Here is a 121,896-nt window from a genome sequence, read left to right as displayed (position 1 = left end):
GGCGCGGAGAGGCCGCTGCGGGGGGAGCCGGCGGCCGCCGCTGCCGCCCAGGGCCCCGGGGCCCCGCCGGCCAGGCCCGCCGCCCGCGGCCCTCGTCCTTCCTGCTCCTTCGCCGCCGCCGCCGCCGCCGCCACCGCCGCCGCCGCCGCCTCGGTCGCCTCCGCCCGCGCCGCCCGCGCCCCCAGCGCGCCGCTGAGCCCGCGCCGGGCCGCGCCGGCCTCTTCCCATGCGGGCGGCGCGGGCCCTGGGAGGGGCGCCCGCAGCCAGCCGCGCAGCATGCACTGGGGGGTTGGCTTTGCCTCGTCCAGGCCGTGCGTGGTGGATCTGAGCTGGAACCAGAGCGTCTCCTTCTTCGGCTGGTGGGCCGGGTCCGAGGAGCCCTTCTCCTTTTATGGGGACATCATCGCTTTCCCTTTGCAGGATTACGGTGGGATCATGGCAGGGCTGGGCTCCGATCCCTGGTGGAAGAAAACACTTTACTTGACCGGGGGAGCTTTGCTGGCCGCAGCTGCGTATCTGCTCCACGAACTCCTGGTCATTAGGTGAGCCGGAGAGAGGGCCCCGCGCAGGGGCGCCGAGAGGGGCACCTGGCCAGGGCAGGGCTGACGCGAGGGGGGACCGTGCCAGCCTCTCGGTCACGCCGCCCAAAATGCCCAAGAATCCTGCCCTTACCTTTCCCTAGAGGCAGTCCGTGGTCACCTGCCCTGAGGGGCAGTTCGGAGTTAACGGGAGAATTAACCCGGTACTGGGAGGGAAAAACATTGGTCTCCCAATCCTTCGGCGCTAAAAGCAAAAATTCTCTGGGTTGTTGTGGAGCAAAATAGTCTGTTATGAAATGCCCTTAGTAAGATCCTAAGTGCAATGTTTGCAACAATAGAACTAGGCCTTGTAGAAATATTAAGTTACACTTTTATGAAATGCCTTATTTGTTTATAGGTAATAATGCTGGAATGTTAACCACTAACCTTATCTTTTACTAGTTCTCCACTATCCTTCCCCATCTGTCAACATCATCAAAAGGCTGAAATTGCAAAAGCTTCCAGAGACCTCCAGGTCCCTGTTAAAGAGGCATGGTCAATTGTAGTGGTGTGCAGGTTTGATGCAACCTTAACCTGGTTATCTGCTGATCAGGTATTTAACGCTAAGCACCATATTCCGGTTTCAGTGCCATTGTTGTGTGAACAGTAGAAGATCCGAGGACAGCACTAGCACATGGGCGTGTTTGACAGGAACACGGGAGTCACCCAGTGCCGTAAACAGTTTCATCCCCTGCCGCAGAATGTTTACAGGACTGACTCGGAAATACCAGGAAATGGAGGCCCCTACTGTTGGTACATCCAGAACGACATGAGATCTTTGAGTAGGGTAATACCATAGGCTCCTGGGATGGTCCTTTGGCTTGTGGATACATCGATTTATGGTTAAAATTTCCATGCGTTTGAGCCCTCTGTCCCCGGGAGAAGGCCAGAAGCAAGCGGTTCTCAGTAGCTCAGAAAATCCTTCGGCCAGTATTTTTTAAATAGCGAGAAATGCGTTCACACTGCCCTTTTCCAGCGGGGGGAATCCTACACAATAGGCTATAAACAAAGACAGTGACAGGTGACCTTTAACAGGCCTGCGGGGATTCCTGGGCATGGTGACAGGCTAACGTAGGTATTTTGAATATTTCTAGTCTTTGAGAGGGTGGGAAATCATTTAGGTCTGAGGGAAGTACTGGCTTTCACTATTATTTAGCTATAATTGCGAAGTTTTATCTTGAACGTATTATATACATTGAATTCTCTCAGCACAGTGCCTTGAATCATCTAGTTGAACCAAGTAAAAAAAATTGTAAGTGGATTATTTCTCTGGATTATTTCCTACTTTTGCTAGTTTTAGAACTCTATTCCAAGTTATGAGGCAAGCTGTATGAACAACTAAAACATTTGTGCAGGACTTTAAACAGTAACCCAGTTGTTTCTCAGTTATCTTCCAGCCCAAAGCCTTTTCAGGATCCAGAACTGTGTGACTTCTCACCGGTTTAACACTTTGTGGAGGGGGTGAAGGCACAGCTTCATACGACCAGCTCTAAACCTTGCTTTAATGACCTTGCAGAAATAGGGAGTAGCCCAGAGCTCATCCTGGGAGCAGGCCACGCCCTGGCAGGTGTGGTTGCTGGACAAGGAAGACTTTCTGCCCACAGAAGTGTCCTTCCCCACTTAGTGGACTACTTGGATACTTACTTCGATCGAGGCGTTTTTAATCCTTGGTTGATTCACTTTTGTTTCTTGACAAATGTTTAAACCCTGGGTAGGAAATATGTTATAACGGGGTAGACAACCCTGTTATTATGCACATAATAAAAATGGCTGCCTGTTTTTGATCCCTTAGTAGGGACTCTTCATAGAAGTGCTTTCCTTGCACTTACTTATCCCTCACAGCTCTCGTTGGATGTTTGATTCCCATTTCGTAGATAAGGAGAGTACAGCTGAGGGAGGTTAAAACACTTGCCCAAGATCACACGGTAAGAGTAGTAGAATCCAGACCTGGGAATGTGTGTCTGTGGAGTCTGTACTTTTTTACCACTGGCTCCTAGAAAGTACCGATGTGAAATAAACTTGGATGGCGGAAGAGGAGGAGAAATGTAGAGAACTGGGGCATTGCTCAGGCAAGCGAGGCCTGTGGCGGGGACCAGAGTTTTTGACAGCCTCTAGTGGCACAAAAAGATAGGGGGGAAAGACGGAGCAAGGTCTGGAACTGACCATCGGAGGTCACAAGACAGAAACTTCCATTTAGGATGAACTTTAAGTTTCAGTTGTCTCAGTTTAAGCAAAACCAAACAATCCGGAATATGCAGGATGGAAAATACATCTGGAAAAGATCACAATGTCTGAGGTCATGGGCAATGGTAAAGTCGTGACCACTTGAATTGTCTGCTGCATGGACTTAACCCCAGTGTATGGCCAGGTCTCCAGTGTCTAAAGGAAAGCTGGCCAGTGAGAATTATTTAGGGAGTTAAATTCATGAGTATAGAACCAAAGGAGTAGTTTGGATTTTGTGCATGCTTTTCCCGCTGCAGTATTTTTAAACAAATATTGCCTCAACCCTCTACTTTATTTCCTTGAGTGGGAATAGCCTAGCAGTTATCTTAAATTCAATCCATTTGGAAATGTGTTGTGTGTAAAGTGAATGACTAAGTGATGATTTCGTTGTTGGTAGCTCATTTGCACGTTGGGCACTTGGGCTCAGCCTGCCCTAGAGAACTTAGGGAATGACAGCAGCCCACCTGACCTCCATACACAAACCGCTCATCAGCTGTACACAGAGGCATTGTCATCTGTGACAGCCTTCATGTTGGGAGGAGGGGCTAGTTTTGCTGCTCTGTGGGTATTCTTTCTTTTTTAAGATATTGTATTTTATTTATTTTTTAAAGCTTGTTTGTTTGTTTGTTTATTTGTGAGCGCAAGCAGTGGAGAGGAGCGGAGAGAGAGAGAGAAAGAGAGAGAAACTCCCCACACAGGGCTGTAACTCACGAAACTGTGAGATCATGACCTGAGCCGCAGTCAAGAGTCGGATGCTTAACCGACTGAGCCACCCAGGCTCCTGTAGATGACCTCTTATACAGCTCTCATTATAAGGCCACTTTAGAAAATACAGCTATGTAGGTGTTTTATAAAATACCTGCTCCTCTGATCCTAAGTTAGAGAGTAGTTCCTGCTGTGTGGAAGAAGGGCTCTAGAGCCAGAGTGGGTTCAAACTAACTTTGCTTTTAACCATGTAACCTTGAATATGAGAGTAAGCTTCTGGGCTACATGGTTTTCTCATCTGTAAAATGGGGATAATAACAGTAGCCTTCCTTATAGAGTTAATTGAGTTGAATGTGAAATGCTTAGAACAGAGTTTGACATATAAGAAAGCATTCTGTAAAAGTTGGCCATCATTAGCTATTATAACTTTTATTAGAAAGTTCCAGGCTTGAGCGACCTGAGTCAAACTGGCTGTTTTGGTCAAATTAACTAAGAAATTGCCCATTTCAGTGTACTGCTTAAGACCTTGGGATCTGGAGGGGTGCCTGGGTGGCTCAGTCGGTTTGGCTTCCGCTTTCAGCCCAGGTCATGATCTTGTGGTTTGTGAGTTCGAACCCCATGTTGGGCTCTGTGCTGACAGCTCAGAGCCTGGAGCCTGCTTCAGATTCTGTGTCTCCCTTTCTCTGTCCTTCCCTTGCTCATGCTCTATGTCTCTCTCTCAAAAATAAACATTAAAAAAAAAAATTAAGACCTTGGGATCTGGAGCTATTAATGACCTGATCTTAAAATGATATTCCTTGGACAAGTTATTTAACCTCTGTTAAGCTTCAGTTTCTTTATCTACTGTATGATACACTAAATTTAAACCCTAACAATATCCACTCGGTGGTGTTACTGTCAACATGAAATAAAATAATATGCATGATGTATACAAAGTCATCGCCATATGCTTGTCACATCCATTCTTATTATGAGATGGCTCAAGTTAACCATTAGAATTAGATGTTTCTGGCCAGTGGACCAGAAGATTTTATATTTATCTCCCCTCTTAACAATTCTTAAATTTTGCCTGGCTAATTTACATGAAAATACCACTCTGTGACTTGAATTATTCTCCTGGACAAAATCAGCTAATTGTCAAATCTAGTTCACGCTCTCTAGGAATAGTCTAAGTGGCTCCTTGATTTTAGTATCTGACCTCCCCTGCCTTTCATCTAGATGAAAATCTTTGTTTTATACAGCAAATATTGCCAGAAAACAGCAAATATTTTTATTCTTTTGACCTGACCAGTATTTTCAAACTGAGTCATTCTCAACTCTTTAAGTGGAATGAATGGACGCTTTGCCAGTAAACTTCTCCAAAAGAGTTTGTTTCGCTGAACGCAGATACTATAGTAAGTGAGCATCCATGGATGATGATACAAAGAGCTTGTCTCTTGCTTGGGTGAAAGTGGGTGTGGGATTAGACTGGGAGTGATGTGAGGGAAGCAGAGGCCCAGGGAAGGCCAAGGAGAAGGAACAGGCTTATCTGACTGGGAAGTGCTTGGGTGGAGGGAAAGAAGAGAGGGAATTGCAAAAGGTTCCTGAGGGTGGCGTAAGAGGGAAGCTGTGTGGAAGATGTTGTAGTTTAAGGAGATATTGTAGTTTAAGGGGATTAAAACTCTGTGAATGAGAATAGATTCTATGACTACAGTATTTGAGAGCTTGACCAGTGTTTATAGATTTTTAAAATTTAATCCTCGTGATAATTGGTGCAGAACTGATACTGCGTGCACTTTCCATGTGTGAGAGGAACACACATGGACACACTTGGGTTCTATGGACAGTTTCATCATATAGTCTAGGGGTCAAGAACATAGACTCTGGTTGCCTGGTTCAGTCCAGGTTCTGGCATCTAGCAATGTGACCTTGGGCAAGTTAATCCTTTCTGCCTCAGTTTCCTCATCTATAAAACACGGATAATAGTAGTACCTCCCTCATAAAGTTATTGTGAAAATTAAGTGAAATAATACCTGTGAACCCCTTAGAACAATGCTTGACACCTAGTAAGCACACAGAATCATTTTTATCCATCCAACTTGTTTGTCCCTGGCAGGTAAACATAGCCAGCTGGAGAAGAGGTGGGCCTGTTATAGAAAGCACTCTTCCTGCTCATAGGGTATAGTTCTCATCAGAAGGAGGTTGATATATAGTTACTAACTAAGTCCTCGGGATCATGGTGGTAGTTTGTAAGGTTCTCCCGTGTTTTGGCTAAGCTTCTACTCTAAATGCTTCTGGGTGAGGTAAGCCCCTATGACAAAGAGATCTGCTTGTTCATTGAGGAGCTACAACCCACCAGGGACCTCTGAGGAACTAAGGGAATTGTATGTATAACATGTGGATTGTTCTTTATTTCTGTTTTGGTTTTGGCAGGAAACAGCAAGAGATTGACTCCAAAGATGCTATTATTTTGCATCAGTTTGCAAGACCTAACAATGGTGTCCCCAGTTTGTCTCCTTTCTGTTTGAAAATGGAAACTTACTTAAGGATGGCTGACTTACCCTATCAGGTACTTGTGAACAAATGTATCTTTTTTTTTTAATTTTTTAAGTTTACTTTAATTTTTTTTTTTTTTTTTTGAGAGAGAGAGAGAGAGAGAGAGCAAGAATGAGCGGGGGAGGGGCAGAGAGAGAGGGAGACGCAGAATCCAAAGCAGGCTCCAGGCTCCGAGCTGTCAACACAGAGCCCAAGGCAGGGCTCGAACCCACGAACCGTGAGATCATGACCTGAGCAGAAGTCAGGCACTCCGCCGACTGGGTCACCCAGCAGCCCCTAAACATGTTTTATTTTCATGACAGTCATGTCAGAGGGGGAGTTCCTAATCTCACACCGTGGGAAGGACTTGCTCTTGGTGCTGAAGGGGTGGGTGTGAAATTAGCAGGGCCCAGTCCTTACTAGACACTTAGCAGAGACTTGATTCTAGTGTCTGTTGATTTTTACATTCAATTTAATGAGGGATCCAAAGGGTATGGACTTTTGTAGGGTTCAGGGTCATGGTATTGCTTTTCTGACATAGAGTAGGTTTTGGTTAAGATTGGATAGGCCTCCTGGGCAGCTACTAATAAAGGTGGGTGCCCACCTTTGCCCCACGTGGTTTTTTCCTTTAGGTGTCTGTTTGACGGCATTATATTTTGTCTCTCATGAATCCTGGGGGGCAGAGCACCCAGCAGGCCACCAGGGAGATAGTTGTGGATTTTGTGAGAGCTTTTCCATGGGGCTCCATGTTGTGTTCAGATGACTTTCGGTGAAACATTTGCCCATTTCAGCATTAAAGAATGAACAGAGGAACGCAGTTAAAGGTATACATTTTTCTGTGAGTTGTGTCTCACAAGTTTGACAGGTTGTATTTTTGTTGTCATTCAATTCTATGTATTTTAAGAAAAATTTTCCCTTTTTCTTTTTCAGCTAAGATCTAGCCACATACAATATTTTAATGCTTTGGTTTTTGTTATTGTTTTTTAACTTTATGATCAGAGCAGACAGTCTCTGTGATAGTGATTCTTTGGAATTTGCTGAGGCTTTAGTCTAATGTGTGGCTGGTTTTTATAAATGTTGAAAATAATTACATATTCTCTGTTTGGGTGAAGAGCTCCCTAGATTTACTTGCTTGAGTGTGTTTAGTGTATTTTTTAGATCTTGTATATCTCTGCTTATTTTTTTAGCCTGTTCTAGCAGTTTCCAAAAGGAGTGGGTTAAAATATCCAATGGTATTTGTTGATTTATCTTTTCTTCCTGCCATTCTCTCGCTTCTTGCTTTATGCAAGAGGTTATATGTTTAGGTACACATCATATGAAAGAACACATTTGTACTCTCTTGTTTCTTTTCCCAGTATATAGCACTCAGCTGAGTCCCCCCTTTAAAAAAAAATTCTTTTTAATGTTTTTATTTATTTTTGAGACTGAGAGAGACAGAGCATGAGCAGGGGACGGGCAGAGAGAGAGCGAGACACAGAATCTGAAGCAGGCTCTAGGCTCTGAGCTGTCAGCACAAAGCCTGACGTGGGGCTCAAACTCACGAACCGTGAGATCATAACCTGAGCTGAAGTCGGTCGCTTAACTGACTGAGCCACCCAGGCGCCCCTCCCCTCTTTTTGTAATCTTGAATTTTATATTATCAGATATTGAGATTGATTCTCTAGCTTTCTTTTTGTTCATAATTGCTTGGGATATCCTTCCCCATCCTCTTTATTTTTTGTGTATTGTCTTTCATGGGCAATGTATTACTTATAGCCAATCTAAGACTCCTTAACTGGTGAGTTTTTCCATTTATGCTTGTAATTGTTCTCTTACTATGACTTATTTCTAACATCTTACTTAAAGTTTATTTATTTATTTTGAGAGAGAGAGGGAGAGAGAGAAAGAGAGGCAGAGAGAGAGGGAGAGAGAGAGAGAATCCTAAGCAGGTTCTGTGCTGTTAGAGCAGAGCCCAACACAGGGTTCAAACTCATGAGCCATAGGGTCGTGACTTGAGCCAAAATCAGGAGTTGGACATGTAACCAATTGAGCCACCCAGGTACCCCTCTAACATATTATTTAGTATTTTTCTCCTTATCATACTTTTTTTCCCTCATTTCCTGCTTTGTAATGGATAGATAAAAGAAAAACTTTGTCATTTAAAGCAAATTCTATTTATGTCGTTCTGGTGGTTTCTCTGAAGATCCAAATTTGAGTTTACTTATTTCTCCCCATTTCTCAAATGCTGTGTTGGTCCTCTGATGATACGAGTGTGTTACAGGTTCACATGACTCTTGAGTCTCTCTTTTCCCAGCCCTGATCCCAAGTGTGTTGTTGTCTAACGTTTTAATTCTGGGATTTTGGAAATCCTGGCTCTTTTTCAGCAATAAACCTTACTAAGTTTCTGACCAGACTTATTTCCCATATATCTTCTCTGCCAGGATTATTTCTTTTTATTAGAGCAAGTCCTTGATATTTTCCGATTGAGCCTCCAGTGAGGCTTATTATGCAGTGAACTTCTAGTGGCTCTGTGTGCCTGATGACGTCTTCATTATGCCCTCACATTTGACACAGATACGTTCAAAGTTCTTTTCCTTCAGGGCTGTAGAAGTATTATTCCTTTGTCTTTCTGCATTGATATTGCTATTGAAAAATATGATGTCAGTCTGATTCTTTTTCTCTTTCTCTTTGGAAGCTTTTAGAATTTGCATTTAATCTTGACATACTTAAATTTCACTATGATATGCCTTGGTGTGGGTCTTTATGTATCTTGTTTGGTCCTTTCTAAACTCTTTTAGTCTGAAGTCCTTAATCTTTTTTTTTTAATTCTGGGGAATTACTAATTTTCTTCAAATTCTTCTTCCTTTTTTTATTTGTTTTACCCTTCTTTTTTGTAAGTTTTTTTCTTTTAAGTTTATTTGAGAGAGAGAAAGTGAGAGTGTGAGAGAGAGCAAGGGAGGGGCAGAGAGAGAAGGAGAGAGAATCCCAAGCAGGTTCCATGCTGTCTGCACAGAGCGTAACACGAGGCTCGATCTCGCGAATGGTGAGATCATGACCTGAGCCGATCAGGAGGAGATGCTTCACCGAATGAGCCACCCAGGCACCTCTACCCTTCTTTCTTGTGCCTTATTATCCAGATACTGAATCTCTGCCTTTATTTTCTGTATTTTTGAACATACTCCTTCATTCTTCTTCCTTCTGGGTGAATTCACCTTTCTGAGCCATTGTACCACTCTGTTCTCTTCTTGTATCTGTCATACTATTTATCTATTGAGGCCCACTTTTATTTTTCTTCGTAATACTTCTCCTGTGTTTGTATTACAACTTCTTCTCTTATACCTTAGATGACATTTATTATGCTAATTGAACCTGTTTGGTCTGTCCCCATAATCCTGCGTCATGTTGTATTTATTCAGTCTGTTGTTCTTCTGTTATAGTGGTTGTATGCCTCAGGTGTCTATTTTTGTTTCCGATTTCCTTTTACCAGAGATGTCAGCTTCCCTGCCTGGGAATTTGTAGGGGGCAAGGGCGAAAGCTTAGCCTCTGAGGGGATGTAGGAAAAGTAAGGAGGTGAGCCCCAGGCATCCCCAAACCACTCCTCCAAATGCCTCCTACTGGTCTTACAAAGTAGCAGCATTGGGAGGAGGTGGTCTCCTTAGCCGGTAACAGGGGGAGCCAAGCTTTTGGCTTCCCTGATAGTGACGTTACCCCTCCAACTGCTGGCGCCCCCAGGCCTCTGCTTTCTGAGCCAGTTTCTCTACAGAAGAGAAGGGGTGGGGTGGTAGTGATTCTCCTAAGGCGGGGCTGGGATGAGAGGCGTGGCATCCTCTTGGCTTGGGGGCCCCACTGGGGGTGTGTCGGAGCGGCACCTGACCTGGGCTTCGGGTGAGGGGCCCTGGGAGGGCATGTGGTATTTGGGGGACAGAAGGAGGTTCTTTATGACTGGGAACTGGAATGCAAGGGCTGAGTCTGGAGAGAGGAACAGAGAGATCATTCAGGACTTTCAAAGCAGGAATAGAGAATAAAATAGCACTGAAGACAGACAAATCTTGAACCATCTAAAGTCGGTGGATCAGAGTTCAAAGATCACTGTTCAGCTTGGTGTTGGCAGTCGGCACTGGAAAGCATATGTCACTGAGGGGCTCACACTGAAGGAAGGAACTGCTACCCAGCAGCTGCCTGTCTCTGTCCCATCATCACTCTTGACTAAATCATATCCATCAGCCTTGGCAGCTTTGGGGCAGTCAGGGTGCCAATACCAAACGTTGTGCTCGGTAGCCTCTCGTGGCTCCTGGGTCTCTTGCGCGCGCCCCCCCCCCCCCCCCCCCCCCGCCGTTGATGAAGCGGTTCTGCTGTTTGCAGGGCTGTGGCAGCTGCCAGGGCGTGCTCCCCTTTCCCTTCTTGTCTTCACGCCTGCAAGTACTGACTGCTGTGGCCCTGTCCTTACCAGTAGCCTAACTACCTTTGTTCGTGTTGCAGCTGCTTTTAGTTAGTGTGTCTGGAGCAGTGGGCACACATCTCACCATGAAGCCTGAAGCTGTTACAGAGGCCTTCGAGGAGGTGACCGCTTACCCCCTTGCAAAATTATTATTTCCTGTGTGTGTGTGTGTGTGTGTGTGTATAATTTTCTTTTAAAGAAAGGTGTAGGTGTGCTTTTTCTTCTGTGAGGTCTTTATGGAAAATAAATGGAGGAGATGGTCAGTTCGGGCGGAGATTTAGGTAACAGAAAAATGGTTCTGTGGTTTAGAAAGGGATGCTCCGTGCCTGTCCCAGGTGCCTGGGGACCTGTGTGCCATCAGTGAGGGTTTGTGCTCATGTAAGTGGTGCCTGGGAGGTGCTGGAGGGCTCAGCGCCTGGACTCGTCTGTGCAGAGGCATTTTGTCAGAGATCCAGAGAGCTCTACTCTCTGCCCCTTCTTTGCGCTGTGCCTTAAAAAAAAGAAAAAAGGTTAAGATGCCATATTCCTAAGAGCACGACTTTATAGTTGAAGCTTCTTTATTTTGTAACCTAAGAGGGACTGGAATAAATATTTGATGACCATTAGTAGGAACTCACAAGGCCTTTTTTTTTTTTTTAAAGCCTGATCTATTGGCCACAGTTATTATCTTTTAAAAATCAGGCTATAAATATTGGTAGGTCAATTTCAAAAACTTTTCATTTTGTAATAATTACAGATTCATATTGGGGTCCTGAAGATATGGTTAATTTTTTTTTTTCCAAAATGAAAATAGCTTTACTGGTGTTGTTCTGATTACACGTAGATGCCATATAGTCCTGATAAGAATTTCAAACAATACTTACACAAAAGTGTAAGTGGAAAATGTAAGTCACCTGCCATCCTACTAGCTGGAGGTTACCATCACTGATACTTTGGTCTCCCTTCCGTACATTTCTCTGGACATGGATAAGGACACCTACATCATTTGCCATAACTGGTTGTAGAGGAAGCATGTATTTCACACAATGATTCTTTTTAAATAGGAGAAAGAAAAAGAAAGAAAATGGCTCCTTAGGAACTCTCTGCTTTGGCTTTCAGCCCTAACTTTTTTTTTTTAAATTTTTTTATTTTTTAACATTTATTTATTTTTGAGACAGAGAGAGACACAGCATGAATGGGGGAGGGGCAGAGAGAGAGGGAGACACAGAATCAGAAGCAGGCTCCAGGCTCTGAGCCATCAGCCCAGAGCCCGACGCGGGGCTCGAACTCACGGACCGCGAGCGAGCCGAAGTCGGACGCTCAACCGACTGAGCCACCCAGGCGCCCCATAACTTTTGATGGTTCTGTTTACTTGCTGATCCTGTCTGTTTTCCCCCACCATCTTTTTGTTTTGAAATTTTCTAAAGACAAGCTAAAAGAATAGTACTATAATACCCATATGACCTTCACCTAGATTCACCAGTTATTGCCTATTTTTGCTTTATTTCTCTTTATGTATACCTTTGTGAACAATTTTTCATGAACCATTTGAAAGTAAGCTGCAGGCATCATGACACTTCGCTCTTCAGTACTTCAGTAGGCATCTCCAAAAAATAAGGACATTGGGGCACCTGGGTGGCTCAGTTGGTTAAGCATCTGACATCAATGTCAGCTCAGGTCATGCCCGCATCAGGCTCTGTGCAACAGCGTGGAGCCTGCTTGGGATTCTCTTCCTCCCTCTCTCTCTGCCCCTCCCCTGCTTGCATGCTCTCTCTCTCAAAATAAATAAAAACATAAGAAAATATGGATATTTTGTTTACAAAGCTACAATACATAGTTGTAAGGAGAAGTACTCAAGTTTTTTCCTTCTTACACAGGCGAAAACCCAGTTTTTCCCTATTGTGTGTTTCTTGTGAGTCTCCTTTACTACTAACATAAAACCCTTCATTTCTGACACTTCTGACAGATGTGAGGAGGTTCTTCCCCCACACCAGGCAACTCTCTGTGACACCCTCTGGGTGTCCTACAATCTAATTCAATTCTGATACTCTACCTGGATGCACTGTCAGATCCCACACTTTAAAGGCTCAGTCTCACAGCTGTATCCCTCCCCCTCTACAGAACTCAGGGAAACACTTCTGTTTATCAGTTTATTAAAGACTACAGTAAAAGATACAAATGAATTGAGGTGCCTGGGTGGCTGAGTCTGTTTAGTGTCTGACTCTTGATTTCGTCTTGGATCATGATCCCGGGTTTTGTGAGATCAAGCCCCACGTCGGGCTCTGTGCCAGCAGCGTGGGATTCTCTGTCTCCCTCTCTCAGAAATAAATAAATAAACAAACATTAAAAACAACAGCAACAACAACAAATGAACAGCCAGATGAAGTCATACTTAGGGTGAGGTGTGGGAGGGTCCCAGTGTAGAAGCTTCTGTCCTTGTGGAGTTGGGGTGAGTCACCCTCCCTCTATGGGTGTTTTTGCCCACTGGAAGCTCTCTGAACCCCATGCTTTTGGGATTTTATGGCTTCCTCACATAGACGTGATCAATTATTAACTCTATTTCCAGTCCCAGAGAGGATGGAGGAGGAGGTGGGGCTGAAAATTCCTGGCTTCTAATCAAAAGGTTTGGTCTTTGTGGTGACCTGCCACCATCTAAAAGCCATCCAAGGAGCCCACCCAGAGTCACCTCATTAACACGAAAGATGCTTCTAGGAGCTCTTGTCCTAGTGCTTTTATCATTTATGAATTTTTATAAGGCTTTTAGGAGCTCAGTTCTGAGAACTGGGAGCAGAGACCAACGTATATATTTCTTATTATTTCATAACAGTGGATGCATGGACTTTTTTTTTCCAATGTGGTATAATCCACAGAATTTCTCAAATATCTGAAATTTAGCCAGTGGGAGACCTTTCAAGATGGCTCCAGGGGTGCAGTGAATGTAATGGATATATATTTAGCTGAAAAGTTGGGGTACCATGGCTAATGTAGCAAGTCAGTGTCCCAAGACTTTGGGATTTCTTTTAAGGTTTCACATTCTGCATTTCCAAATGGTGATGGTGATGTTAATATGTGTGATGAAGGCACTTGTCAAACACTTCATTGTGCATTTTCTCATTTACTCCTATGATTCTTGATATCCCCATTGTGTAGTTGAGGAAATTGAGGCCCAGGGAAGATTAAGGGAGACACAGAGAGGGACCAGGGTCACACTGAATAAATGATGGAACCAGACTTTTAAACCCAAAGCCTATGGTTTTCACTGCTTTGCTAATAATGTAGTGTAAGTATAGATTAATCTCACCCAGGGCAGACTTACAGGGGGAAACTTCAGCTCAGAAATAATACAGAGGTTTTACCTCTTCATTTTTCTTCTCAAAATTACTTTCAGAAACTCCCCTCAATGGGTCCAGTCAGACTCCAATTGCTTAAATAAAACAGACCAGGAGTTCTTTAATATATTTAAGGAAGTTAAAGAAAATTAAGTATTCTTTTTAAAATAAACACTTTTATTTTAAAAGTAACAAAACCACATTCTGAAGAATTGAAATTCAGGGAAAGATCATCTGCATCTCATAGTCTTGCCGGTTACTTTAGACATTTTTGTGTTTCTCTTTTAAATGTTTTTTGAAAAAATAGAATTCATCTAATTTTTAATTAGGTACGATCATAGTGTCTCTAAAGTATTATTTTCTGCTTTTTTATCTAGTAAGCAAAATACATTTCTTCTTAGCTGATATTTTGTTATTTTTATTTTTATTGGAGTATAGTTGACATACAACGTTACGTTAGTTTCAGGCGTACAGCCTAGTGATTGACAATTCTACACGTCATAAAATCCCACAGTAGGTGTAGTTACCATCTGTGACCATACAAAGTTACTACAATACTATTGACTATATTCCCCATGCTGTACTTTTTCATCACTATGATTTATTTATTTTAGAACTGGAAGTTTGTGCTTCTTAATCCCCTTTACCTACTTTGCCTGACCCCTACATCCCTTCCCCCTGGCAATCACCAGTTTGTTTTCTGTTTTTATGAGTCTGTTTCTGGTTTGTGTGTTTGGGTTAGTTTTTTAGATTCCACCAATAAGTGAAATGATATGGTATTTGTCTTTTCTGTATGATTTATTTCACTTGGCATAATACCCTGTAGGTCCATCAATATTGTTCAGAGGGCAAATTTCATTCTTTTTTATGGCTGAGTAATATTCCACTGTCTCTCAGTCTGTCTCTCTATCTATGTATCTATCTATGTATCTATCTATCTATCTATCTATCTATCTATCTATCGGTGTATCTATCCCACATCTTCTTTATACATTTACCTATTGATGGACCCTTAGGTTGCTTCCATACCTTGGCTATTGTAAATAATGCTGCAGTAAACCTAGAGGAGCATATGTCTTTTCAAATTAGTGTTTTTGTTTTCTACGGGTAAATACCTAGTAGTGGAATCACTGGAGTGTATGTTCTGTCTTTAATTTGGAGGAACCTCCAAACTGTTTGGCATAGTGGTTGCACAAATTGACATTCCTGCCAGCAGTGCATGAGGGTTTCCTTTTTTCTATGTTGTCGCCAACATCTGTTGTTTCTTGACTTTTTGATACTAGCCATTCTGACTGGTAATATCTCATTGTGGTTTTGATTCGTATTTTCCTGATGATTAGTGATGTTGTGCATCTTTTCATGCATCTGTTGGCCATGTAAGCGTCTTCTTTGGAAAAATGCCTGTACAGGTCCTCTGACCTTTTTAGAATCAGTTTTTAAAAATTTTTTAGTGTTGAATTGTAGGAGTTCTTTATATATTTATATATGACTCCTTATTGGATATATCATTTGCAAATATTTTTTCCCATTTGGTAGGTTGCCCTTTTGTTTTGTTGATGGTTTCCTTTGCTGTGCAAAAGCTTCTTAGTTTGATGTACTCTCAGTTGCTTATTTTTGCCTTTGTTTCCCTTGCCTGAGGAAACAGATCCAGAAAAATATTGCTAAGGCTGATGTCCAAGAGATTACTGCCTGTGTTTTCTTTTAGAAGTCTTATGGTCTCAGGTCTTACATTTAGATATTTAATCTATTTTGAGTTTGTTTTTGTGTATCATGTAAGAAAGCTGTCCAGTTTCATTCTTTTGCATGTAGGTCTCTAGGTTTCCAGTGCCATTTATTGAAGAGACTGTCTTTTTTCCTTCATATATTCTTGCCTCCTTTCTCATGTAATTAACGGTATAAGCATGGGTTTTATTTCCGGGCTCTCTATTCTGTTCTGTTGATCTTGATCTATGTGTCTGTTTTTGTGCCAGTACCCATAGTGTTTTGATTACTGTAGCTTTGTAGTATAGTTTGAAATCAGGGAGTGTGATGCCTTTGTTCTTCTTTCTCAAGATTGCTTTGGTATTCAGGGTCTTCTGTGGTTCTACACAAATTTTAGGATTATTCATTCTAGTTCTTTGATAAATATTAATGCTATTTTGATAGGAATTGCATTGAATCTGTAGATTGCTATGGGTAGAGTGGACATTTTAACAGTATTAATTCTTTTAATCAATGAGCAAGATGATATCTTTCTATTCATTTGTGTTGCCTTTCAGTTTCTTTCCTCAGTGTCTTCTAGTTTTCAGAGTATTGGTCTTTTACGTCCTTGGTTAAATTTATTCCTAGGTATTTTTTTCTTTTTGATGCAATTGTAAATGGGATTGTTTTCTTAATTTCTCTTTCTGCTCGTTCATTGTTAATGTATAGAGATGCAACAGATTTCTGTATATTAATTTTGTATTCTGCAACTTTACTGAATTTATTTGAATAGATTTTTGGTGGAGTCTTTAGGGTTTTCTATATTTAGTATCATGTCATCCACAAATAGTGACAGTTTATTTCTTAACAATTTGGATGCCTTTGATTTATTTTCCTTGGTTGATTGCTACAGCTAGGATTTCCAGTACTATGTTGGATGAAAGTGACAAGAGTGGGCATCCTTGCCTTGTTCCTGATCTTAGAGGAAAAGCTTTCAGCTTTTCACCATTGACTGTGATGTTAGCTGTGTGTTTTTCACATATGGTCTTTATTCTCTTGAGGTGTGTTCCCTCTATACCCACTTTGTTGAGACTTTTTACCATGAATCGATGTTAAATTTTGTCAAATGCTTTTTCTGTTTCTAAAGATAAAATTTTTGATGATAATGACCTACTAGAACTTTCATTTCCGTAAGAGTCAGCCACTAATTTTTGCTAATCCGGTTTTTAAAAGCGATCTAGATAAAAATGTACCAAATACTCAGAGAGGGGCTGGTTCAGAAGGAAAGGCAGAGGTACAAACAGTAATATTATAAGAAGAGGGGAACATACGCTGCATGACGGAAGCATGGAGGAAAGGAGATGATGGTTGCACCTGGGAGAAATAGTTCACCAACAAGGTGAAATTTGAACTAAATATTTTAGGATAGATACGACTTGGCAGAGGTTGGGGAAAAGGATTCCCGTAAAAGGTAAAGAGTGTGCAAGGTCAGAGGGGTGGCAAAGACCTTGACACGGGTGTGGGCAGTTTGAAATTCAGGAAACCGGAAGGGTTGATAGCAAGGGGGCTGGGCAGGTGGGCAGCAGCTAGAGGGCATAGGCCTAGACTGCTATGTGGAAAGGGTTAGAATAGCCCCATGTAAAACCACTGGATAATTTTGAGCAGCACAGAAATTTCTCTCTCTGCTGTTTGCATTGCAGTTTCCTCTGGTGTCAGTGTGCAGGATAGAATCCATCTGCAAACGACAAGAATCCTGAAGGGGCTGTGTTAGGAGGATATGGGTGCTATCAAGGGTGATCTGAAAGAGGTGCTATGTTATATGGTAAATCTAGATCTTTAGTGTACACATGAGAATGTCTGATGTAATAGCAACTTTTAGAGGCATGTGACATTTCTCCTGGTCAACATCAAGGGAAATGGCTAGGGTTGCCATGTATTGTTGTGCAGGTTGTTCGCTGCACAACAGAGCCTGGCTAGGGAGTAGGGGCGACATCTGGACCCACTTCTGCTTGCCAAGCTGTGAACCCTGGCATAGACTCTATTTACCCAGAGGATGTTCTGTTTTCCAAATCGCAACAAAAACATATGGCTAACAGCAGCCCCAATAACTCCCTTTTCTAGGCTAGGCACAGAATGAATTTCTTTAGAATAAGCAATGAGATACAGCATACCAAGAGACAGGGACCAGTTAAAGTCCCCATTATTCTCTACCAAAGACAGGAGTGGCACCATTTAACTAGTACCTGCTCAACTCTGCAGAAAAGTGATATTACCTCAAAGGTTTGAGAAGCCCAGGACCTTCAAGCATAGTCTAAGCTCAGTTCTGTGGGCTTAAATAGAGAATTGCCTTTAAGGGCCATGATATCCAGCTATAACCCTGTTATCTTGCTGGAGGCCAACATAGTCTTCAGGTATGCTTAGTATATACCACGTGCAATTGGCAAGCAAAATTTCTAGACACAGAGAGACTTGACTTAGAAAACTGGCAACATTCTATGTTTTTATCCCTTGTGGTGAGATATATGGTTTGGTTTTTGGGGAAATTCATGCGCAAACCTTGCTGTGATTTGGGTGAGAACTAGAATGATAGTTACCATTGTTAAACCCAATAGTTTCCCACAAAAACAGTAGTTTTTCATTTCTCAGTAAATTTTGGTTTTGAGCCCAAAACGAGGATTTGACCAGGTGTCTTCTTGAGTGGGGCCCTGGCAGAGTTTTCTGTCATCTTTGCAAGGAGGTATCTACTTGATGCAAATAGGCTTGATGCAAATGGTAATTTAAGATTATTTTGTTTCTCGAGGATGCGATGAGGGTTACTGGATACCCCTTGAGCAGAGGTCAGCAGGTTATAGGTTTGTGGATCAAATCGGGCCTGTGAGCTAGGAAGGACTTTTATATTTTTAAGTAGTTGAAAAAAGTCAAAAAGGAAATGAAAACTTCATTGCCCCCAAACAACCCTTTACTGCCACACTCGTTCGTTTCTATATTGTTTGTGGCTGCTTTTATGCTACAACTGTGAAGTTGAGTTGTGACAGAGGCCCCCATGGCCTGCCTGAAATGTACTGGCTGGTCTTTCACAGAAAACGTTTGCTGACCTCTATTTCAGAGAAAAGTTTAAAGATGTAGAGGGTTGATACATTTAAAATTTATCTCATGCTATCTTTTTAAAGAAAAAAAAATAGCTTTATTGAGATATAATGGACATATAATAAGTTGCCCATATTTAAAATGTATAACTTGGTAAATCTTGACATATAAATACTCAAGTGAACATCACTATAGTCAGGATAGCAAGTATCCCTCACCCCCCAGATTTCTGTGCTCCTTTGTAATCCTGTCCCTGCCTGTCTCCCATCATCCCTAGCAAATATGGGTTGGCTTTCTGTCACTATAGATGAGTTTGTTTTATTTGGGGTTTGTTTTATATGAGTGGAATCCTACAACAAGTACTCTTTCTTTGTCTGGCTTATCTCACGTAGCAACATTGTTTTGAGATTCATCTGTGGTTATGGAGTGTATCAATAGTTCATTCCTCTTCATTGCTGAGTGATGTTCCATTGTAAGAATATACCAGAATTTGTTTATTTTTGTACTTCTCAAGGGCATTTCTGGTTTTTGTTTTTGTTTTGAAGTACAAATCAACCTTCTGTGAACATTTACGTACACCCATTTGCATGGGTATATGCTTTCTTTTCTTTTGGGTAACTACCTAGGAGTGACATGGCTAGATCATATGGCCGGTGTATATTTAACTTCTAAAGAAATTGTCAAATGATTTCAAAGTGGTTATAGCACTGTACTTTCCCACGCACAGTGTTTTGAGAGTTTTGTTCCTCTGCAGGAGCTAACATTGCTATTAGCCAATAGTATCTGAACTATCGACTTGCATGAAGTATGAGGAAGAGTTTGTAATAATCTGATTAATTTAGGCTGTGTAGACAACCAAAAAATTGATTCAGATTTAAAAATTAACTTTGAGGTCTTAAATGACCCAGATCAGATTTACTGACAAAACTGATAGAATAAATGCAATCATTACCACAGAATCCTCTCCACCAGCATGGTTAAGATCTTGACTTTTTATATGGCGGGCAGCAAATGTCACTGTAATTCCCAGTGTTCATAAAGTGTATGACTCCCCCCCTCCCCCCCCCCCCACTCCACCCCTATCTGGGACTACATCCTGCCAGATGCTGTAAGATTCTAGCATGGGTGTGAATCAAAGGGGAGCTTATCACAAACACAGATTTCTGGGCCCCATTCCCAGGATTCTGCTGCAGAGGTCTGGGCTGGGACCCAGGAATCTACATTTTAACCCACACAGGAGTTGAGTCAAGTAAATTGGATACACATTGTTATGCCCAAGTGTTATAATTTCTGGGACCACTTGTTTGCAGTGTAGTGGTATTAAGCATTATTCAGGCCTGAGCTGCTGGGTTTCAGATGAGGTCTTTGGTTACCAGCCTGGTCAGTGCCAGCCTCATTATGGTTTATTTACTCGCTTTGGCATTTGTGGATTGTTCATGCATTGTAACTGGACAACTGTTACCAGGATCATTTCAACACTACCTCTGCTCTCTGGTCTTTTTTGTAACAATATACCAGAGCCCTGGATAAAATCTGTGGGAGTAAAGTAGTATCTTCATGTGAGGTAAATCCTTTTTTTTTTTTTTTTTTCCCTCCAAGAGTAACTATTTATTGCCTTAAAGAGTTTATGTGCTGAGTTCATTTACTTAAACGGTCTAATCACTAGACCAATATATATTCCAACCAATATAGGGTTGGAATGTTTGTTTCTGTTAATCATACAGTGAAATTTAAACAAAATATTGCTTTTCTCTTTTTCAAATTTACTCTGCCCAGAATTATTTTGGTGGAAAACTCTCTGCTCAAGGGAAAATGCCTTGGATTGAATATAATCATGAGAAAGTTTCTGGCACAGAATTCATAATTGACTTTCTGGAAGAGAAACTTGGAGTGAATTTAAACAAAAACCTTGGCCCTCATGAAAGAGCCATCTCCAGAGCAGTGACCAAGATGGTGGAGGAGCACTTCTACTGGTGAGTCCCCCGGGCGTGCTGGGTGAGAGCCCAGGGCCTGTCCCCAGCCTTTGGAGGAAGCCCAGGTTCTGTTGCACTTGTCAGATACTCCCCAGCCTTTTCAAAGTTCTCTACATTCTGACTGACTTGGGGTCAAAGCTGTGACCATTAAGTGTCTAGGTCTCTAGACCAGGGGTAGACATTTTCTGTAGAGGCCCAGCTAGCACCTCTTTTAGGCTGAGCAGGCTGTGGCTCTATTGCAGCTGCTTAAACTCTGTCACTGTAATGCAAGTCATGGACGACGTGGAAATGACGAACGTGACTCTGTTTCGCTAAAGCAGTGAAAACACTGACATTTGAAATTTCATTTAATACAAAATGTTATTCTTTTGGACCCCCCCCCCCCCCACTATTTAAAAACGTAAAATCTTCCTAGCTGTGGTTTGCTGACCCCTGATCTCACTGAGGTGAGGAAGGGATTTCAATGGATTCTGCCCTTTACTACCACAAACTGCCGAATTAAAACAAAGTTACATCAGATACCCAGAGGAGGGAACAGAAGACTAAGTCAGGATAGAAGTCTCAGGTGAAGTAAATTATTCAAGCTTTGTAAAATTATTGCCAGTTTTCCTGAGACGACAAGAGCTTCTCTCGTGTTCCAGAAATAAACTGCAGTACTGCTCTCTGGGTGTCTTTGCCCCGACTGGCTGGCTCCTAGGTTGTCTTCCTTGTCTGTGTTGATGAGTTGTCTGTGTTCTGCATGTGGCATTGTGCTGGCTATGACATGTGAGTGAAATAGATGCGGTTCCTCTTGGTTTACAAAGTCATGGTCATGCGGGTTTTTTTTTCTTTTCCCTTCATCCATTTTCTGGAGTTTTTGTACCTTTCTGTACACTCCAGTGGATAAGAGAAGTTTTCTCTCTGATTTCTGTAAACTTACCTTGTTCCAAAGGTTTAATTAAGAATCATGAAGCCCACTTTTTTTGGGCATTAATTGTTACTCCTGGGTCACTTGCTCACGCGGTAGTTTTTACGTCCTCCACTGAGAGATACACTCAGCGTGGAGCTGATTAGAGAAGTTCTTCCCCATTACCTTCCTATTTCATCAATTCAGCTCTCCTTCTAAATGGAAACTTGCTGTCCCCTGTCTTGGATTTTAAGTGACTCTCTACTTCTCTTTTCCTCTTTCTGCTTGCAGTTCTTGCCCGGTTGATTCCAGGGCAGACCCGAAACAACCACTTCTCTTCCCCCTCTCCTGCAGAGGTGAAAGGGGTGGGAGCAAGGGGGAACCAGGCAGACAGTGGAGGCAGGGGTGCCGATTAGCATGGAAGTCATCATAGACTCCTCTCCTGGAATGAACCCAGGTGTTTTCCTTTTGAAACCTGTGAAGAACCGTTGGACTTCCCCTCTTAAAGAGTGCAGGGGTTGCAGGATGGGCCAAATGGATGACTGCATGCGATGTGCCTAGCCTCAGGGAAAAGCCTGTGGCACAGAGCCCGTGTCACTTGCTTGCCAGGTTCTGGTCCCCACTTTGCAGCAGTTGAGGGAAATGAAGAAACAGCACAGGGCCACCCTGACCCTCTGTGCCCTCTTTTGATGCAGCCCCCAGAGCATCTCATTTGATTGACGTCCCATTAATGCGGAGAGCTGTCGCTTTGTGAGCTGTCTGAAAAGAAGCTGAAAGTCACCTTACATTTTTATTGGTACTTTTGCTACAACCGTTTGATTTTTGTAGTGGTTCATAAAGTGTATATTCCAGTTAGAAAGGCTTTGATCCAGCGAGATTCCCAAGTACCACCTGTCACTGCTTTTTGCTCTGGGTGTGCAGATGTTTTATATGTTTGCTCCCCGGTAGAAGTTCACCTTCTGCTCTTCCCTCCCCTTCTCTCCCTGCACAGGCGCCAGCTAATACTTGATGGGAGGCAGCTCTCGGTAGGGGAGGGTTGGGTGTGGGCTGGGAGGTGGTACCCTGGTGGGGACGAATCTGAATTTTATGGACCATAAACACCCAAGTGCTTGGGGAGTTGCTTAGGTCATACGTAGACTCTTCTAAGGATACTTTGCTTTTCTAATCCACTCTTTAATTACAGTGTATGTTTTTTTTGGGGGGGTGGGGAGGAGGTTAGCTACTATTTCTCCTGTGTGCCTCCTCAAAGGTTAATTTGAGGAAGAAATAGTGAAGGTGGAAGGTCAGGTCTTGACTGAGATACAAATATCCAGTGAACTTGCAAAGACAAATGCCTAATTCCTTCAATTCCCTTTGGTCCCTAGCAGCAGAAGGAAAAACAAGCCTTCCTCTGTTTCATAAGGTCTCTTAACCTTTAGCCATGTTCTCGCCTTGAGGAGACCTCGAATGGGCTTTCCCGTGAGCTCTAAATCCCAATGGAGAAGAGACCCCTGTCGCTCTGGTAAGAACATGCCTGAGGCAGAGAGTCTGTGGACATTCTTCCTCAGGCTCCTCTCGTTCCCCTGCCTTGTCTGAGGGCCACACACAAGATGTGCACCCGTAGAAACCAGGGCCGGCCTAAGGAATGGCCCATAGTATGTAGGACAGTACTGCAAGTATGAGCTTTTCATGAGAACTTGATAAATCCTGACACTCAGCAAGCTCCAAGGCTGTGTCTGTATTTACAGCGGTGGAGGGGAGGAAATCAATTGTTTGACCCAATTGATTCAAACTATCTGAAGTTTTCAGATACGTTTATTTTGGTCTGAAACTATAAAAGTACTCCAGGTATGATGTTCTGAAAAGCAAAGACAATGGCAAGCTGGCATTGTTATGTAAATACCATCACATAATTCTGAGGCTCTGCTTCAGCGTTGCTCAAGTAAGCACACTCTGCTATAAAAGTGGGCTTTCTTGCACTTGAAATCCATACAAGCATGTCCAACTTGCATTATAAAACTATTACTGGACATGAAGAAGACAGGTTTTTATCCTCTTCGTTCCACTGGATGCTTACGTTAGATTCAACGCAAGGAAGTTGGTATAAAGGGAAGTATGAGAGACACGTGGTCAAATCAGTGGAATGGCATTGAGTTTTGGTAACAGACACTGCAGCTGCTTTTGTATGAGACACTAGTGTGTTAAGAGTCTTCCAGACCCACAGGGAAGTGTGCAGGGCACTGTGGTCAAGCCATCTAGTCATCCCACTTTGACCCATTAAAATAGAGGCATTAGAACAGGGATTTCAGTTTTTCTTCTAGGTTGGCCATGATTTTTAAATTCTGAGTTTGGCTTTTGGTATAGTTTCACTGATTGGGGGAGGTAGGATCCTTACGAAAATGACTTACCCGAGATCTTGTCTAAAAGCCAGGAGTCTCTCTCTCTCTGATTACAACTGGGTTGACGTGTCCCCCTCTTCCCTGTTCCCCTTACCCCCATTTTAGATGTAGCGAGAGGTCCTGTTTGGAGGGGCTTAGAGTCTAGTGCCTATGCAACTTGGTGAAACCACAGAAGCCGGTCGTATGCTCCTGCACCCTCATGCATGCAGAAGACAAGCAAAAGATGACAGGGATGTAGCAGGACATGGAGAAAGGCATCCTCATGGTCAGGAAGGGCACATGCAAAGACTCACTCGTCAAACGGTAGTTTGCCATGGTGTGTAGTTTCCCACAGGTTAATATCGTTTCTGCTATGGGCAAGGCCTCATGTTAGGTTATAACGAGAGATATCTTCATGGAAACAGCAGGGTCAGTTCTTCTTTCCTGGCCTCTTGAGCTCCTTTAAAAAGTGTTGAACAGTGTTTATTCTTCTGTTCCAACTAAGCTAATCAATCTTCAAAAGAAACCTTGACCCCATTTTGCAGAAGAGATCAGATATATCAGTTGCGATAAAGAAAATGAGTATCAACTTCCTGAAAGAGGTTCTCAGAATGATGAATTATTTTAATTGTTCAGCCTAGTCTAGTTTCCACATTGGCCCTCCCTGCCCTCTCCAGTTAATGATTCATGAATCCTTGTGCAGTGGGCTTCTTCCCAGTAGAGAGTGACGCAGACCTCAGAAGGGAACATGTCAGCCCCTTCTTCATTCTTCAAAGGCATTTCTCTTTTTCCATCTTTCTGTTTAAATATTGTCACCCCGTAGAAACACTACTTGGCAGTAGCTGGCTCAGAAGTGAAGCTTTTTTACATTTCAATCAATAGTTCATTCTTTTAGTAAACTTAATGAATGACTACTTGTGGCCGGGCTCCATGCTGGAGGGGGTGGTGGGGAAGCAAGGTGATCAGATGCTATCTCTGTCCTCAGGTGACTCTTAGGCAGGGGGAGACATTGAGCCATCCTAATGGTTGGTGCTGGGGTAGAATTTGAAGAACTGAGGAAAGGCAGCCAGCACCTGCTGGAGTGATGAGGGGAAGGCTTCCCAGAGGACACGGTGTCACAACAGAAGCTAGGGACAGTCAGAGTGGTGGGTGAAGGGGCTGGGTGGCAGGGGAAGATTAGGATATCCAGGCAGAGTAGCAGCATCCACAACAGGATGAGGCCAGAGAATGGCCAGACCAGGCCTGGGTCAGACTGTGGGAGCAGGGCTGGTGTGCAAGCTCAGGAATGGGGAGTTCATGAAGGACTCTGAGAAGAAGCCTGATATGACTAGATTTGTGTTTTAGGAGCTCACTGTGGCTGCCTTGGGGCAATTGGGTTTCTGAAGGGCCTTGAAGGGATGTCAGGAGACCTGTGCTGAATGATGTGCTAATTGAATTGGAGAAAAGGGCAAATTCACAGGGGGGACTGGCTGTCAGGAGTGAGGGACAAAGAGCAGTGAGGAACAACACCTGGGATTCTTTCAGATTTGGGCGAGGAGAAGCAGATTTGAAGGGAAGGAAGCTGATGAGTCTGATTTTGGAAATGTGGGTTTGCAGCTCCTGAGGACGCCTCACATGGATCCCTGGGTGTCAGGACAAAGGTCTGGGCTGGGTATGGGTTTGGGAGTCATCAGTTTGAAATCGGGGTGTGAATTAGATCACCCCACAAGTGTGGAGTAAGAGGTAGGAGGAATAGCGATGGAAATCTCAGGAATATGCACGAGGGGGCAGGAAAAGCAGTAGAGACCGACGTAAGCTGAGGGAGGGCTCTTCTATGAAAGACACCGATAGTGCCAGATGTTGCAGAAAGCCCAAGAAAGATAAATATAGAAAGAGTCTTTATTTGGATTTTGCAAGAAGGAGGTATCGTTGATTTGGAGGAGAGTGGTTTCCGTCAAGTGTCAATAGTTTGCCAGAAGCTTGGTTATGGGAGGAGGTGGATTCTTGGTTGTAATGACAGGAAGCATGTGTAAATGAGGTCTGTTGCCTGCAGTGATTGATTCAGGAATCCGTGAGTTACCCATTTTCTTTGGTATTCAAAGTTTGTACCCACTTCACAGGGGTTGACCCTTATAGAGCCTGCCTGGCCCTCTGCTTCTCTTCCCTGACACTGGCCTACAGTATTGGGCACAGGGAGTGAATGAGGAAAGAAACCAAAAGCAGGGTGGGAAAGAGAACAGAGGAAGACCAGACAGTCTCTCGGGTTACCTCTAGCTATAGACTTCCAGATCAACCTATTGTTCCTTTTACTGTGCCCTGCATTCAACACGCTAAGGCAAGAAGAGAACCTTACACCATTGCATTGGTAGGGTTTCCTACCAGCTTAGCTGTGTGACCTAGAACGGCTGCCTCTTCCAACCCCATCTGCTACTCGAACCCAGTAGTCATCCAAAGCTCTCTCTCCATCACTGCATCCTCATCCTGTGCCCATGCCCCCATTTCCTGCTCTATGGAGGAAAGTGAAGTCACTAGGCAGGAGCTCTGAACCTCTCTGCAGCCCCTCACGCGACACTTCCCTTCTCTCCATCTCCAAGAAAGCAGTGTCTCTACTTCTCACCAAGCTGGTGTTTTCCAGCCTGGTGTTTTCACCTTCTATCTTGGTCCTGAACTGTGGATGCCCTATTACCACTCCTTACCCTAGAAACTTCCTTAGGTGACCCGTTTTCCTCTGACGGCTTAGAACTCTCACTGATATGCCCTCACCCACAATTCTCTATCTTGAATCCAAACCTGTCTCCTGAGTTCTCAACCTCTGGATATTCTCACTTGGGGGTTCCATGGGACCTTCAAATGCAACAGCTTAATGCATCTTTCATTACCTAAATCGGTACCTGATGTGTGCCCGCCTATAAAGGTTAATGGCATTATCATCCTCTCAAACCATCAGCCTGAGAGGAAATACCTAATCTCTCCTTTTACCTAATCCATTGGTCAACAGACTCTTTTCTCATATCTCAGGGTTTCTCCTGCATTCCCTGTACACCCCCACACCCGCCCACCACCCTGCCATTGGTCTAGTTCTTGGGTCTTGCCATAGTCTTCTAAGCAGCTTTCCTACCGGTGGTTTCTCCACTTCCATCGACACACCGATTACGTTTCTTATCTGCTTAAAATTTTTGGTGGATAAACTTTGCTTCCAAAATAAAGTTCAGCACCCTTTGTCTCAGGCCTGTCCGTATCTGGTCCTGGCCCACCCTTCCAGCCTCTACTCTTACAGGCTTCCCCAGGCCTCCTGTATCCCCTGGCCAGTGCTCTTCACACACACTCCTTCTCTCCCTCTCCCTCTGCTCTGCCTGGTGAGCTTCTGCTCATCCTTCAGGACCAATTATGCTTATCATAAAACCTGTGTAATTTGTCTACAAAGAAGGTACTTTTTTTTTTTTTTCCAGATCAACCCGTCAGTGTAGAGCCACCATATTCCTCATTTTTTACTCTTTAGATGCTTCCTGGATGCTATTACCTGGTCACACTTTTTGGGATAATTTAGTTTTATTCTCAGATCACGGACTTGCAAAATAATCAAGGATGCCATAGCCCTTTTATTGCATTTCAATCTAGTACAATTAGAATCGAAGTGCTGAGTTATTCTAATGGAATGTGAGAATGTATACCTTAATAACTGCAGGTGTAAAAAGAAGAACAAATAGGAAAGCATTTAGTTTTCATGTTTTATAAAGAGTGTACTAGAGTATATGTGAGATTCTTTATGTCAAAGGATCCATTGACTGCTCTGACTGTAGATATTCGTTACTTACCATTACAATGTACTTTTTCCTGTTTTCAGCAAAATCCATTCCCTGACTCAATACTTTATTTTGAGAAATTTACAAAAGAAGTACCCAAAGCTTTCTAACAAGATTTCTAAGCACTTTTAAAAAGGTACTAAAGAAGAGTTACGGTTACAGTACAAAGGGTAGGTTGAAATTGGCTGTAGGACTTTTCCAGTAAAAATCAGGCATGCTTAAAGTTTTTTAAAGAAATCTTCTGTTTCTTCCTTTGTAGAGAAAGAAGATGGGAAAGAATAGAATTATATAAAATGATCAACATTTCAGGGACTCTGTTTTTCTTTTAAAAAGACGAGGTAGAAAAGTAGCTATAATTTATTACAATTCCTTGTGTTCTCTCTGCAAACATATTTTCCAAAGTGGCCATCATTGCTCTGTCAACTACCTAGGAGTAGAGATGACTACCAGTATATCTTTTATTGCTCATTATGGGAAAAAACTAAAGTATCTTATGTCTCTACTCTCACAGCTATACTTTTCTCAGCCTTCAGCAGGAAACCATTTAATTTCTATCTACCAGCTTTATTAGCCATAGAAACAGTCCTGCAATTGCACAAGTTCCAAGAACAAAATCAGTGTCGGCCTGAGTATTGCAGCCAGCACACACCGCAACCGACAGCGGGTAGCTGCTTAGCTGTCTGTGCACAGAACATGGGAACTCCTGGACGGGAGCGTTTGGCCACGAGCATCACCCAGATGGGAAAAAACAACTCAACTAAGTTCCTTTGGTGTTTGTGTTCGCTTTAAGAGCCCTGGAGAAACAAACTGAAGCAGAGTTGACTTTCTGGAGAGGCAAATCCTATACGTAATATTTATAATTTATATAGTTTATAATAAACATGGACAGGTCTACCTACTCCCTAACCCTCTGTCAAAAAGGCAAAAGTTTTCCTTTTTAAAAAAACTCGTTGACTCTGTAGAATATAAAATGCACTCCCAAATTGCACCAAATTACAAAAGTGCAGCTTAATTAATTACCACAGAGCATATACCTGCATATCCATTACTTAGATCAAGAAAGAGAGTGAAGCCAGCACCGCAGTCACTGTGCCTCCTTCCTGGGGTCCCCGTAGGTACGCACCTAAAAGCCTGTTGTAGTGGGTTTCTAGTATTTTCTGAGGGGTTGCCTCAGAGGAAGCAGAAGCGTGCCTTGGGAGGTGTTGGGGGGGGGGGGTGAGGGGCGTGGATCTGAGGGCGGGTGCCAAGAGAGGTTTGGTGGCATTGTAGCATGGCATCGTTACCTGGATTTGTTTTAGTTTCTCTTCCAGACCCGAGGTCTAGGCCCTGACCAGAAACTGTGGTAATATCTGCCATGCACGCTGCTCTTTGTAAAAGCTGCGCTGACTCATTTCCTCTGGGAGCGTGCGAACTTCTGACGCACTCCCTGGAAATGGACTCTGTGGAGCTGACATGTATCTAATGCCCGGTAGTAACCTGTTTCCACACAATTCCAGGACGTTAGCTTATTGCCAGTGGTGGGACAATCTCAATGAGACCCGAAGATGCTCTCTCTTAGTGGTGGCGGTCCCTTCAGTAACCTGCTGAGGTGGGTCGTGTGCCACATAACGAAAGGAATTGTGAAGCGCGAGATGCACGGCCACGGCATGTGCCGCTTCTCGGAGGAGGAGATTTACATGCTGATGGAGAAGGACATGCGGTCCTTGGCAGGGCTCTTGGGTACGTACCACACCTTCTATATTCTATGTTTTCTATCCTTACTTTTTGCATGATTAGTAAAGCACTGTTAGCGTACTGATTTAAAGTTTTATTTGGTTGGTTGGTTTCTTTGCTTCCACCTGGAGGCTGCAGTCCCCCCCACCCCCCCCATTTAACCAATCGCCTCATTTCCAGGAGCGAGTGTTTCTCTTCCCAGTCGCTAGGGCGAGACAGTCTCGTGCGGGGGGTGGGGGGACCCGGGGGGACCCCCGCGAGCGAGAACATAGCACTTGGCGCGGCACGGCTGCCTGGCCGGAAACGCCGCTGGCGGTCTCGGTGCATGTTGTGAGCGGAGGGCGGTTCTGGGCAGGGAAGCTCGTTCACCGTGTACACAGGCCAGGGTGAAAGGGCTTCTTGTAAGCACGCGTGCTTGAAGCGTCAACTGTGTATCCGGGGGACCTCAAGCTGCTAGAAAGGCCGGCGGCGCAGGTTCGTGCACGTGCCCCCGAGTCCTTTTTCACGTTTCGCGTTTGGAATCTCAGGCCTCCTCTTACCAGCATGTCGTAACTCTTCTGAGTTTGCGTTCACTGCGCACAGTGGGTTGAACTGTGCTGGGGAAGCCCCTCAGAGAGAAGCCCGGAGCAGCGTAGGTCTGGGCAGCTGAGGCTACCGAGAGTGGAGTTATGTGTCCTTTGTCACCTCGCTGGACACTGGAGGTGGCTGGGCCGATGCGATTCTGTACTGGGCAGAGCTTGAGTCTTAACTATGTCAGCTAGTAAACACGGTCATTTGAATTCAGAAGCTCCTGTGTGTGAAATGATGGTTTCTCCTGGAGACAACTAGTGCATATCGGGAGCCAAGCCCTCTGTGGACTAGTCATGGGACCTAGTCTTATGCGACTGCTTATTTTGCCTGGGGGACGTGGGTTTTTATTAACTGTCTTTTGGCCCCCTCCATTCTAGAGCACATTGGGTTCCTCATCTCCTCTAGGAAGTGGCGTTTGGGGCTTGTTTTGTTGAAACCCATCTGGTGCTCCAGGAACTGGAGCCTTTGCTGGGTATAACCTGCCCCCTACAGGGTGACTCACTCTGGCTCCTTCCCTGCTCTGCACTCAGATGTTTCATAAGACCTGGAGTCCTCCCTTGAACCCTGGCCTGCAGGGGGAGAATCCCAACAGCATGGCCAGCTCTCTGCCACCTTTGTCTTGTGGGGGGGTTGCTGTTGGCCTCCTGCTCTACACAGACGTTCAAAAGCACTGCCTGGGTTGAAGACTGACGCTGCCTGTATCTTCTGGTTCTTTGCTTTTCTGGGCCCAGAGGGGCTTGCCTGTTGTAGGTATGAAGCGATTAGCCTCAAGTTTGCCTTGTTCCCATGGAAACAGTACTGGACTCTCAGCCTCACAGCGCAGACATTGCAGTGGGCTATTTTCTCCTTAGTAATGGCTCTCCCTGTTCTCAGCTTCCTTTCTAGCACATGCTGTGGGAGCCCCAGCAAGCCAGGCATTGAGCTCTCAAAGTTAAGACAGAGATTATGCCAATAAAGTGCTGCTCTTCAAGAAAAACTTAACAGTGTTGGTTTCTTAACCCGGAGGTGGTGATCATCAGTTTCTGGAGAACTTTGTCTGGTTGGGAGAACCAGGGGAGCAGGGTGATAGCAATAAGAATAATAATAACCAGGGGCACCTGGGTGGCTCAGTCGGTTAAGTGTCCGACTTTGCTTAGGTCATGATCTCACAGTTCATGGGTTCGAGCCCCGCATTGGGCTCTGTGCTGACAGCTCAGAGCCTGGAGCCTGCTTTGGATTCTGTGTCTCCCCCTGTCTCTGCCCCTCCCCTGTTCATGCTCTGTCTCTTTCTCTCTCTTTCAAAAATAAATAAAAAGAGTAATGGTAACTATCTATGTTTCTCTGGCACTTAATGAGTTAGCAAAATCCTTCTTCCCCAATTATGGTGAGATGGAGTAGATCTATTGTTGATGGCTAGGGTGGTACCTGGCAAGTACTCCAGACAGCATCAAGTCTAGATGATTTCCTGAAATGAGAAATTGATTCAGTTACTTGAAAAGAAGGAGTTTGCTGAGTTCTGTTCTGTGTGGGGGCCCCGGGAGCAGCCTAGTCCTCTATAGGAGAAGCACTTTGCTGCCTTTGGGGAGGAGAGACTCTTTGGCTGAACATCAGAGTTTTCCTTACTAACGAGGCAAAAGCATTACCCTCCCTCCTCCCCTGGGGATATAGCTGACTTTTAAGATGCCTAAGAGACTGAAAATGCATAATGACTTGTGTTAAGTAGTTCAAGATTTGGGGAAATTGTCCAGGGATGTATTTGAACTCATCAGGAGAAATTAATTTTTGATGTTTCAGTTCAATTGACTTCAAGGATTGAACACCTTCTATGTGGCAGGAGCTGGGGAATACAAAAATGAGTAAGAGATTGTCCCCTCTCTCAGATAGCTGATACCTGTTCAGTGGGAGAGATGAACTTATAACTAGGAGAGATGAACTTATAACTAGAAATAAGCAAATTATGGCCCATAGCTGGTGGCCTGTTTATTATTTATTAATCATCTCTGAGCTAAGACTCGTTTTTACTATTAAAATGTGAGGGGGAAAAATGCAACAGAGATCAAATATGGCCCAGAAGGCCTAAAATATTTACCATCTGATGCTCCATGAAAATTTGCTGACCTCTGCTCTAAATAAGTACCCATGTTCAAGTTGGGCTGTGACAAGTCCCATGACAGAGGTCTGTGTGTGGTGCTCTGAAGACATGGCAAGAGCAGGGATGAAACACAGGGAAGCTTGGGAAGCCAGAGTAGAGGTGGCAGTCATGTTGGCCCCAGAAAGTAAATGGTTGTCCCAAGGAAGAAAATAAGGAAGGACCATTTGGGGAAATCATGAGAAAAGGGATCATGAATGAGGGGGATTTTGGAATCATGGTCTAAATGAAGATTAAGAAGTAGTTTGGGGTCATCTTATAAAAAGTAATAATGATGCTGAGAGACTTTATCATACAGAAAACATGGAGGTGGTACAGACTTCCGAGTATAAGAGAGAAAGAGCCATATTTGTGATTTAGAAAAGTGGCTCTGTTGGTGTCATAGTGACTGGCTTGGGCCTGAGGGGGTAGGTGGTAGAGAGAGACTAAAATATAGGCAGTACATATCTACGGATGTAGTTTTAAAAATTGATTAAATTCAATAAAAATAAAAAATTAAATTTAAACAATAAAAATTAGTTGAGAAAAGATGATGTCTTCATGTTGGGACGGAGGAGACAGAATTTTTATTTATAGAAATGAAGAGATTATATAGCTAAAATAATGGAGAATCAATTAAATTACAGTTAATGGAAAGAGTTCGACAAGTTTACAAAGTTACAGGTATACAGATGGCTAACAGACACATGAAAAGATGCTCCACATCACTCATCATCAGGGGAATACAAATGAAAACTACAATGAGATATCACCTCACACCTGTCGGAATGGCTAAAATTAGCAACACAGGAAACAATAAGCATTGGTGAGATGTGGAGAAAGGGGAACTCTTGCACTGTCGGTGGGAATGCAAATTGGTGTAGCCATAGTGGAAATCGGTATGGAGGTTCCTCAAAAAAATTAAAAATAGAACTAGCCTGTGATCTAGGAACTGCACTGCTGGGTATTTATCCAAAATATGCAAAAGCACTAACTCAAAGGGATACATGCACCCCTATGTTTATTGCAGCATTATTTATAATAACTAAACTATGGAAGCAGCCCAGGTGTCCATCAGTAGATGAATGGATAAAGAAGGTTCCATAATATAATGGAACATTATTCAGCCACAAAAAGAATGAAATCTTGCCATTTGCAACAACATAGATAGAGCTAGAGAGTATTGGTTTAAGTGAAATAAGTCAGAAAAAGATGAATACCATATGATCTCACTCATGTGGAATTTAAGAAACAAAACAAACGAGCAAAGGAAATAAAAAGAGAGACAGACCAAGAAACATACTCTTAATTATAGAGAACAAACTGATGGTTTATCAGAGGGGAGTGGGTGGGGGCATGGGGGAAATAGGGAATAGGGATTAAAGAGTACACTTACCACAATGAAATAAAATAAAATGATAAAAAGTTTACAAAGTAATAAGCATATAAACATTTTGATATCTCAAATAACCAATTAGAAAATATTTAAAATTTCCATTTACAATAATAAAAAATGAAAATACTAGAAATATGATATATGAGAAATATTCAGGACCTACAGAAATAAAATTAAGCCATCCTAATAAGAGATAGAGGGTTTTTTAGAAATGGAGAACATACCTTCATTCATTCATTTGAGAGCAATGCCTCTAGAGCCAGAGGTCAAACCTTACCTCCATCGCCTCTTAGCTTTGTGACCTTGGGCCAGTTTCTTAACTTCTCTAGGCCTTAGTTTCCTTATGTATAAAATGGGGACCATAATGGTGAAAGAAGCACATGTAAAGTGCTCAGAATTGCAGCTGGCACATAGTAAGCAGTCAAGTAACAAGCAAATGTAAAATGCAACTGTGATGAGGGCTGGAAAGAGAGGCTTGTGGTGCTGTGAGAGCCAGTAATGGGGGAGGATTGCCTAGTGGTCAGTGCTAATCTCCATTCGGTTCTGCTTGTTCCCATGTCCCCTTTGGGAAGGTGGGTGTGTTGAAGCAGAGATACCACATGTAGTGGATGCCTGATTTTCATCTAATGCAAGAAGTGCATATATTGTCTATTTCTATCCCCTCCCCAAAGGGTGAGAATTAACAACCATGGAAGATGTAAAAATCAAGAGCAGAAAGGTTAGGTTTTTGGGAAGTAGTTTATGAGAGAAGGATTTCTGGAGTCAGATCCCGGGGTTTGCATCTTGGACTCACACACTTAGCAGCTGTGTAACTTCCCATGAACAACTTGAACTTTTTCATCTACAGAAGGGGGGTCAGGACAATGCCTTCATCATAGAGTACGAGGACTCAATAAGCATTTATGTAATGTACTTTCTATAGCGTTTGGCACATAAAATGCTAAATAAGTATTAGCTATTATCATTATCACTGCCACAGATTTTGTATGTAACACAACTCCATTAAGAGCACTGGTTTTGGAGAAAGACAGATATCATATGTTTTCACTCTTATGTGGATCCTGATAAACTTAACAGAAACCCATGGGGGAGGGGAAGGAAAAAAAATGAGGTTAGAGTGGAAGAGAGCCAAGCATAGGAGACTCTTAAAAACTGAGAACAACTGAGGGTTGATGGGGGGGTGGGAGGGAGGGAAGGGTAGGTGATAGGCATTGAAGAGGGCATCTTTTGGGATGAGCACTGGATGTTGTATGGAAACCAATTTGATAATAAATTTCATATATTAAAAAAAAGAGCACTGTTTTTGGGGAAACAAGTCTAAAAAAACCTTTCCTCTGAGTTTTAAATTTAGTAGTAATTGTAGAAAGTTGGGAAGGTTCAGAAGAACACTGAGAAGGAAACTACGTCACTGTAATCTTATTACTTACTGCTAACCACAGTTGTCATTTTGGTGCATGTCTTTCCAGTATATATGTGTGTAATTTTGAGCCACGTATATGTATTTTTGAAAACACACACATACACGCACATAATTTTCCAACCTGTCTTTTCCTCACCTAATATATTGCAAATATTTTTTTCTCTATCGTACAATTCTATGTGCCTGGTATTGCACTTGATGTTATAAAAATGACATAAAACTCATCAAAACCCCACCTTCTGCCTCTTTATATTTCTTTTTTTTTTGTAAGTTTTAAAAAATTTATTTTGAGAGGGAGAGCGAGAGCATGAGCAGAGGAGGAACAGAGAGAGAGAATCCCAAACAGGCTCTGCACTGTCAGCACAGGACCTGATGTGGGACTCGAACCCACAAACCCCAAGATAATGACCTGAGCCAAAGCTGGATGCTTAACTGAGCCACCAGGGCACCCCTCCTCAAGGATTCTTGAGGAGGTGATACTTCAGCTGGACTCTGAAAGATAAGCCAGAGTTAGGCAGGCATGTGTGTGAGGGGTGGGATGGGAGGCTAGCATGGAATACAGAAGGGACTTCACATGTGAAGGCTCTGACACGAAGAGCAGCTGGGAGCCTTCAAGGAGTGAAAAGATGGCTGGTGTGTTAGAAACTGTGTGAGAACCAAAGTGTGGCATGAGGTAGAGGTAGGAAGGAGCTAGATCACATGGTCTTCATATCACTTACATAATCTTGGGTTGTGTTCTAACACAAGTTGAAAGTAGGGAGGTGGCTTGACCTATTTATATTTAATGTGCCAGAGGAACCAAGAGTGGATTTATTTGGGGCCCAGTGAGGAGGCTGTTGAGGTCCAGGAAAATAAGATGGCATTGTGGATTACAGCTATGGTGTAGAGTTGGACATAAAATGATGGATTAGAGCTATATTCTAGAGACAGGGTGATTACAATTTGGAGACTTGATATGTGTGTGGGAGGGGAGAGAGATGGTGATGGAGAGGGCAGGGTAAGGAGTACCATGTTCTTGACGTGAAAACTTAGTGAACAAATAACCATTCAGAGTTGGAGAACGCTGGAGGAAAAGGGGAAGGTCATGAATTTCAGGTGTGGGTATGCTGAGTCTCAGATGCGTGTGAGGTGGGACACAAGTGGAGACAAAGCATATGATAAAGGCGCCCTTTTGAATCGGTAAAAAAAACACAAATTAATTCAGTAAATGGCGTTGGGACAGCTGGCTAACCATGTGGAACAAATAAACACGGTACCCCTGCCTTTATTTCATGCACCTGAATAAATTCCAAAGAGATTAAGCATTTAAATGCAAAAATGAAACCATTAAGGCGTCAGGATAAAATATGGGAAATTTTAATATAATCTTGAACTTGGGAAAGTGTTTCTAAATATGGTACCAAAGGGAAAAGTAACAAAAGAAAAGTTGAATCGCTAGGTTTCTTGAGCAAAATAAAACCTCTTGGATGTCAATAAACAAAGTTAAAATTGAAATGAAAACCTGGGAAAATGTTTGCAACATGTGACAAGGAATTAATGTTACTATTTGAAGAACTTGTACAAATCAGTAAGAAAAGTGAATATTTGAAGGAGGAAAACTGGGTAGAAGACATAAAAAGAGAATTTGTAAAAACAATACAAATGATGAATACATGAAGAGCATTCAGCCTCTGGTAATCAGAACAATTTAAGTTAACAAATGAGGCACCGCCCTGTCAATCAAATTGGGGAAGTTTTTATTTTTTCTGGTTAGTTTTTTTATTTTAAAATTTTTTTTTTTTCAACGTTTTTATTTATTTTTGGGACAGAGAGAGACAGAGCATGAACGGGGGAGGGGCAGAGAGAGAGGGAGACACAGAATCGGAAACAGGCTCCAGGCTCCGAGCCATCAGCCCAGAGCCTGACGCGGGGCTCGAACTCACGGACCGCGAGATCGTGACCTGGCTGAAGTCGGACGCTTAACCGACTGCGCCACCCAGCGCCCCGTGTTTTTTTATTTTAAAAAAAATTTTGTTTTCAATGTTTATTATTTTTGGGGACAGAGAGAGACAGAGCACGAACGGGGAGGGCAAGAGAGAGGGAGACACAGAATCGGAAACAGGCTCCAGGCTCCGAGCTATCAGCCCACAGCCTGACGCGGGCTCGAACTCACGGACCGCGAGATCGTGACCTGGCTGAAGTCGGACGCTTAACCGACTGCCGCCACCCAGGCGCCCTGTTAGTTTTTTTAATGTTTGTTTATTTTCTTTTTTTTTTTAATTTTGTTTTTTTGAACGTTTATTTATTTTTGAGACAGAGAGAGACAGAGCATGAACGGGGGGAGGGGCAGAGAGAGAGGGAGACACAGAATCAGAAACAGGCTCCAGGCTCTGAGCATCAGCCCAGAGCCTGACGCGGGGCTCGAACTCACGGACCGCGAGATCGTGACCTGGCTGAAGTCGGACGCTTAACCAACTGCGCCACCCAGGCGCCCCAGTGTTTGTTTATTTTCGAGAGACAGAGAAGAGCAGGGGAGGGCAGAGAGAGAGGAAACCAAGAATCCGAAGCAGGCTCCAGTCTTCAAGCTGTTAGCACAGAGCCTGACATGGGGCTCAAACTCAGGAAATGTGAGATCATGAGGTGAGCTGAAGTCTTACGCTTAACGACTGAGCCACCCAGGCCACCTGTTTTGTTTTGTTTTGTTTTGTTTTGTTTTGTTTTTAATGTGGCATGTTGGCGGGAGGTGGGAAGGAGGCGCTGACATATTCTAATAGAAATAAAAAACTAGTACCTACTTTCTGGATTGAGTCCCACAGTTTCAAAAAGTCTACCATGGTCACAATATTTATTTATTAAATAATAAAAAAAAAAACCCGGAATCAAAGCTTTGAACCTTACCGGAAGTCTAATAGGGATAATGTCAAATTCCTGTACTTAGGTCACCAAATTGAATTCCATGATATAGGGTGGAGAGAAACGTGTGAAAAGAGACTTCAGGATTTTTTGTGGATTTCATTCTCAGTATACCGCAGGTATGATGGACTGTCAAAGAAGCCAATAAAAACCTAGCCTTTTAAATTTTTTTTTTTCAACGTTTATTTATTTTTGGGACAGAGAGAGACAGAGCATGAACGGGGGAGGGGCAGAGAGAGAGGGAGACACAGAATCGGAAACAGGCTCCAGGCTCTGAGCCATCAGCCCAGAGCCCGACGCGGGGCTCGAACTCACGGACCGCGAGATCGTGACCTGGCTGAAGTCGGACGCTTAACCGACGTGCGCCACCCAGGCGCCCCAAAACCTAGCCTTTTAAATGCCACACCACGTTTCAGCTTAAAAGTTGTTTCCTTAAGGAAACCTTTCGGGTCTTTCTCTCAGTGTGTCGGGCACATCTGTTCCTTGCTTCCAGGCACTTGGTGCTTTCCTCCGTCAGAGCACTCCCTGCACATTCTTTAATGTTTTAATGATTTGGTTTGACTGTCTCCTCAGCTTCACTGGTGTTTTTATTTCTGTTTCTAGGGCCTGAGTGCCTGGCACCCACTAGGCATTCAACAAGTGTTTGTTGAACAGAGAGTTTCAATGTTAAGTTCTGGGATCCCTCTTTTTTTTTTTTTTTCCGAATCCCAAAGCAAGTCTTGTCTGCAGGGCTCCAGCTCACGAACTGTGAGATCATGACCTGAGCCGAATCAAGAGTCTGACGCTGTCACCGATCTGAACCACCCAGGTGCCCCTGGGATCCATCTTTTAAAGGAACTTGGTCAAACTAGGGGTATCCAGAGAAGGGGGTTGGAAGGTGGTTAGTCTCAAAATATTTCAGGCAAGGAATTTGAGGATCCTTGGGGAAGGGTTTGGTCTGCAGAAGCCAGATGTACGGGTCATATAGCAGCTTTTTTGCAAATATTGAAATGGGTAGTGACTTAAGGTATTGCAGCAGATGATGGACATGTTTGGGAGAGGGGAGGAGGGACAGAGGAGAAGGTGGAGTGTGTACGTGGGGGAACGACCACAGATTACAGTCAGGGGTGAGGCGGCTCTTTTAAAACGACCTGTCCTGAATTGGAAGGGCTTGTCTTGTGATGTGGTAGGAGTGGCTGTTCTTTGGAATTCTTCCAAGGTGAGCTTGCTGACCACCATCAGGATAGCTGAGGAGTCTTTTTATAGGTGGTGAGATCTCTAACGAGAGATGGTCTCTGGGGGGGGGGTTCCCTTCTGGTTTCTGATGGTTTCATGATTTTATATTGGTTCTCTAGAGAGGAGAACAGAGGTGACTTTCCAAGCTACAAAACAAGGGAGAGCAGAGGTGACTTTCCAAGCTACAAACAAGGCAGAGGCCAAAATAGAGATCAACTCAAGTTTTGGTTGATCTCTTGGACTGTGTGTGATTTATGGTTGGCTGTCTCTCCTGCCTTCTGAAGGTCTGGTCCCTTAAATGATCTGTGTTTATATGTCTTGCTATTAAATCTACTTTATAAACAGTGGTTGGTTTTCAATAAACCTCCACTTCTTTGGAAGTTATTTTTACTCAAAGGTTTATGAACAGGGAAATTTTGTTTTTAAGTGAGCTTGGGAATAGGCTATTTTTTTTTTTTTCCAACGTTTATTTATTTTTTTTGGGACAGAGAGAGACAGAGCAATGAACGGGGGAAGGGGCAGAGAGAGAGGGAGACACAGAATCGGAACACAGGCTCCAGGCTCTGAGCCATCAGCCCAGAGCCCGACGCGGGGCTCGAACTCACGGACCCGCGAGATCGTGACCTGGCTGAAGTCGGACGCTTAACCGACTGCGCCACCCAGGCGCCCCAGGGAATAGGCTATTTTAATAGCTGCTCTTCCTACCCTGTTTAATTATATTATGCAAACAACACTCCATTCACATTAGGCATTAGGCCTAGGCTGGGAGCCACCTGGGACACAGCAGCCACACATGATACCTCCCAGTGAAGGTGATGGGTTGGAGAAGCCTTCTGGACCAGGTATGAGAAAAAGATGAGAAGCATTAGGTTTATATATCACACACGACCACATGTAGCATATGTTGAGGCCAGAGGAATAAAGACATAGAAGTAATTATGCCTGGGGTGCTTGGGTGGCTCAATTGGTTAGTCCGACTCTTGTTTTTGGCTCAGTCATGATCTCACTGTAGGTTTGAGGCCCACACTGGGCTCCATGCTAAGAGGGATTCCTCCCTCTCCCTCTACCCCTCCCTTGCATGCTCTGTCTCCTGAAATAAATAAAGTTAAATAAAAGCTTTAAAAAAGAAAAAGAAGTAATTATGTCTGTCAATCTAGCTAGAAAGATGAAACACACAGATAAAAGAAGAAAATAATAGACACTAAAGGGAATGTTTTGGAACCTCAAAGGCATTAGTGTTTCCTAATGCAGTTTCCAAACCCTTTCCAAATTACTGTCGCCTACTCAGCATATAGTGGTTCTCAGCACTGATTATGCCTTAGAATCACGTCAGGGACCTTATAAACACAGCTGCACAGGCCAATAATTCAGATCTCTGGGAGGGGGTCTGGGGAAAGGTGTTTTTAAAAGTCAGCAAGTGACTAAATGTGTCTGTAATCTACTCTTGGGCAAGCCAGGGAGGTTAGAAAGGCCGACCTGGGTGCTGGGAGGAGGGGACTGGGTGGGGTAGAGGCCCCAAGAGGGGCCTGGGCCTTGCTTTGGGCAGCTATCAAAAGGGGGAAAATTCAGAACAAACTGAGCCTACTTCATTCAGTAGGTGTGTGTATGGTGCCTTGCACAGTCTTTCCTTCTTTCCATGTCGAAAATCTAGTAGGCTGATTTTTTTTTGTGTGGAGTAATTTTAGACAGATACAATTAAAATATTTTTAAATGTTTATTTATTTTTGAGAGAGTGTGCACGTGCACTTGTGTGAGAGTGGGGTAGGGGCAGAAGGAGAGAGAGAATCACAAGCAGGCTCTGCTCTGTCAGCGCAGAGCCTGAAGGTGGGCTCGAACCTACAAACTGAGATCTGACCTGAGCCAAAGTCGAGAGTTGGATGCTTAACTGACTCAGCTCCCAGGTGCCCCATAGATACATTTAAAATTTTTAACAGCATCTTCAAGATGTTGTATCTTACCACACCCCTGGAGCTAGTTATTTTACAGATGAGAAAGCCCAGTGAGTGGGTCAGAGAGGCGAAGGAGTAGGTCTCAGGCTGCTCAGATACCAGTAACGCTTTTCTTTGGCTCTAGTACAACTTCCGTATGTTTGCATGGTGGCTTGTTAAAATCACATGCAGGGATATTAATAATTTGAGTTGGAAATCATAATTCTGTTTTTACCTCTTATTGATTGGGTTCCAGGGAGTGCCTAAGCTTTTTCTGCAAGTTCCTGCTGGAGTCCTGTACTCACCTCCTGAAGTGGAAGTGATTTACTCGGACAGGTCTATAATATTCTTCAATAACTCTAAATTGCTTGCAGGCCACTAATGGGCATCAACACTTGTTTTCAGGAAGTCTGGACTTCCAGAGGGAGGAGGGAGGAATGCATGGCCAGGGGGCTGGGGTATCCTTAAATAGCCAGGGGCTGGTGGGGCCAGGCCCTGCTCAAGGGTTTGCACCCTCATGGGGACTAGGCAGTTGGGGCCAGACGTGGCTTGTTTCTTTTGCATTTTCATTGTTGCTAACTCAGTGGGTCCCAAATATATTGGCTATTCATGAAAAAACCAAAAAAATGACTTTTAGCAGAATAAAATCAAATGCTAAATGAGTACCGAGTTTTTAGAAAATCTTTGCGGCTTATTTAGCAACACAGATTGGTTTGTTATAATTCTGACAGAAGTGATCTGGTCTCTACTACCTGGGGGAGTTCTAGCTATTTCTAACTCTGAGGAAAAGTTGTCTTTGACTTTAGATTAAATTTCAGGATTCTAATTCCTGAATGATTAGAATAACAGAATGAAAAAATTCAACAAGATAGCACCGTGTAGATGATACACTTTTAAAGACTTTGCCAGTACGCATCCTTTCCTGTTGCCAGATATGGAAGCCCCTCTGCATTTGTGTTCTGGTGGGGTGAGTTGCCTGGATAAAATTCACTGGGTAGACTGCCTAACCCGGGGAGGAATTTAGATAAATGATGACCTGATATATGGTAATACATCATTTTTATTTAAAATTTTCAATTTGTATTAAAAAGACTAATCAGTAGGGGTGCCTGGGTGGCTCAGTCGGCTGAGCATTTGACTCTTGATTTTGGCTCAGGTCATGACTGATCGATCCTGAGATCAGTCCCTGCATCAGGTTCTGTGCTGACAGCGTGGGGTCTGCTTGGGATTCTCTCTCTCTCTCTCTCTCTCTCTCTCTCTCTCTCTCTCTGCCCCTCCCTGCTCATACATATTCTCTCTCTCTCTCTCAAAAATAAATAAACTTAAAAAAAAAAAGACTAAACAACATTTAAAACAATGGAAAAAATTTTAGATACCATCATTCTGTTGCATAACTCAGTAACAATTTTCTATCTTCCTCTATCTTCCACATGCAAATTCTTAGGAAATATATGTGATGTACACATATCTTTGTATTCTGTTCAGTTTTTAAAGCAAATGCTAAAATTAAATATACTTTACTTTGGAGTAGTAAACTCAGAGGAGTGAAATTACTGGGTGAAAGGTTATGAACATCATTAGGTCTGTTCCTAGGCATTGCCATGGTGTTTTCCAAAAGACAAGCACAGATTTGCAAAGTAACCAATAAAAAGATAGAGGTACCAGTTTCACTGAAGGCTTATGAGTAACAGGTCTGATGACTAAAAAAAAAAAAAAAAAAAACAAACAAAAAAAAAAAACAGCTGACCACTTCTATTCATATAAACTGTTACCTATAAGGTTACTTTTGTACTCTGATTCTTTAATCACCCTCCAAGACTCTTTTTTTCCTTTTTCATTTTCTTGTTTCTTACGTGACTTCGCTGTCCAAATCCTTTGTCCATTTTTCTATCGAACTTGAGGTTTCCTTTAAAATGTAACTGATCTATTTATATCTCACAGATCTATGCTCAGTGATGTTTGAGGCAAGTATTTTCTCAATCTCACTTGGAAGCTAAAGATTTATTGCAGATGACAGCCAGACCCAAGGTTATCCTGACCAAGGGTTTCAGTCCTGACCCCACCGTAGGCATCCACAGCGCTGTGTGGGCCTTGTCCAACACCTCCCAGCCTCCACCCCGAACCCTGCAGCAACCTCTGCCTCTTCCACAGAGCTGCCTGCCTTCTCCCCTGGGCCAGCTCCGGACTCAGAGGGCCACCTGGCGCTGTTGACTTCTGACCAGGGCCTCAGAAGCCTGTCGGCGCACCCTGAGTAGCCACACCTCACTTCCACACTTGATCACTGACTGTCTCTCAACCTCAGGCTCCTTTCTCCTTCACCTTCTCCACCCCCCACCCCTGCATTTTGTTAGCCCCCCCCTTCCCCTATTCACTTCACTGTCACTCAGCATAGCCCAAGATCCTGACGGACGCTGTTCTCATCCCCTCGCCCAGCTTTCCCTCGCCTTTCCCATCCTGCAGTGCCCAGTCAGCCTGGTCAGCTTCAGCCTCGTCATTCTGAGGAGTCCCGCCCCCTCCCATCCTTCCTCTTGAGGAGTCTGAGTTCAAGCTTCTCTCTTTCCTCTCTTCACCCTGTGTTTCTTTACAGTCTCTCCTACTTACATAGAAGTCTGCTCCCTTCTGTCCCATCCCTTGACTTCCCTTCACAAAGCTTATCTGAAAAGCAGCGATTGTCATACTCACCTCCCATTCACTCTTTGCACCACTGTATCCAGACTCCTAGCCGCCCGCCCTACCCTGCCCTCAGGTGCTCTTGGAAGGTATAATGGCAACCTGCCTGTTCACCAGATCTGCATAAAAAGCCTTATTTCAGGCTTCATTTGGAAAGTAGGAAATGTCTACCTGAGGGAGAGACTCTGAGGGTGTCTGCTGCTGTAAGGCTAATGGAAAGAGGTTTCTTGGATGTGTTGAAAAACAAAGGATTCAGGCTTTCTCTTTCTCTGAGGCTTCATCCTCCATTTTCAAGTCACCGATTTCTGGGCATCCCCTGAGGAGGCATTAGTATCTTGCTGTTTTCAGGCCGTGTCCTAATTGGGCTATAACCTACCAACCCAATTCGGGCACTTCTTTGTATGAACTCATAGTGCTCACAGTGATCCTTTCCCATGAAGAAATTTAGGCACAAAGAGTCCCCTGCACAGGGACACCAGTTAGTAAATGGCGGAGCTTAGATTTGAACCCAAGTGGTCTGGGAGAAGCCAGAAGTCTTTGCAGAACACTTTTTAGCCTTTATCTTACTTACTGGATCTGTCTGACCTTTCTTTCCTACTTTTCCTTTCCAAGTTCCTTAAATACTGATGGTGAAGGGAATGAAAAATTCTTTTCTATCTTTTAAGGTCTTCCAGCTGGACTAAAAATTAAATTTACTTGAAATAGATTAACAGGAGGAAAAAAAAAACAGTTTTTTACACACATGCAGAGGCCCCATAATGAGATTGAGACCTAAAGAAATGACCAAGGCAGGCAGATTGTATATTTTTTGGACAAAGAGACAATAGATCTATGAGGAATTGATAGAAAAAAGAAAACTTTGGGAGCTTCAGTTAGTAAGGAATTCTAAACAGTATTTGGGCTGCAGTAATAAATTAGTAAAAGTAACACAGGTTGTTTATAAGGCCTTCTCGGCTCTAAATTTCCGGTTTCTGGTGGTAAGATTGTCTCCTTGTCTGCGGTACAGGGAGGACCCTTTCACAATGGAGATTTATTTCCTGCATTTCAGGGGTGGAGGATGGTCTGAGTGTCCTTGCACAGGCTTCGCTAGTAAACTTTTATGTAAAATAATATGCCAAAGTGCACATTTTGGGGACAGCCTGCCATTGGCCCCTACAGTGGTTCCTCCAGATTCCCTTCCCCACATTCTGGTCATCTCCTGAGTCCAGCTGTTATCTTCATGTAGGTGTCCCACAGCCACCTCAAATTCAGCACATCCCCAAAGAACTCCTTACCCTCCCACCAAACCTGTGACTTCTCTGCGAATGGGATCAGCGTCCATTCAGTTATTCAGGTCAGATGCTAAAAAGTCATTCTAGATTTCTCCTTTTCCGTTATCTTCTACCTGGCTTTCAAATCCCTCTATTGCCAGAGCCCTGCCTGCTTTCCAGTCTCACTCTTTTTTTTTTTTTTTTAATTTTTTTTAAACATTTTATTTTTATTTTTGAGACAGGGAGAGACAGAGCATGAACGGGGAGGGTCAGAGAGGGAGACACAGAATCTGAAACAGGCTCCAGGCTCTGAGCGGTCAGCACAGAGCCCGCGGGGCTCGAACTGACGGACTGCGAGATCATGACCTGAGCCGAAGTCGGCCACTTAACCGACTGAACCACCCAGTGCGCCCCTCCAGTCTCACTTCTTAATCCTACTTGTCCTTTATGCCAGCTGCACTGGTCTTCTCTCTGCTTCATAACCCACCAAGCTTGTTTCCCATCTAGGGCATTTGTCTTAGCTGTTCCTTGTGCCTAAAATTCTTGCCCTCAAGATCTTTGCATTGCTAGATCCTCCTGGACATTCATATCTCTGGGTAAATATCACCTCCACAAGAGGCCTTCCCTGACTCACAGAACTGTTTAGTGTAGCTGTCAGCCACCCGCTGTCATGTCACCTTACTTTTATTCTCTGCGTGGCACTTATCACTTATTGATTGGCTTGTTTTATCGTCACTCCGTGATGTAAACTCCACAAGACCAGTGACCTTGTCTGTTCTGTTAGTCCCCTGTTTCCCCAAGTCTCCAGAGCTGTCTTGCATAAACCAAAATAATACTGACAGAGCTGATATTGTGGAGCATTGCCAGTGTGTGTAAGCAAAGTAATACAATATATATCCTCATATGGTAACCCCTACTTTCATAATAACATACATAATGTATATTATCATTGATTATATAATAATCTTTACATTATACTATATGATATGAAAACTACTATAAATATATGACATGTACATATAGGTGTATATTGTGTGTGTGTGTGTATCCTCACGTGATATAATAACAATACCTATTCTCATATGATTTTGGTGAGATTAAATGAGACAGGAACTATTCATTCATCCTCACCAAAGGTATATGAGAGTAGGTACATTGTTATTATTATCAGTAGTATTATGCCTGGTTTGTAAGTGAGGAACTGAGGTACAGAGTGGTTTACTAACTGACCTAAGAGCCATAGCTAATAAGTGTTGGGTGGGGTCAGGCTTGGACCCAGGAGTTGGTCTCAGAGCTGAGGCTCTATCAGTGCTTGCTCACCGAGGAATGGATACACCTACCTCATCACCAGGGTGCTCACCAATGGCCTTCATCTCCGACGCTCCTTTCTGCCCCATCGCTATAGGAGGCACCCAATGTCTCTTGCTTAGATTTTGCCACAGCTTCTTAGCTGATGTCCCAATCTCCAGGTCTGCTTTAATTCTGCTAGCGTGTTTAATCTATGTAGGCTCTTAGCGTGTTTAATCTAACTGTTTAAGATGTAAATCTGAACTGTAGGCTCTCAGTCTTTTAGACTACATCCAAACTCCTTTTCTTTACAACTTGAATTCTGCTCACATCTCAATCCTCATTTCCTACTTCTGACCTCTCATGCACGTTGCTTTCTACACACAGCAATTACCCTTGGATTCCTGAAGCACACTGTGCTGTTGGACAGTTTCATGTCTTCACATAGGCGGTCTCCCTTGCCTTGCTTAATTCCACAGGTTGTACGTTTTATTTCTACTTGGACACTTTCTTGATGTTCTCAACCTCCTCCAGCCCCATGGGTGCCTACATTGTATGCTGCTCTTCTCTCCTGTTTCATTTTGTAATGACTTCCATCCTGGTACTATTGTACTTGTCTGGCCTCTTTCTGTGCCTCCCACCCCCCTACCCCAACTTCCCCAAACCTTGCCTGAGAACATTATTTATTATTATTATTATTTTTTTAAATTTTTTTTCAACATTATTTATTTTTGGGACAGAGAGAGACAGAGCAGAACGGGGGAGGGCAGAGAGAGAGGGAGACACAGAATCGGAAACAGGCTCCAGGCTCTGAGCCATCAGCCCAGAGCCCGACCGGGGCTCGAACTCACGGACCGCGAGATCGTGACCTGCTGAAGTCGGACGCTTAAACCGACTGCGCCACCCAGGCGCCCCCATTATTTATTATTTTGAAGGAATTGACTGACTGCTTCCCTCTAACCCTCATACCTAACAGAAGGTCTGGAAAATAGTAGGCACTCAGTAACTGTGTGCTGAGTGAATACTAACTTCCAAAAGGAATTTGAGGCAATCCACATGTAAGGGAGGGGAATATAACATATGGAACCATAATACAAAACTTTCAGAAACTGAGTGAAAAAATCATGTACTTGGAATGAGTGTATTCCTGGAATCGGGCACAGTTTAAGTTTTTTTGGCCACCAAGGTAAGAAGGGAAACTTGAGGGGTACCTGGGTGGCTCAGTTGGTTAAGCTCTGACTCTTGGTTTTGGCTCAGGTTATGATCTCACAGTTTGTGAGTTTCACAGTGCTGACAGTGTAGACCCTGCTTGGGATTCTTTCTGTCCCTTCTCTCTCTTCCTCTCCCCTGCTCTCTTTCTCTCAAAATAAATAAGATCTGAGATCCAGAGTCACATGCTCTAAGGACTGAACCAGTCAGGTGGCCCTTACAGACAGTGTTTTGTTTTGTTTTTTTCTTTTTTCTTTTTTTTTTTTTTATTTATTTTTGGGACAGCGAGAGACAGAGCATGAACGGGGGAGGGGCAGAGAGAGAGGGGAACACAGAATCGGAAACAGGCTCCAGGCTCTGAGCCATCAGCCCAGAGCCTGACGCGGGGCTCGAACTCACGGACCGCGAGATCGTGACCTGGCTGAAGTCGGACGCTTAACCGACTGCGCCACCCAGGCGCCCCTGTTTTGTTTTTTAAATTTTTTTTTTAATGTTCACTTATTTTTGGGAGACAGAGAGACAGAGTGGGGAGGGGCAGAGAGAGAAGGAAACACAGAATCGAAGCAGGCTCCAGTCTCCGAGCTGTCAGCACAGAGCCCGACATGGGACTTGAACCCACAAAGCGTGGGATTATGACCTGGGCCAAAGTTGGATGCTCAACCGACTGAGCCACCCAGGCACCCCTAGATAGTGTTTTTGAATGTAAACATTTATAAAAGTTTTCCTTAGTGAAAGCTCTAGGTCTAGCATTGAATTGCTGTTCCAAAGGCATATTTCTGGAGACCTACTTTATTTTTTATTATTAAAAAAATTTTTTTTAACGTTTTATTTATTTTTGAGACAGGGAGAGACAGAGCATGAACAGGGGAGGGTCAGAGAGACAGGAGACACAGAATCTGAAACAGGCTCCAGGCTCTGAGCTGTCAGCACAGAGCCCAACGCGGGGCTCGAACTAACGGACCGGACCGCGAGATCATGACCTGAGCTGAAGTCGGCCGCTTAACTGACTGAGCCACCCAGGCACCCCTGGAGACCTACTTTAATGTAGTTTCTATATATATATTTTCTGACATAAGTTATTATAGACTTGGAGGTTAGAGAGCCTAAAGGTTTTTATAACTTATCCTATAGCCATAGCACAGGCACCTCATAGACCCACCGTTTAATATAAGATAGTTTTGGGGGCAGAAGTTGAGGGAAAGTTTTAGCTAGCCCTGAGTCAGCTCTTTTATATTTAATTCTTTTGGTGACTACCAGAGGTAGAGCTCTTCCATGTTATTGGTTTAAGACAGTTCTCCTTGCATTAGAAACCAGGTGGTCCAGGCTTTGATGTTCTCTCATGAGAACTTAAGGTCCTGACTCATTGTGTTACCTGGTTAGAAGGCCATCTTGCCTCCATGGAACAGTGAGCTGTAGCTGTCTAGGACAGGGCCAAATAGTTCTTCGTGAACTATTAGCTCAAGCACCTATACAAGCCTTTGGTTGTGCCCCGGAGTTCTAGATCCAAGAGTTCTATGCCATCATGTATGGGAGGAATAACTTTGGTCTAAAAGATTTGATATGTTTACTGAGTACCTACTAGGTGTGGGGCATGGGGCTGGGTACTGGGGGTACCGTGTTAGCACTCAAGTAGTGCTCATCATCTAATGTGATTTCTTTCTTCATTGATTTCACAATCTAGACAGAGTCACAAGGAACCATTCTGATGAGACTGTCAGAGCATCTGGGTACCAAATAAACCCCAAGTAGTTCAGTTCAGTAACCTGTTAGATGAGGGTGGTTTAGTATAGTCTGTTTAAACATTGAGGTTTTCTGCCAAATGTTATAATGTTATAAGATTTAGTCTAGTTGATACAATTTTCCTCCTTGATCCATTATTACTGAACAAGATGAGGTGGTTTTGATTTTTTTAATTAGGAAACTTTCCAGACACAGAAAAGTAGAATAGTAGTCCAATGAATAGCTTTATAATCGTCATCTTGATTTAATGATTGTTAACATTTTGCTATATTTGCTTTCGCTATTTGTGTGTGTGTGTGTGTGTGTGTGTGCGCGCGCTAGTATTTTAGAATAAACTACAGGTATCATGACATTAAACTTCCAAATGCTTTTGAATGTAGCCCTGATAGATTCCTCCTGTAGTAGGCAGCCTCCAAGATGGCCCCCAGTGATTCCTGCCTCCTGGTGTTCATCCTTTTGTATAATCCCCTCCCCTTGAGTGTAAGCTAGATTTATTGATGTGCTTCCAACAAATAGAATATGGCAGAAGCGATGGGCTATCCTTTCCAAGGTGAGGTTATAAAAACTGTGGCTTCCATTTTGGGCATCTCCTCTCTCTTGCTCTTGCTGTCACTTGCTTACTTTGACGGAAGCCAGCACTGTTGTGAGCTGCTCTATGGAGACGTCCATGTGGCAGGGAATGCATATCTCTGGCCAAGAGTCAGCAAGTACCCGAGGCCTGTGAATGAGTTTGGAAACAGCCTCCCTGAGTCAAGTCTTGAGTTAACTGCAACCCTGGCCAACTTCTTCATTATAGCCTGTGAGAAACCCTGAGCCTGAGGACCCAGCTAAGGCTGCCTGGATTCTGGACCCGCAGAAACTGTGAGGCAATAAATGTTTGTTGTTTTAAGCTGCTGAGTTTTGGGTGCTTTGTTATTCAGCAATAAGAAATACACTTACATGGCTCCTGTCCTGTTAATCCCGGCAGGAGACTTAGTGACTGCTGAGTTGTGGAGAGTGATGCCAGCTGTCAGCAGACCGAAGAGTGCTTATCCTGCTGTGGTTGGGTGGCAGGCATCAGATCTCATTTGCCTCAAGTTTTTCAGTAAAGGTTTTACATCTTTCAGAAGTAGAATCTTATCTCCCGTTCTCTCTCAAGATACTATTATGATTACCCATTCTGATTCTTAAAGGGTTATTTTTGTCTTGGCTCTGAAGAAATCTGTAATCTTTTCCAAAGCAAATAGGCTTGGCACGTGGGAGGTTTCTGTCTCAGGATTCAGCGATCTTGGAGAAAGCAGTCTGCACTGGGGAGAGAGTAATGTGGCACGTTTTAAAACCGTGTAATGGTCAGATACATGGACAAAGCATTCAGTACAGGAGTAATAAGGTCTCTATAAAGTAGGATTAAGAATTACGTCCTGCACTAAGAAGAAGCTTCACACGAACTCTGATGTGATATTTAGCATGGTCATGGGCATAGCTTTAAGAACGTATAGGATTTCCATGTTTAAAGATAAAATCGATAGCTTGATTTTACCCCAACGGACCTGTGCCCATTGAGTGATCTTAGTAAGATCCATCACTCTGGGCAGGCCTAAACAGTTCTGGTGGTGAAGATCTTTACCAGTTTTTTGGTGCTTGCTTCCATGTTCGAAAATGGTTGAGGATCCTGGGTTCTGACTAAGTGAAACCTGAGATCTATAAAATGAAATAAAAGTCCTTGAGGGCTGTGGAGACTGCTTGCATGGCCTTGATGCCAAACACAAAACCTCCCATGGGAATCCACTACTAGTCAGTCTTCTTAAAAGGGTAAAGTTCCTTATAAAAGGATTTGAACTTAAATTCAATGTGACATTGAGTTCTGTCTGATGTGTTGTTCACTGACCCAAACCAGAATGTGGGGGCTAGTAGATAGTCCTTATTGAATACAGAGATGGAACAGCAGGTTCCTTTGACCGAATAACAGGGCAGCCGAACAGAAATGAAATTAAGGGGAAAGCCTCTCCTGGGATGTAGTTTGAGTTGAGTGATATGTATTCTTTACCCTCAGAAGGTGTACTTGGTGGGGGAGCCTGGGTGTCTCAGTTGGTTAAGCGTCTCACTCTTGGTTTTGGCTCAGGTCATGATCTTACGGTTTATGAGTTCAAGCCCTGCATTGGGCTCTGTGGTGACAGTGTGGAGCCTGCTTGGGATTCTCTATCTTTCTCTGCCCCTCTGATGATGTGCTCTCTCTCTCTTTTCTCTCAAAATAAATACAAACTTAAAAAAGAAGAAAAAAAAGGTGTACTTGGGAAGGTGAGGTGAGATTGGGGAGACCCATGTGATTTTTAAACCCTTCAGATTTCAGTCCAATGTGTAGTCAGACTCAGAAGCAGCAGTATTGTAGCAACTTTAAGAAGAGAGATGAATAGGGGTACGTGGGTGGCTTAGTTGGTTGAGTATCCAACTTTTGATTTCAGCTGAGGTCATAATCCCAGGGTCGTGGGATTGAGCCCCACCTTGGGCTCCATGCTGAGCATGGAACCTGCTTAGCATTCTCTCTCTCTCTCTCTCTCTCTCTCTCTCTCTCTCTCTCTCTCTAAGCTCTCTCTCTCTCCCTCCCTCCCTCCCTGTCTCTCCCTCTCGCTCTCTGTCTCCCCATCTCTAAAATTAAAAAAAAAAGAAGAAGAAGAGAGATGAATAAGGCCAATCATCAGTGAGTCAGTAACATTACAGAGGTTGTTACTAACAAATAACATTTGAGAGGTTAGTTGTAGTTCTTTGTGATTTCCAGGAGCTACTGTTTAATGATATTAAATTATAATAATACGTGAGTTTTAGCAGGCATTTGCCTCATTCTGAGGAGTACTTTCCTAATCTAGATTTCCCATGTGTGAAGTTTTTCCACTTGGTGCAAATCCTTTCTCCAAGTTTTCTAAAGTTACAGTTATATGCCCATGGAGGCTTTGGGTGTGTGACGTTCATAAGGTCGGACACATTATGAACACATTATGAGGACACATTATGAGGACTGAAGTATAGAAGAACAAATGCAACTTGTTCCTTATAGTGGGGATGGTATATACTTCCTGGTCTCATCCATAGAGAATCTGAAGAGCCGGGACATCATCAAAGAGGCGATGGGGAGGGAGAGGCGAGATGATTGGTTTTGGTCAGTGGGGACTTGGTCAAGATGATTCATACAAGCTGAGAAAAATTCTTTTTGGGTGTTCTTTCAGAGAATCTTACAGAAAATTGCAGGGCTAGCTAGTTGCTTTCTAGAATTAAATCTGAGGAGGCATTAAATTTAGGTGCTTCCTCTGGTGTTCTCCTTGATTAATAACTTCACATATAAGATAGCAGCTCCTTTCTCCCCCGTAATGGAAAGAATCACATACACAGCGATTTTAGAGTATGCTGGGAATATGGACAAGAGCTCTTTAAAGGAAGTAGCCCAACAAAGAGGGTCTGGTCCAGGAGTGTAAGAGAGAACAGAGAGTAGATTTTATTTTTCCTTGTAGCTTTGCTCTGTTGGCGATTCATATGCGGAAAAAGAGCTTAACGTGTCTTCTTGAAAGTTGGCTGGCAAGATTCTGTGACCTGGCTATCCTTGGGGAAAGTATTCAGTAATTTTTATTTCTCAATTTCCTCACATCCTAATTAAAGGTGAGAGAAGGACAATAGAAATATTGGTGGTGTCCACACTGACTTCACCTGGAATTATCTGCTTATTAAGTCATATCAGTGCTCAAGTAGAAGGAAATTCACAATTTCTCTTTATTTCTAGACTAACAGAAAAATGCATGCTTGAAATTTTTTTGACTTTAATTTCGTCTCTTGAACATTATATTTTCTAGCAAGCCCTTTCTCCTCTCTCTCTTTTTAACTTTTTTATGTTTATTTTTAAGAGAGAGAAAGACAGAGTGCAAGCATGGAGGGGCAGAAGAGAGAGGGAGACACAGAATCTGAAACAGGTCTCAGCCTGTCAGCACAGAGCCTGACACGGGGCTCGAACTCGGGAGGTGCAAGATCATGACCTGAGTCGAAGTCAGACGCTTAACTGACTGAGCCACGCAGGTGCCCCGCAGAGCTCTTTGTCTTAAGCGAAATGGCAGAAGCAGAGTTGGTCCATGACCAGTTGAAAACGGGAGCAAATTAGTAAGGGAGGAACAGGCATGAGTCAGAGGGTTCATTTCTGTAGCTATTTCCAATGCCCTGAAGTAAACTGCTACCCCACTATTCATACTGATATATGTGCAGGTGGTCACGCTTTTACTTGGAAATATGTTAGTGGAGATTTATTTTCTAGGAATGGTAGAGTAATATGGCCATATTTCTGTTGTGATTCCAAAGGAAAGAGCTGGATGAATGATGGAAGTTCTAAGGAGTTAATTTTTGTCCAGTGTTTGGAACTGTCTAACCATAGAATAGTCTGTCCTGCCCGAGAAGTGATGGAGAAGTCCCCAGCAGGATTGGTTGGGAAATAGGTGGTGGGAAAGTGGGAGAAGGGATTTCTACACTGGGATAGATTTGGACTGGGTTCTGTCCACAGGCAGGACTTGTTGTGACTACTGGGGTCAAAATAGCAGTTCTGGGTGCCTGGGTGGCTCAGTCAGTTAAGTGTCTGGCTTCACCTCCAGTCATGATCTTGCGGTCTGTGAGTTCAAGCCCTGTGTCGGTCTCTGTGCCGACAGCTCAGAGCCTGGAGACCTGCTTCTCTCTCTCTGCCCCTCCCTCCACTCATGCTCTGTTTCCTCTGTCTCTCAAAAATGAATAAACATTAACAAAAATTTAAATAAAAAAATAGCACTTCTAGGGGCGCTTGGGTGGCTCAGTCAGTTGGGTGTACGACTCCAGCTCAGGTCATGATCTCACAGTTTGTGAGTTAGAGCCCGCGTTGGGCCCTGTGCGACAGCTAGAGCCTGGAGCCTACTTTGGATTCTATGTCCCCCTCTCTCTTTGCCCCATCCCCCACTCACACTCTGTCTCGTCTCTCAAAATGAATAAACATTAAAAAAAAATAGCACTTCTAGTTTGCAAAGTACTTTCACAATTATTTTATCTTTTAATCTTTACAATAGCTCTCCATTCTAAGAAAGGCAGAGATCAAACATAATTACAGCTATTATCATCTAATTGACAGTTTTCTATTGTGATAGGTACCTGGTGGACAGAAAAGTAAACCAGAGGGTTATATGTCCTCAAACAGCTTTAAAAACTATGTGAGGAGACAGGACATGCACGTAAATAAGACTATGAGATGGCAGTATGAATACCTGATGAGAGAGCTAGATCAGTGGTTCTTGAAGTGTGGTCCCTGGACCAGCAACATCAGCATTACCTGAGATCTGTTAGAAATGCAGATTCTTGAGTCCCACTCAATCAGAAACTCCTGGTGTGGGGTTAAGGGCATCATCAGTGTTTTTTAAAAGGCCTCCAGGTGATTATGATGTGTACTTGAGTTGAAGATTCACTGATCTCGTCCAGACCAATACTTCTCAAACTCTAGCACGATAAGAATCACCTAGAACAGTGTCATTCAAAGTGTGGCCCAAGCTCTGCAGGCCCTCCAGGTGATTTTGACTGACCTGAAAGCTTATTGAAACACAGATTTTTCTAGTCTCACTCCCAGACATTCTAATTCAGTAGATGGGATGTGAGAATTTGTGATGCTCATGGTCTCAGATTATTCTTTGAGTAGCCTTGCTCTAAGCCGTTATACCTCTGGGATTTAGCAAAAGAGTGGGAAATGAGAGGTACTCTGTGGGACCACGACAGTGAGGGTGGTCTTCACCGAGTAGAAGAGGGAGGACCTGATCTGAGTCTGATGGGAAGACTTAGGTCAGATAGGAAGTTGTTTGAGGCTGGGGGAATAGGATGAACACTCAGCATGTTTGACTGAAGTAGAGCATGCATACTAGCTAGACCTTGGTGTGCCCAGCTGGGGACTCAGGAAAGTTAGCAGCTGTCAGCTCTCACCTGTTCTCCCCAAGGTGGAGGCTGAGAGCCAGGCGGCAGGCAAACAGCCTAGGACCCGGAGTTCTTTCTTAGTTGCGCCATTATGTGGTCCTACCTCTAAGTGAGACTTTTAAGACCCACTTAGAAAAGTTCTCTGCTTTTCTCCTCTTCCCTTGATTCCCCTGCTCACCAAACCTAGCTTGCTTCAACTCTACAGCTTGTTCTCTCAGTTTGGTCTGAATCTTCAGGCTTGGATTCTGACCATTCTTCTCAGACTCCATGTTGGTTTAGTTCTCCCTGGACAACTCTGTGGCTTCGTTCTCCATATTCACCCTTCCCCCTCATTTCTACCCATCATCTCAGTCCGTCCTAATGGGGGTGAGGGACCTGGCCAACATGCTCAGTCTTCTTCCATATACTCTCATCTTTGTGTGTTCTGGTGTCTCCTGGTCAGCCCTGTGTTGCTGTCTATGACAGGAGAAGTGGAAGATACTGTGGAAAGAGCCAGAGGTCAGGCTTGGACGTCAGGATAAGCAGCCTTATATTAATGGGACCACAAGATTTTGACCAGTGATCTTGATAAAGTCCAATCACAGCTCAAGTCTGAGGTACAAAGAGCAAATATCCTCTAGGGTCCCAGAACATTTTGTTATTCTTAACTTAGCACCCCCACTCAATTTCTGGTCATCCTTGGGTGCCCCAATGGTTACTGCATCTGCATCATGGCATTTGTCATGGAGAGGAGCTGCCCAAACCACTCAAGAAAGGTAAGATCAGATTCTAGAAACACCCAGGACCAGCTAGCATTCCCTAGCCCTCAGTGGAGCCAATTCCTTTTGCCCCTGCTGTGGGCTTTTCTTCTCCATGGCTCCTCCCCTCTGGCTGTTTGGTCCCTGTACTTGCATTTCTTCACTGGTCTCTCAAGAAGACCACTGGATCAGGGCATGGAGTTCTGTGAAATCACCCTGAGCACCTGAAGTCACCCTGCCGTCATTTGCTGGATATACTCCACACTCTTTTGTGACGGGGCTCACCCTTATAGTCAGGAGTGCTCTGCAAGGGAGAGGTGTTCCAGGTGCTTGGAGACTGGCCTCTGGTGGAGTATCCCTCAGGGAGTCTGATATCCCTCACCTCCCAGGGTTTCTGATATGTTCAGCCTTCATTTGCCCTCACCAGTGGTTCTGGTCCACGCTCCCAGCCTGGAGGCTGGCAGGGAGTTGTGGGTGCTCCGATATCTCTTAGCTGCTTCTGTCCCTCCCTACAGAAGCTGGTGGGGGTTTTACCTACTGAAGATAAAGCTCGAGTTGCCTCATCCCCCAAGCCTGTTCCTTTAGTACCCTTCAAAACTGCTCTTCGTGTTTTGTTTTTGCAATGTCTGGCTGCAAGATCTGGAACTGCTTGGTGAAAGCTGGTAGTGCTGAAGTCTTGAGACCTTAGCTTGGCCTCTTTGTCTCTAAGCAGAGTCAAATCTAAATTCAATTTCCCTCTTAAAATTACTTCCTGCCAACGTCCAAAAGGCCACAACTAGAGCAATTTGAGCAATAAAATATATAATGAAAGTACTGGATTATAAGCCATAGAATAAGATAAGTATTGATGAATACATACTTACATAAATAAATAATTGAATACATTAGTAGATGGGGGATGTAGGGAATAGTAAAATACTAATCAATACAGGTAGAAGGAGTGAGAGAAACAGAAAATCCTGATGAGGCAAACGTCATAGTAGTAATGCTGAAATCAGTGGGCCAAAGTTTGCAGAGAAACATGCTATTTATATAGTTTCAAAATAGCTCTCCCAAGATTCTTAATTGCAAAAGGAAAAACAGTACCACTACAGTGAAGAAATCTCACAGGTGCCATCTTTACCACATAGTCAAGGTTAACCTTACCAATGATAAGACACACAGACATTATGGACCCTCTATTATGATGCCCTGAGAAGGCATATTAGTCGGGGGTTCTTCAGAGAAACAGACCAATAAGCTGTATGTAAGTAAATAAATATATTTGGTATATGTGTATTTAGTATAAAGTTTTAGTATAAGGCATTGGCTCATGCAGTTATAGAGGCTGATGTCACAAGATAAGCTGGGTGAGTCGGCAAGCTAGAGACCCAGGATTGCTGTTGGAGTGGTTCCAATCCAAACGTCAGCAGGCTCAAGACCCAGGATAAGCCGATGTTTCAATTTGAGTCCAAAGTCAGGAAAAAAGCCCACATCCCCATTTGAAGGCAGTCAGGCAGAAGGAATTCTCTCTTACTCTGGGGAGAGTCAGAACTTTTGTTTATTCTTCAACTGATTGGATGAGGCCCACCCATATTTGAGAAGGTAATTTGCTATACTCAGTCTCCACTTAAATATTAACCTCATCCAAAACACCCCCACAAAAATGTCCAAAATAATGTTTGACCAAATAATTTAGCACTCCGTGGCCTAGTCACGTTGACACATAAAATTACCTATCACAGAAGGGTACATTATTACTTCCATGGAATTCTTGCCAAAAATGTATGACCTAATCTGTTTTTTTAAAATTTGTTTATTTATTTTTAAGAGAGATGGTGAGAGAGAGAGAAAGAAAGGAAGAAAGAGAGGCAGAGAGAGAATCCCAAGCAGTCTCTGTGCTGACATGGGACTTGCAGCCATCAACCGTGAGATCATGACCCGAATGGAAACTAAGTCAGATGCTTAACTGACTGAGCCACCCAGGCATCCCTGCATGACCCAATCTAATCATAAAAAACCTTAGACAAACTCAAATTGATTAACATGGTGCAAAATAACTGACTAGTATTCTTTAAAAATGTTGAGGTTACGAAAGACAAGGAGTGAGGAAGTTTCAGTTTGGAGGAGTTAAGGATACAGGACACCTAGTAGTGCGGGATCCTAGACTGGCTCCTGGAACACAAGGGGACGTCAGTTGGAAAACTAATAAAATTTGAATGGAGTCTATAGTGCAGTTAATCGTTCTGTATTCGTGTTAATTTCTTAGTTTTGATAAATGTGCTGTGGTTATATAAGATGTTGATATAAGCAGAAGCTCATTAAGAGGTAAACAGGAACTCTGTTTTTGTAACTTTTCCGTAAGTCTAAAATCATTTCAAAATAAAAAGGTGTTTAAGTATTTTTTTTTAAAAGTTTATTTATTTTTTTAGAGAAAGAGTGAGTGGGCGAGGGGCAGAGAGAAGGAGAGAGAGAATCCCAGGCAGGCTCCGTACTGTGAGTACGGAGCCCGACATGGGGCTTGAACTCACAAACCACGAGATCATGACCTGAGCCAAGGTTGGATGCTTAACCGATTGAGCCACCCAGGTGCCCCTCAAAATAAAAAGGTTTTAAAAAGCTTCCTGCCATTTGGTACTTGAGGACTTTTTAATAGCAGAGTATATGTTAATATTCTCTAAATTTATAACGTGTGTGTGTGTGCATACACTTGTAATGTTGTATCTGTCAGTCAGCATTTTCCACAAATGCTAAACTCCATCCATTTTTTTGGAGGCACCTTTAAAAATCCTAGACTTCTTTTCTTTCCTTTTTTGTTTTTCTATATTCTGTATTCCTAACTAAAGCCTTTTTTTTTTGTAAATGATCACAGCTCAACCCTCCTTCTGTTCCAGAAGGAACATCCCTGAGACTATGATCTGTGTATATGAGGCATGTTGCAGGGAGCAAAGAGTATGAGGCCAGAGATCAGAAGATCTGAATGTCAGGGGCACCTGGGTGGCTCAGTCGGTTGGATGTCTGACTTCAGCTCAGGTCATGATCTCGCCGTCAGTGAGTTTGGGCCCCGCGTTGGGCTCTGTGCTGACAGCTTAGAGCCTGGAGCCTGCTTCGGATTCTGTGTCTCCCTCTCTCTCTGCTCCTCCCTCACTCATGCTCTGTCTCTCTCTGTCTCTCAAAAGTGAATAAACATTAAAAAAAAAAAAAGATCTGATGCCAGCCTTATTAGTCTGGTTCTATTACTAACTCTGTGAACTTTTAGTTTTAATGCTCTGACACTAAATGGGAAATTTGGGCTGAATACTATATGTACTACTTGAGGTACGGATTCAAATGATTTTATACGTATATATTCGTTTTAATTTTTAATGTTTATTTTTGAGAGACAGAGACAGAGAACAAACAGGAGAGGGGCAGAGAGAGACAGAGACACAGAATCAGAAGCAGGCTCCAGGCTCTGAGCTGTCAGCACAGAGCCTGACGCAGGGTTTGAACACACAAACCATGAGATCATGACCTGAGCTGAAGTCAGATGCTTAACTGAGCCACCCAGGCGCCCTCAAATGATTATATTTTTTTTATTAATTTTTTGTTTTTATCAAGGTCCCATGTGCTCTGTTTTTAGGTTTCCCAAGGTTTTTTTTTTTTTTTTTTTTTAAGTTTATTTATCTATTTTGAGAGAGAGAGAGAGCACAACAGGTGAGGGGCCGAGAGAAGGAGAGAGACAGTTCCAACCAGGCTCCAGGCTCCACACTGTCACCACAGAGCCTGATGCGGGGCTTGAACTCACGAACCATGAGATCATGACGAGCTGAGATCAAGACTTGGATGCCTAACTGACTGAGCCACCCAGGTGCCCCCCAATTTTTTTTGTTTATCTATATGCATTTTTGCCTCTTGCCCCCAGAGTCTTTGGATTCTACAACAGCCATCACAATTTACTGACTTCATTCTGGCATTTCCCTTAGACTCTCCTCTCTCTCTTTTTTAATCAAACTAAGGGGATCCACAGTTTCTTTTCTTTCTTTTGATCAGGAAGCTACCGTAGTTGTCCTCTATCTTGTTTTTCTTCTTTCTGGAGGGAAGAAAAGTTTTCTTATGTTAGGGCCTTGAATGGGCTGAGCCCTGGCACAATCCTGGAGGGACCATTGGCTGGCACACCTCTCGCCCCTGCACAGTGGCATGAGAGCTCTGGGGCCAGGGTGCTTTGGCCAACCTGCGTCTCTCATGCCAGCACTAATGCCAAGGCATGGAGCCAGCAGGGAGCGCCATTTAAGAAATGACTGACACTCTTGAGAACAAATGATTTACCCAGGTTTGCTTTGTTATTTTGCCCAGACAGTATTTTTTCCGTGTGTTCCCAGCATACAGGTAGTGGGCTTTTAGATCCCAGGGTAAGACCCAAATAAGGGAGATGTTGGTTGGCAATGGGAAACCCCTGAGGGCTCTGGCCTGAACAGCTTGCTCGTAGTCACCAGAAAAGACAATTTGGGCATGTTCAGCAAATTGTAGGGCTTTCCTTGGTCCTTGTGTTGTTGTTTTAACTTCCTTTTAAAATTGAGATGTAATTGACATGAAACATTGTGTCAGGTGTACAAAGTGTTGATTGGATACATTTACATATGGGTAGCGCTGTAGCATTAGCCTCCAGCTTTACTTATGCCATGTTGGCCTGTTAAGTCACATTCGCACCTCCAGCCATTTCTCTTCCCAATTTGTTTACTGTCATTGGATACTTAGTGTTGTCAGCTTGCTGCTCAAGAACAGTGAAGTGGGTGGATATTTTTAGAGTACAGCATCTAGAACCATGCTGGCATGTAGTAAACATTGTATTTGAGTTTGTTTCATAAAAATAAGTTTTTCCTACTTTCAAAGAACTTACCATATAGTTGGAAAGATAAAAACCCACCAGCACAGAGCACACTATGGAAAAAAAATGCTACTCCAAGAGGCAGGGCGAGAAGAGGCAAGACCCTATCTTCGTTTTTAATTTTTTTTTTTTTTTTTAAATTTTAGAGAGCAAGCATGTGAGTGGGGGAGAGGGGCAGAAGGAGAGAGAGAGAGAATCTTAAAAAAATTTTTTTTTACATTTATTTATTTTTGAGAGACAGAGCACTAGTGGGGAAGGGGCAGAGAGGAGAGAGAGAGAGAGAAAGAGAGAGGGAATCCAAAGCAGGCTCCAGGCTCTGAGTTGTCAGCACAGAGCCTGACATGGGCTCGAACTCACAAACCTGGGATTGTGACCTGAACTGAATTCAGACGCTCAACCGACTGAGCCACCCAGGCGCCCCAGAAGGCAGAATCTTAAGCAGGCTGCACACTCCGCACAGAACCAATGGTGGGGCTCCATCTCACGACTCGGATCATGACTTGAACAAAAATCAAGAGTAGGATGCTAGGGGTGCCTGGGTGTCTCAGTTGGTTAAACATCCAACCTTGATTTGGCTCAGGTCATGATCTCACGGTTCATGAAATGGAGCCCTGCTTCAGGCTCTGCGCTGACAGCACAAGCCAGCTTGGGACTCTCTCTCCTCCCTCTCTGTCTGCCCCTCTCCTGCTGGCACATGTGTGCTCTCTCTCAAAATAACATTCAAGAAAAAAAAAGAGACGCTTAACTGACTGAGCCACTCAGGCGCCCAAAGAACTATCTTCTGTGTTTCTCTCAGGTCACCTCATTTACTCGTCTAAACAACCAGCAATTCCTCCCATTTTGTGGTTCATAAATTGAAGTCAGTAGGCGCAAAAGGCCTTAAAGTCCTATAAGGTCATGTGTGTAATAGCGAGATTTGAACACAGAGCTGTGTGAACTGAAAGCTCCCATTACCACCAGAAAGATAGAGAAAGCTTTGAAAGGAGGCTGGTGCTGGACCTTGAAGGATGGATAGAATTTACCAAATGGAGAGAAGTGGGGGGCACATACAGTTGTAGGGGGCAGGGAAAGGGGTGGGCACAGCATGGGCAAAAGTGTAGCCTTGGGAAGCACGAAGCGTGCTTGGGAGTGGCAGGTGTCCCCAGGTGTGCTAGAATAAGGGAGGAGTGACAGATAAAGCTGGAACATGGGTTGGAGGCAGAGCATCCTGAGCCTGGAATTCTGAGTTCGGGCTTTATTTCATAACCCATTTTACAGCCTATGAAGGTATTTGTGAAAGGGAGTGACATGGTGAAAAGTCTTGTCATGGTGACTTAAGTTCAGGTGGGATATGGAACGGGCTGGAGAAACAGAGGGGCTGCTGTCGTGGAAGCTAATGTGTGAGGGACATAGATACGGTGCATGATGCCATTCAGCCTCACAATACCCCTAAGGGATGGGCACTGGTAATATCCCATTTTCCAGGTGGCAAACTGAGGCATTGAGAGGTTAAGTACTGACCAGCCTACCACAGTGAATAATGATGTTGCCAGGATATAAACCCACTGTGCCTGCCTCTGTATGCCACAGCACCTGAGGAGACGTCCGGGGCCGTTTTAACAGGCGGTTTGATAGTCCAGGGTGGCGAGGACTGAACTAGTTCAGTAGTGATGGAAAAGGAGAGATGGGAGCAGCAGTTCGAAACACCGTCATATGTGAGCCTGATACCAGGGCTGGACATGTAACTTCATGGCTTCTGTTTATTTTCTGTAATTTTCGCGGAGGCTGGTGCTCAGTGGCGAGAGCGTTGCCGAGACCGTGGGCAGCATGGACAACCTCGCCTCCAGACTTCCTAAGTAACTATTTTAGGCTTCTTGTTTTCCTGAGGAAATGTATTAATCTAAAAAAGCAAGTGCTGAGGTTGGTGTCTTGGTTTGAGTTACTTTTGAGACCATGTAAGCAAACTTCCAGGTGTTCTCAAGCATCTCAGGCTTTCAGTTCTAGCGTTTGAGACAAGGAGGTGGCTCCAGAGGGCTGGGGGTGGTCAGATCTCCCTTTTGCCCATGAACCTCCTCCCTCATCTGCTTCTCTTGATATGTTCCCAGTTACTTCCCTGTTTTGCTATTGTATAGGTTGACATATAAAATTATTTAATTTGTTTTACTTTTGTTTCTAATTTTTTTAAGAGAAAGGGGGTGCATGCATTTTGACTCTGCAAAAGCTTTGACATGCAGTTAAATGAACCTATAATTCATGTGTGCTGAATGCCACGGTGACTGTGTAGGGCAGTGTGGGCCAGCCCAATGACCTCTGTGCTCTGTCTGTTGCAGGTGATAAGAAGTACATCATGGGGCCCAAGCTTTCTACTCTCGATGCCACTGTCTTTGGACACTTGGCACAGGCAATGTGGACCTTACCTGGGAAAGACCTGGAGCGGCTGATCAAAGGCAAGCCTACAAACCTCTTCAGGTCTGTGGAGTCGCTGTGGGGTGAATGCAGGGGGTAACACAAACAGAGAATTCTGGGCCATTGCCTGTGAGCTTGACTGTGCTTTATGGAGACATCAGGCTGTCGTGTCCAGGGCAGGGTCAGTTTATTGTGCTTAGGATATGTAGGGGTTGAGGAGACGCTGGGCTTCTTACCTGCCATCTTGCGTCAACAAGGTTGACACAAATCGTACCGTGTTTTACACCAGGGCTTTCTTTTAGCTCCTTACATAGTGGGCTTAACCCTTGTTGAAACAGGGCTTGTGTTCCACCTCATGCACTTGTCTTGTTGGTCTTCCTTAATTTCCTTTGGACAGTGGTGGCCTCACCACTTTCTGGTATATCCAGTGCTGCAGTAACCATGGTGGGGGTGGGGCTGATGGGGCTCACTGCCCATCTCGAGGCTCCTCTTGAGTCTGAACTGGTCTTACATATTTCGCATGTAGGTATAGGAACATGTTTCTGTGTCATTTGACTTCAAGACATTCTTTTCCTCCCCTTCCAGTGGGTGTCTGTAGATGATCCATTGAGAGCAGTAGAGCTAGTAAGTTCAAGTGGTAAAAATGGAGGCAATGTTAACCAGTGTTTTGCAAGCTTGGTTCTATGCAAAATATTGTTATTATTATTATTAGTAGTAGTTAGTAGTAGCCGCAGCCCTAGTAGTAGTACATTTTAGCCAGAGAAACACAGCCTTGTGTCTCTGTTGTGTGATCTTGGCTGTAAGGCCTACCAGAGTTAACTTATAGTTGGAGGGGGTGGAAGTGAGGATGAATGGGACCAGCCTAGAGGATGAATATATGTGTGGAGATGAAGGTAGGGGTGTTAAGCCAGGAGTAAAATTCACGTTAGCAAGGGAGCAGGGAAAGTGAGCTCAATGTGGTTTGATGTCAAGGGACCAGATCTTGATGTGTGTGTGGGGAGGGTGGTGCAGACTGAAGTGGGGGGATGCACATGGCAGCTGGGCCATCTGGGAGAGTCTTCCCCTATGTTGGTAGATGGGAGCTGTTTGGAGTCATCTCCACTTAAGTGCCTTGGGCCCGGGGATGTGGGGATCAAAGTCCGATATTTGGGTTTGGGAAAGGGTGTGACAGAGTTGACCAAGGTATTTATACCCCAACTGAGTAGGCTGGGGGTATAGATGAGATCACCAGTGAATAGTATATAGAATGCTTTTAATGTTGGTTGGGTGGATGGATGGTTGGAACCAAGCAAGGCAGAATCATATAAGAAACTAAGGCAGGTAAACACTCATGTGTGGTGGTCATAGGTGAGTGGATAGGAAGGTTGGTGAAAGCTGAAGTTCTGTGTGTGTGTGTGTGTGTGTGTGTGTGTGTGTGTGTGTTTATTCATGTGAGGCCCAGAAGCCCAGACCAGGGCATGGACAGCAGGAGTCATTCTCCAGATCCTCATATTGGTGGTGGTGAGGCTTTAGATACATTACCAAATGTGGTTGAAATGGAGGAAGCATTGACTGAAGGTTTTCCAGAACTTCAGCTGAGTGAGGGTAGGAATAGTATGGACTGATACTTAATTTCCTAAATGATCAACATGGAGATAGTCCTTGTCTTGTGATGTGTTGGAACTTACGATACTTATAGTATTTAAAATAGTTTCCCTTTATTTTAATCAGATTTTCCATGGTCACCTAAAATATATTGGTTCCCTTAGTTAATTTAGAGGTTTGTTTTATATCTACTTTCTGTTCCTATTACTTCCTGCTCCCTCTCTCCATTTCCCTAGCACACCACTCTTACACACCTATGTACACACATCACCACCTCTGCTCACATACTTTTATACACACATATCCCATACACTTGTACACATAGACTTACATTTGTAGCCAAGCGTGCGCACACACACACACACACACACACACATATGCGCGCGTGCGCGCGCGGCTGAGGTCATCTGGTATTTAGTCAGAGCATTTAGGTATTCACTATCAGTAGAACTCTCAAATTCTATGGAATCCCTTCTTGTAGGAATGAAGCATCTTTATGTTAAATTATTTATGACTTGGCCCTTTTCTCTTTACTTCCTGGAAGGACTTGAAACATTTAATGTTATTTTTAAAGAATGGCCAGCCTTTTTGGAGGATTGGAAGATTAGAGGATTGATTTTGAGTCCCACCCAAGACCCACACATTTGGGGGAATCTGACACCATCGTCTGTGAGGGACTTTGGCACACAGTTTCATGTACTTTGATTCTTTTTTTTTTTTTTTTTTTTTTTTCAACGTTTATTTATTTTGAGACAGAGAGAGACAGAGCATGAACGGGGGAGGGTCAGAGAGAGAGGGAGACACGAATCGGAAATAGGCTCCAGGCTCCGAGCTGTCAGCCCAGAGCCCGACGCGGGGCTCGAACTCACTGACCGCGAGATCGTGACCTGGCTGAAGTCGGATGCTTAACCGACTGCGCCACCCAGGCGCCCCTCATGTACTTTGATTCTTAAACAAGGTAGCAGCTTCCAGTTTCTCCCTGGGACTGGTATAGCATGAGTCATTAAAGTCCAGAGGGTCTCTAGGGGCACCTGGGAGTCTGGTTAAAGATTCAACTTCAGCTCAGGTCATAATCTCATAGTTTGTGGGTTCGAGCCCTGCATCTGGCTCTGTGCTGACAGCTCAGAGCCTAGAGCCTGCTTCAAATTCTGCGTCTCCCTCTCTCTCTGCCCCTACTCTGCTCATGCTCAGTGTCTGTCTCTCTCAAAATGAATAAACATTAAAAAAAGTCCACAGAGGGTCTTTAAATCTCATTTTGGTCATTGATTTCATGCCCTTCTAAATCTTCTGATTGGAGCTGCTAATAGACTAATATTTTGGTCTCAACTTCTTCTCTCTGCCTTTGTTTTTTCTGTGGTGGAGACTTTCCCAAGAAGTAACAAGAGGAAGGAGAAGCAGAAAACAACTAAGAACCTGTATGATTTAGAAATGGCTCAAATCTAGGAATGTGAATGGCTTAGATCAGGCAGTTTTTTGCCTAGCTTTGGAACAGCCAGGGCACTTTTGGCCTTGCTACATGTGTGAATGTGTGAGTGTACATGCATAAATATTAGCTTTTGGTCCTAGATATTAATTACAGTAGGGAGCCACAGAGGCTGCTTCTGGAGCCATCTAAAGTAGGGAGAAACTTGCCTTAATTTAGGTGAGTAGGAGGACAGACTTTGAATATTCAACAGTTCTCAAAATATACATAAGTATGTGTTTGCATATATATAGATGTAGATATATGAAATATTATTTCCTTGCTGGAGAGAATCTAGAAAAAAGAGAAAAGTTAAAAAAAAAATAACTTGTGTCCCTGTCACCCACAGACAACTGTGAATATTGTGGTATGTATCCTCATCTTTCATCAAGTACATGTATGTATATATTTTTAAAAATCAGGATCACGGTATTGATACAGTTATAAACCTATAAATTTTAATTAACTGTGTCTTCATTTCTCTTGTCATTCAATATACCTTAAACAATATGTTTAGTAGTTGCATAATATCCTGTATCCTATGGCTACACTGTAATTTATGTGATTAATCTTTTTCTGGTCTCATGGGTTATTTCACATACTTGTTTACCAATATTCCGAAATGAATATTGTATAAATATATATTCTTGCTTATCTCTGGTTTATTTCCTTAAGCTAAATTTGTAGTTGGGGAACTTCTGTCTCAAAAGGTGTAACCCTTGGTCTGTATGGCTAAACTGTTTTCTAGAAAGGCTGTAGCAGTTTATATTCTTATGAGTAGCGTCTGAAAGTACCTCGAATTTTGTTCCCCAATTAAGATTGCATATAATTTATTTTGAAATTTTTGCCATTTTTCCAGTAAAGAATCTCCGTTTTACTCTCAGCAAATTCCTCCTGTAGAGTCCCATTTGACATTTTGTTCAGAGTGTCCTTATTAGGGAATTGCATGTGGATCTGGGCACTCTTTGAAACAGACATGGAGCACTACAGAGTGTGGAAAAGTGGACAGAAGTGCCAGAAGGGAAGGAGTTCTGCGACCTGTCTGCCCGCCTTGTAGCATGTAGCAGGCCCACAGCACGATGCTATTTTTCTGGATGTGTGAGAACCACAACCTTCTTGTGCTGAGAAACACTTTATTCATTAGCTCTTTTACCAGCAGTCATTTGTTACTGTTGGGTGACTTTTTGCTTCTTATTTGATTAATTGAAAGGTGGAAGAAATGCTGGATATCCTTGAGAAATAGCCGAGTCTATCCCCACCCCCCCACACTTACTGTTCTCCGTCTGGAAGTGTTCAGCAAGAGGTCTGGTCTCAGGAAGGGGATGGCTCAGATGACTTTTGTGGGTATTTGTATTTTGAGATCTACGAATTTGTATCCTTTAGCTTCAAGGAGATGAGGGGAAGGTGGTGTCCTCATCACAGCATTCAAGTTTGTTTTGAACTTAAAAAAATTTTTTTTATTAAATATTTTTAAATGTTTATCTTTGAGAGAGAGAGAGACAGAGCATGAGTGGAGGAGGGGCAGAAAGAGGGAGACACAGGATCCCAAGCAGGCTCCAAGCTCTGAGCTGTCAGCACAGAGCCCGACGCGGGGGCTTGAACTCACGAACCACGAGATCATGACCTGAGCCGAAGTCGGACGCTTAACCGACTGAGCCACCCAGGCACCCCTGTTTTTAGTACTTTTAAACCAAACAGTAGAATTGCATTATACAATATTACTTTGTAACTTGCTTTTTTTTTTTTTAATTGTTTTTTAATGTTTATTTATTTTTGAGAGAGAAAGGGAGAGAGAGAGAGAATGCAAGCATGGGAGGGGTAGAGAAAGAGGGACACACAGAATCTGAAGCAGGCTCCGGGCTCTGAGCTGTCAGCATAGAGCCCGATGCAGGGCTCAAACCCGTGAACTGTGAGATCATGACCTGAGCCAAAGTCAGGTGTTTAACCGACTGAGCCACCCAGGTGCCCTGCTTTTTTCACTTAATAGAATATCGTGTCTTTTTAACATCTGCAAAATATTATATAGAATTGATACACCATAATTTATTCAATCAGTCCCTATTGATGGACATTCAGGCTGTTTCCATATTTCTTTTCTTTCTTTTTTACTGACATAATGCTGTCGACGTTGGTATACATATATGTTTATAATACTAGTGCTTTTATTTTAGTAGAATAGAGAACTAAAAGTGGAGTTTTGGGCCAACAGGTACATTTAAAATTTCAATAGATGACATCAGATTATTTTCCAAAAAAGGTTATAGCAATCTTATAATTCCACCAGACATGTGCTTACAATGCCTGACCCTCCACATTGGATGTTATCAAATCTTAATTTTTACTAGTTTGGTGGATGAAATTGTTACCTGATTATTGAGTACACTTTAAAAAATGCAGTTTTTCCATTATTTCACAAAGTTTACATCCTCAGCGTAGGCATTTGTGTTGACAAAGGAATATCTCGCACACACACACAAAGTCATTTTCTACTGCCAACTTTTTTCTATTCTTTTGGCTGGGACATGTTGAGTCCGCTGATGGAGAATCTAGGCACAGAAGGAATTGGCAAAGCCAGACAGAATTGGCAAAGTCAAACATAAAATTTCATTCTTCGTTCTACTCTTTTTTATCAGTGGCAGGAAATGAGGATGGGTATGTGAGCTCCTAGTTTTTGCTTATCAAAGCAAACTCTTTCTGGACTGCATGATAGAATGATCACTTCTTGACAACTCATTATCTTTGAGGGGCAGCACCTATCCCCTCATAATTCTTAGTACCCCAGAGAGAATTTGAGAAAAATAATCTGTGACAGGGAGTGTGCATCTATGAATTCTCAAGTCAGGCTGTGAGATCACCAGTGGGGGGGGGGGAGAGGGGGAGGCGGGGAGAGAGAGAGAGAGAGAGAGAGAGAGAGAGAGAGAGAGAGAGAGAGGTGGTTCGTGGTGAAGGGCATGGAGTCTGGAGACTGCTGGTGTTTAAATCTTGGCTCTGCCACTTTCTTACTGTGTGACCTTAGGCAAGTTAATTAACCTCTCTGTTGCTTCAGTGTTCTCATGACAGATGGGGATAATAATAGTTCCTGCCTCATAGGATTGTTGTGAGGACTAATTCAACAGATGCATAAAAGCACTTCAAACAGTGCCTGGTACACAGTAAGGGCTATTTGTATGTTTGCTATTATTGCTTTTTATTATGCACACTGAAGTGGTATTAATGTCACATAGTACAAAGGCAGGGCGGCTCTCCTGGAGAAAAGTGAAGAACAGGTGGTGGAAAAAACAGCCACAAAAGAAGTGGATAGAATCGTATATGGTGTAGATCCTGTGGCTATTGGAATAGATTCTGACTTTCTAGCTGCTCCCTAAACAGCTCATAGGGAATGGACGTGATTGAGGCAAACAGGGCTGGCCCAGACCCTGCTATGAAGTGACCATAATCCATCTCTGATTACCACCTCCCACCAACCTTGGTGCCGCCTCCACATCTTTATCCGATTCTTGGTTACCAGTGACTGGGAGCCATACCTGCTGAGGAGTTTCATGACTGCTTTCCTGAGGGAGGATCTAAGTGAAGGTTTGGCATGCATCTTTTTAAGGAGCAATCCTGTGGCTCCTTGGCTTCTGGCTCCGGGGTGTGTGTGTAAACTCTTCGAGGAAGGGGCAATCAGAATGGGCGCATATATGGTATGAGTTGAACTGTTATGATCTGAGACAACTGAAAATGGTGACCTGCAACCAATACTGGCTCACTGCTTGATAGGATCTGTGAAGTAGGGGGATTTGCTTCGTTATATTTTACAGGAGATGTGCTTATGTAAGCAGAACAGCGATCAAGTTTTGAAAAATTTTCATGGGAAAATGTATATAACAACATCATACGAAGTAACAGGAAACATTAATAATGACAATAAATAGAAAACGTACTGAAAGAAATTACATCAAAAGGCTACTGTGATTACCTTGGATTGACGAGATTATAGGGGGCTTTTGTTTTCTTCTTTATGGCGTTTCTATATACAGACTTCTGATCTTCCCAAATGAGAATGTATTATCTTCTTTGATAGAAAATAAAATAGAGTAGTTAAAGACTATAGTCAGTAGACCTGTTAATGTAGAAACAACCTAAATGGCCTTGAAGGGGGTGTGGAAAAAACAAAATGAAACTATGGTACATCTGAATAATGAACTGCTGTGCAGTTATCAAGGTGATAGTGTGAAATTGACAGTTTTTCATTATATGTTGTTAAGTGGAAAAAAGTAGCATAAGGGACAGTGTATGGTAAATGCTAAATAGCAAATGTAAATGTATGTAAATGTATATCCAAGAATATAAACGGAAATGTTAATATGGTGAATGTGATTATTAGTAATTCTTTTGTTTTCTGTGTGTTGGTATTTTCTAATATTCTTCAATAAAACCTGGGTTACCTCTATAATAAGTAGATGTTTATATAACTTAAAAAAAAAAAAATCCAAGGAATATTCTTAGGGCAATGAAGTCCGTTAAGGGAGTGCCAGATCATGTATTCGTAAGCAATAGTGCCATCTGGTGGATCAAAGGCAAAAATTCACCCTCTTTATTTTTCATTTGGAATTTGGAAATGAAAGTCAGTTCTGTGTCACGTTTCAGACAAATGCCCGGACAATTTTAGCAACTTAACAGAAGTGTTCCTTTGATTCACAGGAAAAAGAAGTAGCCCAGTAACTGAGTTGGGAACCTAATTATAAGTATAGCCGTTCAATTTTATTTAAAAAAAAAATCTGTTTTACTAAATGTGCCTGGGGGGGCACACTCATCCGTAGACAATTGTGAATTATCCATTTTATTTAGGATCATTTAGGGCAAAATTTGCATCTTAACATAACTTTCTTCAACGACGTGGCATAGAACCCAGCCCTTAATAGCACCACCAATATTTGTGGAATGAGGAATTCCTTCTGGCTGGCTGACCTCGCTGACAGTTGGTGGATTTACATGGGGCATAACTTAATTTAAATATGAACCAGTGGAAGTTCCAGTTCTCTTGATAAGCAAACACAAAATACTAAAATGCTTGACAACGCCCAATGATGGTAGTTGAGCTGCCATTCTGGATAAATTACCACCGCCACCCCCACCCCCACCATCACCCTACGACTCCCTGCCCACTCACACTTCACTCACCCAGCCCACTCACACTTAACTTTTTCCACTCGCCTTTCTTCTTCTGCGCATGAAAATCTAAATATCTGATAGTCCGTCTTTGGAAAAACACTGTTAAGGTCTACCCCACCTCGTTCTTCCCAACCCCGCAGAAGGCCAAGCTGCTGGCAGATTTGCTGCCTTTGAGAATTAACCCTGGCTTTCCTTACCACCCCGCAGGTGAGCTCATCAACCTTGCCATGTACTGTGAGAGGATAAGGAGGAAATTCTGGCCTGAGTGGCACCATGATGATGACAACACCATCTATGAGTCCGAGGAGAGCAGCGAAGGGAGCAAAACCCACACGCCCCTGCTGGATTTCAGCTTTTACTCAAGGACAGAGACCTTTGAAGATGAGGGAGCAGAGAACAGTTTTTCCAGAACCCCAGACACGGATTTCACCGGACACTCGCTCTTTGATTCTGACGTGGACATGGAGGACTACACAGACCACGAACAGTGCAAGTGACGTTCAGCCTTGCTGACCCTCTTCTGCCGGAGCGGCCACTCCCTGGGGTTGGTCCGATTTCCCAGGTGGAAATCCATCTGAGCTGGGAGGAGATCTTCGTGCTCGACACAGTTCTCACGAGCTAACTGGACGATAGCAGCCTTATTTCTTTTTGTACAAACGAGACACAGAACCATTCAGATGGCTCCATTTAAAACAAACAGGCAAAAAGGAAAAAAAGAAAAAAAAGTCAGCATGGTTCCTGAAATCCATTTTTGTTTTCATTAGAAAACTAACACTGTGTGGCAGAGCAGGGGCAAGAGCAGATTGTCTGCGGATTGTGTCTATGTAGATCGTCTTCATCCCGAGGGCTTATTTGTGAGACGGATTCTCGAACGTCTCTCACCCACCGGGGTTCCAAGTAATGAGAGAAATCATCGGGGGAAATGTCCAGGAGACAAATATCCTATGGTGGCTGCTTGTATTTTATGTGTGTATATTGTATGTTGAGATAATTCAAATAAAAATCCATAGATATTCAGTGAACACCTACTATGTGCAAAGCACTGTGCTAGGTGCTAATCAGTATAAGATTTATTCTCAGTCCTGCCAGTGACTAGCTGTGTGATTTCGGGCGAGTCCCTTAATTCTTGTGTGCCTCATTTCCCCCACCTGTAAGGTGGGGATAACGATACTCTCCACCTACCTACCTCACAGGGGTGTTGTGAGGATTCATGTGGTAGCACCTCTTGGAAGAGGTGTGACATAAACACAACATTTTATTCTTTATTGTGCTTCCTGCGTATGAACATTTGAGGGCAGAGGAATTCCATATCCAGCCAACAGCAGCCACAGTCACTCGCCAAAGCCGAGCAGACGAAAACACACGCAAAGGCGCAGTTAGGATTCTGTCACCATTCTTCTTTGTGATCTTGCCTGAATGGAAATCTTTTACCGAAAGACCGTTGAAAATGCTTTCACAGAGCATCGACAGCTACACACAGTCTTCAGTTCTGTGTATTTGCAGACGTCTTTCTTCCGTTGCCTGACCGCACGCTGGAATGTTGTCCTTTGTAGACTCCCGAGTGTTAAGTTGCCTGTGTTTGATTTATTTGAAGGGAATAAAGCTCAGGAATATGATGGGTTTCGTAGAGGTGAAGGGGAAAGGATCTGACTGATTTTTCTAAGCAGATGCTTGCCAACGTGTAATGTCTTTTTGAAAACAAATCTTGCAAGACATATCGAAAAGATGAAGTCTGAAGAGGATCACGTGACAGGTATCAAAGCACTTTGTGCAGTGTAGACTCTATGCAGTTTTACTAATGCAACTTTTCTGGCGTTCTCAGCCATTGCCCCCTGAGAGGAAGGCAATGCTGGGGACAAATCTTAATGTTTCTTAAGGATCTCCCGTAGCTGCCCTGTGCTCCCTCTCTGTCCCTGTAGAGCACATGGACCCTTGGGGTTACTGTATTTACTAAAGCGCTCTATCTCTGAAGACATCCTTTTTGTTGACTTAGAGCATTTTCCAGTGAAATATGGGGTGAAGATGCTGGGGTGACGGCCATGGATTTGGGCTAGGAGAGTCGGTGTTATGATTTACAACCGCAAGCAGAGCTGCTTTGCTTCTGATCTCAACGGACTCACTGGGTAATGGTTATTCATGGTGGGGCCAAAGAGGCATTTTTCAAAAGAGACAGCAATTTCTGCTGAGAAGTTCGTGTATTTGCTTGAAAAAGACTCTCTTTGAATATGGCTTTTGCAAAACAATCCTAAAATGCTGCGGATTCACAAAGAGGTAAAGGGGGAGAATTGCTGAGGCTGTTTACCATTGGAGCCACAGTGTAGGACCTGTGTAACTGGGGACAGATGCTGAGATACCCTCAGTTAGAGATTCTCATTGCACGGGAAACTCAGTCGTTAGTTTCTTATTAAAAGCATTCATCTTTGAGAGGACCATTTGGTGCCTAATGAAAATGTGGGGGAGAAGATATGAATGGATGAGCGTGTTGTATCTCCAGCGACACTTGGGAGGACTCTTCACCTCGCCTGTCTCTAACACGTGTGTTCCAAGGTCAGCTGGTGGTAGTTCTGTGTGACTAGGGAAACTTCTGGCTTGCAAATGTGAATGTCATAACCAGCTAGGCTGTGGACCCGGCCACACAAAGACCGAGTTGACCTATCCCCATCCATAGCTGGAGAAAGTTGTGTTTGCAATCTTGCCTGCAATTTATTCTCACTGTATAGCACAAAGGGTGTTGTGTCCTCGCGTCAAGAATGATTTAAGTTCTGGCTGTGCAGAGTCACATATCGTTTTACTGTGCATTGCTTGCAGGGCAAGTACATAGAGAGCCAATGTTCATCGTGAAGTTGTAAAATAAGTCATTCTTTCCAGGTGCCTCTCACAGAGGCTTAAATGGACATTACCACTTGGAGTCTTGGGCACTAGCCTGCCAGCTCATGACTGGGCACTCAACATTCCGAAGGTGTAACTTGATTTGGAACCCTGGAATATACCCAGGTTTTACCTTCCCAATGTGGGTTATGGAAACAAAATGACCAAGACAAAATCACTGTCGGGTGGATGACCTAGGTAGTCTTTATTGGAAGGGCTTTAATTTTACCTGGTTTGTTCCTAAGTTCCCCAGATTTGAAGTGTTCTCCAATATGGTGAACAGGTGCTACTTAAAAGAAAATACAACAAGAAATTAGGGGACATTTTGGTCATCTGGCTTACTTATTCAAGTTGTGTTTCTTTTTTTCCTGGAAAGTGACTTAAGGAGGTGTGATCTTTAATGTTAACAGATGTTTTTTGGTTGGACAGAAGCCCCACTAGCTGTCCGGTTTTTTTGTTTGTGTGTTTGTTTTATTTTTTACCTCTCAGTGTAAAAATAAATTCTGCCCCTCTATCCACTTCCCTTTGCCCCTCGTCCCCACTCATCAGGGTTAAGGAGCAGCAGCAGTGTGACTTAATCTGCCTATGTCAGCTAGGCAGAGGTAAGCTATATTGTCAGAGTTGACCATTTTGTTGTTGTGGCATAATGAATTGTGAACAGTGATGCTATTGTTGAGGCCACGAGCTAGCTACCTTGGTGACTGACCACAGACCCAAGAACTTGAATCATAGCTGTAGTCTGGCTCTCCAGTGAGCCCGGCCTGTGTATACTGTGGCATTAGGTATTAGGATACGTTTGCTTGAAATAGTTAGAGTTCAAGGAAGGGAAGAGCTAGGAATTTTAGCTTCATGGGTCTTGCCTAGGTTATTTAAGAGAAAACATAAGATCATAAGAATGTATATAGCTGGGTAATGGATTAGTTGTAGAAAGCCCCTTACAAGAGAGCCTCTGAGGTTCGTATTGGCTCCATATCACATGCATATTCATTGGTAGGCAAGACCTGAACTGAAGTCTTTCACCTTGCCTTAGATGGTTCTTGCCGTTACGTTACTTTGGCTTTGTTTCTTTTTAAAACCCACATTCCCTGAGAAATCAGTCCATGTGTCCGTCAGCACATCCCCAGCCTCTCTCAAAGAGTGCTTGGAATCTTCCACTCTTGCTCTCCATGTCTGTTCAGCCCAGTCCAGACCAATTCAAGAATTTACTCTGTGCAAGGCACTGCTAGACTCTGAATGATACCAAGTCACCAAGACTCCATATTCTTTGTTTTTTATCTTTTAAAGAATCTATGCCATATTATCACTCCTTGCGTATTTACTGAGCACCTATCCTGTTCCTGGCCCTGAGATCCACAGGAGATCTAGAGGGTGAACAGAACAGACATGGCACCCTGATTTTAGGGCATCCGCTTTTGCCCAGACTAATGCAATGGCTTCTTCTAAATGCTTGGTCACTTCCCTGATCCATTCCACCCTACACCATTAATTTTTAAAAGAATTTCTGGCCCTGATGGGGTGCCATATTGCCTCAGGATGAGGGTCACTCTCTGGGCCCTGGTATTCTCAGCTCTTCCTTCTTCATCTTGTTTCCTGGGACGTCTCCCAGGGCTTCTCCATATGAGCCATCCAGTGCATCCTGGTTGGTCTCCTTGCCATTGCCTAAACATGCCTCATGTCCCCACTCTGCTTCTGCTTCTGCTAGCCTCCCTCCTGAAAGCCCTGCCCTTCCTGTCCACTGGCCCAACTCATGCCCACCTCCCAAGGCCCAACTTCATCAGTTCTGCAAGAAGACTTCCCAGCTCATTATAATCTCCCCTTCCTCTAGAAACACAGCACACATCGTTGGCTTCCCTGCTGGCTGCATGGGAAAGGTATGCCTAGAAAGCAGGCCACCACACACTAGAAAGTAGTGCTTTTAAACTGTTTGCGTCAGGGATTCCTTTGATAATCTAATGAAAGTCCTATACCTTATTACCAGAAAAATACATATATGCAAATATACAAAATTTTACATGTAACTTCGGATTTAGAGACCTGAAATCATCCATGGATTCTTTAGGGGGCTCATGGACCCCAGTGGAAGAAGCCTTCTAAAGAGTCTTTAAAAGCTACTGTTGTTAGCGTTCATTCTTTCTTGCCTTTGACATATGCAGAGAGAAGAAAATTGGTATGGGATGTGCATGCAAAAGCAATCTCTGTTATTATCCGTGTTGGGTGTGTGTTGAGTGACAGGGAAGGAAGGAAGAAGAGCTGTCTTACGTTAATTGAGAGAATATCTTTGTTTTGACAGGCTTGGCATTTTGAAACTGACAAGGTTTTATTGTTATTGTTCTTGGTTATCTGTTAACCATCCAAAAAGTTGGTTTATCAAAATTAATTCAGGGCCAGGTAAGCTTCATTTCAGGCCTCAAACCCACCACTTCTGCAGGAGTAGGCTTTGGCCTAGGATTATTAAGGTAGGAGAGAAGAGGCTGGATTTTTCCTTACAGGAAAAAGATCGGCACAGTCAAGTTTTCCCGTATTCATCATTCATTAATTCATTCGTAGGATAACTGTTGAGTGTATTTTCAATAAAAGGATGGTGCCTTTGTTGATAGGTAACTACTCAGGTTCTTCTTTGTCGTCGTCGTCTTCTTCTTCTTCTTTTTGTTTTTTTACAGGGTGAAGTTATTTTTATTGCTCCTGACTATGATCCAGGATCCTTTGTTCTCCTTTATGTGCAGTGCTGTTTAAGTTGAACAAGAACCAGTGAAAATACATTCGATGACAAATACTTCCAAGTCTGAATGCTGAACTCTGGCAACACATCTTTAATAGGTCCAGCCATCAATTAATGTGTGATTGTGGAGTGCTTGACCTTTTTTCAGTTGCTTCCAGTGGTGAAACTGGGTGAAGTTTGAAAGGATCCCCTTGGTAGGTGGGGCAGGAGGTCCCTCTTTCCCAGAGTTCTTTTGCTAGTACCAGGAGTAAATGTCAACAGATGATGAATATTTTCTTCATTTGAATTCCTTACCAGAAACTTGAGTTTTTAGTCCCTGAATTTAAAGGATATCCTAAAGACATTTAAAGTTCCAGGGGCGCCTGGGTGGCTCAGTCGGTTAAGCGTCCAGTGTCAGCTCAGGTCATGATTTCGCTGTTCCTGAGTTCAATCCCTGGGTCAGGCTCTGTGCTGACTGCTCAGAGCCTGGAGCCTGCTTTGGAGTCTGTGTCTCCCTCACTCTATGCCCCTCCCCTGCTCACTCTCTGTCTCTCAAAAATAAACATTAAAAAAAAAAAAAAGATATTTACAGTTCCTTAATGTTTAGGATAAGATAACTGGAATGGATAACTTACTGCCTTGCTCCTTAGAGATGGTTACAGAGGAAACTAAAAAACCGCTTAAAGGAAAGTGACTCAGCTCTTTTGGGGCTGACAATGGGACCTCCTTAACCATGCTGGCTCCTGCCAAGGCAGGGAACCTGTCCCCACAGCAACGCTCTCTGAAGTTTCTGTTGTTGGCTAGATTATGACAAAGTGGTGATGTTCAAATTTCAAGAAGATTATGCCCCAAATTGTAAAACGTGTAGATAGATAAAGGGTCCCATCACAGTAATAAAGTAACTTATGAATGTGGTCTAGCCAGCACCCACACTCCTGATCATTTTAGTGGAAGAAACAAGTTAGAGTAAAAGATTGATACAGTACTTTGGTGTTCTGTACACAATTAAATAATGTCATCAATGAACGTGATGGCCTTCATGAAGTTTAAAAAATTCTGGTTGTCCCTAATTACAACTTTATATTTTGAAACAATCCACTAATTGTAGAGCAATATATATTTATGATACTGGTTAATTTTATAAAAAGTAGTATTGCTACATATGACCATTCACCTCCCTCCCTCCCCATAGCAAGCAATTTTTTTTTTTTTTTTTTTTTTTTACTTTATGACTCTGGAATAGAATAACTTTCATTTATCAATAATATTTAAACCTTTGGTCTTTCTTTAGTATTTTATACACCTACCTATGTCTTTGAAACCAATAGGAGTCAGCTGCTGAATTGCCATGTTAATTAGCTGTGACTGAACAGGTAGCAGAGGGAGTACAGTTGTTGAGTGGAGGGCTAGGAAAGAGAACTGCTTTGGATATTTACCATCCCCCTCCTCTTAAAAAACAAAACAAACCCCAAACAACAATCTGTGGACTTTTCCCTTTAACAGTTGTTCGGAATTGAAAGTGTTCTGTCGTATTTGCTTCTGTCTCTCCACAAGAGATCGCATTTGGCTTATTCAAACACAAACCATGTCCAGATGATTGTATTTTTACCTTAAACAAATTGTATCTGAATTCTTTTGCAGCAATAAGATTAAAAACAGTATCAAATTTTCAAGGCATCTCTGCTTCAGTAGGGGCGACATGTTTGTGTTACTCCTGTCAAAATGATTACCTCATGTGATCAGTCTCATGGGATCATGCTTATTGTAAACATGTGTTTTCCCCAGGAATGTGCATCATGCAGCGTGTCTCACGACTCAAACGGTAACGATGGCTGGGAAGAGGAGGGTCTGAATCCTTCATTTGGCGATGCTAAGATTTCACTGAGTGGGAGGAGAGAAGGAAAGGGTGACAAAGGTGGCCTCTTCAGGCAGCACGTGGTACGGCTGTGTTGGAGACGTGTCAGGCACCTCGCAAGTTGTCTAAGGGGTGGCGTCAGTAACATAATACAAAATCCAGGTTTACAAATCAAAAACAAATGCAATTTGTAGGGAAGGATTGTTTGTGGATGTATGAAAGACCGGTGCAGGAAGCCCTGAAATAATGTTGATCTTTGTCTTAATTAATATGCTCAAGTGCTGGGATTGTGCCATCTGAAGCCAAGCCTGGGAAATGGGAGAGCAGCTGACAGCGATGGCCTCTGCTCAGTTCCTTTGATTCTGGAACTTCCTTCTATTCTCTCAAAAGGGTTCGTGGCATATGGTTTCCATCTCATGAATATAAAATGTACAAAGTAACGTATATTTGTTTTATAGATGCCCTTAAAGTGGAGACACCCCAAATCATTCGTATTTAGGTAGTGGTCTCCAAACCTTTGTGCTCATTCACCTCATCAGTGAAACTTTCTGAGCATGCCCTTTAGCATATTTATTTATAAACACACACACACACACACACACACACACACAACACAGAGTGCTCATACTGCAGTACTGATATGTACATTAAAAACCATGGCAAACATAGACATTTTCAAAGGCTGCTGTTCTGGACTCAGTAGAGTTTAGGGAATGGGGCAAGGAGTACTTACAGGCAGCACCTAGAAAGCTGCAACTGATTAAAGAATGTGTAACATTTGTGGCAAAGTGGATGTAAAATAGGCATGGGCGCATGATTTTAGGTCAACGAATGTATGTATGTATGTATGTATGTATGTATGTATGTATGTAAGTATTTTTACTTAAAATGGGCATTTGGGGTTGGGGAAGAGAATGGTGAATAAATAGATGTCCCCTTTACAAGAGCTATTTTAATTCTGTTTTTGGGACCACATGATCTAGAATGTTTTGAAAATTTCTGAAAGATTTCACAGTACATGGACTTAAGCAAAATAAGAAAAGATAGGAGGGGAAAAAGCAAATAATGCAAATACGGGATGCATTGCTTCAGAATTTCAATACCAATCTGCAAAGCATGTTTTGATAATTCCTGGTAACCAACATCTCACTGATTATAAATCTCTCTTCTGTTTGTTTATAATCCAATGTCACCAAATGTGTGGAAGGTGCACAGATTTATTTTCAGAGATCTGAGATGGGAAGGACCAATGATGGTATAATTTGAACCCACATTTCAGCTGCTTGGGGGCTGATGGATGGACACTGCCCGGAAGCATTTACCTGCACCACCTGTTTTGCAAACACAATGAATAGCATCTTGCTGAACAAGGGCCTCAATGTCGAGGTGGCATTCCAGTGTTTATTTCTGGACCTATGAGTTACTTTAGCACAGTTATTGTTAGTAGTTTATAAAGCCATATTTAAACTTGTATACTTGATTGTAAGATAGATTTGAATTGTGCACTATGTTGATTACTGTATATAAATGTGGAGATTCTGTACATTTGGTCTTCATGCTGTATGTATTTGATGTGTAAATGATAACTAATGGTTATGAAATAGCTTGCTGTGAATGTCTTTATTCCAATTTGCTTCTCTCTTTGCAGATTTGAATGTTTTAACTTTACACTCATGAGGAAAATCTGAAATCTTTGCATCGAACATACTGTTAAGTGGTAGTCTCTTAGATGATCGGGAAGATATTTTTCTTGTAAGGTTTTTGTATAATTAAAGCAGAGGTAATTAATTTTTTAGGCATATAATTTTCAGATAGAAATTCAACGGAATGTTTCTTAAGTAGAAAACAGGTCTTTGAATATGCTCTCCTACCCTCTCCTGCCTTTTAGTTCTTGCCCAGTGTGCCCCTCGGAGCTTTTGGGGAGTGATACCCACTAGTAGAGAGAAGAAAAGGGGGAGGGGAGCAGGACACACTCTAACACCTTTGCTGTGGGTATGAGGCCTGATGATAGAGCAACTTCCCCTTCTGTTAATAGTGTCTAAATTAGTTTTTGTACCTCTCTAGTGAAGTAATTGTGATGTCTGTTTTGTAGATGAGGAAAGAGGCTTGGGGGGTAAATTAGGGTACAGTGGCTAAGACATGCTCAAGTCATTGATTTGCAGTGAGGTTTTAGAAATACAAATCTTACTTCCTAGTGTTCTGTCCATATGTGCCTGGCGATGAACCATGAAAGACAGCTGGATCTAAAGGCATGTCAGGATTGATGGAGACATTTAGGGTGTTTGAAATCCTATCTAGAAATTTGAGCAACTATTATCCAAATATTAGCTTCTTAGCATTTAGGGCAGATTGCAATAAGGTAACATCTAAAATCCCAAACTTCCCAAACCATGGGACTATCTATTAAGTGGAAGATGAGAGAACCCCCTAGTCCCACATTCTAGAGGTAACAGTTTGGCTTTCAGACCCCCATTCTCTCTTGACTAATAAATCCCAACCATTCAGCATTGCTTATTAACATAGACCCTTATTACATAGGCCCATAATTGAAAATGCTTTGAGACAATGTGTATCCACTTCAACTTAAATGAGCTCCGGACCCTTCTAGAACTTGTATGGGGGTTTTGGACTCAAGCCTGGTGTCTGTCCCACTAGGGAAGCTTGCTCTCCTTGCTTTCAGAGGCATCAGAAGGAAGGGGGGTGTTTGCCTTTCCAACATGCTGTGCTCTCAGAAGTGTTAAGAGAAGTATCTTGTTGCCAGTTGTCCTGAATATTCCATGACTTGATTTTTCATATTTTTGTCCTCCTTTCCTTTTAGAGGAGAGGCAGAGCAGTTGGTGTCCTGGCTCTCTCAGGGGCCGCCTGTTTTGTTTGCACAGGATGCCACTGTCAGCACCCATTAAACACTTCCCAGCTGGGCTCGTTCCCATTAGCAACAGACTTTTCTTTTGAAACCTACCAAGGTTAAAGTCGCTTATGCTGTGGATGAAAGCAAACTCTGGAAAACGAAGGGAAGAGAACCAGTGTCCTCCCTCACAGTGTGGCTGCCTTGTGTGTCCAAGAGGTACCCGGTCTGTTTTCATGGTGGTGCACTCATTGTGAAGGCTTAGGGGTCCTCTCCAGTTGAGGGCCTGTTAGAGTTGAAGGTTCACCTTACCCAGGATGGGCAGACACCCTAAGTGACTCATGCTCAACATGTATCCAGGTAAACCCTGATTGAAACAGCGTCACAGGGAGCCTCGAAAGGGAGGAGGAGAGTTGAGGGAAGGGCTGTGGGTGGCAGGGAGCAGCCCCGGACCCCTTCCCCAGCCCTACTGTATCCACACGTTTATTGTGTGCTGCTGCTTCCTTCTCCACCCTCACAGATCTCCCTCCAACTAGCTGGTGCATTTAAAGGCAAATGGTGGAAATCTTAGGGCTGCTCAGGGATGTCAAATAGTCCAGATTCACCAGTGGTACAAGTGTAAGATGGGAGGTAAGTGGGGAGGCAGCCTGGGCCACACTGTGTGGAAGTCATCCCTGTAAGGGTGAGGAGGTTTTCTGAGCAGGGGACTCACACGAGGAGAGGATATTTAATTCAGGTTTATCTGATGACAACCTGGACACAGGACACCTCAGAGAGGAGGCCGCAACAGAGCAGCTGGGCAATCTCAGTGGTTCCCAGAGAAGTCAGAAGTGGGGCAGGGGGCGCAGGGGGAGTGGGGAGGGGGAGATGCCAGCCACAGAGCACAAGGACATGCCGAGTCTTGGATGCAGGGAAGGAGAGGGCCAAGGTAATGAGGTCTTGCTGGGAGCTGGGGGCTGCCAGGTGTAGGAAAAGTGGAAAAGGGACACCGGTCTGGAGAAAAGCTGTGTTTGATTTTAGCCTCGCTGAATGTGAGGAACCAGTAGGGGGTGCAGGGCTGGAACTTGTGAAGGGGGTAAAAGTGGAAGCAAATGGGCTGGAGAGAGAGAGAGTAAAAATCTTTAGCACCTGGGGCGCCTGGGCGGCTCAGTCAGTTAAGTGTTGGACTCTTGATTTGGGCTTAGGTCATGATCTCGCGGTTTGTGAATTTGAGCCCCGCCTTGGGCTTTGAGCTGACAGCATGAAGCCTGCTTGGGATTCTCTCTCCCCCTCTCCCTCCGCCCCTCTCCTGCTGTGTGCTCTGTTTCTCTCTCAAAATAAGTAAGTAACTTGAAACAAAAGTCTTTAGCACCCTGCATTTGTATGTTCCACTGTCTTTAGGGTTAGTCTCTCAGTAACTCCTTGACCATGTCCCCTGGTGTCCTCGTATATAAGATGAGGGGTCTTGCAGTTTGATCTTCAAGCCCCTCCTTGCTCAAACCTCCTTTCATTGTTCCTGATGGCTGAATACCACTTAATACCAATAAACACCGATTCCACCTCCTGCTTTGTTGATTCTCATAGTGTTGGAAAGAGGAATTTAGTGAGCAAATCAGCCAGCAATAGCTGACATTTACAGATCACTTACTATGTGCCAAGCACTGTGTTCTTGGCAACCTATGTGCAGCAACTCATTTAACCTTCACAGCAGCCCGGTGAGATAGGTACTGTCACTGTCACCACTGCCGCCATCATAATGACCGCCACCATCACTACCATCATTGTCACCACCACCTTCCTCCTCAGCGTCACCATCATCACCATCTGTAGTTTATAGATGAGGAACTGAAGCAAAGAGGGGTTTAAGTAACTTAACCCCGGATCTCTGCCAAGTGAACAGCGGAGCTGGGGTTCAAGTGCATGGTCTGTGTTTAAGAGCCTGGCTGTGACACTGCTGTGCCCCGCTAGCTCTACACCATTCTAGCATTTGCACCCCCAGACCACACAACCTCTCGAGTACAAGGCTGTGAAGATGCAGGGTGCTTGTGTTGAACCAGAAATGGCCTGACTTAACTCACTTCTCCCGAATCATTCCCAGCCAGCCCTGCGGGGTTTGCCTTCTTACAGAACACACACAGACCCTGTCATCAGGTCCCTGATCCATGTTCAGACAGACTTTGGTTCTCTGTGGGGAGCTGTCTGGTTTCCCTGGTCAATTCGCTTTGCTTCTGGTGGTCACGGCCATTGGCCCCACACACCTCGTTCACCTTGACTCCTCACAGAGGGGATTCCTGGGCGAATGACTGAAAAAGGCAGGATTCTTAGGGTGTCTACTGCCAGCTGCCCAGAGGAGCTCACCGCGCACATTGTTCTCCACTGCCTATAAGCAGATGCTGCACACGTCTCCACCTCTCACCCCAGACCTTGCTCCTCATTCTCCAGACCCACGTACACATATGCCCGTGGGACGCTGCCTGTGGGTGTCTCCACGTGTCCAGATGTGAGCTGTCAACTCTCTTTCTCCCAGTCTACCATTTCTCAGTGTTTCCAAGCCACCGAATGTCTAAGCAAGACCCCTGTAGTCACCCAGTCCTGTGGCTTCTGCTTCCTGAAAACAGTTTAAATGCATCTCCTTCCTCAGCTCGGCCTGAACTTCCGGGGCTGCGGCCTCCCACTAGGTTCCTTCCTTCTGGTCTGCTTCCCCCGTACCCATTCTCCACCTTGCTGCCAGGCGAGTCGAGAATTTGGGCGTCATCCTTGTGCAGGGGCCGTGCTAGTCTTCTCTGTATCCTTCCAATTTTAGTACGTGTGCCGCCGAAGCCAACGCCGTCAAGCTACTCAAAAAGGGAAACTGTCCGTGTTGCTTCTGTAGCGTTCAGGACGAAGTACGGGCACAAATGGCTCTCCGTGACCTGGAACCCGCCTCCCTCACCCGCCGTATTTCCCGCCGCTGCCCTTCCCATCTTCACACACCAAACTCCAGATCTACCAAGATATGAAATTGCCACTTTGTTTTACCTGTCATTCCACCACTGAAGGAATGATGCTGTGTCAAAAAAAATTTTTACTGGCATCTTTTGTCTCTTTACACTGATAATAAATGGTTGACTGTAGTTGATTTTTTTCTGTTTTCTCTGCTGAGTGCTTCCTTTTGCCAGACTTTCCCCAAGGAGAGACAGCCAAGAAGAAAGGTGTTCTCTTTCATCTGACGTGGTGGGGGATAGAATGATAAATCAGACACTGACGCTACCCTCAGCGGTAGGTGAGACATGAACACATAAAAACTCTGGTAAAAGATAAATGCTGATAAATACCCCAAGAGAGGGACAAATAAGATGGCTTGGACCCTGTGGTGGGGAGAGTCCTTCCGGCCCAGGAATGCAAGAGATGGAGCCCACTGTGCCTCTCTCCACTGTTCCCCTGCTCTCGCAGTCCTGAAGGTAACGCACTTTTCCAAGTCATGACGCTTCCCGAGGGGCCCTCTTCCCAGCACAGAAAGGAGGAAACAGTGTGTTTCTTTGGCTAACAAGGCTTTCAGGAATCTGGAGGTTTAAAAATGGTGGTCCACAGACCATGTGATCTGAGTTGTAATAGGCGTAAGGAGCACCAGTACGGCTGGATCCTCATCTTTCTGAGACAAACCCCACTGTCAAGGACCCTCTCTCCACCATTAGCATCTCAGACAGGTAGATGACATTAGTGCTGAAGGGGTAAAGGAGGCAAAGAGGTGTCTTTAAAGAGTTAAAGTGGACGTGGAACACATCTGTGGCAGGGAAGGACAGGGCATTACACCAGCTGCTCGGAGGCAGGTGGTGTGGGCTGACTGGGTGGATGTGCCCTATGTCTTAGCATCAGCTAGATCAACCCCTTCTCCTTAGAAGCAGCTTTTGCAAGTCACTGTCCCGAAGCTTTTCCTATGAGTGCATATTAGCTTTGGGACACTCTTAGGACGGAGCACCGCCCACAAACGCTTGCGGTTGCATCCTTAGCAAACATTCGCTTTACTTGCTGTTGCTGGGTATTTATTCCCCAGGCAGGGCTCTCCAGTGGTTGCAGAGTGTCCAGTTTCGGGTGTTGGATAACTTTAAGATTCGTGTGCAGTAGGTGGAGGCCCAAAGGGAACCGCACATTCCACCTCTTCCACAGCATGATACACATAGTAAATGCTCAATAAAGACTGGTTACAGGAATGGACACATCCTCGGGTAAAAGACAAATCAAATTGCTAAGAAATATCCAAAGTTTGAAGTTTGCAATGACATACTGTGCAGAGGCAGCCAGTAAATTACTCATAGAACAAACCACAAGTGACTGAAATATGGGGTAGTAATTTTTGTAAGCTCAAGTGGTTTATGCAGTCCTCAGGATCTCTCGATGGAATTATAGCCCCGTAATTCAAATAGCTCCCATTTCCTTGACACACGGATCATGGATCTGAATCCCAAATCCTGCCCATGGTTGGTATACTGTGTTTTTCTCCACCCTTGCAGTCTTATGCTGCCCAACAAAATCTTTTGTATGTACCTCTCGAGTGTGAGGTACATTCACCTCCTCTTTGTCTTATATTGTTTTTCTGTATTATAATGCATTTAACTTATTAATGAGACTACATCCAATAAAACTGGCTTTCTTATGGGGTCTTGGAAGTTTATTCCTTTTAGCTACCAGCTTTTGAATCCTATAGGAAGCAGAGTGATGTTAGTGGTGCTTTCTTTGCTCAAGTATTAGCATGTATGGACTTAACCTGATCTCTGCACACAAAAGTAGAGGGAGAAATCCCTGGTAGGTAGGAGATAAGCCTTCTTCTTTACTTTTTTCCTCTCCTGCTTCAAGCCTTTGCTGATATGAGGAATTTGAATTCATTGTAATTGAATAGCTATTGTTGTTAGCTCTCTTTCCTATGGATGGTCTTATACATATGCAGCTAGTACTTTAAAAGCAGACATGTCAGGTACAGTTATAAAGCAACTTATTGTTTTTTTTTTTTTTAACTGGCCTTGCAAAGTTAGCCACAGTAGGACTAGTTGCCCCCCTAACACTGGGTGAAATTTTAGGCGAGTGTCATTGTTTATCTGCTTACTCTTGCATGGTGAAAAGTTGGGGGTCTCTTTAGTCTCTCAAAACAGGTGCAGTTCTGTTATGGATATGTGTAGTTGTGTAATAATCAAAACTCTGAATTGCATTCAACACTGAAGCTGCTCCCTTGCTTTGCTCGAATCTCCACCAGAAGAGAGCATGGTACTTTTATTTTGCGTCTTCTGTAGACCTGTACCTCCTGACCCCTTTCCCACCCCATACGTGCATTGGCTAGTCATAACTTCTGACCATTCTAGGGTTAGAGCAGAGGAACGCAGAGGAAAACATGTCTAACTTGACTGCCACCAAAATGGTTGCAGATATTTGTAGATGTGTAAAGATGCCTCTGTGGTGGGCACTTTCACAGAAATTTTGGAGACCTCCCTGGTACTGGGAATCTTTCATCTGGCAGTTCCCATGACAGGCAAATTCATCTCCCCTTGGTTGGAACTCTACCGCTTTTCCAAAAGTGTCTCGAGCAAAGTGCCTTGAAGATGGTGCCATCATCTCTGTCTCTCTTCATGCTAAAATGTAGACCTCTCCACTAAAATGTTGAGCTCTCTACCAAACCCCAAGGGTGATTGGAAACTACTCCCACCCTTCCCCCACCTCTGCTAGACCTGCTTACGTGGTTTGAGACTCCACCGCAGAGTGGGATTCGTTGGAGCCTACTGTCCTGGGGCCTCAGTAGAAAGTGAGGGTATGCTCCCAATTTTACGTCCTGTAAAACATGGCATATACCTGTGAAAGAGAATCAAATAATTTTTATGTGGGCTTGCTAGTCATAAGCCACCGATGTCCTCACCTAAATGGGCAGGACTTTGGTGTCTCTCCTCAGGCTGGATGTAGGAGGCTTTTATCACAATGGTTGTGCTCCAAGCAGCTGCACCTTTCCTGTTCCTTCTCATGGGCTCCTGCAAAATAAGAGAATGAAATATTCTCTGTTAGTCCAGTGAACTGGTTGACCTTGCTCTCAGATCCTGAGGAACTCTGAAGCTATCTATCCCGTTGGTATACAGGAATATTTCCAAGTGTCCTTTTCTTTCAGTAACTTAGAATGAAATTAACATCCATATATAAAAATTAATCATATAATCAATCTATGGGTATCTATTGCTCACCTTGTGCTTTGTTCTGTGCTAGTGATTTGGAGGGGCTAAATATATATGAGAATATAAACTATGTATATGTGAAAAGTATCTGGCAAGTGGGCAAGGGGGGCTGTCAGGGGGCCTGGGTTGGTGACTAGTAGGAGCCCTTGGCCTTATGGAAAGCTGGTGGAATTTGATGGGAAAGATTAGTTATTAAAATTTCTCATCTAAAACCAGGAATGAAGGATAAATTTTTCATAGAGGTTTATTCCCCAACCTATTCGGGGAAGTTGAAATGATTTGTGTTTTAATTATGCCTATGTATTAGATGAAGGTTAATCTAAGACTTATAAAAATAGTAGAAATCGATGCTTTTAAAGTCTGGGTGTTATGTGCTGGGTGCCATAGTGGTGCCCCTGACTAGTTGAATGCGGTGGAGGGGTCCTGGTGAGAGTAAGTGGCAAATGGGTTTGTAACCAGGTCTGTGAAAGACACTAGAGCATGGTGGATGCCAAAAGGAGGAGTTTGGACTTGGTGTGGGATGCAACGGGGACTTTCAAGTGGAAGGAAGATCAGCAAAATGATAAAGGAAGATTAATCCAGCAGCATTGGGTTTTAGAAGGGAAGAATAGAGTGTCTTATAGAACAGAGTGTTCCTTCCTTTTTATTCACATTGTTGCTCTCAACTTCTCAACTTGGGTCCTTATTGCTTCTTGTCAGAATTTCTTGCTCTGATGATTCCTTACCCCCCTACAGAGTAATCTCAACTCAGTAGCTTGATTGTCAAAGGTTTCCAATATCTGGTTCCTAAATTATTATTTTTGTGCTCCTCTATGTGAAGCTTTTTGATATGCACTGTATTCTCCACCTAAAAAGCTGCATTATTCAAAATTGTGTCATATCCTTGGCTACCTTCATGCCTTGGTTTATAGAGTTTTCATCCTTAATGGCTTATGAGTTTACATTCCATGCCTTATGGCCATATCAAATTCATCCTTCTCCAGGAAGTCTTCCTGCTTTGAGAAATGGTTCCTTCTTTTTAATTTCTGAAGTAATCACTGTTTGTCGGTCCATTGAGCACACCTAGCATGTGCCTATATGCTTTTCTATTTATCTCGTGTTGGATACCACATCCTACATTCTAGATTATAAACTTCCAGAGATGACACCTGAGTTTCCATATTTAAAAAATTTTCCTCTAGGCCTCAGTAAATGTATGTTGTCCAAGGTAAAGACAGTGGAAGTAGAGGGGAAGATACAGATGCATGAATGATTTTGAAGGAAGAATTCATAGAACTTTGTGATTACTGAGTTATTGAGATCCTTCTTGGGGGCCTATTTTTATTTGTATGCTGTTTAAACTCTTGAGATAATGGGTTCCATATACATCCATACTCCTGTGCAAAGAAATTCTTCCTTTTATTTGTCCTAAATTGCCCTTTATACTGATGATCCTATTTAAAGCATAAGGTCTATATGCCTTTTAAAGGTTAGGGCACTGTTTAGCCAGACGCCCAAATATTTATATACTGAGACCTACACGAGTGTTGTCTGATTAATACCTGTCTTCTTGGGAAAGCTGTGAATAATGTCAACATGAACTACATTATTCCTGCTAAAAATTCATCCATTTAGTTTAACTTGCATGTAATGACACCTGAAAGTCAGGAGCTGTTTGCTGAGCGCTGTTGCAATACTGTTGTAGCTCATTCATAACGAATGGCGATGAAGTACCCTCAGCATACCAAATGGGAGCATCAGCATAAATGGGAAATTTAGGGGCTCCTGGAAACCTTTAATATGTGATGAATATAAAAGGAAAATGCAGTGGGTCTCAGAGAAATCCTTGTTTGGAAAAAAAGACGCTTTCAGTAATAAAATTGAATTGGAAGTTAAAACTATGATATTAACCACATGCTTTATGTTAACGCCAGCTGAAATTTATCAAGATAGCTGAACAATGATGAAGGTGGAGCTGGAGCTATTAAATACACTGAGGAGGGGCTGGGGAAAGGCAGAAACTCTCCATTTTCTTTTCATCCTTCTCCTTCCAATTTTTGATTCCTTCTTTTCTCTCCTGTTGTAAACATCAGCCTGTCCTCTCTCCTCTCTCTCATCTTTCCTACCCTGCGAGCCTACCTTCCCTCCTCAGCCGTCCTATTCCCTCTCTGTTGTAAGTTACAGAGTTTTGCAATTTGAGGGACCTTGAGACCATCTAATTTAGTCTCCTCCTTCTCATAGATGAGGCTAAAAAGCCCAAGAGGAATTAACTTCCTCGCTCAAGCCAGCCAGTGAGTGATAGGATCTGCCTGGGAAGCATCACATTTTAGTATCAAAAGGGCCTGGAATGTCATCTGTGCCACTCATCCAACCAATGCAGGAGCACGTTCTAAAATATCTAGAGTTAGCCTGGTGGAGAATATTTCCAGGGAAGGTAGCCTACTTCTTGGTTAGACGTGTTATTCTGTTGTTGGAACATTCTGATAGAAAGCTATGCTTTAGATTAAATTCTGATTCCCTTCCATTTTCTTCCACTGTTCCTAGTTCTGTCTACTGAGTTTCAATGAAGGTTTCCTTTCCTGTGTTTGGTCTTTAAATTTGTGATGAAGGAACTGCACTTTTTAAACCTTATCTTCTGTAAACCAAACACCCCTGATTGTGTTAATGGTTCCTCCTGTCACATGGGTTACGCTTTATCTCTTACCGCTTTAGAGCCCACCCCTTGGTGATCTCTAGTCAATGTCACCCTTAGAGAATGGCAACAGATTTAGATACAATACTTCAAACAATATTTAATCCACACAGACTGCAGTGTCATCATTACCTATCAAGATCTGGAAATTTGATCAGTTTATTAGTGCTCATCATGTTAGCTTATTGGGAGATTAGACTCAGCTGAAACCCTCATGTCTTCTCCATTTACAAGCCAACAAGCCAGATCTTTCCAGCTCCTCATATCTGATTATGTAGATGATTATAACATTAAGTCTTAATCGCTATTCCCATCAAATTTGATCATTTTGGTTTTGTACAATTTTCCCCAGCAACCTCGGTTCTTTCTGGATTGGTAGCCTTCATCCACATTCCCACGTTTAACAGTGTGCCGGCAGCTTCCTGCTGAACAGCCAACTTCAGTCAAGGTGTAAGTTTATTTGTAACTACAATTAATTTATTTCTAACTACAGTGATATCTGCCAGATAGGATGTTGGTGACAGAGTCACTTGATACAGAGTGGAATGGAGTACTCCTTTGCCTGTATCAGTTAAGGTTCATTTGATTATAAGCAATGGAAATCAACTAGAAAAACCATTATATCTCACAGCGTTAAAGGAAGAATGGGACAACCAAATCTCAGAATGGGCAATTCTACAGGTAAGTGTTCGTGATGTCTTCTAAAGATTGGTGACTCCTAGTCTCTGGGTTTTTTCATTCTATCTTTCAAAAGTCTTCATGAAAAACATCTAATTGATCCCACTTGGGTGCCATTGAGGTCCCTGGAGCTGTCTTGGTCCCTGGACCCCCCACTCTTGGTTGACTCACTATGCTCTGAGTCATGGAGTCAGAGGTACAAAATTTTGTTCCATATACACAGAGCCATCAGGACCCAGCTCCTGTGCCCTTGACTTCGTAGCAAAGAGGGAACAGTATAGGCTGGTAAGCCCCACTGAGGCCTACTAAGGGGACAGCAAAGTATAAAGAGAGTGCCAAAGGAAGAGAGTGTGCTCACTGGAATATATGAGAATGGAGCTTCATTAGTGTATAACACAGCAAGGTCAGGACAGTAAAAAGACTTTTGCAAACAGCTCTGCAGTGCTGGAGGGCAAACGTGGGAATAGTGGCAGGTTTAAAGACGCTACCAAATGGAGTTTTACTGTAGGGGTGATTCTGCCATAATTTTGCTGACCTCATTCGCTCAGCAAACAGTCATCAAATGCTTATTATGTGTTTACCATGTGTGAGTCATTACTACAGGGTTAGGAAAACCATGGTGAATAAGGCAGATATAGTCTTGCTCTGGTGGGGCTTATCATTTAGTGTGTGTATGGGCATATAATAGACAAGGAAACAGGATAACAGTAAATGTTATAAAGAACACAAAATGGGGTAGTGTTAAGAAGGACAACTGGCCTGGCGCATGGTCTGGGAAAGCCATTCTAAGAAGATGACGGTTGAGCCGAGGTCTGAACATCTCAGGAGACTGCCATGTATTGATTTGGGGGGAATAGTGGTATCTGACTTGTTTAGTGTTGAGTCCTCCCCAGTTATTCTAGTATTTGAAAGTGAATCATAAACACAGCACGTCTGAGGGCCCAGCTGTAGGTACGTCGCTATCAGGTGATGACTCTTGATGTGGCTCTGAGAACATGGTGGCTTTGGTGGCGTGAATGAGGCAGTAGTCCTTGGAGTTACCCAGCTTGGTATGGATGTATGAAGAATAGGCAGAAATTTAGATTTAGTTTCCCAAAGCTTCATAATGAAGAGTGGGAAGTTCTGATCCCCCTCCCCCCCCCCCCCCCCCCCCCCCCCCCGCAATGGCACTGCTCTGCTTTGTCCTCCATTTTCCCATTGGCTCCCTCCTTAGACACAGGTCCTGGAAGGGCTCAGAGAGTTCTCAGAGATCAGCATGCCAAAATCTGCATTTGATAAATGAGAAAACTGAGAGGTTAGTTGCCTTGTCTAAGATCACACAGGTACTTAGGGCTTCCTCTGCGGATTTGACTCAGGTTTTCTGTTTCCTGGTTCAATCCTCATTCTTTCAGATCACCCTGGCCCTGAAGCTACAGGGGTGTTTTTTGAGAACTGCATTTCAAACTAGGGTGGGATCCAGGTTCACATTTAGTGTTAAAAATAATTATTTCGGGGTGCCTGGGTGGTGCAGTCGGTTAAGCGTCCGACTTCAGCCAGGTCACGATCTCACGGTCCGTGAGTTCGAGCCCCGCGTCAGGCTCTGGGCTGATGGCTCGGAGCCTGGAGCCTGTTTCCGATTCTGTGTCTCCCTCTCTCTCTGCCCCTCCCCCGTTCATGCTCTGTCTCTGTCTGTCCCAAAAATAAATAAAAACGTTGAAAAAAAAATAAAAATAATTATTTCATAAAACTTCTAAAGATGAAATTAGTATTAGATAAGAAACTGTTTTATAATCAAATATTGTATAGGTCAGTAAAATATATTATTGAGAACAATTAATAAGTGACGAATATGTTATAAAACTATTAAACAGTTACGGAATTACTCAAAGGGCCAATTGACTTTATAGTGGTGGGGAGTGGGAAAGTGGATCATGGGCAACTGCAGGGAGGAGCTGATGATTAACCTGTGTCTTAAAGAAAAAGTAGTAATTCACTGATGTAGTGGAGGTGGGAAGTACAGGAGAGCCATCCTGGAGAGACTAGTGTAAGCGATGGGTTAGGGGACTACGTATTAGGGAAGTTTGGAGAAAGAGGCCAGACAGGAGAGTAGGAAGGCTGATAGGACTAGGGTGTTAAGAGCCTTGTTTGTTTTGCCAAAGGCTTTTAGCCATCCTATAGAAAAATGCTGTTCAAAACTACTGATCACTGTCTGTGATTTTGGACACGTTTGATATTTGTGCTGTCCAATTATGGCAGCCACATGTAGCTCCTGAGCCCTCGAGTTTTTTTTTTTTCTTTTTAGCTACTGAGCGCTTGAAATGTGACCAGTGCAATGGAGGGATTTTGATTTTAGTGAATTAAAATGTAAATTTTAATAGACACACACAGTTAGTGGCCATCATATTAGACAGTGCAACTTTAGAACGTGTGGGGCCATAAGCAGTTCTAGGTAGGTGAGTGATACAATTAGATATGTGTTTAATAATTCCTCCAACGGAGGAATTATTACTATGAAGCTATATTTATGCAATTCTACGACAATCAAATAAGGAAAAAATAAATTCATTGATTTTTGTATCAACTAGCCTTAAAATGAAAACAATGATGATTTTGGTTTGGAGGAAGCTCAAAAAATAGGCTCTTCTAATGCGTATACTCCTGGGATCAGAAGGAATGCTCCAGTAATAGTGTTAGTAGCCATTGTATTGTGACATATCAATAAAAAGATAATGGCACATAAAATACTGTTAAAACTTATGTTATTATTTTTTTTTCTAAAGTAAGCTGCATGTCCAACATGGGGCTTGAACTCATGACCCTGAGATCAAGAATTGCAAGCTCCACTGACTGAGGCAGCCAGCTACCCCATAAACACTGTTTTATTAAGGTCCCCTTCTTTCCTTAGATTGTTAGAATGCTGCATTTCTGTAAGGTTTCTGAAATTTCATGTATATATTAAGAAGGTAATAATTAAAAAAAATCCATCCTAGTTCATTTATCTGTCACTAGTTAAGTTGCAAATTACGTGGTGGCTAACAGGGAAATCTTAAATCTTTCATTAGCACAGGATAGTCTCCAGAGAGACTGTGACTTCAACACACATTTTGGATATATTCCAAGCTAGGGAAGATATCTTTCAACATTCTTAAAAACAAAACAAAGAAATCCTTTTAGCCCCTGAAGGGCTAAGGTCTTGTTTGGCCCACTTGGGGTGGCACTTGGGCTGCGGCGGGGGCATCGTGTCTACTTCCCACCCAGACTACAGTGTGAATTCACCTCCCCTCCTGTTCCCTGGAGCCTGGTTTGGTTGATCTAGTTCAGGATTTCATGACAGGCCTAAGCCCCTGATCTCAGCTACTCTAGAGAAGATGTAACCCTCAGAAATCGGTCGTGGAATACCTCATCCTGCTATCTGTCCCAACCCCCAGCCGCCTTGACTGGCCTAGGGTTAGGCCAAGAGTCCAGATCCAGATCGGTACCATAGGAAAATTATACACCATGACAAATCAGAGCTTTTCTGTTTGTTTGTTTTGTTTTGTTTTTGTTTCTCTTCCTTCCCCTTTTCCTCCAAAGCTAAGGATATACCCAGACTTCCTATGGGTACCCAAGGCCCCATCCAGAACTAGGCCGATTTCTGGGCATGCAGGATGGTTGGGGACCAGGCAGACGTGCAGTTTTTCCAGTCCTTTGAAGAGGTGAGCAGGGCTTTTGGACATCATATTTATCCCCCCACCGCCTGCTTTTACAGGTCTCTAATCTCAGAAACCAGGCGGAAAGGATACCAAGTCACCCACAAGAGGGCAGCAAATGATTTCCATTCCAGTTTTGTTTCTCTGCCACAGAGCTTCTATTTAGTCAAGAAATAAAAATTTGATGCTGACGGGAGGAATGGGGCCTGGGGTTCATTTCCCTGTGCAGCTTTTGCACAATTCTCATGTACCCTTGTTAGTACGGCTTACTGCTGGAGTGTGGCAAGTCCCGGCTGGTGGTCTCCTGGCCCGAGCAGGCAGGATGGGGAGGCCTGTGGGACCTGGCCTTCCTCTCTGCTCAGCATTCAAGGTCAGGATTCGTTCCTGAGGAAAGGAACAACACAGACCTGCATTTGGTATTTTTCTTGTTTCAACCTCCTTGTTGTGAAAGATTCCTCAGTTTGTGCTTCGGCCCAAATTATCAGATGCTGGTCAGTTGCCAATGTGCCCAAACAGGAGACTGAACAGGTAGAGATGTCTCGAGGCCAGAGGACTTTCCCTCATTGGTCATCATGAGGAATACTGCCCTGTTGGTGAATGGAGTGTGATTATTCCTGTGTGCCCGCAGGGTGAGACTCAGACAGGCCTCGGTTCAGTTGTGAGATGGCCTAACCCGGCATCCTTTGATCACCTCCTTCTCTCTGCCCTTCTTTCTCATGAGAGGGGCTTTCTGTGGTCCAAACCAACAAATATTTATTAAGCACCTCCACTGGGTAGGTGCTCAAATGACGCTAATAACAACAACTTATTTATTTATACACATTTGTGTATGCCCAGCTGATATCATGATGTTTAATGAATCCCCTAAACAACCCTATGAGGTAGGTATTATTCCAAGTTTATAGATGAAGGAATCGAGGCTGTGAGAAGTTAAGCAGTTTGTCACTTAGCTAGCCCAGGGGAGGAGCAGGAATTCGAACCTACGTGTGGCTGACTCCAGTACCCTACCTGGGGTGCCCATTGGTTTTCTTCCTAGAAAGGCCTTTAGTCTCAAAGACCTTGTAATTTAATGTGGTGGTTTTCCACTTGAGTGCACATCAGAATCATCTGGAGGGCTTTTAAAAGTTTTTTTTTTAATGTTTATTTATTTTTGAGAGAGAGAGAGAGAGAGAGAGAGAGAGAGACAGACAGACAGGGTGTGAGCAGGGGAGGGGCAGAGTGAGAGGGAGACACAGAATCCGAAGCAGGCTCCAGGCTCTGAGCCATCAGCACAGAGTCCGACGTGGGGCTCGAATCCATGAACCGCGAGATTGTGACCTGAGCTGAAGTCGGACGCTCAACCGACTGAGCCACCCAGGCGCCCCTGGAGAGCTTTTAAAAATCCCAGTGGCCAGGGTCCTATCCCAGGCCAGTTAAAGGTGTGTGTGTGTGTGTGTGTGTGTAAGTGTGTGGACGGGGGTGATGTCATAGGCACTGACATTTAAAAAAGCTCCCCAGGTGAGTCCTGTGTGCAGCCAGAGTTGAGAAGCCCAGCCCTTGTGGACAGGAAGGGATAGGTGATGTGAAGTCCAGGCAGTCAAATGAAGAGAAGGGTACACTTGTTTAGGTAGGGATCAGGAGTGTTGCACACCCCTCTCCAGCAGACAGTTGACTGTTCCTGTGGAGGTGGGTACTTACATGCGAAAAAAGCTCCCCTTTGGTAACAGTGACAATAACATTTTTTTCAAGCACTGGCCCCTCGTAAGGCAGTTTTACATTTTGACCATTATTAATGCTTTTAATCCTCGCAACAAGCTAACACAGTAGGGCCCTACCTCTTCATCGAGTCTAAGATGCTGTGGGTTCTAAGATGCACCATCATTTTATGTACACTAAGAAAGAGAGAAAAAAAACCCACTACCAACTAGTTGTACGTCCCTTTAAATGATGGTTTTTTTTTTTTCAGAGATGTTAAAATGTGAGAAAACATGCATCTCGAAATTAATGAAGCATGGTGTTGTTATTTCCCTTAATAGATGAGGAAATGGAGGCGAGGGAAGGTGAGTGTCCAAGATCATCCAGGCAGGCAGGCTCATGAGCGTTTACTGTACCGTCAATATTCTGCCTCAATGTAATTTGTAATGGCAAGATTAAGTTTCATATAAATATGCCCTAATTACTTTAATTACTCCCCTAATTTTAGTTGATTATATCTTGATGCAGGTTTTTATATGTGTCTTTTCCCAGGGCACTGCCAACCATACATTAGGTGCTGACTATTTTACAGCCAGTGATTCCGTTAAACCACCCCCACTGGTTCTCATGTGTCCGGTGTGAGATTGAGGCTGGGACCTCACAGGCCTCTTGTAGAGCTTTTGCATTTCACCACTTCATGATGAACTCTGTGGATGGTGGGATGCCGATCGGCTGCACGTGGCTGCTTTCTTTGTCCAGCCTCTCAGGTCTCAGGTCGGCCGGCCTCGGATGATCCTCCGCTCTGCACTCACTCGGCCGCACTCTGGGACTAATGACTACTGGTTGCATAGTGATTCAGGTCTCGGGTGCATTGCTTCCCATCGAGCATCAGAAAGTGAGTGGATGGTTGTGACCTGAAGGCTGGGCGCACTTGATGATCAGGAAACAGTTGCTGGGGCTTTTTGATTCTGACAGAGCCAAGTGTTTTCACTGCAAACATCTGTAGACGTTCCTCATGCATGATCCCTGATCAGATCTTGGCACTTCTACAAGAAGCCTGACCAGTTTCTGGTAGAGCCTTTCCTTCTCTTCTGAAGGCTGGCAGTTCAGACGTTAATGAAAGTGGCAAAGTTTATAGTTTAGGGGGGGAAGGTGGCAGGTTATCTCAGCTGCTTGAGGGTCTGGTTGGCCATACCTGAAAACAGTCAGTACCTCACTCTGAAGTAAGTATAGCTGGACCCTGACCTCCCTGTCCTTTCTCAATCCTCGTCTGTTGGTCTGGGTATTACAGGAGTTTCCCACATGCACTGGGACCACAACTGAGACATCATTCAACTGTTGGTGGGTCACGTGGACGTGTTGCTTATTTTCTTTCACAGGAAGTAGATTACTAATAGGCAGGGCTAGCATCTTGAGATCCCAAGACCATTCCTGATTTACCAGAAATACATTGTTTTGGTTATTTATTGTTGTATAACAACCTCCCCTCCCCCCAAAATTAGGAGCTTGAGACAAAGGCCAATTTATTAGCTCTCATTTGGTTCTGTAGGTTGACTGGACTCAGCTGAGCAGTTCTGCATTCGTCACTTGGAGTCTCTCATGTGACTGTCGCCAGATGGTAAATGGAACTGGAGTCATCTGAAGCTAGACTTGGAAGCTGGTAGGACTGAGCCTCCCTCTCTCTCCATAGTCTCAGAGCCTCACCTGTTCATGGAGATTCTCCACCAGGGTAGACAGATTACCTACACGGTGACTCAGGGATCCCAAAAGAACAAAGATGGAAGTTTCTGGCTTTCTCAAGGCTTAGGCCTGGAACGGGCCTAGTGTCATATCTAATCATTAGAAATGTTAGAGGGCCAGTATAGATGCAAGGGGTGGTTAATAAATGACACTTTTATGGAGGGAGTTACAAAGCACTTTCTGCTGTCTTTAGTCTACTACATATGTTCACACTTTGCGTAGTGATATGGGCGAACGTAGGCCAAGAGATAGATCTGACCCCAAGGATTTTAGGGTGTGAATGGCTTCTCTATTCTTGCTTTGATAAAGATGCCAAATGGGTCTGTGTCCACTGGCAAATGTTTTATTAAGAAGAAATAGGAAAGTGTAGTGGGTGAAAAGGGTATTTGGTGTCTCTTTGCTTTGGGCATTGACCATCTAATCTAAGTACAGAAAGGAAACTTAGGCGCTTTTCCTAATTGACAATGAGATCTTACCTCTAATAGCTATCTTTTTTTTTTTTTTTGTCATTTTTGCTGTGTTTTGGCTGGTGAAGCCCTTTTCTCAAGTGTTGGTGCCCTCGGAGAGCTCACAGCAGAGCCTCCGCTGGGGTGAATGAGAAGAAGAGTCTAGCTGTCCCCATTTAGACTGCATCTCCTAGAGGACAGGGCCTCTCACCTACTCTTGTAACCATAGCACCGGACACAGGCTCTTCCTGAGTAGACAAGCGGTTAATTGGTTTTCACCGAGCCACCAGTATAAGGAATGAGACAGGGCAAAACTGGGCAAGCATGGATAATGACAAGCACAAGAGACAAAAGAAAACGTAATGTCTTCCTACACACAGCTTCATATTCTATGAGAGGACAAAATAGCCCCAAGGGAAATACTTGAGACTGAAATCAGGACAGGATCACTAAGAAAATCTTCAGGGATGCTCGTAAAAAGGGAGAGAACTCAGGAGGGCCAAGTGAGTGTAGGAATAGGGAGAATGTAGCGTGGCTCAGCCTTCTCCAAGTTGTGTGTGCAGGGAAATGGGGAGGAAGCCCTGATAAAAAGCAAATTCTTATTTAGTCGTGTGGGGTGGGGTCCGAAAGTCTGCATTTCGAACAAGTTCCCAGCTCTTGCTGATGCTGCCAAGAAGGATCGATGCAGAGAAGAAAAATCAGAAAAGTTTTCAGGATGGAGAAAAGGAGGTGAAGTTTGGAGGTGTTGCTAGAGGATCCTGCTAATGGAATCACTTTTCTGTGGACAGCTCTTACCTTAGGAACACTTCTGTAGCAGGACTGTGAGACATCATGAGGCAACGCCCTTCTGGAAGAAAGCTGTGTGGGAGTGAATGGGAGAGCACGGTCTCGGGTTTTGTCTTTTTATTTTGTATAACGCCAGCAAGTTGAATTCAGATATTTTCTTAAATTTTCCTTGCTCCGCACTCCCCAGTATATTGGGATTCAATTTTTCTCCTATTACCCGTCAAATGGTCTCAGGGATTCATTCCTGGGGGGCAATAGGGAATTTGCTAATTTTGGTACTGCTGAGAGATTATGGACAGATGCTATGATAGCCCCAAATCCATTTGAAGATGACAATGATGTATCAAGACCTCAGATGGTCAAAAAGATGAGAAATGCTTGAAAAATCTATTGAAAGACCATTTCCTATTTAAGGTTATTATTTGTTTTCATTTTTCCTGCATGGCAAGACTTTAACTTTTTTCAGTTCAGTATGGTAACCATTTGAAGTTACCATACTTCTACTTCTAAGAATATGCTTTTAGGCTCCCAATAAAACGCTGTTGATCATCGGGGCACTCAATACTGATGGACTACAGGGGATATTATACCCGAGAAACCACTGGCCTCCACTGTAGCTACATGGAGTTCCGTGTCTCTATTCTATCTGAGATGGATGGGTGCATGGCCACCATTATCACTTCCATGGTGCGGGCTGTTATAGACTGTAATGGGAGGTTAATACCTGTGCCGATTTATGACCTCCAACCACCCCAAGTTACTGTTCAGGTAGACAATATCTCTTCTTATCACATCTCTTCTGTTATAATGTGGGAGATAGTGACCTGGGTCCAGATAAATAATACCACTTGAGTTCAATTAGTGATTTTTCTGTCATAGTAGTTATTTCACATGTACTCTCCCAAGCTCTGTGAAATGTGGTCTCGTGTCTGTCCTGTATAGGAACTGTTGATTTGTGACACTCATTTTCCAGATAATTGTTTTCCTTGGTCTTGTATTGCCACAAACCACTCCCTAGAAAGCTGATCCTGTATCTTCTTCTTTTAAAGTGGTCCAGTTTAGATAAGGAAACATGATTTCAGATTCTTATCCAAAGCCTATGCAAACCACTTTGGTTGAGAAAATTGGTCTGTAAATCTTACAGGGTTCGGGAGCTTCTTAGGCACTTACATGGGTTCAGGTGGATCAAAAATATTGATACAGCCTGTCCTTCAAATTACAGCGTGGCTCCTTGAAGCCAGCCTGTAATTGCAAATACTGAGCAGCGTTATAAGATGGAAAGGACAGATATCTGGATGTCCTGAACTCTAAAAGGAACTTCAATTTCCATTTCAGCTTCAAGTTAGTCCTCTCCAAAGGCAAAGCTTAGTTTGTCCTCTGGGGCTCACCCGGCCGTGATAAGAAACAGGGCCACAGCTCCAGGGGCCACAGCTGAAGGCAGTCAGGTTGAAGTAATGCTACATCTGCCTCATCTGGCTGAGTTGAACTGCGTGGGGTGGTTGTGGTAGCCAGTTACGGAGAATGGCATACAGAGCACCGATGTGCATGCCCTGTTGGGGAGAAAATCAATGGTAACTGCTACTATTTATTGTACGCTTACTGAGTGCTGGGCTCTGTGTACTCATCATCTCATTTCATTCCCTCAGTAGCCCTGCAAGATAGGCGTGATCATCCCCATTTCCCAACAGAGAAAGCTACAGCCTGGAGAAGAGAGATCTTCAACTTTCTGCCAGGACGACAATGGAAGGTCTTGTCAATATGGCTAGCTTTAACAGTGACAAAATAGCAATTGGATCGGTCTCCACCTCCAGCCTCATCTATCCTTTCAGCTTCTTTGTCCTGCCTGCGAGCCTTCCCCACCACCCACCCGACCCTGCTTTTTCCCTGGGGGAATGCAAGGAGGGAAAGATTTGAAGAGGGGGAAGGAGCAGAGAAAGAGAATGATGTTAGTGGTTTAAGCTAAGAAAAGACCGCACAGACTGAGAGTGGAGATGAATGGAATAGAGTTGCCCCATCTGGATCCTCTAGGCCCATTTTTTCACAGGAAGGAGACACGAATGGCCCAGCCAAAGAAGACCCAGTCTTCTTTGCTTGGTGAATGGCAGGAGGGCAGGAATGGAGGAGAGGCTCCCTGGGGCCAGCTGTCTTTGGCATCATTGCCAGCACCAAGGATGCTATGGGATGGAAGATACAAGAATCTTGCATAAGTGTAGGGGGCACTCTCCTATTCTTGAATTCTGGGTCAGTGGCTTCTATCTCATTAGCATTCAGAATTCAGATAGTTTTTTCACTTTGTTTTCAATACAGGGATCCAGACTTTGGGGGAGGCCCTTCCTTTCCTTTGTCACATCTACAGTGTGCCCCGGGGGGGGGGTGGGGACGGGGGGGGGGGGAGTGTGCTGCTGCACGGTGCCTCACGGAGCCGCGAGGTGAGGCACCACAGACCCTGGTTCTGAAAAGTCGAGTCTTCCTTCTGGAATTCTCCATAGCGGCTCTGGGTTTGCAAGGCAGCTTGTCTCCCTCCTTTGAAACTGGGAGTATTTGCTAAGCAAAGGCAGCACCATCACATCTTGCTGATGCTCCGAGCAAACATCAGTAGCAAATGATCCTCTTAAGCAAGTGCAAGTGGCTGGAGGCAATGCTGAGGGCTAAAAATATGGAATGGACTAAAACCAAAACAACCGCTCAGCCCCAATGCCACTGCGTCCGGAGGACCCCTTTAGAATACTGATGTGGGGAAGGTGTCTTGAAACCACAGGCTGGAGGAGTAGGAGAAGGCGTTCCTTTCCCTCTGAGCAAATTGCTCACATCCTGGGGCGCCGACTCAGACTTTCAGCTTTTCTGCTCTGTCTTTGTGGCTGGAGAGAGGCCCAGGCTCTGAGACCAACTTGGATGAGGGTATAAGAGGACTATTGAGTGGAAAGGCAAATGCCTTCTGTACATTCTGGCTTCTTGATTTCAGCAAGCCGAATTCCTGTGAGCCCAATGGACCATTTCCCATTGCTTTCAATGGATGGCAGAAATCCCTGCTACTTGAGTAAATGGCCTATGTCTCGAGTTTGGAAAAGAGAAATCCTTGGATATCTTTCACATAATCCTTGCTCAGTCTTAGCATTCCTGTCAGTAGTTTATTCTAAATCACAGGAATTCTCTTTTCTGACAGAGGCCTGGGACAGGGCCTCTTTGCACGGAAGGGAGTCAGGGAATGTTGATGGCTGGTGGCACTTGTGTTATTAGGTTACTAATGTCACTAGGTTACTGACGTAATTGGAGCACATAGAAGTGGGACCACATGAGGGTTCAAGCTTCTCAACTATAGAGCTATTTGTCAGGTGGATATGTTTTCAGATGCTTGTGGTGCTTGTTGGAATTGCCCATGAGATGTTGGTGTTTGCGTTTTTCTGGAACCTGATCTCAGTTCTCCTTTCTTCTTACTGGAGTCATTAGGGTCCTGTTTGCTTCCCAGGTTGTTTAATTTCCAGCCTCTGTTGGCTCTTCTCCCCCAGGCTGGATCTTCCTGAACACATCTGTAGTCTCAGCTCTTCCCTGGGCCCTAGGACGAATCCCATTTCCAGGTAGGAGAGATTTAATGAGTTTCATGTTTCAGCATGAGTGGCCTTTGGTGCGAGTACAGCCATGACCAATTCTGATAACCTGAAGTTGTATGCTGGTCCAGAGACAATGTCTCACTCTGTGCCCTAGGTCTGAGAATTGATCTTCTGTCTGGTAGTTGTTGCTTTTTCATTGGAGAGTTTAGTTTTTGTGTTATTTGCCTCTTACAAATTATTGTGTCGACGATCTGCCATTTGTTTTGGTTTCTCCAGGATGTGAGCTCTTCTCTTATTAGAATGCCTCCCTGTTCTTTCTCCCTAAATACCTTCTACCTGCTGATGGATAGCTCTGGTGCTGCCTGCCTGTTGGAGCTGCTGAGTTTCTTTTGTGTTCCTCATGTCCCCTAATTGGGTACCTTTATTGGTAGCATACTATCTCTTTACAGACTCTGACTAAATACCCATCCATCCATCCTTCCACCCACCCACCCAACCATCCATGCACTCACTCATTCATCCATCCATCCATCCACTCATTCCTTCCTCCATCCATCTAGGAGTTACTGAGTGTCTACTGTGTGCCAGGCATCATTTTCTGTGACCATGCAAGAAAAAGAGAGAGAGAGAGAGGATGAGAGAGAGAGAGAGAGAGGAGAGGGGCAGAGGGAGAGGAGGACAGAGGATCTGAAGTGGGCTCTGAGTTAACAGCAGAGAGCCCGATGTGGGGCTTGAACTTATGAACCGTGAGATCATGACCTGAGCTGAAGTCAGATGCTTAACTGACTGAACCACCCATGTGCCCCTCATCTTCTGTAACTATACTCTTTAAAGAACACATTGCACCCAGCGGGCCATATTTCCTTCCAGTGCTTATAACTAGGTCTATCCTTCAATTCCATTATAGGGATTCAGTCATGGGACATTCTTCCCTGATGTCAGGCCCCTCCAGCTGCTCTGTCTAGTTATACTTTATTGAGATTTCTTAAAAAAAGTTTTTTTAAGTTTATTTATTATTGAGAGACAGAGACAGAGCATGAGCAGGGGAGGGGCTGAGAGACGGGGAGACACAGAATGTGAAGCAGGCTCCATCCAGGCTCCGAGCTGTCAGCACAGAGACTGACGTGGGGCTTGAACTCATGAACTGTGAGATCATGACCTGAGCCGAAGCTGGACGCTCAACCTGACTGAACCACCCAGGTGCCCCACTTTACTGAGATTTCTTATTTGACCATTCATGACAGGGTCTTCAATTCAGCTTTTTCATTCTTTCTTTATGATTCTGGTCACCATATAAACATATTTAGTTTAACATTTTGAATTCAATTATTACTAACTCTGTGGTATTCCTTGAAGTTTATTAAGAGTCAGACTCTGGTCAATGTAAACATGATTCTCTTATTTCAGGTATGTTCAAACTCCTTCTAAGTTGTGCAATTAGTTCATATTAATTCCACTCCTACTTTCACCTTGATAAATTTTAATGTGTCCTTCTGAGAAATTTTATACCGTTTTGTCAAAATCTCTCATATTTTAAAGACACTTATGGAAAAAGTTGTGGAAAACACAGAGAAAAACAAGGTGAAAAGGAGTGTCTTGCCCAACTCAGGCAACCTCAGAGAGCAAGATCAGAGAGAAAGCCATTCACTGCTCTCTCTTCAGACTCCTCAAAGGTAATTATTGTTCAGCTTTGCAAATCAATCGTTTAACATTATTTTCTTTGAAGTGGTAAATTTGTTCTGCAAAACAGTCAAATGGTAGAAAAGAGTTAAGAAATTAAGGAGACATAACAAAATTAGTTGGTTTGAAGGAGCAGGAAAAGACACTTAATCTGAAAACGTGGTGAAGGAATTTTTTTTTTAAAGTTACAAAAATTAGTGGCGTGTATAACAAATTAGTCCAATAGCAAGTGCTAACATGCAAATTAAGTGCTAAACTCAGTGAACTGGTAGAATACATAAAGATCTCAGGTGAGGAGATTGGTCCTTTCTGAGGAAGATTGTTGGACGATGGGTGACATATTCTGGCAGGTCGGAGGTCCCGGGGATTAGGGTGGAGACATTTAAAGCAAGCGGACCCCACTGGAATCCTGGGCACTTTCATTTAAGCTTCCAGACTGTGTGTTCTGAACAAGTACTTGAATAGTTCCTCTGGGCAAAGTCCTTAGATGTGGTGGCTGAAAGCCAGTTCTATTATCTCCACAGTCCTCCTTCTCTCTGTTAACTTGATAACAATTCACTTGATTCCCAAATGAAATGTTTCTCACCCGTCAGAGTCTTTGATCTGGCATGTCAGCGTCACATCAGATTGCGTCACCTGCTCTCTTCTCTCCTTGCTATATCATCTTACTCTGTTTCCTCTGAACTGCGTGTCCCTTCACATTTGGATGATTATGTTTGAAAACGTGGCCTCGACATTTTCCCTATTGTATCATGTGTCTTATGCTCCCGCTCTCTGTTGGAAAGGAGAATGCACAGTGAAAAGAAACCCAAACATTTTAGTTAATAAGACAGGACAGAAACCTCCCTATTTGTGCCACTCACTGGAATTCATCTGATGAGGCACCCTTAAAAAATCCCTCTTCTTTAGAGCATTGCATATAATTCATTTAAAGTCGTTTAATTTCAAGTCTAGAAAACTCTGAAGTCCGCGTAGACTCTGAATGGTTTACCCTCTTCTGCTCTTTTGGCAAATTGTTTAGCTAAGACCTACCTGCTAAGTTATATGGCTCTCTCTGCTCTTTATTACACCATGATATACATTATTTGTTATAGAAAAGTGTTATAGTACATGTTACCTAAATGTGACCACCATCATCTGGATCTTCAGCAAATTTACAATTACCATTGGTCATACTTACAATTACAAATACTTACAATTGTCAAATTTACAATTACCATTGGTCATAGAGTGGTTTTCAAACTTGGGTGCTCCTCAGAATTACCAAGGGAGCTTTTACAAATCCCAATGCCCAGGCCACACCCTAGACCAATTAAGTGAGAATCTCTGGGAGTGGGACCCAGTCATTAGTATTTTTAAAAGTGTCTTGGCAAGGTTCCAGGGTCAGCTTTGGGAGCCCGTGGTGTAAAATCTACTCAGGTCTTGGTCTGCATCCCAGCAGTATTGGTATCACCTGGGAGCCAGGCAGAATGCTCAGGCCCCATTCCAGACTTGATCTGCATTTTATCAAGATCCCAAAATACTTCACCGTGAACTTTAAAATTTGGGAAGCACTGAATGGCACGGAAAGGCACTTGACGAAGCATTGTAAGGTGATTCATTCACAATTGATTACTTCCATAGTGTGCCAGGCACTGCACAGGGCTCAAATTCATCACCACCCAGCAAAGGGGTATTTGAGCATTATATTGTGTGGAAACTGAGGGGTGGTCAGGCTAAATATCTCAAAAGAGGCTCAGCCACGATTTGAACTCTGGTTTCTGTTACTCTAAAACACAAGCTTTTCCCACTGCACCGAACTGCTTCTAAGTATAACTCCTGGATAGTTTCTACAGTAAACCAAGTAAACAATACTTTCTAAATCTTTACCTTACTAATGACATCTTTAATCTACTTCTCAAGAGCATAATTAAAGGTTAAGATTGCCTGGTGAAACATGATTTCTTGCCAGAGAAACATAGTAAGGTGATGAGTTGTATGTCAGTCACTGATGCAGAAGGCAGGAAGCAGGACAGAAATATTCCCCATTGGTTATGAGTGCATCTCAAGGGACACACTGAATATTCATTTTAAAGAGGAAATATCCTCAGTTAGTTATGTGGGAGCTCCTGTGTGCCTGACTTCGGGTAACTGGTCTGGAAGAACCAAAATCGCCTGTGGGGTCGCTTCACGTAATTCGACATACACTCTTGTCATCTTGCTCAGTTGTTTGCCTCAAGGGCATCATTCTGGGGCTACTTGTTCGAAGATTTTGTGTAAACAATTCACGGGGACTCTAGTAGCTAGGATGTGAGGGATATTTGATATGACTGAAAATGTGTTCAATGATGTATATTGCATGTACTGATATTATTTCAACTAAATAATAATAATTTGCCACTGTAGTTCTCTTCCACAAATCTAACTCTTGGCTATCTTGTGTCAGTTTCCTTCCCAAATTAGAGATAGTTTTAGTGAAACATTTCTGAGCTATGTTAGATGTAGTAAAATGGAAGAGGTAAAATAAACATTACCTTTTCACTCAATCTTGGTATTTTTCCTGTCATTAAAAACCATAAACATGCAACGGATTTTTTAAATTACTGTTTAATATTTTTCATGAATAGTAATCTAGGGTGAAAGATGTGAAATCTTCTTCCCTCCATATCCACACCAATTCCTGAAAATGATTCTAATTGATTGTGTTTATGTCATATTTCCACCCATGAGTCAAACTCTATGTCCTGGGCGATGTATATTCTGATTGCCCAGCCAGAACCATGTGCCCATTTCTGGGTTTGAAAATTCTTGGGGCGCCTGGGTGGCGCAGTTGGTTAAGCGTCCGACTTCAGCCAGGTCACGATCTCGCGGTCCGTGAGTTCGAGCCCCGCGTCAGGCTCTGGGCTGATGGCTCAGAGCCTGGAGCCTCTTTCCGATTCTGTGTCTCCCTCTCTCTCTGCCCCTCCCCCGTTCATGCTCTGTCTCTCACTGTCCCAAAAATAAATAAACATTGAAAAAAAAAAGAAAATTCCATCAGACAGAAGGGAAGCTACCCAAAGAAAAAGCTGGACAGACAAAAAAGTAAATGTGGAAGACAGAAATCATTCCTTGCCTCTCTGGGCTCCAGTTTCTTCAATAGTAAGACAAAGAAATTGGATGAAAGACATCTCTAAATAAAAAAAATAAAACTGGGGACACACCTGGGTGGCTCAGTCTGTTAAGAGTCTGACTTCAGCTCAGGTCATGATCTCATGGTTTGTGAGTTCAAGCCCCACGTTGGGCTTTCTACTGTTAGCACAGAACTTTCTTTGGGTCCTCTGTCCCCTCTCTCTGTCCCTCCCCAACTTGTGTACTCTCTCTCTCTTTCAAGAATAAATAAATATTAAAAAAAAGAACACAAACAAACAAAACAAAACTGTATTGACTTACCTGATTCCCAAAGTAATATATGTTGGTGTAAAAATTAAAACAATACACAAATTTATGATGTAAAAGAGGGAAGGTTTTACCTAATCTCCACTTTAGTAGATATCTTCTAGGCTTTCTTCCCCCATATTTGTTTTGTAAAATTCTACCTACTGTTGAGCTATTATAATGAAATAATATAAAGAACAGAAATTTACTGCTTATAGTTCTGGGGGGCTGGAAGTCCAAGATCAGGTGTCAGCATGGTCTGGGGAGGGCCCTCTTCTGGGTTGCAGATTTTTCATTGTATCCTCATATGGTGGAAGGGATCTAGGGATCTTTCTGGAGCCTCCTTTATGTAAAAAGCACTAATCCCATTCATAAGGGCTCCATCCTTATGACCTAATCACCTACTGTAATCACCTCAAAGCCCCTCCTCCTAATACAGTCACATTAGAGGTTAGGATTTCAAAATAGGACTTTTGGGAGAACACAAGCATTCAGTCCATAACAAAGGGTATATTCATTTCAAATATAAATATATGATGTCAAGTGACTCATCAAAAAGTTGTATGAGTTTATATTCCCCCTGACAGTGATTGAGAGGGCTTGCTTCCCTACAACTTCATCAACAAGAGGCGTGTCTATTTTCTTAATTTCTGCCAATCCAAGAGATAAAATATATTTTCATGTTATAATCATAATCACTATTGACCAAGTTCTTCAATTTTTCTTCAAGTCTTGCCACAAGGTGATCCTGGCTTATAGGGCCAATGATCACTTCTGTAATTTCACGCAAATTTGGGTTAATATGGTAACATTTTAAGGATTTTGAAGGTTTGCACATGAGTCACAACAGAATAGTACATGACTGTAGCATGTAGCAGACATTTCTGCATTAATTCATTCAGCAACAATTTATTGAGAACCTACAATGTGTAAGCCACTATGTTCAGTAGTAAAGATGTAGAAGTGATTAAGGTAGATATGATTCCTGTCCTTTTCCTTCAAGAAGGACAATGGATACTGAACAATTGATTACCAAAAGGAAAATAGGATGCATTGGTATTTAAAATAGGGGGACCAGGGCTTGTCTGGAGAATTAATTAAGCTTGTTTGAGAAAGTGACATTCCTATTGAAACCCAAAGGATAAGTTGGCTATAGGAGCAAGGACAGAGAATATTCCAGGCAGGAGAAGTAGCTTATGGGAAACATGGGGAGGACTTGAACTGAGAAGGACCCATTTAAAGAAACCCAGTTTGGCTGGCACAGACGAAACAAGAGTGGTACAGGTTGTGGCCAGACAGTTAGGCAGGGGCCAGATCCTGTAGGCCTTGTGGGCCATGCTAGACAGTTTGAGTCTTTTTCTAAAGGCATGGGGAAAGGTTTTAAGCAGCAAAGTGACACGATTATAATGCATTTTATTTATTTATTTTTATGTATTATTATTTTTTAAGTTTATTTATTTATTTTGAGAGAGACAGAGACAGCATGAGGTGGGGGGGGTGGGCGGTGGGAAGAGAAAGAGGGAGAGAAAGAATCCTAAGCAGGCTCCGCATTGTCAGTGCAAGCCCGAAGCGGGGCTCTAACTCACGAACCCGTGAGGTCGTGACTTGAGCTGAAACCAAGAGTTGGATGCTTACCCCACTGAGCCATCCAGGCGCCCCTATATTTGCATTTTAAAAGACCCCTCCAGCTGAAGTGTAGGTAATGGGTAGGAAATGAGCAAGACTAGAGTGTGCAATTTAGCAGGAGGCTGTTGCCATGGTCTAGCAAGGCAGGGTAGTGTCTGGACCAAGTGAGCACAGTGGAGGTAGAGAAATGGGGAGAGACATGGGAGATGAGCAGGAGAGAGAACCAACAGGACTTGGATGCGGGGGTGCAAGAAGAGTAACGGGTGCGTTTGAAACAAGGTTGGCCTAGATGACATTCAGAGTCCGTTGCTCCTCTGAAGTGATAACATTCCATAAGCCTTGGGCATATACAAGGTCACACAAACTTGAAAACTTTTTGTTAGAAATGCCCTTGGCTGTAGGGAGAAAATGACACTACTCCAACCCTGGAGGAATTCTCAAAGCCAGCAGAAAAGTAAGCATGACAATGATGATAATAACATTCGTATATTACTTTTTCAATATTTAGTGCTTATTTATTTTGACATAGCTTTATTAATATATAAATGACATTCAGTAAACTGCATATATTTAAAGACTATACATTTCATAAGCTTTGACCTGTATATCCAACCACGACACCACAACAATCAAGCTACTGAACATATCCATCACCCCCAAATGTCCTCTTATGCTTCTTGGGAGTTCCTCTCTGGCACCTCCTCCCTGGGCAACCTCTCATCTGCTTTTTGTTCCTATGGACCAGTTTGTATTTTTTAGTTTTATGTCTATGGAATCATACGATATTGTATTCTTTTGTGGAGGAAATTTGTCTTCATTCACGAAGCTCTTTTATATACATTATCTTATCTAATTATTATGTGGATAACTCTATTACCATGAAACTGATATCCAGAGAGGCTAAGTCTCAAGGTCACCCAGCTGAACAGTGGCAGTGGAGCCCAGGCTTTCCCCATTGCTGTGCACAGCCTGGCTGGGACACCCTCACAGCACACACAGTCTCTGAAGTGCTACGTCGCCATGGCATGAGTCTAAGAGCAGGGGCCGAGCCCGTGTCTCATGGGTTTGTGAGCCTGGAATCATGACCTAAAGATCTGGAGACGAGCCTCTTACCTCCCACCACCGTGGACATGTGAAGGATTCTAGTGCCGGGGCAAACAGACACTAGTGGCCCGAAATTTTGCAAGATCTTTGTTTGTGAAGGCCCCTGGAAACCCGGGCTGGTGGAAACAGAGGGTCAGAGAGGGGAGGGAGGAAGATGACAGACTCTCTTGGTTTTGAAACAGAAGCCAGTGCAGATCTGAGTTCAGGGACAGGTGGGAGGAGGGCTCTGGCTGCCCACCTCCACACCAACCACGGCAGCTCTGTTCTTACCTATTTCTCTTATTGTGCATCTGGGGAAGGGTTCTTTTGACAGAAGAACTTTGTCCTTAAAGGAGCTTGAAAATCAGTGATCTGGCTTAATATTCCATTTAGATGGGGAAACTGAGGCCTTGATAGGGTTGCCAGATAAAATGTAGGATACCCAGTCAAATTTGAATTTCAAATGAACAAAGAAGAATTTTTTTTTAGTGTATCTCAAATATTGCACGGCACATATTTATGTTAAAAATTATTTACTTTTGGGGCGCCTGGGTGGCTCAGTTGGTTGGGTGTCTGACTTCGGCTCAGGTCGTGATCTCACGGTTTGTGAGTTCGAGCCCCGCATCAGGCCCTGTGCTGACAGCTCAGAGCCGGGAGCCTGCTTCGGATTCTGTGTCTCCCTGTCTCTCTGCCCCTTCCCCGCTCACGCTCTTTCTCCATCTCTCTTAGAAATAAGCATTACAATAAATTAAAAAAATATTATTCATCTTTACTGAATCTGACAACCTTAGACCTAGGGAGCATAGCTGCCCTACTCAAGAGGAGGTCAGGGCTGCTGTGGTGTAGGAGGAGGTATGGGGCTATTCGAATGAATAGCCTCCCGCCCAGAAATGGACCTTGGCCGCCTACATTGTATAACAGTACAAAGCCTCCCTTTGCTGGAGGCCTACATGCTTATATCAGAGCCACACCTGTTTAGGTGCTCGCACGAGAGGGGCTAGAGGGGGCAGGCCTTGGTTAGGCCAGTGGCCCTGTGCCATCCACTGTGCCTGCCTCTTCCCTGCGTGTCATCCTGTCCTCTTCCCCTCCCAGCTGTGACCTGGGGTTTGGGGTTCCGGCAGCCCAGGACACTTGGGGCGATGAGTTTTGTTATGGCTGAGCATTGGTGCCTGGTGAAGGGGGACACTGAGTCCTCATCCTGAAAGCTTTCAGCATTCTCTCTGGAGCACAGGAGAGAGGACAGGCCTGAAAGTTAACAAGCAAAATCACTCAAATGATCTCCCTTCTTACTCTTCCCTGACTCAGCCTCATTAACACAAGGAGGCTAATATTTGGCTCTAGAGCGAAGGCAGGACTGAAGCTCTCTCCAGGGGCTCTGTTAAATGTCAGAAATTGCGAGAGCGCAGCTTGAGGAGTTTGTGAATGGCATCTGAGCCCGAGGCCATCTAGTAATATTTATACTGTGGAAGTTCAGCCTTTTTCCCCTTTAGAAAAAGTTTCTGATTTGTTTCAGAGGATGTCCATCTTAATCACTGTTTCTGGTGCTCTAATGGGCAAGATTCTCAGTTCCTGGATGCCAGGGGAAGGCCATGGAAGAAACAAGCTTCGTTCTTGAGGAGGTGCTTACTGGAGCCCAGATTGTGGACCTTTTATTCCACCCGATGCCTTCTTTCTGTTTGGGATACAGTTAGGAAACAGGTCTCTAGCTGTTGGGGGAAATGAGAATCATTCTTATTTTTAGTCTATAAAATCCAAAGAATGAATTAAATATGACTGTTTAGCCATATCCAAAGGACATGAAACTCTTCAACAGGGATGCTGAAATATTACCCCCCCCAAAATAAAATAATACCGGACACATACCTAGAATTTAGTATTTGCCAGGTTCCCTGTTCTAATGAATATATATAGTATATATATATATATATATATATATACTATATATACTATACATATATGTATTCATACATATGTGAGAGAGAGCTTATATAGCTAAACATACATATCCATTTTAGTTTTGGAACAATACTATGAAGTAGGTACTGTTATTATCCCCATTTCAGAGGCTAAGAAACTGAGGCTGAGGTCTTAACCACTAATCTCTGTTATAGACTCAAGCAGAGGATCATACTAGCCGTTCACACCTAGATTGGCTTCTGAACCCCAAAGTCTAGCATTCAGAATGAACATTCTTCTATTACACACTGTTTACCTGTCATGTAACTTCTTTTTTTCCTTCTCAAAATTTAATGAACAGAGACCAGTCTTAGGACCTAGAACAAGGGTAGAGACACAGGGAATTCAAGACTGTGCTAAGGTAGAGCTGTCCCCGCCTGTCTATGTGCACGTTTCCACTAGAATCTTGCTGATCTTTCAACGTCTTATTCAAATGTCACTTTCTCTTAAAAAAAATTCTGTGATTGGAATTACCTTGAGTCTCTCCCTGATTCTATGGTAGAGTCCCTTTTACTTCTGTAGTAGAACTCTGTAAAATCTGTCTTATTTTATAGCTTTTTAAAAAGTGTTTATTTATTTTTGAGAGAGAGGGAGAGAGACAGAGTGTGAGTGGGGGAGAGGTAGAGAGAGAGGCAGAGAGAGAGGTAGACACAGAATCTGAAGCAGGCTCCAGGCTCTGAGCTGTCAGCACAGAGCCTGATGCGGGACTCAAACTCACAAACTTTGAGTTCATGACCTGAGCCAAAATCAGATGCTTAACCGACTGAGCCTCCCAGGCGCCCCTTATTTTGTGGCTTTTTGATAATAAAAATAATAACAACCTTACCATAGTGCTTTGTGATTTATAAAGCATTTTTCACATATCTTATCTCCCGACAACCTGCTAAATAGTACTGCAAATTTATAGATGAAGAAACTTAAGCTCAAATAGCTTAAAACAGACTTTTAAACTCAAATGCCTGTAAATACAAATACAAATTAATCTTTTCGGGTATGTATCAGTCAGCACACACTAAGGTATTTGCAGTAATAAAGCGATCCCCAAATCTTGGTGGCTTGTATCAGCAAAGGTTTATTTCTCAATCACGTTCCATGTTCATTGCATGTTGACTATGGTCCTGCTCCATATATTTTCCCTCTGGGATCCAGACTCACCGCAGGGACATTGCTAGGAGTGAGAAAAAGATAATATGGTGCAGTCATGTGATGCGTTTTAAAGATCCTACTTGGAAGTGCTACACATCTCTTCTCACAAATCAAAACATGTCCTTTATCTCAGGCTTCTCTAGAAGATCCGTATGAACCAGGTATTCATCCCGCATTAGGGGTTGGCAGACTAATGCTCACGGGCCACTGCTTGTTTTTGCATGGCTTGTAAGCTAAGAATGGTGTTTAGATTTGCAAAAGGTTGAAAAAACTTGAAAGAAAAATATCTGTGATACGTGAAAATTACATGAAAGTCAGATTGTCGTGTTTTTGTAAATAAAGTTTCACTTGGACAAAAGCACTCATTTGTTTATTGTCTACGGCTGCTTTCATGCTCCGGTGGCAGAAAAGAATGGTGGTGACAGAGACTGTATGGCCTGCAAAGCCTAAAATATTTACTGTCTGGCCTTTTACAGAAAAAGTTTGCTGCACCATGTCCTGTATCGTTGGTCAGAAATCAACTCAGGTAGGATCTCAGTCTAAGTCTCAGCTCCTTTTCGTTTGTTTGTTTGCAATCTCTACGGACAACCCAGGATGACTGCATGCCCCTGTGCATACCGGGGGTGTTGTTCAGATAGCTTTCAGCATGGATGCGCTTGGGTGACATGGTGGAGTTGTTCCCACCAGTGGATGTTAGGGTTCTTACCTCCTTCTTGGAACACTTTCCAAATTAAATTGTAAGTAATAAATAAATTGTAACTAATACAAAAAATGTCCTAAGTGATATTAAGAAGCAAATGATAGATAGCCTCTGGGAAATACTGGTGACAATATGCTAGACCAAAGATGGATATTTTTAGTGCATAAAGAGCTCTTCAAAATAAATAAAAATAAATACTACAATATAAAAAAATAGATAAAAGTTATACATACTTAAGTGAATGTCCAAAGAGCATACGATAAAATATTCAATCTCACTAGTAAACAAAGAAATGCCAATTAGAACAGCATGCTCTTTGGGGAGCCTGGGTGGCTCAGTCGGTTAAGCAAACAACTTTGGCTCGGGTCATGAGCTCATGGCTCATGAGTTCGAGCCCTGTGACAGGCTTTCTGCTGTCAGGGCAGAGGTGGCTTCAGATCCTCTGTCTTCCTTTCTCTGTCCCTCCCCCATGAGCGGGCTCTCTCCCTCTCAAAAATAAACAAACATTAAAACAAAACAGAGTGCTCTCAATTTCATATATTAAATTGGCCAAAAAAAGGGAAATGTCCACAATTGACAAAGATATATGGGACAGGGCATATTAAAAAAAAAAAAAAAGGAATAGGGTGTATTCTACAAATGTGTACAACTTTTGTTTGGCAACTTGTGAATATAAATCGAAAGCTTAAAAACATTCATATTTCCTGACTTTGTCTACTTTAAGGAATTTATCTTAAGAAACTAATAAGTAGAGATGCACAAGGAGAATTACCCAGAAGAACTTTTACTACTGATGTTATTCGTAACAGAGAAAATTAGGAACAACTTAAATATGTGACAGTAAATACTATGTAACCCTTATAATTATTTTATAGAAGAAAAATTAATGTCATAGGAAAATATTTCAGATAGATCATTAAGAGAAATAAACAGGATACAAATAGCATATATAATATGTTTCCATTTTTGTAAAAACACAAAAACAGAAGAGAGAAATGTGTATGCGTATAATATAAAAGACTGGAATATATTCACTAAAATGCTAATAGCAGTTATCTCCGAATTACTGGATAATGATTGATTTCAGGTTTTTGTGCTTTTCTGTACTTTTTAAATTCTTTACTATAAATGTATATTATTAGCAATAAGAAAAGAAAATTAAGCACATTAGGACTGAGGAAACATTGTACTTAGAGGGTGCTCACGGCTATAGTAGGGACCATATGATCGTCCTCATTATCTTCTTCAAGTTGGAGAAAATCATTCTGAACCACTTTTTGTGTGAATCATGGGCTTTGCTGTCCTTGATACACGAGAAAATGTGTGATTTCTGATCATGCTCGAAAAGGGACATCCTGCTTTGGTCTTCCTTATCTGGGTCTTAAAGACAAGACTGTGGGATGCTCTGAGGTATTTAGAGAATTGCCTCAGTTCAACAGATCGCTTTATTCTATAGCCACGGCTTGAGACAATCCGAGGCCAGAGTGCTTCTGAGACGGAATGAGTCAGCTTTGAACAGAAGCATCTTCTAAATTGGGGTAGGACCTGCAGCATGTGGTTTCCATTGAGAGTCGGTGCGCTTCCCCACCCCCCTGGCCCATGCCTGAGTGTCAGCAGGGAGCAGCCTGGTGTGGGGCCTCACTTGCAAAGCCTGCTGGCTGCTACTCAAGAAAATTGCTTTCGTTCTCTAGTTCTCCTCACTGCCAGTCTGGCCCTGGCTGTCTGTGGTCAGTGAAATTCTAAGCAAAGTTGGAACAAAGTTGAATACTTGAGTCTGAGGCTAGAAATCCAGAAAGCTCTGGGCAAAAGCCCGTTCACTTTTTTGGAGGTTGGCTTTTGCTTAGCCTTTTGACATGGTGCTATCATGGAGGCTGTTAACCTGACATCTCTGGTGCCCTAGTGTTTCCTGTCCTTTTTTTTTTTTTTTTAATTTTTTAAAGTGTTTATTTATTTGAGGGGGGGAGGTGCAGAGCAAGAGGGAGACACGGAATCTGAAGCAGGCCCCAGGCTCCGAGCTGTCAGCACAAAACCTGATACAGGGCTCCTCAAACTCACAAACCGTGAGATCATGACCTGAGCCGAAGTCGGATGCTTAACCCACTGAGCCACCCAGGCGCCCCTCCTGTCCTTGTTTGAGACACACACCGCCCAGGGTCACACGCTCACATGCAGATGGGGCAGATTGAGGCGAACTGGATAGAGGCTGGGAATAGCTCCCGGTCAGCGACAGAGGCCACGAGAGGACTGGTGGGGCCAGAGCAGCACAGAGTCCAAGGAACAGGGACATGGCCTGGCCCAGCCCAGCCATGCAATCAGCAATGGGGATCCAAGACAAAGGTAGCTGGGGGCCCCAACGGAGAGGCAGATCCCAGCAGAAAGAGTTATTCAGTGTTCTGAATTTCCAGTGAGTAGCCAGTCAGTGGGTAGCAGGGTGTCAGAGGGTGAGGGTTTAGAGATGCCGGATGCTTAGAACATGCAGCACAAGAGCATGGAGGGGGTCTAGCACTGGCCATGTGGTACAGCTGGAGGGGCATAGGCTTTGGAGCCAGACAGACCTCAGTTCGATCCTGGCCTCACTGCTGACTGGCTTGTGCCGTTGGTAAAAGCCTCCAGGTCTGTTCTACCTTCAAGTAGAGCTAACACCACCTAGCTCGGTGGGGGAGGGGGGGGAGGTGCAACAATTAAATACGTTGAATAAATTGTATAATGCATTCAGAACAGAGTAGACATGCAAAGGGACTTTCTTAGATCTCTTTTGCCCCATCTGGGAATTAGAACCAGGAATGGGGCTGGGCTTGCAAATGGAGAACAAGTAGCCCAACTGGGGTGACCTGTTGTGCTGAGGCCCAGAGCCAGCCTGGGTCTCACACTGTTGAAGGGGTTTTAGGAAAGCGTTCCTGCTGGGTTTCCTAAATTCTTTTCTAATGACTTCCCTGTGCAAGGTCAAGGACTTTGATATGACTGATTATGTCTGAGATGATTAGAAAAAAATGAGGATTGTCCAACAGAAGTTGGACTTGTGGAAAGAATTCCAAGATGTGGCAGGAATTCTTGCAAATAAATAAAATTATAAATGTCTATGGAGAGAGACAATAAAAATGTAAAGATTATTGTTCATCTGACACATTGCCTTCTAATTTCAGTTAAGGAAAATGAGTAGGGGCCTATTCTTATGGTTTTAGACACTTTGCAAATAATCTAAAAAGATTTATTGAGGTCAATATTTTTTTCATTAGTTTGTAGAATTACTATCATTGTAACCCTTTCAGCACTGCATTAAAAAATTCCAGCTTTTTGGGGCGTCTGGGTGGCTCAGTCGGTTAAACACTGGACTTCAGCTTAGGTCATGATCTCATGGTTTGTGGGGTTCGAGCTCTGCATGGGGCTCTGTGCTGACAGCTCGGAGCCTGGAGTCTGCTTCAGATTCTGTGTATCCCTCTCTCTCTACCCCTCCCCTGCTCACACTCTCTCTCTCTCAAAAATAAATAAACATTAAAAAAATTTTTTTAAAGGGGCGCCTGGGTGGCTCAGTCGGTTGAGCGTCCGACTTTGGCTCAGGTCATGATCTCGCGGTTTGTGGGTTCGAGCCCCGCGTCGGGCTCTGTGCTGACAGCTCAGAGCCTGGAACCTGCTTCAGATTCTGTCTCCCTCTCTCTCTGCCCACCCCCCCCACTCTCTCTCTCCTTCAAAAATAAATAAATGTTAAAAAAATTAAAAAAAATTTTTTTAGTAAAAAAAAAAATCTAGCTTTTCTATAGTCCTGAGATAATGCCCACTGTGACATTCAGTGAAAATAAAAGAATGATGCCAACTACTGATGGCAGCCTACAGGAAGTGAACCATATTCCCCTCTGCCTCTCTGTCTCAGCCTAGGGCTTCCCTCCTCCCAGCAGGCCTTCAGTAAAGAGTTGTGGAGCTGAGCCAAGTGACAAACAACATTCTTTTATTTTATTCTATTTTAATTAACTAAATTTCACTTATTTATATTTATTTTATTTTACAGCTTTATTGAGGTATAATTGATATACAAAAAACTGCACGTATCTAATGTATACAACTTGTTGCCCTCAGCACAAATCAAGGTAATAAACACACCCATCACCTTCAAAAGTTTCCTGAAAAACAACAGTTTTAATTGAATGTGCTGCAAATTAAGAGAGGCCAAGACTAGGGGCGCCTGGGTGGCGCAGTCGGTTAAGCGTCCGACTTCAGCCAGGTCACGATCTCGCCGTCCGTGAGTTCGAGCCCCGCGTCAGGCTCTGGGCTGATGGCTCGGAGCCTGGAGCCTGTTTCCGATTCTGTGTCTCCCTCTCTCTCTGCCCCTCCCCCATTCATGCTCTGTCTCTCTCTGTCCCAAAAATAAATAAAAACGTTGGAAAAAAAAAAAAAAAAAAAGAGAGCCCAAGACCATCGAGGTTTAGGAAGCAGATATATAAGATGGTGGGGCTGGTTTGGATGTGAGGGAAGTTAAGATTCGAACTACGAATGGTTTCTTACTTACATAGTAAAAATGTGTTTAAAGAGGAAGCTCCCATGTTGAATTAAAAATAAGATTTAACTTTGGGAAATTCATCTTCACGTTTCTTTTAAGGACATGTTAGTTTCATGAACTAAGGAACTCAGATACTTCTGTTTCTAGTAAAGCCATTAAAAAAAAAGTTTGATTTTCCTTAAGGTGTCAGAAAATGTGTGGTGCTCTGACCCCGAAGGAGAAGAACTTCCCTAATTTTGCTGTGGACCTAAAACCTAAATTCCTAAGACCAGAATTCGAAGCATTTCTCCAATTCACTCACTTGTCTCTGTGCCTTGGGTCATGCAGCGGAACAGCAGTCGTGGGGACAGGCAGTCCCTGGACAGCAGGTGGTGCTGTATCTGAGTCCTTGGCTTTCAGGCCCTGGTGATTCTCAGTGCGAGCGTTCTCCTCTACAGAGAGCTGAATGTCCCTGTGTGTGCTTGGGCTGTTGGGAGATGATCTGCTTCCAGAGCAGTCAAGAGGCAGAGGCAAGTCCTCAGTAGAAAGGTGATACTCCCAGGGAAGAGAATTTCTAAAATATAAGAGATGAGGCAGGTTATTTACTGTTCGGCTATAAAATTCAACCTCTTTTCATTGCTTTGAAGTACTTATTTACCAATGCTGAGAGCCATGCCACTGACGTAGTTGAAGCATCTTTTGTGGATCATAAAGATAACTGTAGCTGAGGAGCAGGAGCATTTCACAACCAATATTGGAGGCCACCCACAGACACAAAGACCAAGTAGATTCCATTTGAGCTGGTCTCTTGGTCAAGTCAAGTAGTTCGTCACTGAGATAGAAGAAGGTTCTTCAAGCAGGGATTGAATCTTTAAAATGTCATCCATATTTAAAAAATTATTTCAAACCATCCATCCTGCATAGTGATCTTATAGCATCTCCACAAGCCAAATCCTATCTTTCTTTTAAGACCCTGCTATGGGCTGAATATTTGTGTCATCCCCAACTGCATACATGGAAACATAATGCCCAACATGACAGTATTGTGAGGTGGGATCTTTGGGAGATGAACAGGTCAAGGGTGGAGCCCTCATGAATGGAATTAGTGCCCTCCTGAAAGAGGTCTGATGGAGCTCCCTTGTCCTTCCCATGTGAGGACACAGCAAAAAGATGGCTGCCAATGAGCCAGGAAGTGGACTCTCACCAGACATCAAATCTACAGACAACCTTGATCTTGGACTTCTCAGCCTGCAGAATTGTGAGAAATAAATGTTTGTTGTTTATAAGACACTCAGTTTGTGGTATAACGGTTATAGCGGCCCAAATGGACTAAAGACAGACCTGCTCAAGTACTGACTCTCCATGAAGACTTGCATAGCATATGCTGGGTACCCCACCCACATTCTCTTACCCCACCTGGAGGATCCACAGGCAAGTACTGTAAACACTGGGACTCCCTGCCCCCACCCCCCACCCCCCAACTCTGGAGAGTACTCTCTGGCCACAGACTTGGGTTTAGAGTGCCAGGCAAAAGAAGTTAACGTCCAGGAGTGAGCCCCAATGTAGAGATGCAAGTTGGGGGATGAACACTCCTCATCCCTCACCACGATGATTCTGAGGCATGTTCAGTGTTCTCCCAGGGCTTCCCCATGGGGAGCTCATAGCTGTAGCCTACTCAGTAAAGTACCTCTTTTTGGTTTTCCTCCCTTCGCTGACTTGTGCCTCCCGGAATCCTCTTTCTCTCAAATAAGCTACTTGCACTCAGATCCTTGTCTCAGGATCTGCCTTTGGGGAAACAAACTCCAGACAACTTCCCTGATACTCCAAATGCCAGTAATTTCTTTCTATTCCTGAGACACATGCCCACTCCACTTGTCCTTTTTACGTTGCATCTGTTGTATTTTACCTCATCTTAGAGAGTTGTATCTGTGATTTATCTCCTCTGTTAAAGTATAACCTTTTCGAGGGCAGGATACCTGGCAAGTGCTTCTTTCATTTTCCACCTTCCCTAACAGTATTTTTCAGAGTATCTATCCACTGAATAAGTGAATAAGTAAATGATGAACGAATGAATGTACAAACGGCACGTTATGCTTTATCAGCGCAGGTGTGGGCAGAACACATTCCAGATGCTCTGTATCCCCAGACTTTGCACATGGGAGGAGCTCAAAAGACGTTACTGGAATGAGAGAAAAGCGTGTTTGGCTGAAACAAAGCAATCGGCAGTAGGGGCCAGTGTCTTTTACCAGATTCATGTCCATTTCATGGTAACCTGATCCAGTGGTGTTCGAGAAACCTGCGTGTTCTGCTGTTGGCAGCCAAACCCAGTTTGCTGGGGCCTCACTGAAACAGCCAAAGCGGTCTGTCAGTCTGGGCTCTGTCCCTGTCTCAGTGAATGAGCCTCAGGACTGGCCGGCGGCAAGAGGGAGACCTGCCTCCCTGACAGCTGTCAGCTGCCCATGGATGGTAGGAAACCAACTCAAGTTGCAGCCTATAAAATTCAGACTACTCTGAACCACTGAGGGGAAGCCTTAAAACCCCTCAGATAGTGCCCTAGGGCCTGATCTCAGCCTGGAGAAACCCCTGGGGGCCTGGGGCTTGGCTGGACTCCACTGGGATGGATGGGAGGGGGGAGCCCAGAAAATTCTTTGGGTTGTGGGAGTGTTGAGGAGACAATGAGGCCCCGATTCAGGCTCTCTGCTGCTTGAAGTGTTTTCATGCTGGTGGACTGTGTTGATACCCAGGGTCTGGTGGCAGAAGAAGTGACACCCATGTGCCATGTCAAGGGAATTGCTTGGTGTGCTAGGATGAGACCTCACCCAAAAGGAGGGGTGAGGGCAAGGGCCCTAATATGCATTAAGTGACCTCCCAGTGTAACCGCTTGCAAGGAGTGGACTTGGGAGCTGGAATCATAGAGGGATGGCAGGAAAAGACAGACCTTCTCTGATGCTTATTAGTCGTGGACCACATGCAAGTTGATAAACATGCCCAGCCGCAGTCCCCTTTCCCTGCTATCAGTGACAATAATGATGGCTGCGGACTATTAGGATTGTAAGAGGCAAGGTATGGAAGGCCCCTGGTTCACAGGAGATGCTCAAAACATGTCCACTCTATTCCTGCCCTCCTCTCCTTTCTCTTCCTTTCCCATTTCTTTCTCATTTCCATTACACCCTGAAAGGCTAGTAAGCTAG

The 121,896-nt window shown here is 43.5% G+C and overlaps 1 protein-coding gene and 1 pseudogene across 1 annotated transcript; one reads left to right on the top strand and one right to left on the bottom strand.

Annotated features, from left to right (window-relative positions):
- Positions 1–250: 250 nt before the first annotated feature.
- FAXC (failed axon connections homolog, metaxin like GST domain containing) lies at positions 251–72,271 on the top strand. The gene is given in 7 exon segments (XM_030316011.1): positions 251–542; positions 5,919–6,054; positions 20,289–20,485; positions 29,007–29,047; positions 29,050–29,229; positions 62,731–62,847; positions 71,214–72,271. Coding segments are annotated over 7 exon segments (1,227 nt in total). The 5' UTR covers positions 251–276; the 3' UTR covers positions 71,504–72,271.
- An 11,716-nt stretch (positions 72,272–83,987) lies between these two features.
- LOC115515117 lies at positions 83,988–84,076 on the bottom strand (annotated as a pseudogene).
- Between the last annotated feature and the right edge of the window lie 37,820 nt (positions 84,077–121,896).

Source organism: Lynx canadensis, chromosome B2, assembly GCF_007474595.2.
Source record: "Lynx canadensis isolate LIC74 chromosome B2, mLynCan4.pri.v2, whole genome shotgun sequence".
NCBI lineage: Eukaryota > Metazoa > Chordata > Mammalia > Carnivora > Felidae > Lynx > Lynx canadensis.
The sequence above is the reverse complement of the archived record's forward strand: the minus strand, read 5'-3'. Positions and strand labels throughout refer to the sequence as shown.